Raw genomic sequence first — 144179 nt, 5'->3', positions numbered from 1 at the left:
AGTAATCAATAGTAAAATATATATCTTTATAAGCACTATTATGGGGAATAACTCTTGGTTGTAAACTGTGCTGAGCAAATGAGTTTTTGTTGTTGATATTTTTATACTATATGTTTTAATTCATGATATATATATTATATGTGATATTCTTGTTATATATTTCAGAGTTAATTAGAAAAGAATACAAACTCTTATTGAACCCTACCATTGGTGTTGTGTTGTTTATATACCTATACAACCCACACTATTACACATACAATTAAACGTATATTGTTTTGAAAGTGTACATGAATATTGTGCTCACAAGTCATATGAGCAGATTCCCGTAGGGATCTGGGTTAGAGTAGGTCCTAGGTACATCTCGCTTGTCGTATGAGGCGACTAAATGGGGCAGTCCTTCAGAGGAGACTGCAAAAACCAAGGCCCCGTGTCACAGCAGGTGTGACACGATAAAGATTCCTCCTTGCTCAAAGGCTGTAAGCGCCGAGCATAGGCCTAAATTTTGCAGCCCTTCACCAGCAATAGTGACGTCTTCATATGAGTGAAAAATTCTCGAGCACAATATACAAACAACCATAAAAGCAGATGATTTTCATACCGGTACTAGTAGTTTACAATTAAATATCGTGAATTCATGTAAAAAAAAAATTAATACATCGTCTTGATCAAAGTTAATCTTAAAATCGTTGTTATTGTTTGAAGTCACTAGACTATTTCACTTACATCGAAATGTCATCAACATTCGGGCACGTGGCAGGGACTATTATTATTTTAATATCGATATATTCTATAGACCTACCTACCTAATCCTTGTTGCACCCGGAGGCACAGTTTCCTCCACTGCTCTCTATCTTTTGCCTTCTTCTCCAATTCCCTCCAAGTTAGGTTCATCTTCATCTCAGCTTCCACGGTCCGTCTCCAGGTGGTCTTTGGATGGCCTTGCCTTCTGGAATCCATCTTAAGGATAACCTGGTAATGTTGATATTCTATAGATAGTCAGTATGAAATCCTTTTGCGGCAGTATACAATGGATCTGTGAGAATTTTTAACAAGAGTACCACAAACGGTACAATATGCGCCTGTCAGACAGTGAAATTCAACCTGGAAGCATATTGTGCACTCTGAATTGATACAACACACATTCTGAATAGAAAAGCCTTCAAGTGGGTCATGGTGTCCCAATCCATCTGACATGTGAAATGATTATGTATTTCTCCGGGAGTGAGGTTGGAACAAAATGTTGGTGCAATATCTATCTATGATGATAAAAAGTCCACTTTTAACCCTTAAGTAGGTCATGGTTCACCAATTAAGTTGAAATGTTAATTGAACTTGTATTCCTTTGAGAGGAAGCCATTACCTAAAAATCAGGGCAATATCTGTATCCATTATGAAAAAACCCGCCCGGAAAACTGTTTGACCTATTTTTTCCAAAAAGTAGGTCAAAGATGGACCAATCCAGCTGAAATGCAAACTGGACTTGTATTCCTCCAAGAAGAAGCCTTTGACTAAATTTCAGGGCAATATCTGTATCCATAATGGAAAAAATCCCGGAAAACTGTTTGACCTACTTTTAGTCCTAATGTAGGTCACGGACGGACGGACCAATGCAGCTGAAATGCAAACTGAACTTGTATTTTTCTGAAAGGAAGCTTATGTGTAAATTTTTGGACAATATCTGTATCTGTAACGAAGAAAAGTCCGGAAAACTGTTTGACCTACTTATAGCCTTAAAGTAGGTCAAGGATGGACCAATCCAGCTGAAATGGAAACTCTCTCTTACAATTTTTGAGGGAGATATTGTGACCAAATTTCAAAGTTGTACATGTATCCGTTACGGAAAAAAGTCCGGAAAACATGACCCAGGACGGACGGACGGACGGACGGACGGACAGCCAGCCAGCCAACCGGACAGACCCACGGACAGCGCCAGACTAGCTACATACATGTATTATAAAACGATAAATAAAATTCTCGTTAATTTTTGAGAACGGGAACTCAGTTTTTTCTTCTTCCTCTTTTCATTTTTTTTTTTTTTTTTTTTTTTTGAATTCAAGGAAAGAAATCGTCACTTATTCATTTGTTTGGAGCATGAAATGAACATTTTCTCGTCTTCTTTACAACAACTAACAGTCTTGATAGTCATCGTAAAACAAACGTCTAAAAGCTAGAAATTTTATTGGTTTAATTTTGGGGAGTTTGAATAATAATTTCTAATCGCTATGTTGAATTTTTGGGATGAAGAGACCCTTTAGCGTTTTCATAGATACTAACACAGATAACAAACAAAAAATCTCGTAAATGCTTTACTGGAACCATTTGCAAACTTTGTATTGGTTTCTGTATTCTCATACATAGAAAAAATAATTATATTGAACATTTGTTTCGGTTATTTTCACCCGACAGTAAATGAAATACGTTTTTAGAGAGAACCCTACACTGGACACCCAATTTCCCCCTTCACAACAAAATTTCAAGTCCTACATGTATGAAAAATTAAATATTCATATGAATACTTATATCTTAGGAAAATGTATCAATAACTATGGAGCGTTTGTGAACAAACCCTTAACTCTCGGTTGTTTTTTTTAAGGTCACTTGAGATGAAAGCTCATGTGATAAGAGGTGCTGCTGTAGTATTTAGTGCTTTTTATATCCCAATGATCATTAATATATTTCAAGAATTCATCTTCGTGTAATGAAAAATTAGAATGGTTGACATTAATCATTTACTGTAAATACATATAACACTAAGTATGTGCTTTGTGAACGAAAAACAGGGCAAGAAAGGGGTGAAAATATATGCTCTTCTTTCAGAGAATATCGGATTTCTTAAACGTCATCAATTTAATACGTCACAATGTACATCACGTCATAATGTGTACGACGTAACACACTTACCCTTGCGACCAAACATAAACATACTGTGCGCTTGCTTGGAGGTGATACAATGCAAATGGAAAATCAAAAGAAGATGATCTCTGGTAATGTTTTCCGCTCTATGGCAGTTGACAATGATTTGAAAAATGACTTTGTACCGTATGAACAGGTTAAGGACACCATCTCCAGAATTGAAGTTTTAAAAGCTGTTAATGCAAATGTGTCTTCATTCCTGCCGTCATGGGCTGATAAGGACTATTTCATGCAGTTACATAAACCGAAGGAAAGGAAGAGAAATGTCTTTGAGACAAGCATGGAGACTAAAAAGGTAATGCTGGAGGAAAACTCAGAAGACAAGACAGCCATTGAGAGCGGACAAATCAAACATTCAGTTCCTAAAATCAGTGGTGAAGAACTTGATATAAAAACAGAGGATGTTGCAGTATATATCCTGAGTATTATCGAAAAGGCATGTGCAATAGTTCGCCAAGATATAACAGTCCAGAAACTAGATCAGGATGACGACAGTGTTATGGAAGAAACAAAAATTGTGAACTGCACTTCAGATGCGAGCCAGGAAAACCAATGTCTAAAGACACCTGTTAAATCACAAGACCTAAAACAGAAAACCAAGCCAGTCAAACGTGGACTGGGCAAACCTGGGGAGCTTACTGCGTTAGAAACAGGAAAAATACATCAGTTTATTCCCCGAAAGCTGTTTCTGTCAAGTATAGAAACCTTTAAACTTGCACCAGATACCCAGGATGCCACCAAGAGCAAAGAAGAGGAGACCATGCCCGCGAAACCAAGTCATTTACAGTGTAGTTTCCTCTGCACCACGGGTTCCTGTGTGGTGAGGCCGCGGAGAACATGGAGGGATCGAATTCTTAGTTTTTTTGGATTAAAAAGATAGACTTTCTTAAAATTTATGAAGATAGGAACGTGATTTTAAAGGATTTTTTGGTACTTTGCAAACGTATATGTATGTTTATGGTGTTCTAATATGGAATAAATTTGTTTTCAAACTGTTATACCTCTTGATTGTCCTCATTCTCACTTTCGGTATACTGTTAAGGTATCACACCGGTATTTTCACTATACTATAGAGGGGGGAAAATCATTAAAAATCAGTTTGCAAAATTGATGCCGAATAACACAGTCAGAAATGTTCTATGTTACATGATTGTCTCGTCTTCCGACACCGGAAAAACAACACCCAACGCGGCATTTTCGAAAAAAAATTCCCGCAAACAAGACTACCCTCAAATCCACGTGTTTTTCATGTGTGTAAACAGCCGGAGTGCACCTCAGGAAGTAGCCTCAGCTACCAACACTAAATAGTTCCTTTGTATACACTTGGGTATTTCTTCAAATTACACAAAATTTCCTAACCAGGGGCACAAAAATTAAGAGAAAAGAACAAGAGGAAATGAGAAAAATCTCGCAAGAAAATAATATTCCTTTAAATATAAGGAACTATAATTGAGTTCATTTTGATTGGACAATTACCGGTATGATACCTTGAAGACAACTAAATCTCCTTAAAAAAATGTCAAATTTGTACAACAGGTGCCCGTTTCATTCATCAATAGTATACCCCCATGTACATAGTTTGAAATAACTTTGTAGAAAATCAAGATATTTCCGGGAAAATGGTTTCATTAACAAGAAGAATGAATTTGCTATTTCAATCACTTATTAATACTGAATAAATTTATTTAAAAAAATTTAAATTGCTAATTATTTCAAGTTTCATATGAATGAGATCTTTGGTTTTATGAAAATATTCAATTTTCGGTACTATAATGGAATCTGCATCGGGTCAATTTGGTATCCTAGCAGAGCCCATTAATTACGCTAAACAGATTAAACCAAGTTGATACTCACAGATGATTAGTGTTTCAGATAATGCCCCCCCCCCCCCCTAATCTGTCAGGGGTTGTGCGTATTTAGCCTTTCTTCAAAGCAGGGGTAACACACTAAGAAGACTATATACTGGTTAAAACAAAGAAATAAAATTAAAACGTGTACACAAATCATACATCTAACTGTTCATTAAAACATTTAAGCTAAAACATTTCCTAAATTTTGGTTCTAAAGAAGATGTAGGCCAAAGATCAAGGGCACTAATTAGTATAGTGACGTTGAATTACAAGTGTTCAAAATGCTCAAAACGGTAAAAATATTACTTCGCGTGCTGGACCCTTGAAACGAATAATTTGAATTCTTCGGGGGGGGGGGGGGGGGATATTTTGATGTTCATATGAGTGACCTTGACGAGCATTTACCATAAATTTACCATAAATTATCTGAATTCCTCTTTAGGACATAAAATTGAAAAGAAAATAAAATTTCTAAACTCTATGGAGAAATACGATATCGCTGAATTGAATTGGGTTAATTTACAATAGGGACATTGAACCAAGAAGTCACAGAGTTATGTATAATGCTAATGAATCTCAAGGAAAGTCCATCTAACGTTTTGCGCACGGCAGGAGGAGGAGGGGGGGGGGGGTATTGTGCAATATGCGTATTGTTGAAATTTTGATACGTGTCTTTTGGGTGTGTTAAGTGTTGAAACCGCCGGTGTATGCTATGTAGATGAGTGTTTATACTAATATTAACGATTTTCTAGCTGTATAAGGCAAAAAATACGTTGTTCATACGTATTTAGATGTAATTGAAATTCCCGATGGTGTGTTGCGTCATGTTTTTTCAATGACCTATTTTAAAACACCGTTTTGTTTCTCAAACCTCGTGTTTTGATATCCAGTGCTGATTTTGAGCTGATGAAAAGGGAAAGGACTGAGAAAATGGGAAATTGTGAAATTTACAACTTCCTTCAAGGTATCACACCGGTTAATATTTTCCCTATATATTACTATAGAGGGGGGGGGGGGGGGGGAATCATTAAAATCCGTTTGCAAAATTGATGCCGAATAACGCAGTCGGAAATGTTCTATGTTACCTGTCTCGTCTTCCGACATCGGAAAAACAACACCCTATACGCCGCATTTTCGAGGGGGGGGGGGGGATCCCGCAAACTTCGAGGGGGGGAGGGGGGGGGGAAATCCCGCAAACAAGACTACCCTCAAATCCACGTGTTTTTCACATGTGTGTAAACAAACGGAATGCACCTCAGGAAGTAGCCTCAGCTACCAACACCAAATAGTTCCTGTGTATACACTTGGGTATTTCTACAAATTACACAAAAATTCCCAACCAGGGGTACAAAAATTAAGAGAAGAAAACAAGAGGAAATGAGAAAAATCGCGCAAGAAAAAAAGTATTCCTTTAAATATATGAAACTACAATTGATTTCATTTTGACTGGACAATTACCGGTATGATACCTTAAGCATTATGGCGTCAGTACATCATCTTAATTTAATTAACAAATGATGTACTGTATGCGTGTCTATGTGTGTGTGTGTGTGTGTGTGTGTTTTTGATATCTATATATAAATTGTAAATTGATTAAATAATGTTTTAATTAACATACATATAGCTCTCAAAGAACCCAAATGAAAGTAGTACTGTGTATATTGAAAGATTCAGTAGAACTCCATCAAACAAAGTGTAATGGGGACGTTTTGGGGGACATATGTGACGGTCCCCGTTACAATTAGTACTAGTGTTTTATTATGATCAATAAAAAAAAGTCAGGGTACTGGAGTCAAATATGAATATTCTCTCTCTTTTGCTAATTAATAATTAAAGTCATTATTGAATCTAAAATCTTAAGGACTCTATTTCCCTCACAGTAACCGTTATGGAGAACAGGTCAGATCTCTCTCTCTCTCTCTCTCTCTCTCTCTCTCTCTCTCTCTCTCTCTCTCTCTCTCCATTTTCAGTTAAAGAAAATTAAAGTTATTCATGCATTAATTCAAAATGAAGTACACTGTACATGTAGTACTAGTTTTCAAATACAAGGTAAATCATGGTCTCTTGTTTTATAACAAAAAAAAATAGCGATATAAGAAGCAATCCTTTTTCCCACTCTCTGAGAGATAAGTGAAATTATGCTTTGATGTATTGTTACTTTTATTGGGAGAACTTATATTTCGTTTCAAAAATTACAGAAAATAGTAAAAATGACGTACATAGGAGACATATTTCAAGCCTTATAGAATACAGTACGACCTGAGCTTTTGGGGGCTTCGCCAGAGCTGGACCCTCTAGGGGCCTTAATTAAGGGTGCCCCATTTATACCATTTTCATCAACAATATCAACTACATAGCTTAAACCACTTTGTAATCAATTCTCGAAAAACACACAGTGACCTTTATATTGAAAAGGTTTGGTACACCACAATGGTTGTCATAGAACTTCATACAATTTCATATCATTGATGTCCTGGCATCTTTTTGTTACACCACAATGGTTGTCAGAGAACTTCATACAATTTCATATCATTGATGTCCTGGCATCTTTTGCATGAATTGAAAGATATGAATAATTCAGTATAGAACTTGTTACAATTGCTAATTAGTTCAAAGTCATTCAAAACGGGGTAGCGTTTGTTTTCAATATATAGTTGATATCAATATGTCATTCAATACAAAAACTATTCAAAAAGATCGTTTAAACTGGCATTGGAGGAATATATCTTCTCTATCAATGTTGCTTTTAATGACTTTATTTTGGATTCAATATCAACTAGATTGATATCACCTTTAGATATTTTCCCTATCATCGTATTTCTTTTAATTCTGTCCTTTTTGTTCTAATGTACTGCCTTCCATGTCACTTTTATTAAAACACAACACGGATTACAGTGAATTAACCAGTTCCATTTTATTTGCCACAAACAGTTCACATATAGGCGCGGATCCTAAATAGCGTGTGTGTGTCCCTGTTTAGTGTGTATACGTATGTGTGCATATATGGTAAAAAGCTACAATAAACAAATACAAGTATATAAATGAAACAAAGTCATAATGAAAAAGTAAATTAAGTTAGGTTACATTGCTACTAACATTAGATGCATGTAATTAACTACCTTAAAGTTCAAATGAACTTTACACTGGTATTTAAATTGCAACTCTAAAAAAACAAAGATATCAGAACTTGTAAAACTTACATCGTGATCGGCCACTGTTTTCCTAAATTTTAACATTTGCATAGTTGATCGAGTCTTTTACAGGAATGAATTGTGTAGGTGAAAAGCACACATAAATAGCCAAACTTACACAGGAACCCGCATTGGTTCATGATTAAGATAAATATCAAAATGCAGACCCTACCCAAGTTAGATAAACATAATTAACGCACTTTAACATAAACAGCAAATGCGAGCTAATGGTCAGTGCACTAAAATCAAGCGTGAGAATATGTATTTGTCAGTGCATAAAAAACCCGAACGAAATGCAATTATAAAAATTATAAGATGAATACACGACATTACATCCAAATAAAATGAAAAAAAAATTAAATAAGAAACAAGATTGTTTGATCTTTTGGATAATCGAGTATATTTCTGTATATGATAAATTTTGATATAGCAAGAGTATTGATTATACACACCTTTCCAAAAAATGATTCTGTTTTCAAAAAGCAGATAGCTCAGTTGGTAGAGCACATGCCTAGAGATTCTGGACTGCCCGGGTTCGAATCCCAGTCCGGTCCGGTGCATTTTCTCCCTTCCTATTACAAATCATTCATAGTAAACTTGCGTGGGATTACAAAATACCACCTCTGGACCATGATTCATGGTCTTTGCCACGTCCTAGACTCTAAATCTTGGTCCCAATGTGAAATTTCAAGGTATTATTATCCTAATGAATTCATTGGGTCTTTGTTAATTCTAAAAGAATTTCTGTCAATGAGGTAATTTCATTTGTATATTCATCACAGTTTAAAGAGCTTTTTCATGCATTTGTGATATTGTATGGTTCTGTATTACTAGTATGTGTAATGGTTCAAGGATTTTTCAGAAACATTTATAATTTCCCATTGTAAACCACACTGGTTATAACAATATTTTGCATCGGGATCGATATTCCAATGAGGTAACATCAGATGACGGTAAATCTAATATTAAATATCTATAAATAGAAATATCAAAAATAGAAATACTTTCTGTAACTATAAAACATCCATGGAAGCTGACATATCATGACTTTCAGAAGAGATGGGGAACCAGACTGGTAAGTTTCGCCGCCAGGATCGTGGCAGAATTCTGATATTGGGTTTAGATGCCGCAGGTAAATCTAGCATTCTGTGTTATTTCAAACCGGGTGAAAGAATTAATGTTGAAGCAGTTGAGGTCAGTGCTGAGAATGTGATGATGTGGATTGTTGGCACCCGGGACAGAAGTAGGCCGCTCTGGAAATATATCTACCCAAACATCCAGGCTCTGGTTTTAGTTGTCGATAGTGTCGACAAAGAGAAAATTATGGAAGCAAGAGATTTTCTCCATAGTTTTTTGATCGTTGATGATTTGAACGACGTTCCTATGGCGATCGCTCTCAATAAAAGGGATTTTCCAGACTGCATGACAAGAGAAGAGATGGTGGAAAAGTTAGATTTGGGAAAAATTCAGGAACAGAGACCTTGCGAAACTTTTCTCACGACAACCAAACCAACTTCTGATGTGGACACGGAGAATGATAAATTTCTTGAGTGGATTACTAGAGAAACTGGAAAAAGTCAAAATGAATCTCCAAAAAATAAAAAAGTGGGCTCTCTCTCTTCATTTATTTGGCAACCAATAATGAAAATGAAAAACAAAATGTTTGACTGATGCCATGCATTTCAACTGTAAAAGGAATGACGCAGATAGGATAAAGTGTGAAGTCATATAGATTTTTGAAAAATCTTTATTTCATTATTTGTGCTTGATAAAAATTTATCTTTAGAAGGAATCTTATTCACTGGGTATTATAAAAAAAGAAAATCTGGTAAACAATTTGATATTGAAGAGATTTATATTTTCTATAAATAAAATAATCAATTATCTATAATATCACAAAAATGTTTTCAAGGACAATAACTCCTATGCTGGTATTTATATATTATACGGTTATAATACAATGATTTCCTTGATATCCACAATTAATTCATAGATCTTTATAAAGAAGCAGTTTTTTTTTAAACTGATGAAATTAAAATTTTGTCATTTTAACCAGGTTTTTATATATTTTTATCATGCTATTTAATGTCTATGAAAATGTGGCGACTTTTTGATGTTGATGTAAACTTTTGTTTTTGTATGACTGACATCTTTAAAAATCTGGCAACATATATATTTTCTTCAGTTATTGAATATATTAATCTATAGTAAGAGGAAATCAATACAACTTTTCTGCTTTGAGCCATGAAGTCTGATAAGTCCCATGAGGGTTGATCTGCCATAAAGACTGTAATGGGCCTTGTACTTAATGTATATTTCTATGTTATTTTGATAAAATGTGAGATATAAGATGTGTATGTAAAAGTCAGGTCAAGCAATGTTAATTCAAGTAAGTATAAGTAAGTAAGTGGTCTGTTCATGGTTTGAATTTTCCTTGTACGAGTACTTGTGAGTAAAGGAGTTTATCAGAGCATAGGACATTTCATAACGAAAACAATGTAACGATGTACATGTAGAATGTATATATACGATGTATAATTCAAATTAGGGATTAAATATGAAAAATGCCTTTCTCTAATACAATGTACAAAGTAATTGCTTTATTTCTGTATGTTGTAACTCTGTAACTCGTCAATTAAAACATGAAACACGGAAGAATATTTTTTATTATTACGAAATCGACAGTGATAATTTTAACAGAATCGGCGCCCTTCATTTTGAGATATCATTAACTGCACGGTTATCACATTTACAGCAGTGATTGGTACTGTATCCTGTAGTTTACACGCAGGTCATACGCCAGTTATGCACGTAAACTGCATAATTGTTAACATCTGTTCTACACAGAGAGAGGGAGCAACTAACTTTTTAAAGGGTCATTCTCAGATATTCAACAATTTTTATGAACTGAAATTTTAATTTGTACAGTCGAAGAATTAAAATTAGCATATTTTCTTTTACAAAACAAATGTTCAATCATTGCTTTTCCAGGATTTGAAACTGAAAAGATAGTTTGTCATCATACTTTCGAGACATTTTGATTTATTTGGACCCTGTGGAAATGTTATGGACGTTACTTCATATTTATTTGTCCAAAAATTGAAACATGTATGAAAATGACCATCTCTGTTATATCAATGTGTTTTGAAACAGATTTCTCAAGTGTATCTGATTTCGTATCAACTTAAATTTTGGTATGGACGTTACTATGAATTTGGCAACTGTACTTTTTTTTTTTATTCATTGCAGGATAAGGTTTAGTACAGTTCATATACGTTATCTCTGAAAGTATTCAAAAAGAGAGATTTTGCATGGAGGAAAACTTCTGAAGAATACCTATAAATGATTATTTGCCTAAATGTTAGTATGGGCGTTATCAATTGACAGTTGACAATTCATCGATGGTAACATCCACAACATTGTACACAAGATAAAACAGAAAGAAACAAAGAGATACCTTACATGGCAACAGCCTCAAAAGGCACATACACTATTGAATTTAATTCATTAACATTGATGTACTCTCAAGGACTTTTTTGTTGTTGAAATAATTGAAAATGGACACTGAACATATACATGCCCATGTACTTGTACATAAGTAAAATGAATCCATTTCACCATCTGAAATCTTATTTTTTCCATTCATTAGAACTCTAAAGTGTAAATGTTAGGCTAGCATAATTTTTCTGTCAATTCATTTGTTATACAAAACAATGTTGTGGAGAAAAAATACATCACAATGCAGATTTTGTTTTGTTTAATAGATCAATTTTAAATTTTTTTTTTAATATAAATTTCCGACAATTTCCACTTCTGAAAAAACCAAAACAACATTCTACAATAGTTTGAATGCTAACTACATGTAATATCATTATCTGCATTATGCATTAAGATATACATGCATGTACACAAATGTTTCTATCATTATACAATATGCTTTTTCAACACCGTTTTCTATGTCCGTGTCAAATCCACAACTTGACTGCAAATTAATTCAGTTGATAATGTTTTCTCTATGGAGAAGAATGGTTTGAACATTCACTATGAATTTCAGATAATTGATAACATTGTTTGTTAACAATCTTGGATATAAGATTAATTTCATCAAACGGAAAATTATTAATGGACGTGATGAGCTTTAGTCAACTTCATTGTCAAAAGTGTAATGTCCAAACACATGGTACAGATGGTGTAGGTATCGCTGTCTGTGAAATTATTTCATAACTTGTAAATAAAAGTATGTGACATCATCCATTTATTTTTTCAATAACAATATCTAACTATTAGAAGTCATGCCAAGAAATCCCGTCCGGTCTTGAATTCGATGGCTTCAATAGGACCATATTACATGCTGATTAATAGTAGCCGTCGCTTATCTCTTAATTGTGGTCACTGATTTATAACGGTTTTTCTACACATGAGATTTTGTTAGGAATTTCGTGGCATGTCTCTAAAAAAAAAAAAAAATACTCTAGAAATTGTTCAAGACCAATCCTAGTAGATAGTTCTACTACTTATATCAAATCTCGTCAGTTAAACATCATGTTCTTCACTTTCATTATTGGTTGCCAAATGTATGAGAAAGGGTCCACCTTTTGATTTTTCGGAGAAAAAGCCTTTCGTCTTTTGGCTGTTTCCTTTGTAATCCACTCCAACAATTTATCAAATTCCGAGTCCACTTCAGCAGTGGGTTTAACTGTCGTCAGAAAAGCTTCACAGGGTCTCTGTTTCTGAATTTTCCTCAAATCTAACTTTTCCACCATCTCCTCTCTTGTCATGCAGTCTGGAAGATCCCTTTTATTGAGAGCAATAGCAACAGGAACACCGTTCAATTCATCCTCTGTAGGGATACTATAAAGTAACTCTCTTGCTTCTGTAATTCTCTCCCTGTCAACACTATCGAAAACAAACACCAATGCCTGACTGTTTTTGTAGTAATGCCTCCAGAGGGGCCGCATTTTGCATATCCCGAAGCATAAATTATTATGACACCGAGGCGAATCGGGCATATATATTATCATCGATAATACCGATCGAGGTATGAAAGCACCGAGACCCTAAGGTTTATTTGAATAGATAAAAGGAATCTCAGCGGATTTGATTATTAGCTTACCTGAACTGAAAGCTCAAGTGAGCTTTTCTGATCGCCTGTTGTCCGTCGTCTGGCCGTCCGTCCGTCCGTCTGTCTGTAAACTTTTTACATTTTCGACTTCTTCTCCAGAACCACTGTATGGGCCAATTTCTGTCAGTAAAATCAAAATTGATGGAAAACATATTGCAAAGCTTATCCGAAACTTTACTACAATTTTTGATCTATTAACACAATCACAATCAGGATTTAGAGAACTTCACTCTGACAGAAAGTTGTCTGAATGCAATAGATCGTGGTGAACTAATTGGCATTACATTTAAAGATTTCAGTAAGGCATTTGATTTAGTGAATCACGATATTCTTCTAGAGACATTAATTCAATACCAATTTGACCAAAATTTCCGAGTTTTATATGGAGCGCCAAATTTACATAAACTCAAATAATTGAAGGTATCTTTAATTGAATTAATGCACACATTCAATTATTGCTTTCATCAAATGAATTAATGCGCGCTTTAATTCAATTATTACTCTCATCAATTGAATTAATGCGCGCATCAGTTGAATTAATGAGAGCAATAATTGATTTAATGCGCCCATTAATTCAATTATTGCTCTTTCAATTCAATTGATGCTCTCATCAATTGAATTAATGAGAGCAATAATAGATTTGATGCGCGAATTAATTCAATTATTGCTCTCTTCAATTCAATTGATGAGAGCATCAATTGAAGTAATGAGAGCAATAATAGATTTGATGCGCGCATTAATTCCATTATTGCTCTCTTCAATTCAATTAACGAGAGCATCAATTTCGTAGAAACATTGCTCGCAATAATTAATTTAGAGCTCGGTATAAATAATTTGATGATATCTTTAATTCAATTGAAGATATCTTTAATTATTTACAATGCTTTTGTACAAGGAATTAATGCGCGCATCAATTCTTTTAAAGAGAGCAACAATTCAATTAAAGAGACCGTTAATTCAATTGTGGATATGTTAAATTGAAAATATCTTTAATTATATAGTTGCTCTCTATAAAAGAATTATTGCTCTATTCAAATGAATTAAAGATCTAATTTAATTTAATTCAATTGAAGAGAGCAATAATTGAATTAATGCGCGCATTAAATCAATAATTGCTCTCATCAAATGAATTAATGAGCGCATCAATTCAATTATTGCTCTCATCAATTGAATTAATGTGCGAATTATATCAATTATTGCTCTCTTCAATTGAATTGTAGCGCGCATCAATTCAATTGTTGATATCATTAATTCAGTTGAAGAAATCATTAATTCAATTAAAGCGCGCATCAATTCAGCTGAAGAATTAATGGTATCATGAATTCAATTAATTGAGCCCAATAATTAAGAAATGAAGATATCATTAATTATATGAAGAGATATTTCATTAAATTGTTGGGCGCATCAAATGAATTGATACAATCGTCAATTATTTGAGTTTATGTTAATTTGGCGCTCCATACATACTCTGCTGTCTAACTAGTGCTTGACTATTTGGGGTAATACATCTATGGAGCGCCAAATTAACATAAACTCAAATAATTGAAGATATCTTCAATTATTTGAAGATATCATCAATTCAATTATTGCTCTCTTTAATTGAATTAATGCGCGCATTAAATCAATTATTGCTCTCATCAAATGAATTAATGCGCGCTTCAATTCAATTATTGCTCTCATCAATTGAATTAATCCGCGCATCAATTGAATTAATGAGAGCAATAATTGATTTAATGCGCGCATTAATTCCATTATTGCTCTCTTCAATTCAATTGATGAGAGCATCAATTGAATTAATGAGAGCAATAATAGATTTGATGCGCGCATTAATTCCATTATTGCTCTCTTCAATTCAATTGATGAGAGCATCAATTTAGTAGAAATATTGCTCGCAATAATTGATTTAGAGCTCGGTATAAATAATTTGATGATTTCTTTAATTCAATTGAAGATATCTTTAATTATTCACAATGCTTTTGTATAAGGAATTAATGCGCGCATCAATTCTTTTAAAGAGATCAACAATTCAATTAAAAAGATCATTAATTCAATTGTGGATATGTTGAATTGAAGATATCTTTAATTATTTAGTTGCTCTCTCTAAAAGAATTATTGCTCTCTTCAAATGAATTAAAGATATCATTAATTCAATTGAAGAGAGCAATAATTGAATTAATGCACGCATTAAATCCATTATTGTTCTCATCAAATGAATTGATGCGCGCATCAATTCAAATATTGCTCTCATCAATTGATTTAATGCGCGCATTATATCAATTATTGCTCTCTTCAATTGAATTGTAGCGCGCATCAATTCAATTGTTGATATCATTAATTCATTTGAAGAGATCATTAATTCAATTAAAGCGCGCATCAATTCAGCAGAAGAATTAATGCTATCATCAATTCATTTAATGCGCGCAATAATTCAGAATTGAAGATATCATTAATTATTTGAAGATATCTTTAATTAAATTGTTGCGCGCATCAAATGAATTGATGATATCTTCAAATAATTGAAGATATCTTCAATTATTTGAGTTTATGTTAATTTGGCAAACTTGGTACCGAAAGAATATTTAAGTTACAAAAAAGAGTTGTAGAGGTGATTCTGGAAGTCCTGATTCCTCTTCTAAACCATTGTTTGATGAACTTGGTTGGCTGTCAGTTTATGCGCTAGTTGATTTACAAAAATATATTTGATTATTTTAAAGAGGTATAGCGCATTTGCTGACGATACGGCCGACTCAGAAATCTAAATGGAAAACACCGGTTTCCAATAATAGACTGGCGTGTTATATTTAAATATAAGGCCAACGTTTTTTATGTTTCGTTAACCAAGATAAATAACTGCCGCAGTTTAGCATTACTGACATTTATCTGAGTCGTTCTTTACTTAATAAACCATTTTCCTATTTGGAATGATGAACAGTACAATATTTTCATAAACCTGTGCATTCATATTACACAACAATCCTTTTACATATGGCCTTACTTAACTCACTGTTCTGACATGACTGCAGCGCCTTTAATAGATGTCATCAGTTCATTTGCCTTTGGTTGATAATTCGAGTGTTTATCTTTGCCTAAATATCATATGACAGTTGCTACATGAGTTTTTATTATTTTTTTTAATTATTTTTTTTGTTGAGAAGTCAAACTGTATAACAGTTCTTTTCCTCCCTTGACTTATTTTTACTTATTACATGCTGTACATTTGTGTCCTTTTTCTTGTAGTATTTGTTTAGCTTTTCGTCAGCCACATTACGGTTTGAAATTCCTGTGTACACAGGAACATGTTAGTGTAAACAAGCGGAACTGCAATGATCTCGGAATAAATTCCCTTTCAAGTCGTAACTTGCAAACATTAGAAGTTATGATGAAAATGACTAATATTTGTTATAATATATGTATCACATTTAACCACCACCACCCCTCAAGAAAACGACCCCAAAAAATGAAAAGCAAAAAAAAAAAAAAAAAAAAAAAATAGATTGGAAAAATATTGGACTTGAACTCGGGGAATGTATGGTTTAAGTGTAAGATTACCGAGCACCTAAACCACTAGGTCACCCAGGCTTGTAAGTTTTGACAGGCTGCTAAATCTCAAGGTAAATTTTGAGAACGATTTTTTCATATTTTATCCATTTTCGACAAGAGGGCCACCTTAAACCAAATTTCCCCAAACGGACTTATATACAGTCATAATCAAGTAAAACAATTTCAGTGTTTTATTTCTGGTTTAAGGTGGCCTTTTGCAACAGTTTGCAATTTTTTATGCCCATTACGTTACATCTACTATATACTCTATATAATCACGGTGATGTTTATGCTTGTCAAATAAATATACTATCAACATATCGATATCTTTATTAAGTAATTTGGGTAAACACAAGTATAAACTGACATTGTATAGCAGAATATTTGTAAAAAATGATATTCAAGAAAAAGGTATTTATGTAGGCGAAATTGCATACCAAGTGCGCTATACCTCTTTTTTCGCAGTTTGGATCACAGGCACTTGTTTCTGTAAATGACTTATGACCTCTGTATACTAATAACACAAATACATTTACATAGCATATTCCCTGGAAGCTCAAAAGGCCAACATTCTCAGGGGGTGCCATTCTGTGTCATTTGAAGCTAGGTACCTTGTGTTGTTATTAGTATACAGAGGTCATAAGTCATTTACAGAAACAAGTGCCTGTGGTTTGGATCCCGATTATCTTGGCGAGTTATTTGAATTTCAATACTCTGCTTCTTATCTTCTTTTTAAAAATAATGTAGAGAAATGCATCATCAGCTTCCGTACCGCTATTTAAGCATGCCTTTTTATTCTCGTACATAAATTCCATGCATTTGTTTTTTAATCCCAATCTGGAATATTAAATTTTGTGATTATCTATTGTTGATGTTCAATCATTAAGTGATACACACTGAATCTTGTTACCTGGATGACCTTGTGTTCATGTTTTTGAGACTCTGTTTTAAAAGTGAATATTCACATATATTAGTGTATGTAGCAAGTGGAAGGCCCAAGGGAAGAATAGTGCGTGCATTAATCAAGTCACCTTCTTGAAATAAAGTATTATTGTTATTATTCTAGACAGGGCAAAAACAATATGCTCCTTTAGTCATGGGGGCATAAACATTTGAATCAACATAACTTGGGAACATTTGTATTTTGATATAATTTAGTGTGGTGCTGCTAATTTTGAAAAGAAAATGTGTTAGTTTCCTTTATATTCCAATATCAGAATTTGATCTTCTATTATGGCCCCATCCTACTTCTGGGGCCTCTGAATTGAACAAAACTTATATATACACTACCTGAAGATGCTTGCATATCAATATGACCAATCTTTGACCTACAGAATCTTCTGTTCTCGAGAAGATTTTTAAAGATGATTCGATCCTATATAAATTCCCATATAAAACTTTGATCCCCTATTTTGGCCCCATCCTACCCCTGGGATCATGATTTGAACAAACTTGAATCTACACACCTGAGGCATTAATCAAGACCCTGCTGTTATTAGGAAGACAATTTTTGTTCTATATTTCCATGTACAACTTTGATCCCCTATTGTGGCCTCTTGCACTCTTTTCCCTTTCGTTACCTTGAACTGATCCTTTATTCCAGACAAAACCTTGATTGAAAAAGCGTGTTTTGACTCTTTAGTCCGGTGAGCTAAAGGTCCTTTCTGCTATGTGGTTTGTATATCACTGAAGAATTTTATCCATATCCCTATACTCTTATCAACTTGAAATAGTGGTGAAGTTCATCTTGTTGATTTGCAACACATTTTCTACAAATATTTTATTTTCAGTCATTATTGAAATTATCAATTATAATGCACATACTCCAAGACCGTTTCAAAGTAACCTACATACACTATAGTCGGTATATATCTACAATATACATATATATGAACCGGTAATATAACCATCATTATTAGTTTTATTATATTAATAGAGCATGCATTATTTTGAGCAACTGCATTCATGAAAGGTTTGCACCATGCTCTAGGTCTTTCCCGTCAAGATGTCGTGTGGTACTATGGTCCGAACATTCAACACAGATAAAAGCAAGTCTTTGGCAGTACTATCATCAGTGGCACCTCATAATAGAACACAAGCAACACCATGCAAATGCAGTGAATTATATTTGTTTCATAATGTTAAAAACAGCTACCACAGAGTTAAGTGTCCGACACAACAGTGTTACAACCGTGTTAGTAACCTCGGACTCTTTACAAGAATCCTTATCTAAAAATTCTGTATTTTTCTTGTACATGTATTCAACCAATTCCAGACTTACAAACAATGTTTTCCATAGATACATGTATATGTATGAATTTCCTTTTTCAAAAAATCTGCTACACTCTTCTGTGTTATAAGATAGTGCATATCACCACGCACTTTTACACATATGGTATGATGGTTTTGAGTAAATTTAGAAAATATTTGAAGTGGGATTTTGTAAGACTCGGAGGCTACAAACATCAAACATGGACGGATTTCTGATGAGACTTGGATAAAGCTTCATGAAAACTCATGAATTGTTGAGAATGACACAATAAACATTTGATAAACATGTTACAGGTAGTATTGCGACTGAATTCAGCATTGGTTGTATTGCAAGGTTTAGTACGTCAAGCTCTGTGGAAATGCTAACATAAACAGTTCTAAGTTTTTATGGTTCTTCATTAGTTGGTATAAACTGTAAAATCAGCAAAAATTTACATCTTGATTCAAATCTGACATAAAGACTAGATTAACACATCACAATGATAATAACAACTATTATAAAATACGCAGTTCACAATGGGATAGCTAACTGTTTGTAAAACACAGAGGCATCAAAATGGACGCTTTGTTGGACGGTTCTTAATTCTTAATGAAAATATCAGAATTTCATGTACAAGTTAAGAAACTTTCTTAATATATAAAGCATAACAAAACAGTGTATATTGAATAAAAATTACAGATGTATCACAATTGAATGCAATCAGCAGTTGATCAGTTGCATAATGACTATTGGTCCCAGACAGGACGTTTGTAGAAAATGCCTATAGCCTTAAAAATTTGACAATGACAAATTCCCAGTGATGTGAGGTTTTGGGGGATGTTGGTCTTAGTTATGGGTGTGGTACTGCTTTTCTTGATGTTTCAGTTAGCCCTTGGGTCTTTCTGAGCTGTTTTAGTATACAAGCATAATTTGAAACAAAACCTTACATCAATGTAATCTCTGTCATTATTCAAAATACAAATTTCAGCACTTATAGATCATAAAATAAATTCTATCACAGTCGAATAACAAAATTAGAAAAACACAACAAGTCTTCTTGTGGCTTATGATGTTTGGTATCTTTCTTCATATCCTGGCAGAGAGTTATCCCATTAAGAAGTGATGAGGCTATAGCTGTACCTACAGGCACACAACGTCTAGGACAGTGCGAGATTCAGTTCTATGGCAGGAATGATAGAGTAAAATGTCATTGTCTTCCTTCCTTACACATGGTATCCCCGAGCTTCATAATAATCCTAAAACAATAAAACTATAATTCAAAACAATGCTAAAAGTGAGAAGTTCAAAATATATGCCATAGTTGTTGAGGTTCTACTAGATAGTTGACAATAAACTATTAATAATCTAGTAACAAAGGAATCATAGTAATTATGTGTACATCATCATAAATGAATAATTAAAGTTTCCTCTAATTAAATCAAATATTAATCTTTAATCCTCAAGAAATGTTACGATTTGGTGTGATTTCATTAATACCAGTAGTCAAATATCATATCATGTGATCAAAAACTTGTTAGTAAGACACAAATTTCTTCCTAAGACACAAATTTCTTCCTAAAAGTCACATCACTGAACCTTTAAAATCCACTGCTGAAAATTTGGATATTTAAAGATATAACAAATCATCACAAGATGAAGTTTCTATTATAAATCACTTATTTAGAAAACAAACACATTAATTTAAAGAACTTATCTAAAACTGAACAAAAAAATAAATATATTAATGCATGCAAAAATACTGTACAATTTAAGACAAAAACTGAAAAGAAATACATTAATGACTAATAAATGATAATGTGTCTTTATATTTACCCTCTTACACCTCAGAGGACTAAACAAACCAAACAGAACATATAATGAGTACCTTACTAATCCAAACTCTGCATTAATGGTAAGTTGAGTGGTTACAATCCAATCACAAATTCTATTCATATCTATTAAAAATCATTTAGTACAGCTTCTACTGAATTGTTTATACCGTAACAATGTTAACTTTTCAATTATTTCACACATCAAAGTGAACCTACCCAATATTATTTATCTCTTTCCCTAACACATTAAGGTAATAGTCATAATCATTTATATTCATACAGAAAACAACTCAATGAGTATAAAACTGAGAATGTAATTCATTCAAGCTCCTTAGCATCTGAAGAACAAAAATGGAAATACATGTTTTTCTATATTTTCCTCTTAACAATATTGATGACTTACCCCGTGTTGTCCTGAGCCGGGGCGAGACCGTGCCCTTACCCCTCGAGCACTACTCCCACTACTGGGAGAAGCACCCCGTCCACTGGGTGAAATTGAGGTTTCTGAATCCCATCGCTCTAACTCTTCTCTGACTAACTTTTCCATCTGCTCTCTTTTCATTTCATCACTATTACTGCCATCCGTCTAAACAACAGTGGTTAATATTAGACAAACTGTGGTATAAAACTAACAGACCTGCCTGTCATTGATGATACTAGTCCCCATCCTGGAAGGGGGGGGGGGGGCAGTACTGTCTGTTGTTATAGAGTGACAGTGAGAACAAACTGTTAGAAAATAGTCAAACTTGGTTACTGCTGTGAATCTTAACATTTAAAAAACTTGTGCTTCAACACTTGAATGTTTTGGGACACTTTCTGTTACAGTTACAGTGCAAGTTCAATCAAAGAGGAACAAATCGTGATATAACTTGTTTTGATGTCATACCTCTGTAATGCTGTCTAATATTTTGCCCATTGTTTCTCTGCGTTTGAGCTTTGCTTTCTCCATCGCTTCTAATTTAACTAAAACTGCATCAATTTTGGAGACTATGCTGCCAATCGAATGTTCCATTCTATCCACCCTCCGTGATAGGACTGTGAATTCCTCATACGACACACCGTTAGAGCCCCGGCCAGACCTGGTAGATTTGGACCCGTTTTCATCAATCTCTGAGCTTTCATCGGCACTGTCGTCATTCTCACTGAGTCTACTGCTGGCTCTGCGAGCTGTTGCCGGTCTGTTTCCACTTTTCTCCAATTCATCATATTCCTTGTTGAGAGCAGCCTGTATAAAATTATCTAAGAAAGTTTAGTTTTGATTGAATTCCTCATATAAATTAAGAAATAGCCATATAAAGAAGAAAATTGGAATCATTCTTTCTGGTGAAAACTGCAACAGAAAATGTGATATTGATCACTACGATAGTGAAAAAGCAGTGGAATTTTGAAAGTCTTGTTATTTTTTTGAATACATACAATGGCAGTGTTTTAGTTATTGAACAATCCTGATTTGATTTTGTGCAGTTTGTATGCATTGTGTTCAGTATGTCTATGTTAACATGATAAGCTGCTTGGGTTATTTTGTCAGATATTACCTTACGCCTTCCTTTAAGTTTTCTATATTTATACATGCTTCTCTACAATAAACACCCTAATGATGTCAATGATCCTGAGCAAATATAGCAGACATTTCTTTAAGAAAGAATGATACATTGTATATCTTTAGACAAAGATTCAAGGAATTTTTCTCATCACCTCTCTCTCTCTCTCTTCCTTTCTCTCTCCCCTCTGGAATCTTATATATATTACCTTCTGGGTATTGAGATCTTCTTGCATTCTGATTTGTTCATCCTTGTCCAATACACGGTCACCATCAATGTCATACTTCGCAAACAGAGCCTCAATTTCACCATCAGCATAACCACGACTAAAAATAATGTAAGTTGTAAAAATACATACATCTTGAAGTAATTTCAACAGAGAAAGAGGACCAATGCAAAACATGTACATTGTATCTACCACCAATGAATAGTTGGGACTTACGTTTTGAGATCCTGTCGCCATTCATCAAAGTCAAGTTTGTTGTCACCATTGATGTCAGCATGTTTAAGGGTCTCATGAATGTCCTGGATCTTGTCACGTTTCAGGTTCAGTTTGTCCACCATCTTTTGGTATCCCTACAAAGCAAACAAAATCAAATATACATCAGGGTACTCCATTATACATGTAACCACCAACAAGTGTTTGGTAAATGACAGTATTCCAGGCTTGTACTTACTCTCTTGAAGTAGTCTGTCATTTCAAACTCATTCTTCTGGTTAGCCATGTCACCCTTCACCTCAGAGTATGTGTCATTGATGATGGCCAGGAACATGTTGATCAGCACGAAGAAGACAAAGAAGACGAACAACATGAAGAAGATGGGACCAAGGTAGCGGTTGGCAGCCTCTAGCTGGTGGAAGTCAAAGTCTCCAAGAATGATACGGAACAGGGTGAAGCTGGAAACATGAAAGTATAGTAAATGATGCATCATCTAATATAGTGGTGGTAAATGCCACTGGGATATTTCAACAAAGAATACTGTAGGTCATGGTTTTTTTCATTTTTGTGTAAGTTTGTAAGATTTCAAAGTTATTTTTAGCCATATTTTCTGTTACTTGTGTCAAATGGCTTTGTTTTGCAGTATATTATTGCATACATAATCATATCATTATGGAAATTCATCCTCATTGTAAATTGGTAAGGGCTATTCCAGAAATAAATACATGGGGGGGTCGGGAGGCACCTTTTGTATATACCAAGCACCCATAAAAAAAAATAAAAAATCACCCCATGACCCATCAAATTAATAAACTCATTTTACAATGACCCATCTAAAAAAAAAAAAAAAAACTAACCAGACCCACCACAAAAATATTTTTAAAAATGAAAACGGAACAAATCTTGCGAGGTTTTCGGGACAAACATTCTAGTCAATGACGCGGTAATGCCTATGCGACATTGTATCACAGTAGTTCTGAAGAAACGATGTCACATCAACAATCAAAGGCATCTATGGCGGGAATGTTGGAAAGATTGGGAGTCCAAACGATGCTATTATCATGAAATGGGTATGGATATGTTTTTCCACGAATCGTTCGTCTTCTAATGGAGCCCGCGCCCGGAGGCCTCTATATCACCATCACACCGACTGATAAATATAACGCATCGGTACCCTCGTATAAATCAACTAAGGTTTGCCTATTTATATTAGAAAACGGAATACCTATTGGTTTCAAAATATTCCCAAAATCGATGCACTGTAAACTGTAATAATCTACAGAACAGAGTTCGCCGCCATCACGTCCAAAGGGACCCTACTAAACGCGCCTCTAATTTGAAGAGTGCCGTAATGGAAAGTTATGCGCTGCAAAGAGCGACAACTTGAATAGTTCTATGTTACTTCCGATTTCCGATTTCAAAAGCAGCATTTCGAAAGCACGTTTTCAATTTTCCCTCCGACGTTTTGTAACCAACACGACAAGAGCGACAATAAAAATATTCTGAAAACTCAACACCCACGTGGCACAAAATAAAACAATGGAAACTACCCACTACCCATAATAAATATTTTTTTAACAGTCCAACCACGGACCAATTAAAATATGAAAAAATACGACCACCCACACAAAAAAATATCGTTTGCCGCCCGACCCCCCCATTTGATCATTTCTGGAACAGCCCAAGCCCATTTCACAAAATTTAAGTTACAACTTTCCAATCTACAATATAAAGACATACAAGGAGTTGGGAAAGTTGCTGAAGTCCTTGACTTGCGTTCCAAACAACAGGTATCCAAGCTGAGTGAAAGCCAAGAAAATGATGAAGAACATGACGGCGAAACCCAGCAGATCCTTTGCACAGCGGCCAAGGGTGGAGGACAGCTGAGTCATTGTCTTGTTGAAGCTGATGTACTTGAAAATCTAATAAGATACAATTTTAAAGGTTTAGAATCAATCAAACTAAATATGGAATAAACAAACACTTATCTACAATATGATATTAGCCTACCTTCACCCAGGCAAAGAAGACAGCAATGGCAATAGCATTATCAAATCTTGTTTGCCAGAAACTCAAGAATTCAAAGTCTGCATACTGGTCTGGATGACTAATCAGTTCACTGAGTTTGTTGTCCACTTCAACTGTCCGATATATATCAAACGCTATACAGAGCAAGGCAATAATGATGACTGTCAGATCTAGAATATTCCACAGACTCTTGAAGTAGGACAGCTTGTGCTTCTTGATCTAAAATTATTTTTGAAACCTTGGAATTATATACAATCACTGTACAAAACACTGCTGACAAAAGTATGCAGGTGTTAGATAAGAAACTTTACCTCAAGGGCTTCCTCCACAATGTAATACACGATAAAGAGAACAAAGATGAATTCACAAGCCATGATGAAGAAATCCTTGATGGTAACATATCGAATGAGTTTCACAGTACGGAATTCCCAGGATGGAATAGCTCCCCCTGTGGCTGGGAACTCCACAATCAGACGAATCGCACAGAACAAGTTGATGTTGGCATTGTACACAGTGAAATCAACAAACACCACTCTAGTCCCCCTAGTTATCCAAAGATTTTGAAATAGGTAACTTATGATTTCAAGAGATTCATTCTGTGTTTTCCCAAGATTCTGAACATATCCAGCTCCACTGTAGGTTGTGATAGTTGCCTCATGGCTGCTTCCATCGAGCTCATCTTCTGTCTTGTACAGGAAACTATTGAACAAGATAAAATAGAATTTTTGTCATCATACTAGCACAAACATCCCATGCTTACAGAATTTTTTATAATTTTCATATCATCAAGCGAAATGGAATATTTTTCCTAAAAATTATTTATATGCTATTTCTCGAATTGTTACAGATGCAACTGTATTACTAATACCAATTTTACAATATATCTCCTATTCCTGATGTCTGCTTTGTATACTCACGCAGTATAGTTGTCAGCATTTATTTTTGATGTCTTGTCCTCAAGGTTTGAGGAATAGGAGTCATAACATTCCCGGATGACATCTCGGAAGTTTTCATGGACCACGCAGGAATTGGAGCTGACTTTGAGTTGCCTCAGACGAGGAAGTCCCAGCAGCTTGTTCTCGTAGTAGATGTATCCTTGTTCTGAGGCAGGTAGTGGTTGATTATTGTACCATGTCTCCCAGTGTAGACCTTTCACCAAGGGACCACGTGCAAACTGAAAAAAAAAAACCAGTTATCAAAACACTGAACATAGCTAAATCATACTACTCAACTATGATCAAAATGAAATTGTTTTTTATATGTAGACTTTTCTTTTGATAAAAAGGAAAGTTTTAGGTCTGTTTAATATAATGGTTACTCACTTTCCAGAAGTCATCAACATTGGTGATGGTCCTAAAGGTACCACCAGATTCATGAGTGGTATCCAGGAACAGGTCACTCATCACTTTGGTGTAGTAGTACATGGTGGTTGAAGTCATTCCAAAGGTCACTGAAACAGTCATCATTTTCATATCAATTCTTATTTTCTTTCAAATAGATTTTGGAAAACTTTAATAAACAAGGTTTGCCATGTTTATGAATTTTTATACCAAGACAGCAGTGATGTATCAGGGTTGCAAGATTGTAACTCTGGAGGATGTTTACCTTAAATTAACTATCATTTATACTAAAATATCTGAATGCGAAACACACAACAAACTGGTTGAGGATAAAAAATGTCCTGGATATACGAACGTTCTCTGTCTCACTGATGCTAATGTTTACAAGTAATTCGGAAGTCCCAAACACTTATTCCTTAAGTATTTTACCCTCGAATTCTGAGGTGACTCATTTAAATAACATTGTTATAAAAAATGTCAACATATAGTATGCCTTCAAAATTCAATGAAGTTGTTCGAAGAAGGACATCAAATTTTGACAATCTTGATACACAGGATTTATTTGCTGTCAGTGTAAACTACATTTTATATCTACGCTCTCTACTGCCGAACCTCATGATTGAGAAAAATGGAGATCTGAGGTAAGATCTGCCATGTATGCAGCTAGCCGGCTATCGGGAAGGGGGCCCACTAGTGTGGACAAAAAGGAACCAACCGATGATGATGCACTGTATGACAGTGTTATAATTTCTCTTGTTGGTTGATTGCTTTCCATGTTTGCCTACCCATGTTCATTCTTCAAGGATATTGATATCTTCTCAATATGTATAGCTACCAGATTTTGTCAAATGGAGTTTTAAATGTAATAAGACTATATCATTTTTTTCATTATTGATTTATCTTCATACTTTTGCAGTTAGAGGAAATATTGATTTCTCCTGGATAAATTCAATGCCTTGCAAATAATAAAAAAATACTTTCACCAATCAATATCCCAAGAACATAATTAGAATATCTTCCAAAATTGATTGCAATAGAGCTCGTCGCAGGCAATAAGCAGCAAAGGTCAGAGATCAATATTTCATCAGTATTGACAATTGCTGAGTTTATGTGTGTGGTTTATGAAATATGTATAAGCTCTGCATCTTCAGGTACAAAAATCAATACTGAGAACATCCCAATATCATTACATTATCAAATATCTTAAAATATTGAAGAGAAAAAAACCCAACTGTATATGGGTTTAATGCACATCAGTAAATTTTATTGGTGGAATTTGTAAAATTAGATCACGGGTATATTCTTGTCCCCCCTTTTGGGTTTTTGATTTCCTTACCAACACATAAAATGATGAGGAACACCAGATAGATGATGAGTTCTCTCAGAGTGGTCTTCACATGCAGCTCTCGGTTTCCCTTGGTTTCTTCGGTCTGTCTGGTGGCCCACAGAGCTGTAAATTGTACAAAATTCTGAAAACTCCGTGTGTCCATGTATTGTACTTTTGTAAGTGTGCAGACAATTTCATTAAACAATACTACACAAAACAATCATAGTTTATCTCACTAATGTTTCACATTACAACCATATTTTCTTTGGTAGAATCTGATTTTTAATGATAAAAAAATATTATATATATTTTACATCCAACAACTCATACATTATATACAAAAGATGTTTTGCTCTTTCTTTTTTGTTTTTGTTTTTTACTTCATCCCTTCCCTCTAATATAAAACTTATATTTCATTAATCAAACATTGAAAAGGTAACTATTAATATATCTGAAGACATTCTGCTGAAAGAGATCAATAACTTAAGGCTCAGTGGCTCTTTAATTTCTAACTGGAAGTCTTTGGTCTAAAATCTTTTACAAAGTAAACTTGAATGAACAAACAAAATTTAAATGTCCGATCCACGGCTTAGTATTTAATCAATACAGAAAGCGGGGCAAAGACTGAATACATATGAAAGGCCCAAAACAGAGATAAAAGGAAACAGACATTCTTTCCTCTACTGTATATGAATACAGGAAGCTTAATATTAACATTTTTCTCTCTCCCAAAAACTTTAAACTTGAATTCAACACAATCAACATAATTTTTCATCCTTATATATAAAACATATTTCATATTTTAAATTCTCAAAAATTAAAAATATGAGGGGAAAAGTTGTTAAAATCTAAAACCAAAATTTTTTTAATATATATATGGTTAAAACAATTTTTCAACCCAGTTAACTTGTAGCCAACAAGAAACTTTCACACAATCTTATCATTTAGTAAGGCCTGTTAGCGAGCAAGAAAGTTAATGAACTGACATATTTACAAAATTTCAATAGAACTTACATCGGACACCCTTCCTGAATTTGGTGAAGCATCCCTGCTTTTCAGCGGGTTTGGTGGTAGCCACCTGATCGTTTTTTCCCTTGTCACGGTCCATGTAGATGTCGTTTTCCATAGCCACTGGTAAATCTGGATCGTCTCTTGGCCCAAACTCAAACTGATTGTCCGGTCTACCGTAACCAGAATCCATGTCTTCCCAAGCCGTGCGTGACTGTGCACTTGTAGGACGATTGTCCCGCGAGGTCATGTTTAAAATCTTTGAATAATCACACTCAATACCTTCTTGACTGATCGCCAAGTGTTAGATAAGGGCCCTAGTTGTATGATACTGAAAAACCAAAACAAACCAATATCACATCCATATCAATACGTAACTTCTAAGATATGTAACAACGCATAATAGCATAGACTAGATCATGACAGTCACAGTAGAGTACTATCATAGTAGCCTATCCAATGAACCGTATTACTTATACATTGTATGCTTGATTGATTGTTCAATCTGTTACTGAAGTCAGTCAGACTCCATCTGAACTTACTCATGTTATACGAAGTACTGCAACATTCTGATATAAACTCTTAGTTACAAACAATGGAAAATAAAACGTTCTCATTTCATGTTGATGATGCTATCAGGAACTATCACTCTACTTTAATTATATCAAATATTTTCAACAGATGGCGCTTTACTATTTATTAACTCTCTCTCAAATATATTCGTATCATGAGAAACCATCATCGGCATGAACGTTCATTCTAAATGCAGGAAATGTTTTTCATGATAAAAAGATAAACTATATGATTTAATTTCACCCTGGGATGAATCAAATGTACAGTGTTTTAAAGTTTATTTTGTGTTTAATTTTGCTTTATGTTTTTTTCTTTCTTTTTAATGTTTTTTTTTGGGGGGGGGGGGGGGTCGTCTGTTTATTCTTTGATATTTTTTTCCCCACTCAAATTGACACGTCACCACCTGGCCTGTAGATGAAGTGTCACAAATTTAGATCTATGGATGGTGCTCAGGTCGTAACAGTCAGAATGATTATGGCTTTACTTTGGCAACAATAACAAGGCGTTATGCTAGTGATCAGTTCTTTATCCATCATAAACTTTAAACAAAATAAAACAATACAAGAAAACCCTATGTGTGTTTATCATTATTAGCACGTAGTCCAAGTGAATGAACATAATTCATGATTGACGTAATTTGTGGTAAATCTCAGGTGATCATAATTTTTGCAAATTTTACCCAAATTGACCAAACTGTTCGGTCTTGACACCGAGACCTTAAATTGTGAAACGGACTCCGGCTCAAATTATTATCTTTTAAAGGTATGGTTTTTTTTTTTTTAAATGCCGTAGTACTTGATTTGATGTGCGCATCGATTGAATTATTATGGGCAATAAATTAATTGATGCACGAATCAAATGAATAGTTGTTCTCATCAATTAGATTGATGCGCGCATCAATGTGGTGGAATTGTTGCTCGCGAAATTTCATTTGGAATTCGGTATTTATAATGATTTTATGATTTCTTTAATTCAATTGGAGATATATTTAATTCATTAATTGAATTAATCTGCGCATTGATTGAATTATTGCTCTCTTCAATTGAATTATAGCGCGCATCAATTCAATGGTTGATATTATCAATTTATTTAAAGAGAGCAACAATTCAATTGCTGATATCATCAATCAGAAGAATAATTAATGCTATCAACAATTCAATTAATGCGCGTAATAATTCAGAATTCAGAAGATATCATTAAATACATTGAATACCTCAAGACTGTTTCTCCGCAAACACCCGGTATTAGAAGTTTTTATAGATTACAGGCTATTGCATCGCTTGGGGGTAAAATTTTACTATATAAAGAGTAAATTCGACTCCCAAGCGATGCGTGTGTTATGGATGCGGGTCTTTCGGCCCCGTGTCACGGTAAACGCGGGCACGATAAAGAACCCTTCATACTCTGAGCAACATGCATAGGTCAAAATGATTTTAAAAATTTTGTAATGGAATGGAGAAACGGACAACGTAAAAAAAAAATCCGATTTTATCACACAGTACAGAGCAAAACAATGTTAGCTTTCCAATTTCACTTTCTTATTACCATAGGCAATGCACCCCCTCTCAACCGGAGAGGACATTGTCAGGTGTAAGGGTCACCATGCAATGTACAGTTCTTTGCAGCTTCAATCAAGGACCCAGTATATGTTGTTATAACTGATAGTGAGTTAATTTGAGGTTATATATCTTTTGTGCAGTTTAACTAAAACTATTTACTATAGTAATGATTTTATGGAATGATTAAACCATAATACATCTCGCTATCAAATATGCCGAGTGGATTGAATTTTTTTCACGAAAAGTTGATGCTTTCCAAATTAGACATTAGCGTTGATTCATTCATTATTTATCATACGAATGAGATTAATCGTATATAAAACTTTATTAGTCAATCAGTTGATGATTGCATTGATACGTAAGATATCTGGTTGAATTGAGATACATTGTATCAATATCCAAACTTCAGTATTTTTTTCAAATGTGAAAAAAACCTTGGCGACTTCAGCGGTGAAAATCTGTTGCATCTTCAATGTTGTTTCAACGTTAAAAATATATTGATACAACTTCGTTAGATCAACATTAAATTATGGTTTTATAAATGAATAATTTGGAAACTTAAATAAAACAAAATAAATGATAGATAAATGGATAGATTTTGATAGAAAATTAAAAACAATAAAAACTCTCACCTATTCTGGAAAAGCTGAACGGATCTTGGGCGACAATCAGTACGTAATGGGTCTTTATACGGCGATCGACCCGCTACCAAGGTAATGGTCCAGGATCAATAATGGCGTCAGCAGAAAATAACAAATAAGTAGCTGCTGAAACAAAAGTTTTGTAAGCCTGTCCCATCAAATATTTATTTCCATCGATTTTTTACGATTACTTTAGAATAACGGCTAGCACTACCTGCGTTGCATTATTTTAAGCATAGGTAAAATCAATAAGCTTGATCGATTTCAGAGCCCAGAGCGTGTACATATCTAATACACTCCACAGAACTTTATTATCAATAGCCGTTTCAAAAATGCTAATCGCACAAACGGTCGATATGGTACATAGTTAGGCTTCGACGAACAAGAAATGACAATAATATTTGTTCATCTTGATAAGATGTTGAAAAAGATATGTTGTATTATAGTGTCTGTGACATCTTGGATTTTAACTTTATATGCGTCACGATTCCGACAGAATTCAATTGCTGTAAATATATATAAATATATATATATAGAATTCTCCACACATTTTAAATGTAATTTGAAGAGCACAATAAAAGGATTCTATCCTTATTTTCAATATCTGTAAAAAATGGATAAGATAAAATCAACAGTTTATGTCAGTCGAATTATATATATATATATATATATATATATATATATATATATATTCAATAAATTCTTTTTTCTTGGTATCGGGGTTGAATAAAGTCAAAAAATAAAATCCAATACTCAAACTTAAATAAAAGTTTGAGTATTGGATTTTATTTTTTGATTTTATATATATATATATATATATATATATATATATATATATATATTTGGAAACTAAGCACAAAATATATATTTATGTAATCCCTTCGTTCTTATAGATATATAATAATCAAACTTATAATCAAAATTTTCTAACGTGATCCAGCAAACTTGTTTATATATATCATATGAGAATATAAACTTGTTTAAAACAAGAATTATTGCTTGATTTATTTTTATATTACCTACGCATCCTAATTGGTATAACTTACCAAGGTTATGAACATTAGTCTTGTGTATATATGCTTCTGTGGTGCAGCTGCAATATACGTTAAACATGCATTTTGTTAATTTTGTTAGATATTAGCAATAACAATTACTCGATAAGAGCGCCACTTGTAATACCATAAGGGCCAAATACTTCCAACTACAACAAAAATGAATTTAATTTTCCTATTAAAAAGTCTCCCAAACGAAGTACTGGCTGTATAATATAGAAGTGAACTTTTTCTGGGCTCTACTGCCCCCCCCCCTCCCCCCGTTCCCAGGCACAAAATACATACATGCCAAAAGGGGACTTTAAAAAATAAAGTGTAGAACATGGAAGATTTATATTTTCATCTTTATGTCACAGGAGTTATTTGACGTTGATACTAGTTTGTGGGTCCTATCGTCGTTTCATCATTTCTGAAGATCCCATGATGCTATCAGTCCTGGTACTAAAGTTATATCAGTGTTTGTGTTCATGGCCAGAGTCCAAGGTCACTAGAGTCCCTTGACCTCGATACTAGTTTGTAGGTCCTGTCATTCTCTTCTCATTTCCGAAAACCCCAGGACTCTATCTGTGATTTTTGTCAAGTTATATCAGTTGAATTTTGGAATTAATCCCCCATAGAGTTCTATGTTTGACCCCCCCCCCTCATTTGATCCCTCTAAAATGTACCTTAACCCCCTTCAATCTGAAAACAAAAACATATCTGCATAACTAGATACATTGGCCTATCATATCCTTGAGTATCTAATACTTTCATCTACGGGTAACGGAGAACAGCTGCGGACATTTTTAGGCACGAGAAAGAAGAACAAGAAGTAGGCAAAAATAATATTTTCAAATTTCGTTTAAGAGACTTAACTAAATAAGCGCCTGAACAATTCAAACCAACAGGGGTGTCAGGACTACTATAGTACAAGAAAAAACACCTTTATCTAAAGACTATAAAAAAGTACCAACCTATTGGAGGAAAAGACTAATTATACCAAATCGTGAGTGATATGTCAATACGTTTTAAGAAAAACTTGTTCTTTTCTTATTCAATTTTGTTTGTTTTCGTTTTTTGTTGTTGTCAAAATTCATTATTTGTTTGTGCCTGGAAGATTCTGCTGTATTCTTTATTAATTCATTCTCCTTAATTCTGTGATATATTCGCCTTATGATTCCATTTTGTGGAGCTCCTCTTGTTACTGCTGGCGATATAGATTTTCTTGCAAACATGAATTGAAATGCATGAACAATAACCAGCACTTTCATGTTTTGTGTAGTTGTTTGTATAAACCAAGGAAAGGATATACTTTTTTCCAATCTTGTTTTTCCTAATTTTCCAGAGTCCCTAACATCCTGATAAACGCCCGTCCTGTAGAATCGTTCTGTCATACCATTTAATTAACACGAGATGTCATGGTGTTGTCCTTGATGTTTTTCATCTTCACTATCTGACACAATCGATTTCTACTTCACTCTCCATAGCTGCTTGACAGTCTGAATGAAAGTTGACAAATGGAATAAACATTGAAGAACATGTTCACACACAATGAATCTGATAATAAATTCCCACCTCAGCACCACGTTTATGCTTTAAATGATTTACTCTCAAATTGTGGACCTTGGTCTTTGTATAATCTTGCCGGAATGCCAAACTATTGTAGAGCGCTTCTACTGTTGTTTCCGCAGTTTGATTTTTTGTCGGTATCTTGTATGACAATGTGGCAGAAGTAAAGTGTTGGTAAATGAAATCTGAACTCGGCTACCCATCGTTCAAAGTTCATGCATCACGCATGAAAACAACACAACTATGATAACTTTCCCCCCACTTTTCTAAAATATTAAAAAATGTGTCGTAATGTGCAGGAAGATCTTTCCTATTTACCTAAGACCCCCCCCCCCTTTTTTTTTTTTTTTTTTTTTTTTTTAATCTAAAAGGCATTTTAGTCTGTTACAAAGTACAATACTTCTTCACAGCAACTTCTTCCTTCCATTAATCGACGTGGACACTATGATTTCTTTAAAGTTCTTGATATTCTAGATAAGATAAGCTTTATTTTAAGTCGGCTTGTCATAACAACAAGGAGACATAAGCCCCAGGGAGCTTTTAGGCCGATCTTCTGGTACTACCGAGTTCATCATTGAGCCAGATTAAACACGATGTATCTCAACTGGAATTGCAGGGCGGGAGGAGCAAGCATTTGTATTTAGTAAACTCTTCCGACTGCTACTTAGCCAGCCACTGCTGTTAATTTGTGTTAACTTTCTTTTACCTAGTTTACAATTAAGCTGCGTCAATTCGTCCTTATCTGAAAACACCTTACAAAGATCTTGGATCCAGTCAAATCCAAGATTCCACATAGAACCGGTGATCAAGCACCACAGGGGCCGTCAGCATCAATATCAAGCCATGCTTTCTGTTCAGGTGTCTCCTGGGAATCATAGAGGTGAAATTACCATTGCAATCACGGAATGCATCGTCAGTTATCAATTTTTCTGAAAACGGAATTGGCAAAAATACACTTTCTATTGTTGTCTGTATTCTAATGTCCTTTACCGGGGTAATTTGATATTAGGTCGGGTTTCAGTGATATATCATTCCTTTAGTTTTACAAGCACAATACCCTTATCGACAAAACTCCGACTGTACATTTAATTTTCTTTGTATTTCACCATTCCACAGTCCCGTGGGGATCCGGGTTAGAATAGGTTCTCAGTACCCCTAGCCTGGTTCCTATCTGTACCCCTTGCTTGTCGTATAAGAGGCGACTAAATGGGGCGGTCCTTCGGATGATGGTCCCGTGTCACAACAGGTGTGGAACTTTAAAGATCCCTCCTTGCTCAAAGACCGTTAGCGCCGAGCAAATGTTTAAATGTTGCAGCCCTTCACCGGCAATGGTGACGTCTCCACATAAGTAAAAGGTTTTCAAGGGGACGTTAAACAATATACAACCAACCACCATTCCACATGTGTTTAGGAATCGTTTTGCATCTATTAGTGCTGGCATTTTGAATTACATGAGATAAAAGTTCACTGCTATCACTCTGTAGTAGTGAAATGCCCTCATACACCATTGTCCAGGATGTTTTTATCCTAGAATGCTGACCCTCCGTATTTAACATGCATAAACTCCGAGCATTTTATTACATCTACACAGAAGATATCACCTACATGTATCTGTCTATCGACAACGGACACTGAAAGAAGATAAAGTGGTCAAGGTAACTCCAGGTCCCAGGATCATGTAGCAAAATCAGACTTAAGTCAAAATTTCAATCACCCGTAAGATGTTCGTTGCTTTTGGACTGAGACTTTTATATTTACAGACACTAGAAATTTGATAAAGCAATACAGAATATCAATTTTATTTGGGATGGTTGTCTTCTCAATCATTTCATTGCAATATTCAGATTTTGACTTAAGCTTAAGATGTTTCATGATCCAGGGGCCTGAAGCCAACAACATGTTGACTTTGCTTCCATTTATAATATGGACCAACATTCCCGATTTATTTGAACATATCCCAATCCTCCCCGTTATTTGAACCCCGATAATTAGTATTCAACGTTTTCCCCACTATTGCTATCCTCTATTTTTTAAAACATTCTTTTTATGATAATTATGCTAATACTATTCGAAGCATTCTACACAATAATTTCATCAGGACGGCATGACATTTTTCTAGCTATTTTCCAGGACGCTGTTGCATATCTTGTAAACTTTTTCTGTCAGCTCGGAGAATTTTCGGGACAAAAATTAGTGGGACGAAAAAGCGACAAAACGGTGAACAAAAACACGAATAACGACAAAGCTACACGTAGGTTGCTAATTTCGGGTTGCTTTTCTCGTCTTTTCATCTTAATTTCAATATCTTGTCGTTATTCTGGGGCCAAATATGATGGAAAGTGTAAATTAATTAAGAAAACAATATTCAAATTCAGTTTTATAACATCATTCCTGTATAACTTTGTGAGAGCTTATGGCTATTTTGTTCAAATTTAATCCACAGGCCACTATATCGCTTGGGTTCGAGTTCATTAAACTCTTTGATCGTAAATTCGAACCCAAGTGGTTTGACCCAGAACGTATTTCAGTAACTCACAGGATTATATTATTCTGAAGAAAGGGAAGCAATCCTAAAATAAATCTGAGTCTCTGCTCGTAAAGAACGGTAACTAATAATAAAATTCTTTATCGAAATAGATAAAAGTTGTAAAATGCATTATTACACACAAAATTATATTTATTTAAAGCAAACAGTACATAGAAATACTCCAGAATATGTGCTTTTTAAAAACAACTACCGAAAAATATGAAGTACAGTAGTTATTTTATGTTACTTCCAGACCAGTTCGTAGGCCTTATAACAGGGCAATATATTTCTATGAAATTGCCATTTACACATTGTTATGGATTAAATATACAAAGAATATAACGCATTTACTCATGTACTTCACATTCATAATTAGTTTTATCTATCAACAATAATCATTTTCATTCAAATGTCGATTCGATATATCCCTGTTAACTCGAGATAAATGACACCACGGAGTCCTCCACATCTTCTTCGCATTTAGATATCTTATTGAAAATGGATATTAACGACAAGCTAGCACCTCAACTTTAAGACAAATGTGATGATTTCATGCAGCTTCTTCATTGTCAACTTCACATATCTACACAGCAATATATATATTCCATTATCACCTGCATATGGTGTTTATATCTCTCAACTGATTTGATACGCAAGAGCTTGTTCTGCGTATGATAAGATTTTTTTAAACTCGAAGCAGGCTACTGACAAACAAGTTGATGTTACAGGGGTTCCAACAGTCTCGTTTAAAGTCAGCATTTCGCAAATTCTATGGTCGTTATAATGATCTAGTTTGCCCATACAACCTATCATTGGATCAAATGCTGTCTGACATGTTTCATACCGATTATTAGGCCGTTCTTGGCACATTAATTTCGACTACGAAATATTCCGTTTACCTGATCAAGACATAGGGCTCACGACGGATGTGACTGGTCGACAGAAGATGTTTACCCTGCTAGGCACAGGTCTGATCCCACTGCTGGTATGTCCATTGGTCCATGTTTGCCCAATTCTTTATTTTGAATTCCTTATAGGAGTTATTAGATTCATCATTGTTAGTTATCTTCGCCTTTCATAATGAAAAAAATTGAAAGTTCAATATCGCCAGCCATCAAAGAAAATACAAAAATTGCAATTCAAATATGCAACGTCCGAACATTATAAATGTCTACATTATACCAGTACCGATATAGTTTATGTATACCTTTAAAACCTTACTGCTACCCGACTAATTTTATTCTACAACTATTTTTATTCTACAATCATTTTTCTTTTCTTTTAACGATATGCTACCAGGCACTCGTTTTCAGCTCTTTTGAAATAATATACGAATAATCAATTTACAAAAAGGATCCCAAAATGTTCTTGGTGTAAATATATGTTCATTAACATAATTATTTTAAAGTTCTGTAGAGTAGAAATCGGCTCTCTGTATATGACTGGATGCAAGCATTTTTTTTGATAAAGGAAAATGTCGCTCTGGTGTCGGCAGAAGTTCTAAACAAGTAACACAGCCCATTTCCGACTGCGTTAATGGGCATAAATTTTTAATGATTTTTCCTTATATAGTAACATATACTGAAAATGATACCGTAGTGAACAACAAACAGCTAATCCAAGTGACTATGTAGGATTTCCGTGTTTTTCAATGCTGTATCGCTATATTCCGAAAGTGATAAAGTATGATTATATAAACTTTACTTCCCGTGTGATTCAAAATAAAAATATACCGCTGAATTTCAAATCCTAACCTTTCATATGAGAACGTATAAGCTCAGTGGGCACAAAATATCTTACGATTAAGATGATATTTTAAAACACTGTAATTCTTTTGCAATTCTTCACTCATATAATTCTGAATGAACAAAACTTTAAGTATATACATATAGATGGTAAAACTTGCATTCTTACTCAGGGAATGGTTTCACTCAATTGAGTACAAGACAAGAGACAAAATTTTTATCTTAGTCGTAAGTTTTTTGTGTGAAAATGATCACAGAAATTTGTAATATTAATACGATTTGTAAATGGTATAGAGTCACACAGAGCTCTATAGGTCAAGTTCCATTTCCTGGTTCTAAGTAGATATTTTATACTTGAGTTCATTCATCATAGAGGACACGAGTTTAATGTCTTTAGTAATACGAGACAGCACGTGCTATTTAGAATGTCATAATACAACAACAATAATGCACATTAATCTAGATCAAAGTGAATATTAGCTCCATCAATAAAACAGTTCTTGTCTCCCCCCCCCCCCCCCCAGTATTTTTTCACAAAAGGATATACATATAGCACACATATACTTCAAACTGATTCAGAGGCAAAGCGGTACATTCTACTTCAGTATAATAAAGATAATTGAGAATAAACGAACGATGGTTGAAATGTTCAAGTGAATATGGGGTTTTATGGACATTTGATTTTTATACCTTTGAACAGATTGTTTGTCGTGCTTCATTTTGTTGGTGAGTAAAATCCAAACCATTGCCCTTTGACCATATTCGGCGAACAGGATTTTATCCTTCCTCTTTGTTAATAAACATTGGATCACATGACGATAGATACTCCTTACAGTATATATAAGCCCGCTTGAGCTCCTTGAGAAAGGTGCCTAACTACATTTACCCTGTAGCAATTTCTCCTGTTCGTTTACAAATCTTGGAAAATGAACACAGTGCGCTTAATTAATGTTCTTACTTTCTGTTCTGTGCAGTGTGTTTTGTGTAAATTGAATACGGAATATTTTCCCGCCAGTTTTCAGACTCCTGAACAAGGATACTGTCTGGAGAGTTACCGGTGTCAGGGAAGATCCGACCCTTACACTCAGGACAACTGTCAGTGTGATTCGGATTGCTTGATATACGGGGACTGTTGCCCCGACTACAAAAGCAATCACACAGTTGAAAACAAAGCGATTCCGAGATTTACATGTGAGTATAGAGATGATGTTGACTCTGACAATTTTATTTACATTGTGAATTCGTGTCCTTCTGGTACTGATCCATATCTTAAAAAGAAATGTGAAACCGAGAACGATGTGTTTGACCATCTGTCCAGTGGTTTGAGTTCGGGATATTTGTATAAAAACATGTATTGCGCTTTATGTAATTTTGATAATTACGTCACGTGGAATCCAGGGATCCAGTGTCATTGGAGATATTCACTTCCAGAGAATTTGTCAGTATCTTCCTTGCAGAATGATACCGATTGTTACGTCACACACTCGCCCCCAGAAGGAAACCGGAAACAGCGAACTTGTTTTCCAATCAGTTCTAATGTGACGGAGTGTCAGAACAAAACTTTGATGACTTTATGTAAATTCGGATATTACGTTCCTGTATTCGGAATGAAAACTGTCTTTCGAAACGTTCATTGTGCAAAATGTCAAAATTATCCAGAATCAAACCTAACATGTAACATGAAGTCTGCAAACTTAATTCCTTATAAACCAAAGAGAAATATTTACAACTATAGTTACAGAATTCTGTTTGATCTAAATTTGAAAAAGGAGATGACAGAGACACGCTTCCGACTTTCAGTGGTGGGAGAATCTACGAATTCACTATCAAATGTCTGTGACATAGATCATCTGCTGGATCCACTTACAGGGCAATGTTACAAGATACTGTGCAAACCTCCGTTTGTTTATCAAAATGGTAAATGTTTATTGAAAGAACGGCTTACCAACGACCCAAACAATACCTCATCAGCATGCCTCTCTCGAATTGTTCGCCAAAATGAGTTCGAATTAATCAATTCCACTACAATTTTTTTGTTCTCCCTAAATAGAACGATGCATGATTTTACGCTCTCGGAAAATGAAAGCGATGCATACGTCTGCATAAACGGAACGAAAATTGATGATCAAATAACTTCCACAAGACTGACAATCTATTTTACAAAAGAAGAGAGGCTGCTGTCTTTCGTTGGTGGAATTTTGTCAACAGCGTGTCTGCTAGTGTGTTTCACTGTTTACGTTTGTTCCCCCAAGCTGCACAATGTTCCCGGCAAAAACCTGATGTGCTTGATGGCATCCTTGTTCGTTGCGCAATTGTTACATTTGATAGCGCCATTTATCTTCGAGATGAAAAACCAAGGTTTATGCAAGGCCATATCAATTGTAACGCACTTTGCCTTCCTAGCTGCTTTCTTCTGGATGAATGTGATGTCTTTCGACATATTTTTCACATTTTCAACAGGTTTTACTAATTCGGGTGAAAGAGGGGGTTCTTCAAAGCGTGTGCGATTTTATTGGCTCTATGCTTGGTTAGGCGCTGTTATCATAGTTGGGTCTGCAGCCTCGGTTGAGTATACTTCGGATTCAAGTTTTAAACCCGGATATGGTGATGGAGTGTGTTGGATTTCAAATAGCAGAGGTCTAATTGTCTTCTTTCTGGTCCCCATCGCAATTCTGTTGTTTTCAAATTTTGTTTTCTTCATTATATCTGCTATAAGTATACACACATCATTCAAGAAAACTTCCCGGATACTGAAGAGAAAGAACACTTGCAAATTATTTATTTACATAAAACTGTCGGTTGTGATGGGGTTAACCTGGTGTTTTGGTTTCTCGGCAGCAGCAACCAATAGTCAGGCGTTGTGGTATTTGTTTATTGTCTTCAACACTTTACAAGGATTCTTTATAGCAACTTTCTTTGTATGTACGAAAAAGGTGTTTCAAATCGTCCGAGATGGTGCCTCTTCATTTTATTCCAGTACCAGGTCGTTTACTGTTAGAAAATCCTTAACTTCAAAGCTTGAGAGTGAGGGAGGTAGGGACGCTTCCAGGAAATTTGAAGCCCGGTGTTAGTGAAGTACAGAAACTTTGTAAGACATTTCATCTATCCATGCATCAACAAAACTGAAACTTCCGGGGTTTGGGGTTGGGGGGGGGGTGCCCTGTTTTTTTTGTATTTTTTAGCTGTAATGTTTTTTTGGTAAAGTACTGTTGTGACATGATTGCAGTGTTGACTCTAATCTTCAAAGTACACGTATTAACTATAGAGAACGGAACATGCTAGGCTGGCCTGAAACCTGACATTATTTGTATGTTGAGTAAATATTCAGAATGCTTTTAATTGATATACAAATGTCAAATGTGGGGTATTGATAAAATATGTATAGCATTAATGTACTTGTATAACAACCTGTCGCTGGGTCAAATGCTGTCTGACGTGTTTCATACCAATTATTAAGTCGTTCCTGGCACACTGAATCTAACTACGGATTACTCCGTTTATCTGACCAAGATATAGGGTTCACGGCGGATGTAACCGGTCGACAGGGGTTCACACTCCTTCTAGGCACTTGACCCCACCCCAACTCTCTATTTAGTATTCCTTATAGGAGTTATGAAACTCATCACTGTTCCTTACCTTCACCTTTTCATCAATCTAAAATAAAATCCAATTTCAGTTGGTCCCGTGGGAATCCATCTTCGCTAGCCAAAGTTTTACGATCCACTCCGCTTCTTTACAACATTGTGGAGAAGCGGAGCGGATCGTAAACCCTTGGCTAACGAAGATGGTGGGGATTCGGGTTAGAACAGGTTCTCATTACCCCTTGCTTCTCGTAATAGTCGACTAAATGGGGCGGTCCTTTCAAGTGTGGATGAAATCGCAAAATCCGAGGCCCTGTGTATTAGCAAGTGTGGCACGATAGAGATCCCTCCTTGCTCAAAGGCCGTAAGCGCCGAGCATAGGCCTAAATTTTGCAGCCCTTCACGGCAATGACGCGAGACGTCACGTCTCCATATGAGCGAAAAATTCCCGAGCCCGGTAAACAATATACAACCAATTAAATTCAGTTGTATTTAAAATTCTCAACGCCAAGACTAGGGACATTAAAAATAAATTCCATTATCCGTCATCTTTTAAAGAAATATCTTTCTACAAAGAAATATTTCTTTACATGGACTCCTGTCATTATTTAGAAGGAAAAAAAAGAAAAAGATTTAAGCCATATTTAACTTACCGAATTCTACATATATGTTCATCCGCGGCGGTGGTCCAGAGATAGAGCGTTCGCCCCGCATGCGGAAAATCGGGGTTCGAATCCCGGCCGCGACAGACCTAAGTCATTAAAACAGGTAGTGTCAGTTCCATCGCCAAACGCTCGGCCTCAGGTGTGAATGTGACCTTAGAAACGGGTGTCCCGTGTATCAGTAGGTGTGGCACGCTATAAAGAATGCTTAATGCCTAAATTTAAAGCCCTTCACCGGTATTGGTGACGTCTACATATGAGTGAAAAATTCTCGAGAGGGACGTCAGACAAGATATACAATCAATCATGCATATGTGTTCATTTTTATTCCATGCGTCTGCTCTTTTCCATACCCTTTTATGATGTCAGAATGAATATATATATATATATATATATATATATATATATATATATATATATAAGAACAATTAAAGTATCACAGAGAGCAGTTGGGAAACATTTACGCCTTCTGGGTTTCTGATCCTACCTCTGATATATCTAAGGGTCCGTGTTTGCCCTGCTCTTAATTTTGCACCACACATGACGCTGACCAATTGCTACAGGTCACCTGTGTGACTCAGGTGACCTAAAATTATATTTCCCAAGGTCATATTCGAAAAATACGTGATTTTCATTTCTTAATACCGAGCGTTTAGAGAAGGAGAAATCATTACCGACGTATACGTGTACGTCTTTAATGAAAAGGTGAAGATAACGAACAGTGATCGATCTCTTACTTCTTTATATCAGCTCTTTCTTTCTTTCTCTTAAAAATAGAGCTACAATGAAAAATGAAATATTGAGCAAATGATCAATCTGTATTGACTGTAAATATACTTATATATGTATTTATTATATGTATACTTGTACTTTTGAAATAAGATATCATTGTATGCCTCTTCATAAAAAAAGATTTTAAAAAATTTCAAGGTATTACTTTTCTAAATTAATTTCTGTTAATTACACGAGGAATTATGTTCAGTTATAGGGGTTTACAAAGTGTATCTATTATAGACTTCTAAATGCATGTTTTAACCAATGAAATTTCAAAAGTTTTATCAGAGGCAGGATTAGATACAATATTTATACGCTCAGTCACGTGATTTGTTCAACCGTCGTCATCAGTGGCTACAGTATAGAATCCTACATCGATTACTCCCTATCTGCAATAGTAAGGCAGAAACTATTTTGCATATTTTTGTCATGTGTGATAAAATAAATCCACTTTGGAAAGACTTTAGTTTGCATATTTACATTACCTAGGTACATAAAAAATATATAATTTTTCTGAGAATAGTTCTTCTACAAACCTACCGAACCAGAGTTTTCACCTGCCAAAAAGCGGTAAATCTAGTACGTTTTGTAAATGTAGTACGTTTTGTAAATGTCGGAACCCAAACACAGTCGAAGTCCACAGCCCCTTTGTAAATACATGTACTGCCGGGGTTTTAAGTAATCCAATTCATGCAAAAATATGAATGAAGACTACATTTTATGTTTCTATGATTATTTCCACAATACAGAATGATAGAAAGTTAAACTGCTGTATCTGTGGTCGTGATATTGTTTTAATGGACAAATAAGGAGGTCCCTTTAGTTTGGTCAATTCGTCCCCAAGCAGCGTTCATGTAAAACGATAGTTGAGCATGTCTGTCGGTAATTACATGCAGTAATGATTAAAATTAATCATTGAAGTCGTTGCCCCGTTCTGGCCACACGAATGCTCCTCATTTCCCCAAGAGCCATAATTTTGAATAAAAATCTAAACTTCGAAAGTAAAGATTAAACTATATTCCCTAAAGTAAATAATGTAGTACAAAAAGTGTGCATATACAGGAATTTGTCATTTTGACTAAGAAAGAAAAGGGAATTATAGTGTATATCAAAGCAAATCTAGGGCGTATTTTCCAAACTCCGGATTTGGCACCCAAAATGGCTGAGTATTTTGGCTATTATATTGACTTTCACATGTCCCCGCTCCCCCTTTGGAAAACCTGGATCCACCACTGTTCGTTATTTGATATGAGAAAATATATTATACCAGACAAGTGATCTCTCCCCACCTTTATTGATTGGAACCTTTAGTAGAAAAACACTGCTAAACAATATCGCTTTTAAGTTTGTAATTTTATAATGCATGTAGATAAAGGGGGGAAATTACAATTATATTAAAATTGCGTTTTTCAGGGGTCTTTTTAAAAACAGTTGAATTACGAGAAAATAGCAGTTGTGGACAGGTCAATGCAATCAAAACTCTAGAATACAGGGCTTCCTCAAGATCTAAAGAATGCCTGTAGATGCTGGATGTTATTGTTATCAAAACACCTCTCTGGGGTAGCTCTAAACCAGTTTCTGCAGATGTCACTCCACCTGAGATCAATTGTTAAATGTTTGATTGGCATTTGGGGTTAGTTGGGTCTTTAAGAGAAGCAGCTTGGCAAAACACCCCCAACTAATCTATATTTTTGTGAAATCAGTTGTTCAAAGGCAAAGTGAACACCTTTTCAAGAAAAAAACCCACACGTAGTGAAATCATATTCCATTTATTGTATTTAAAGGTGTGTAGGCATAAAACACGACAGTAGAGATTTTACCACATGACCTTGCGAGGACAGCATTTTCCCCGCGCAATGTCGCGAATCCGAAAGCAAATGGTCTGTTTTACCATGTGACTTTACGGAAACTTCCGAGAACAGTAATTTTCCCGCGCATCATCATGGAAAAGAAGTTAGTTTTAGACGAGGCTAAATTTATATGAATTTACTCGTGTAAAGAGTTTTGATCATCAGGGATTTAAACGTAAAATAAAATTCGAGACTACTGTTCTGTATATAACGCCCAGAATGCCGCATTACTATGCAATCTAGCGCGCACCCCCCTATAATGTTCAAATCTTGGTCTCTTGTTTAGAAAAACGTAAACGATAAAAGAAGCAATAATTTCTTCCACTCTCAGAGCAATAAATGATTTTTTTTTTTTTTTTTTTTTTTTTTAGATTTATTGAATTACTTTTATTGGGAAACTTACATTTTCCCCATAAATCCTTAAAACTGGTGTCATTTTATTGATTTCTATCTATCAAAAATGACAGAAAATAGTAAAAATTACTACACGGGCTAGTCCTGAGACATATTTGAAGCCCTATAAAATCCAGGAGTCCCCCCCCGGGCTTCGCTTTGGACTCACTGGGGGCCTCAAGGCGGCCCCCAGACCCCCTGCCTCATAAAGTTGCGATCCTAACCGCAATTCCTGGATCCACCCCTGTGTGGTATATTCCGTTACGCTAACTGCTGTACGGAGTTTGAGATTTACCGTTTTTTGGTAGCTGAACCTTCGTAATATAATTTCAAGCAAAAGTTATATGATTCTTGTTTGATAGGTCACAAACAGTTATCACAAAAAGTTTATTGCCATTCTATTAACTATAAAGAGAGAAATCATGCAAAAATCGCTTTCCGGGACTTTTGAATTTCGGCTTTTGGCCGTAATACATATACCGCTTGCCTACAAAGGTTTCGTGCACGAGTTAACAATTTTTTTGTATCCTGGCATTGTTCACCAAGATTTGAATTGAAAACGAGACTTTGCGTTAGGAGAATGACCATCTAAAGTATTTCAGGGAGATTTTGGAATTTTTTTAACACATTGGTAAGGTTTATTGCAATGCAAAGCATTTATTTGAAATAATTTATCAGTAGAAGAGAGTTTTTTGCCCCTGTAAATGACAAGTTACTTTCATGATGTGAAACATAAATTTTGCAGACGACATAATATTGTCATCATCATGATCATTCATGGACACTTTGTTCATTCGATTTAACATTTTATTCTAGCAAAAGCAAGAGGTTAATTTAAATCCTACTTAATCGTAGTTTATGATTATGACCTTATTTGTTGGCCTTAACATGTTTAAAATTTGGAGCCTTGAAGTTGAGCCTGTATTTTACCAAGTCAGACTGGTTTGATTTCTTCTGCAATGTTCTTGCTCATTTTGGTGTCACACCAGTAATTTGTCCAATAAAAATGAACAATCGATTGTAGTTACCTATATTTCTCGGTACAATCATGATGTTATCTGAATCGGTAATTTTATCAATAAAGTAGAAATATATGAGAAATGGGCATAAATACTACCAATTAGCGAGAAGATAGCAACATGGTTTCCCGATTTTCTCTAATACGCTATTTCAACTATGCCAACATTCGCCCCGGATGCGGAAGGCCGGAGTTTGACTCCCGGCCGCGACAGACCTTATTCGTTAAAACAGATAGTGACAGTTCCATCGCCAAACGCTCGGCATCAGGTGTGAGTGTCACGGGTCCTCGGAGATGCCCCGTGTCACAGTAGGTGTGGCACGCTAATCAATGATACAATCAACTACTCCAAACACCAGAAATCACATCTGTAGTGTCAATTGATTAATTCCTGACATTTATTACCCTACAGTTACCCCACGCATTCACTTTTATTCCATTTCTCCACATCTCGTTCTTAACCAGCTGTCATTAACAATTTTGCGTGATGTCATATTCACTGATATGCTCATGAAGCTCATTGGTAATATTTATGCCCATTTCTCATATATTTCTACTTTATTGATAAAATTGTCAACTCCTGTGGGTGCACTCGGGCTAGCTGTTTCCAAGTAAGTGGAAACCTTATCTTAGCTTAATCGGAGATCTCTCTGACTCTTGCCCCCGCATTTACATTGTGACGTGTGGGGAAGAGTCCGAGCGGACTCCATATTGAAAGTGGGAATTAGCAACACGGCTGGTGTCACTGCTTTACCTACCTCTTGCAACTTTATTTCGCAGATTTGTCTTCCAAGACGCGAGGATTCAGTTATCGGAAGAATATTCTACAAATAGATCGTGAATAATGTGATGCTATCGCTGTTGAAACTGCCCTAACACTGACAAATAAAGCATCACTTGAAATAGGTTGCCGCCTCACCATTTGATTTCTTTGTGCATGACGTCAGTACATAAACACACAAAATTCCAAGGTGATAGCATTGTATTAATCATGATCTATTTGTAGAATAATCTTCCGACATCTGAATCTTTGTGTCTTGGAAGATAGATCTGCGAAATAAAGTTGTAAGAGGTAGGTTAAGCAGCAATACCAGCTGGTATTCCCACTTTTCAATATGGAGTAAGAGTTGGAGGAATCTAGGATTAATCTCGGCTGAGGTAGTTTAAACCTATTACCAACACCCTTTGGGAGATTGGGGTAAGCGGTAAGCGGGGGGTTTCTTAGTGAGCATTGCTCACAGTACCTCTTGTTTTATATGGCCTTACAAATATAACTCATTTAATGTCAACACCCAAAATTTTGACCTTCTGAATGCAAGAATAAAAGGAATATTAAGCCTTAAATCTGTGTTATGTAAACAAAGTAGTATTAATTATGAGTTATCTATAGCTGCAGTGCTTTGAAATTGAAGTCATTTTGACGTTTTTAGCCCCTTTATCAGGGCTTGAAACTAACTTTTTATGTCACCAATCCAGTCGGACTGATGGGGTATAAATTCAACCAGTCCGCAGAAAAATTTACCAGTCCATCAGAGTTTTCCAGAAATAATTTAACATATTTCGTTAATGTTATCAAAATGAAATATGTAATTTGACTCGATATGCCTCTGACAATATTGTAATACTTGCGCGAGATTTCTATTTACTAATCGGGTTCACCTAATATTTACAGAGGAATGCCAAATGTGCATTTAACATTCATAAGTATATTTTCCAGAATGATGTTTTTAGAAAAATTGACCAGTCTCATCGGACTGACTAAAACCAATGTCAGTCAGTCTGCCAGACATTTAACCAGTCACGGACTGACGGACATATGTTAATTTCAAGTCCTGTTTATAAAATGTTTATCTGGAAGACAATATATTAAACTGGTACCCCGCTGATTGGTGGCTACACACAAACATAAGAGATGCAAAGTCAACAGGGTACCAGTTTAGGCAAATGAGAACAGGGAATCATTTTGTAATTACTATCGTATCCAATGTTTTTGTAAACATTCTGAGGAAATTTTTGTGATTTTCTAGTTATGATCTTTAATTTTGCCACCTTTTTGGAACATGCAAAATTTTACCAATATCTTAGATCCTATGCCTTTAATTTTGCATAGTCTCAAATTTTAACTTCTAGATGACGCAATCTACCACAATCTTTGTTTACAAAACAAATAACAAACTCTCTAAAATGAGCTTCTGTGATGATGTATAACCTTAATTTTATGTGAAACGTGAAAAACAAAATTTTGGGGGAAATCGTTAATCAGTCCCTTCAAAGCTTATGCATGTACTTTTGTTGAATATAGTATTCAAAACAGGAGAATTTTTTATAGATTTCATAGGCCTTGCAACTAGTGATACTTAAAGCGAAGACTCAGGGGTGTGTTTTACAAAAGAACTTACAACTTACTACCAACTATACATACTAAAATTTTCCCATTTATTGTAAGATTATTCACTCCAATGTAAAATACTGAAAAAATGAGGCTGAAAATTATGTCTCAGAAATGTTTTAATTCATTCATGCATACTAATAACTGTATACTAACAACTGTGTAAATACAATTTAAGTCTTGCGACTTTGCCGTAAGTTGTTTTGTAAAATAGGACCCAGGTGACTGATAAGGCCTGTGGGCCTTTTGTTTGGTTTATTCTGGTTGCAATTACATGTAGTACAAATATTAAATTCCTAAAATATTAGGAACTTGTATATTTTCTGTATGATAAGAAATGAAGTATATTGCCCCTCCTTACATAACTTAATACAACAGTCTTCACGAGAACATTTAAAGGTCATATGAAACAATGGTATTTTACTTTAAAAACATAAAGATGGGTATGAATGAAGGTCAAACAGCGTTTAATAAAAAAATAGTGTCTTTGGATTGATAAGAAATAAAGCTGTAAACTTGTACATAGAATGAATTTGTTACCCGCTTATCGTTCTTGATTATGTGTGTTTGTGACGTCACAACGACCCATCAATGTAAACAACGCAATGAAAATAGTGTAGGCCTACCGCTTTGTTCAACGAAATATGGACTAATTTTTGTTTTTTGATGAACTGCCCGATTTTGTGGTTCAACAATATCAGTTTAAACCAGTCAGGAATGATGCACGGCAAGCGAATAACATTCGTCAACAGAGAATGATATTGAAGAAGTCAACACTACACAGGCACCTGAAGTATGGCCACTACTACCCCCTCCTTTTCTGACTTTTTTATTGGGGATAATTTCTCCTCCAAAATGCATGGATTCCTTGTCTATCCCATGCAAATTTCGATTTATGTAATCCTTTCCCACTTTTTGTAAGCTTTAGAGATTGGCCTTCTACCGGTAACAATAAAGCCGGTAGAAGGCCAATCTCTAAATCTTACAAAAAGTGGGAAAGTCAAACGATTACATAAATCGAAATTGGGATGGGTTAGACAGAGAATCCACATATTTTGGAGAAATTATCGCCGCAAAAAAAAAATCAGAATGGGGGTGGGGGGTGGGGGGGAGTACTGTCCATACATCATGCAGATGTCTGTGGATTTCAAGAGCCCATGCCATCAGATACTGAAGTTTAACTATCTACTTAAAAAGATTAGTTCTAGTCGTTTGAACTTGTGTACATTTCATTTATGAAATAGTTTAAAATATGTAATGGCAATCCCATTTTCCTTTTTATAAGATGATTGATTGAGATTGAATATTGTTTTACGTCCCTCTCGAGAGTATTTCACTCGTATGGAGATGTCCCCACTGCCAGTGAAGGGCGTCAAAATATAGGCCTATGCTCGGCGCTTATGGTCATTGAGCAGGGAGGGATCTTTATTGTGCCACATCTGCTGTGACACGGGACCTCGGTTTTTGCGGTCTCATCCGAAGAACCGCCTCTTTCGACAAGCAAAGGGGTACTACTCAAGGACCTATTCTAACCCGGATCCCCACGGGATACGAATAACCACAATATTGAAATAGTGCTAAAATATTCTTGTAAGTGTAGAGTACCCTAAATGTAGATTTATCATGGATGTCATCTGTTGTACTTGCGCATGGTTCTTCATAATTAGCTAGTGTTTCCTCGTGTGTCCCAATTTAAGTATTAAATTCACAAATCGTTGTTTTAATGGGAGAGGGGGGTGCTTCTATATTTTTCAATCGTAAAAAATTGCTTGCGTTTATAATTCTATAGCAGGTATTTACTTTCTCACTACATCCCCGCTGCTAAAATATTATTTTAATGAGAAAAAATTTTTTTTTTTGATAAGCATGTTTAGTAATATCAATCTAATTGAAATTAGATGTTAGATCCGCTTGCATACTCGCTACACAAACATCTAACAACATCCTGTAGAGGGTCACGTCAGAGGTCAAATTCGATTGACCAATGAAATCACCGCTGGCAAAATCATTGAATGTTTGTTGAAGCCGATAAGTCTAGAGTGATACCGAATTTGACCTCTGACGTGACCCTCTATGGGATGTTTTTAGATGTTTGTGTAGCGAGTATGCAAGCGGATCCAACATCTTATTTTAATTAGATTGTAGTAATATCTACTGATATAGTATATGGAATATACATTATAATTTCTGAATGATACTTCATGATTTTCTTTTTGAATTTCAGAATTAAAGGTTTATTTAGAATTTTAATTCAACTGTATTTTACAATTAATAATAAGAAAATAAAAATTATACACTTTTGGGATACTCGTGTAGACCTAATAAAGATGAAACTATACGAATACTGTTTACTGATAGAGTTTGTAATGTAGATAAGATATGAAAATAGAATATAATTTTGATTAGATTTATTTAAAGTTCACGTTCATTGATGAAATGTTTTTATGCCCCCGAGATCGAAGATCGGGTGGGGGGGGGGGGGGGGGGGCATATTGTTTTTGTCCTGTCTGTCATTCTGTCTGAAACTTTAACCTTGCTAATAACTTTTGAACAGTAAGTGATAGAGCTTTGATATTTCACATGAGTATTCCTTGTGACAAGACCTTTCCGTGGGTACCAACATCTTTGACCCTGTGACCTTGACCTTGGAGTTTGACCTACTTTTTGAAAACTTTAACCTTGCTAATAACTTTTGAACAGTAAGAGATAGAGCTTTGATATTTCACATGAGTATTCCTTTTGACAAGACCTTTTTGTGGGTACCAACATTATTGACCCTGTGACCTTGACCTTGGAGTTTAATCTACTTTTTGAAAATTTTAACCTTGCTTATAACTTTTAAACAGTAAGTGATAGAGCTTTGATATTTTACATGAGTATACCTTGTGACAAGACCTTTCCATTGGCATTAAACCTTTTGACCTTGACATTTGACCTACTTTTAAATTTTTTACATAGGTTATAACTTATTAGAGCTTTCATATTGTACATGAGCATTTCTTGTGACAAGATCTTTTTACTGGTACCAAGATATTTGTCCTTTTGACCTTGGCCATCTTCGGAATTGGCCATTATCAGGGGCATTTGTGTTTCACAAACACATCTTGTTTGATTTATTTTTATTTTAATGGTAAATTTAAGCAAATAAGACATTTAGAATATCTAAATCCAACATTATATTTAATGTGACTTACAAAAAGTCTACAAGACAAGCCCATCGGACTTCCTGATTTTTCCTGATATTCACTCGCCTCGGTCTTCGGACCACTGAGTTTTCGTGAAGACTGATACAAAGTTTTATCCACTTTATTGAGAAATCATTGTTTAGATTAAATTCCATGTTGTGAAATTTATTTATTTTACTATAAACATAAGTGAAATATCCATTTTGATTTTTTTGAAGAAAGTTTGTAGCAAGTGGCCCTATAAATCTCTAAATATGAGAAAGTACAAGAATGAGGAGAAATTTTTTACTGTTTTGCAGTGAATGGCGACAGGATTTGGAAGAGGTGGGCGGGGTGCTGCTCTTTTGCAAGCACTTAATCAGCCAATCAGGAAACCTGGGGAACAAGATGAAGTAAGTGTATGATGTATTTAACGGTAATTTATTTTCTAGTTTTTAATATGTCCGTCGAAGACCGGACATATTATGGTATGGTGATAATGTCCGTCCCTCTCTCCCTCTTCGTTTCTGGGTAATATTAAATTTTATGAGACCTAGAATCATCAAACTTTTTCAGATGATACATCTTGGATAGAGGGTGGACCACACTTTAAAATTAGGTCACTGTGACATTTGATTGAGATGATATGACCAAATATGGCAAAATCTTATCTGTCTCTTTACTAGACGGTCTAGAATCATCAAACTTGGTCAGTTGATGTATCTTGGGAAGGTGTGTCATGCCCTAAGTCAAGGTCACTGTGACCTATAATTAAAATGATATGGCCATTAGTGATGTACCGATTATCGTCGACTTTCGATTGTCGGTCGTTATAACTGAAACGATGTGAATAATCGATTGGCATTTCGAAAATCGCCGATGTCGGTATTTTAAAAAAATAATACAAATATTCCTGCCGCGACTTATCTAAAATCCAAAATTGCTGACGAAGCTGAATCATCCGATAAGATTGTTTAACATTTCTCTTGAGAATCTTTCACTGATATGGAGACGTCACAGACCATTGCCGGTAAAGGCCTCCAAAATTGCCTGCCTATGCTCGGCGCTTACAGTCCTTGAACAGGGAGGGATCTTTATCGTGCCACACCTGCTGTGACACATTGCCTCAGATTTTTCCTCTTACAACAAGCAAGGGGTAATGAGGCTCTATTCTGACCCGGATCCCTTAAGAACAACAAAAGTCAAGAGATCTATCCCTATCCCGTGAAAATAAAATCGAAAGTATGGGTTTATTAACTTCAAATTTCTTATTATGATTTTGGACGTCTCCATATGAGTGAAAAATTCTCGACAGAGGTGTTAAACAAGATACAATATATCTTATCATTTTATTCTAATTAACTTAATATCTAGGGTAAAAAATGAAGTAAATTTAATATATTTATGCCATAAATTTGAAATAATTAAAATTCGATTATCGAAAAGGTACATCTGATTAATCCGATCATCGATTAATTTTTTTTCCCGATTGCCCATCACTAATGGCCATACATGTATAGCATACCCCTTTTTTGGGCTCTTGTAGATTTGAGTCCTAGAATCAACAAACTTTGTGAATTCATGCATCTGTAGAGAATGTAATTTGCAGCTTAAATTCAGGTCATTAAAACTTTCAGAATGGTAAGTTTGTTATGAAAAAAGGTAATCCCTACATATGTAAGAAAGTGATGCAGTAACTCTTTTCAATAATTATTACATGAAGAAACTCGCATTTTGTATGGTGTTGAGCGATAGCTCGAACGCCATATAGCAGTCGCACAGCCTCACCTGCCAATTCTTTAATCAACCGCAGTTGACTTCCTGTCAATGCTTCTGCCAAAAAAGTATTTGATTTTACAGAAGAAATAAAATACATGACACGACAATATTGATACAAACCACAAGGAATTCATATAAATGTAGAAATCTTACATTATTGTAGTCCATGACATCATCTCTCTCTATACGCTTTTATAGATATTAATGAATATTTACTCTTAACACATTTCTCTTGATACAAACTCGCAAAATAAAGAACTAATTTGAGTGAGTGTGTGTGGTTGTGGTAGACAGTTAAACAAAATCCCGACCATTTGTTTTCTAAGTGATATTATGCATTGCACCTTTGGAAGATAAAGATTAGCAGATTAATGCTTAACACCGGCCTAGCTGTCAATCGCCTAACCTGGACACCTTTGTGTTTTCGGGCGTGAAGTGATTTCCCGTTCCACACCACTCTGCATTTGCACTAAGGAAAGAATAGATTACTTTATATGCACAAATTTTACATGCTTCCTTTACAATCATGTACTTTAGATTTCTTACGTCTCAAATGAAATTGCTGTCATTCGAGGACACATAAAAAATGGCAAGAATATATATATATATATATATATATATATATATATATATATATTCATGATTTCATTCTTTAAAGTCAAAACATTTGATGTCACAATGCACAACTGAGTGTGGACTATTCCATCGTGGATGGTCTGAGAAAATAATTTCAATCCACTTTGGTTTGAACTTATTTTATGTAATATACGGAAGAATTAACAATTTACGAAATTCTCATCTGAGAATAATTGATAACAATTCAGGCACATTGAATCAAGGGTGGATAGGGGACCTGTACCCCATTTTTACCTCACCTGAGCTGAAAGCTCAAGTGGACTATTCTTATCTCCTTTTGTCTGTCTGTCCTTAGACTTTTCATATTTTCATCTTCACCAGAACCACTGGGCCAATTTCAATCAAATTTGGTACAAATCATCGTTGAGTGAATGTGATTTAAGTTTGTTCAAATGAAGGGCCATGTCCCCTTCAAAGGGGAGATAATCACAAAAATAGGGTGGGGTTATTTAAAAATCTTCTCAAGAACCACTGGGCCAAAAAAGTTGAAATTTTCATGAAAGCTTCCTGAGATTGTGCAGATTCAAGTTTGTTCAAATCATACCCCAGAGGGTAGGATGGGGCCACTGTAGGGGATCAAAGTTTTACATGCAAATATATAGAGAAAATCTTTAAAAATCTTCTCAAGAACAACTGGGCTAGGAAAGTACAAATTTACATGAAAGCTTCCTGACATAGTACAGATTCAAGTTTGTTAAAATCATGGCCCAGGGGTTAGGATGGGGCCGCAATAGGGGATCAAAGTTTTGAATACAAATATATAGGGAAAATCATTCAAAATCTTCTGAAGAATCACTGGGCCATAGAAGTTTACATTTAAATGAAAGCTTCCTGACATAGTCAGATTCAAGTTTGTTAAAATCATGTCCCCCTGGGGGTAGGATGGGGCCACAATAGGGGAACAAAGTTTTACATGCGAATATATAGGGAAAATCTTGAAATATGGGCCCAGGTGAGCGATGTGGCCCATGGGCCTCTTGTTAACTGTAACTTGTCTTCCCCCCCCCCCCCCCCCCCCACCACCCCACCCCCGCTAGAGTGTAATCTATGTCAGATGACAGAGAGTTATGGGAATTTTTAACCCCTCCCCCTTTCCTTCTAACTATTTGAATTAAGATTTTTATCCTACATCAATCTTTTGATCTCGCCTCTTTAGGTTGACATGATTTTGTGTCATACATTATAATGAAAAAACACTGACATGCGTATCATGTGCCATGGCAGTGTACTATATTATTCAGTTGCATGTTGGACAGAGAGAGATATAAATAAGAAAATATATGTTTTACATTTGAATATCGTGATCATTCAATAGATATATGTTCTGGTTATAGAAAAAGCCATCATCAGGTGATGCCCCAGCACTTGGTCCAGGTGTGTCCACAACAGGTAGTGCTCCAGTAATTGCACCTCTGGGGAGAGGTTCAACAGGGCGTGGAGCTTTTTATCAGAGCCTTCTGCAAGGTGCTTCAATGGCAGGTGTATCTAGAGGACAGCCAGCAGGTATTATGACTGTACAAAGTCTGCATAAAATATTCAGATACTCAGTGATGATTCTGTTGCGCTATTTAGCGGAATTCTGCTATTTTGAATCTCATCAGCGATTTCCGATATTTTGTCGCTTTCTAGTTTTAGAGCAATCCGTTTCCGTTTATGTGTGGTAGAAAAAGTCAGGTCGTTTAGTCCGTATTCTTAATCTCTGAAACGTTTCATTTGTACATTTCATTTGTCTTATCAGTGCGTGCACTGTAAAGCTGGTAACTGATCTTGATCCGACAAATATGGCATGGTGGTTTGTATGAAGCCAGGCGAAGACATGAAAGTTTTGGACAGAACAGTTAAAATTCATGGAATTGGCAATGGTTATAGTGGGATGTCAAAGGGGAGAAAATATCTGAGAACGTTAGAAAGACGATTGATCCAGGGATTGCGACTTGTGTAATAGTGAGCTTCGAAGCGACGCGACCTTGTGGCGGCCCTCTCGACCACCAGCCTATTTCAGATATTTTGAAAAGTTCACAGCATCATCACTGGATAATAAATATTGATGTATTGCCCTAGCTCTCTGGAATAAAACTGGAAAGATCAGAGAGCTACAGATCCACCCATGATTATAAAAATCTTCCATTTACAGAGCAACTTTGTTTGTGCATGATTCATGTATTGTGTGGTTGTATACTTCTATTTCTACCTCAGAATATGAAATATCCTCGTTGGATACCCATAGGTAATCTCGTCTTTTATTCATCACCCGTGGGCAAACTCGCCAAAAAATCATTGTATGTAATTGATATGCGCGGGTTATTTGATTGGCTGCTGCACAGAGTTGCGATGGCAAATCATCGAATCAAAGTTTATGTTACGTATGTATGTTCGGCAATGATAAAAACTTTTCCATAGTTAACACACCGATTGCAAATAAATCCACTCATCAGTGCATTTCGCAGTTTGAGAAAGGTGCTCCCGTATAAATTTTGACTGGTATTTGATGCAAGTGACCTGTATGACTAGTCTTTAATTGTTTTAAAACAAAATTTCCACATTTTAATGGGCGTCAAGATATTCAGCATAAATAGCAAACTAATAAACATATTTTCAAAATTGAGGAGTTCCAACTTTCTGATTGGTTGTATATAATCAACAAATTAGCATATTTTGCGACGATTTTTTCGCAAATTTTCCCATCGGTGATGAGTAAAAAACGAGATCACCCATGGGTATCCGACGATGATGATATTTAAGTATCAGGCTTTGTTATCGGTCATGGGAATTTCTGCTGGCTAAAAAAAACCTTTACCTACCTACCCTCCTAAAAAATTTAGGGTTGGGAGAGGGGAAACAAACATATTTTTAGGTCACCTGAATAAACCAATTGCAATTGGTTGTCATCCATAGTGAGTTAACAATTGAACATTCTTAACTTCCTTGATAACTACTATTCCAGTTCTTTTCAAATTTGGTATGAAGCATCTTTGGGAAAAGGGGGACTTAAATTGTAAATTCAGGACTCCTGGATCCCTAGGGAAGGGGCAAAAACTGCCCAAAATTGATAAATTTTCTAAAATCTTCTTCTCTACAATTGCACATGTGTAAGAAAAACTTAATGTATAGTGATGTAGAACAGGAAGGCCTCTACCAAAATTGTAATTATACCCCCCACAAACGAAGTTTGTGGGGGGGTATACTGGAATCACTTTGTCCTTCTGTCCGTAGACGCAATTTGTCCGAAGTTTATTTCTAATACCGCTGGACATATTTCATTCAAACTTTATGCACATCTTCTATATGTATATTATGTAGTTGTGCATCTCCTATTTTCATCGAAATATTTTAACAGTTATAGAAGTTACGCACATTTTCTTTTCATTTTGGGGGTTGCGCACTTTGTCCAGAGTTTAATTCTAATACCGTTGAACAGATTTGATTCAAACTTTATTCTCATCTTATATATATAATGTAGTTGTGCATCTTCTATTTTCATTGAAATATTTTAACAGTTATGGAAGTTACGGACATTTTCTGATTTGGTTGTACTTGTAGTAATAGACACAATTTGTCCAGAGTTTATTTGTAGAATATACACTTCTGCATTCACATTGATTGCCCTGTAGATAATGTGAAAATATCCAATGTGCTTGCATTAAATATTTCCCATCATCTTATATGCCCCGTGGGGAGTATTAGTCCCATTAGGACAGTTCTAGTTTTCATGATCCCCTGGGTAGGGGTTCTGACCCCAGGGCAGGGCCAAACTTAGTATATCTAGTGTTATTTGTACAACGCTTAAATAACATCTTTTTTGGTGCTATTGAAACTAAATGGATATTTAGGTTTTGGTATCGGGGTGGGGCCAAAATGGTCAGTTATTAAATGTGAACAGTCAACGTTTTTAACTTCTTCTAGATTACTACCATTACAATTCTTTTCAAATTTGGTATGGAACATATTTGGAACAAGGGGAACTTGAATTGTAAATTTCAGGATTCATGCACCCCTGGGGCCTTAGGGGCGGGAAAAAACTGCCCAAAATTGACCAATATTCAAAATCTTCTCAAGAACCATACACATGTAAGAAAAGCTAAATGCATAGTGATGTAGAGCTGGAATGCCTCTACCAAAATTGTAAAATTCATGATCCCCGGGGTAGGGGTTCTGACCCCTGGGCGGGGCCAAACTTGGTATTTAGTGCTAAATGGATAGAGCAGGTAGTCTTTTACCAAAATTGTAAATTTAATTTTCTCCAGAGTAAGGGTTCTGACCCCAGGGTGGGGCCAAACTTAGTATATAGTATATAGTATGTATGTGTAAGTTTGCTGATACTGTATAAAATCTAAATGCATACTTAGGAATAACAGAAAAGGATGCACAAAAAATGGTGAATTTCATAACTCAGGGTTATGATTTGGGATGAGTCCAAATTAGTCATATCTTTTGATGTTTTAATGTTAATACACCTATTATTTAAAGCCTTTCATCAGTGTATGCACTTTTGAAGGCAGTGAAGTTTTAAGAACACATCTTGATTAAACTGTTGCTGAACATTAGAATTTAGCTTAGATATTGAGAACAGGAAATTTTTTCTAGATTTCATATCCCATGGAAGTAGTGATACTTTTTCACTAGTATTCAAGTGACCAATAAGGCCTGTGGGCCTCTTGTTAAGAGAATTATAGGTTATTGAACTTAGTCCGTATTGAGGAATACTTATCCTAAACAGCAAAATTTGTTGAAGTAGGAAATTTTAATGAATGTTGTAAGGTATGTTTAGTAGTGATGAGAATCGGTGAGAATTTCATAACTGATGAATGGTTTACTGTAACTAACTAATTATCGATTATAATCGGACAGAGAAATTCTGTAATAATTAAAGTAATTCAATTACTGAAAAGGTGTAAATAAATATTTTCTATGCTTATATTTGTTGTTTCCATAGCTGAGAGTGAAAGTGAATATTTTCAGTGTGTATTTGTTATTCTTTTAATTACATATATGAAAGTCGCCAAAAACGGATATTGTTTGCTTCAGTTATATCCCTGTATAACAAAGTTACATGTTATTAACTGACGATGATCCGGCTTAATTAAAATATAATTAACCTTCAGCAAAGCAAAATAAGGAAAGCAATTCATTTTATTAAAAACATAAATAAAACAAATCTATTGTCACCAACTGAAGAGTTAACACAATACGCAAGTGCAGAGTAACAGTGGCCCTTTAAAGCGGTTTTTATCTGTGTAATTCACACATGGATTTGCTAGTATCAAGATTCTCTTTGATCAATGGTCCTTTGTTAATACACCTGAATCAAAGTACGTCTATCTCAGTATCTGACCAAGCGAACATGCTTTATTCCCCGTGTATGAATACCTTCGCTTTCGTCTGCGCCGCCATTACGATAAACAAAACTTTTAGGTTACTAGATAGGTCATGGCAAGAATATTCTTCAAAATTTACAGTCGCTGAGAAAACAAAATTTAAAAACCGATTAATTGGAATAAAATTTTCATAATCGAGCGCTTAGAATTTGCCAACATTAACTTTTTTTCCTACTTGTCCATTCGGACAAGGGACAAAGATATTTACTCGTCTGAACTTCAACTTCACTTGTTCGAAAAATTTTCAAAAAAGGATCTAATATTGTCAACTTGAAAACTGTATTTAATTTACTTAATATATAGTCTATTTTTTTACCTGCTTGATTGATTTTTTTTTTATCTTATTCTCTTGATAAAAACAACAAATGCATAAAACAAAATTTTATCTAGACTTCCTATCTTAAATCAATGACTTCGTAAGATCCATGGATGATTGAAAGTAGTGCACAATAAGTGAACACCAATACCGATTGAGTTTGACTCAGCTAGTTTACATACCGATTGATATCGGGATCAAAGTTCATTTTCCATGCATTACACATGTACTTCCGACTCTCAACTACCGATAAACTTTTCACAAAATTGTTTGGAGACTTCTTTACATAAAAAAAGCACTTGTCCAATTGGACAAGTGCCCATCAATATTCACTTGTCCGAAATGTTTTTCCACTGGTACCGGACAAACGTTAATGTTGACCCCTGAATCGACTGATTTTCGATTATAATTGATGATTGGAACACCACCAATGTTTAGACACCAGTATGGTGGAGAAAATATGCTAAGAATGTTTTGATATTGAAGTTTGAAGCTGCTTTTAAAATTATAATGATATTTTTGACCTTCTTTCTTTGCTGAAAAAAATATGCTTTAAATCAAAGGTTTTTATATTGGGAAATATGTAGTTCTGTTGTCTATTTTTTCTCAGAGAGCTATTGTATGGCCCTAGTAATGCCCTAGTAACATTCAAGTAGTTATAGAATTTTCATGATTAAAGTTTGCATCTCTCTTTTGTTTGTTCAGCACAACAGCCAACACAAAATATTCCCACCTCAGGGGGTAGAGGGGTTGCCAATCTTCAAGCCCTTTTAAAGTAAGTCAACAAAATTACAGAATTTGATATTTCGTTTAACATAGCAGCATTTTCTTGTAGCATTTCTTTTCAGGAACCTTGAAGTCAAATTTTCTATATGTTTTAGATGATAGATTTATACGTCTATCTTTAGACAACATATTATGGTACAGCAGTTTCTGTAAATCTGTCTGTTCATCGGGTTTTTAAGTTCACCTGAGCTGAAAGCTCAATTTAGCTATTCCGATTACCTTTGTCTGTCGTCTGTCTGTAAACTTTTGACATTTTCATCTTCTTCTCCAGAACAGAACCATTGGGCCAATTTTAATTAAATTTGGTACAAATCATTCATGAGTGAAGGGGATTAAAATTTGTTCAAATGAAGGGCCATGCCCCCTTCAAAGGAAAGATTATAACAAAAATGAAAAAAAAAAAAAAAAAAAAAAAAAAAAAAAAAAAATAGGGTGGGATCGTGAACCAGAAAAGTTCAAATTTACACAAAAGCTTCCTGACATATGGCAGATTTAATTTTGTTAAAATATATAGGGAAAATGTTTAAAAATCTTCTGAAGAACCACAGGTTCAGAAAAGTTCAAATTTACATGAAAGCTTCCTGGCAAAGTGCAGATTAAAATTTGTTTGAATTATGGCCCCTAGGGGTAGGTTGGGGTCAATTAAGGAGGTATGCTACACCAGAGAAATTTGATGTAGATGAAAAGTTGAGGATATGTATAATATTTTGAAGTTGAAATTTTTCAAATTTACTTTATTTTGTCAAAAAATACAGTTTTAGTAGAAGATAACCTGAAAAAAATTGAAAAAACCCTGCTGGACTCAAACCTGCGACCTACAGTTCAGCAGTCGGTATGCTAACCTACAGAGCTACTCAACTAGGTATTTAAATTGAAAAGGAAAAGTCAAATATTGCTGATATTGATTTTTTTGACTCCATGTTTTTAAAGGAAGTCAGCCATTATGATGATGTAGAGTACCTCCTTAAGAATATTCTTCTCAAGAACCACTTGGCCAGAAAAGTTCAAATTTACATGAAAGCTTCCTGACAGAGTGCAAATATTAATTTGTTAAAATCATGGCCCCTGGGGGTAAGATGGAGCCACAATAGGGGACCAAAACTTTACCAAGTTTTACACGTGAATCAGATATTCATTGATATTTGGTACATCATTTTAACTTTAAGTTACGGATCAAGCTCGAAATTTTGTCTAATCCATTGATATTTTGCTGATTTATGGCCCATGAACACAGGCACCAATCAAGCCTCTGCACAGCCAGAAGTTGTGAAAGAAAAATCACATAATTGACACCCAGTTGTCAGATAACAGTGCTCCAAGTCACATCTGCTATCAGGTCGCAAAATGGCGACCTAGAAATATTTCTGGTTGCCATTTTCAAATTTCTAGTCGCCATGTTCAAAATTTCTACTCGCCATGGTAAAAGATTTTGTAATTAAAACAAACAAAACGCATACATGGGTGTATATTTTTTTCTTGAAAGATATTCAAATTAAAAAAAACAACTTGTAGGTCTTATTTTTAAACTGAATAGAAATGTACTGTGAAACATGATGGATGCTAACAAGTCAAGTATTTACTCTGGTAAAAGTTGTATTGCATTGGGTCATCTTGTATATTTTATAGTACGCTTCTGGGGAGGAAAACCCAGCGTTCCAAACAAGGATTTGCTTTAAAGTCCTCAATAAGTGGGCCGTCACTGCTTATGCGAATAAGAGCTTCTACTTTTGTTGGATATTTTGCTGAACAATCAGTACCAGCATCAATAAGAACACTACATTCCAAATTTGTAATTGTCTGTGAAAATTAGTAGCAACAGTTGCCCCGCTCGACTTACTGCTAATAATGCAGTCACGGACAAAGACATGTCTCTTACTGTTACCGTGAATAGTCACACTTCCACATTTGAAAGATGTACACCAGGTTGTGGTGAAATCGGACAATGGGTGACCAGAAATGGTGGATGTTGCTGGCTGATTGGTCTCACAAATTCTGCAAAACATTTTGCAATTTTTGTATATCAACCACGAAAATTCCTTCAGCCATTAGGATTGGCGTTCTACCTTTACTTTTGCATTTTTCTTTAGACACATGCAGCTACGTCATCTTTAAATACAGAACTTTCTCCGTGTGATTTTTGAATTTCTTCATTACATGTACTAGGCCGAGGCTTCTACTTTTTACTCAGTCCAAAGTGCTTTAATCCTCGTTTTACTGCCATCTTGATTGCTTTCAAACGCTGTGTTTACCGAGACTGAAACATATTTATTCAGACTTCCTATCCCGATTACAAAATTTTACTGGATGCCCAATTTTTTTTCCACTCGCAAAAATGCGACTTAAATATAACCTCTAGTCGCAAAATCGATTTTCTGGTCACAAATGCGACCGTTTTACTCGCAACTTGGAGCACTGGATAATGTAATAGACTCTCTTAGATTCAGATGCATTGGGGGTAAATTGAACCATGCAAATTGAATTGGACCTTAAATTTCATGATCACCGGGGTATGGGTTTTGACCTCAGGGTGGGGCCAAACTTACTATATAGTGTTTATGTGTAAAACACTTATATAACATCTTCTTTAATGTTATTGAAACTAAATGGATATTTAGAAAGAGCAGGGAGTCCTTTACCAAAATTGTAAATTTCATGATTCCCAGGGTAGGGGTTCTGACCCCAGAGTGGGGCCAAACTTAGTATACAGTATTTATCTGTAAGTTTGCTGATACTGTATAAAATCTAAATGCATACTTATGAATAGCAGAAAAGGATGTACAAAAAAAACACATCTTGTTTTATACTGTTGCTGAACATTAGAATTTAGCTTAGATATTCAGAACAGGAATTTTTTTACTAGATTTCATAGCCCTTGGGAGTGATGATACTTTTTCACTAGTACTCAGGTGACTGCTAAGGCCTAGAGGCCTCTTGTTTCCCTAACGCCTTGGAATATTGAATTGATTTTTTGTTTGCATGTGTATATTGATGATTTACAGACCAAGTTTGAATTTTGTTCCAGTTCATTGGTTTTTTTTTATGGAGTTGTGCCCCTTTAGATTACAAAAATTACTGTTATGACCAGTTTTCTGGACTCTTTTTTTCTAAATGCCTTGAGATATTGAACTGATTTTTTGTATGTAGATGTATATTGATGAGTTGCAGATCAAGTTTTGAGTTTGTTCTGGTTCGTTGATTATTTATGGAGTTGTGGCCCTTTAACATAGAAAAATTACTATGGCGACCAAATTTCTAAAAGCCTCGAGATATTGAACTGATTTTTTATATGCAGATGTATATTGGTGAGTTACAGAAAGTTCTCCTCACTTTTATTGATTAAGCACAAATCAAACCTTTTAAAAAAAAGATTTATTTGAACATTTTATGTCAATTTCCCCTATTCTACAGACCCTGGACCCAGTGTGAAAATGGTAGGAAAACCCTTGTGTGGGAAAAAAGTGAAGCCATAATAAGTGTTTTTGAAATGTATGTGTATTTCTGTTAGAATAAGTTACTTGTGTGTTCTCTATGGTCCATGGATTTCTTGTTCAAAAGGACTGCTGGAAGAGGAGGAGGCATAACAGGACCCACACCACCACCACAAATGCCCCAGGTGACGCCACCAACACATTCCACAGTTAGTACACCTCAGGGACACTCACCTGCTCCTTCAGTACCTTCTCAGTCAGAAGTTGCACCAACCCAGGGTTCTTCAAATCCACCCAGTAGTCAACTCAGCAAGATGTCCTTGGACCGTCCACCTACAGTACACAAAATAGGCACTGCAGGAAAACAGTAAGATGATTAATACTTGATCTTTTGCTGAGAAATTCTGCCATGCATTTGAAAGGCATTCAAGTTGTAATAGCATTAAATAGAATGTGATAAATGATGATATGTATGCTTCCATTTGTAACATACTTTTTGACTTGTGAGTAAATTGTTTTTTCTGCAGGATGAATTTGTCTGGTAATTTCATTCAAATACGATCCGAGAATCCAGGAGTCTATCAATACCATGTAGCTTTTTCTCCCTGTATTGATTCCAAGAATATGAGATTTAAACTAGTGAATGCCGTCCGTGATGTCATTGGGTTCACCAAAGCATTTGATGGATTTATTCTCTATTTGCCACACCATCTTCCAGAAGATGTAAGTTAGAGTATGATTTAATGCAGAATTGATATTCTGTAAGAAATGAAAGAATGCTCCTCAGAATTTTAATATCTAATATCTGTATAAACTAAGAGAAGGTGGAATTGATAAAACTTGTATAATTTAATTTTTTTTTTAGCTGAAGTGCTGCAATACTGTGTAAAATTTAAAGGAAAGACCAGGATTTTATATATAATATCTACTCAAACTAATGGAAAATGATAAATGCACTATTAAGAATTTTTGATAAGGCCACATCAAATCGATTCTTTGGTTCTCAGACACAATCAATCAATCTATGCATGTTTTATGACAATTGTTAAGCGAGAACCTTATAAGTTGTTAGCACTTGTGTTGAAACTTTTGTAAAGTATATGTGCAATAAAATATGTTCAAACTAAAGTGGATTGAAATTGACCTTTAAAAAAAAATACAATTTCAATCCCAAGTTTTCAAATGTCCATGCTAAAAAATGTTCCCACTCGTACGATAATAGAGCTAGTAATTTGATGTTTGCAAGATAATCGGTATCCGCCCATTGCATTGTGATATCAAATGTTTTGACTGTAATGCATGAAAATCTCTAATGCTGTATATTATATTTCATATCAGTTCATGTTCTGCTGTCTTATATTTTACTTGTAGGTGACCGTGTTACACAGCAAGAGACCTACTGATGGAGTTGATGTTACTATTACCATCAGATTAACTAAAGTGATCCCACCAGTGCAGTGTGTTCCACTGTACAACATCATCTTCAGAAGGTAGATTTGTTGATCCCTATTTTAGAATGTTGATGTTTGGATTTGGATAACATCTCAAACATTTGAGCTTTAGAAAATGTCCTTATTAATTACAAAGTTTCACGAAATTCTGTTGAGCGGTCTCAGAGGAGTTGCACTGACAAGAAATGGACCGACGGACGGGTCAAAAACATTATACCCAACTTTGTTGCGTGGGGGTATAAAAACTATTTTTTACTATGTAACTCAGTGGCCTATGAACATGAAAAATGTTATCTGTGTCACCTTGTCCTGGAGACACACTGTCTAGATGTGCATATTCCCAGGAAATTCTGATTGAATAATTTTTCTTGGAGTTGCGCCTATTTTGAATTTCCAATTTCAAGCCTCTGTCCTGTTCTTGTCAGCGCAATTCCTCTGAGACTGTTCAACAGAGTTTCGTGACACTTTGTAGTTAATAAGGACATACTGTATAGATGTGCATATTCCCAGGACACATGGAAAATAATGTTGAACAGCTGCACAACTATCAATTATCATTTATTTGTTATCTCCAGTCAGGTTTTAAATATCTATTTAAAAAAATTGTTTTCCTATTAACAAACTATTCAATTTGTAACATGTAGTGGTCACCCAGCCAAGTACTGATCATGACCGCCACTGCTTAATTTGCGTGATCAAGAGATAGTCTCTACCACATCACTAGAAAAGCTAGCTCATTAGCGAGGCAGTAAAAGTTCTCTGTATACCGGCCGCTACATTTCTCAGGGAAGATTCTTCCTGAAGCTTAGTTGTGAGTTCTCGGGGATTTTTTAGGGTCTGTAGGGGGCCAAAATAAGGCCCCATTCCCAATGCTAAAAATCAGGTGTTTTTCCCAATTTTTGCTTTGAAATTCCCAAACAATGAAAACAAATCAAAGTAGGTTAGCCTTATTGTTCATATATATCGTCTTCACAGGCCCAGACTCTTAAGACGGGTCCATATTAGTGATATTATGTTAATGTTACATATATATTATGTAAAATCTCATCAGTTTAGGCACTTTCGAGGGCATTTAAGTTTTAAGAACACATCTTGTTTTATACTGTTGCTGAATATTAGAATTATATAGATATATATGTTGCAGGGGTGGTGGTTTGTAATGTAGAAATAACCAACTCCTGGCTTAGGGTTCACAATGCAGTCATTTATTGTACGGTAAAACGAATAAGGATGATGACGATGATTACATAATGTTGATTACAAAAATATGGCCCTAAAAGACAAAATAGTAACAATGAATATCACAGCGATTTACAATCAATAGAGAGTACATTTCAACCTTAAGAGTTATCTTCCTTAATTCAAATATAGTAAAATATACTTTACTCAAATATTTACAGTTGCATTACAAATAATGTTACAGTAACACTATGAAATTACATGTTTTAAATATAATAAAAAGTAATATCTTTTAATTACCTATCTATGGGACAAGGCCCAATGCATGCAAACATCAAAATGCTGCCTGGATGCTTCTAATCTATTTATAACAAATATATCATTACAGTACTATATACACTATAATAACTATAGATATAATATAAGCATATACTGAGATGAAATAACTTTAAATTGATATGTACTGTTTTTCATAATATTTAAACTTTCACTCTTCTCTCAAACAGTGATATTAGTTATATATACATATTATGAAGATAAATGTTAATAAAATTAGTACTTACTGTCAGGTCTGGATTTGAAGGTCTAATAATGTCTTTGTCAAAACCAAAATGCCAAATCAGCACAAAGATACCAAAACTGCTTAAAAGCAAGCCACGACCAACCTGACCAAAAACTCCTTAGATTCTAACTGAATAAAACTCAGTTCTATAGCCAATGAAATACCGTAGCAAGACCTGTGAACCTTTTCACTCACCTATTACACTAAGTAAATAAAGGGGTGGATCTGGGAATTTGACTTAAATCATAAAATGTGCTTTTAATTCCATATGCACTATTCATGTTTATTAAAATACGGTATCATATAATATATACAAGTTAAAACACACTGCTACATATACAAAACAGGATTTTTTCTCTCAGATTTCATAGCCCTTGAGGTAGTGATACTTCTACCTAATACTCAGGTGACTGATAAGGCCTGTGGGCCTCTTGTTTAGAATTACTCTTGAACTTTGAAAAACTGAATCTGGAAAGCTAAGGACAATTTACTTTCATTTGAAAAAGAATAGTACACCTTCTGTGATATTGCTTTCCATTAAAAGGGTGTTGCATATTATTCAGGTGACTGTTAATGCCCATCGGTCTCTTGTTTGTAGTTTGCCATTTATTGACCAATGAGAAGTAGAAATAAAAGTATCATCCACGTACATGTTGTTTTACAGTTATTGTTTGTCTTAATGTAATGCATAACTTTTTCCCTTCAGAATAATGAACATTCTTGAAATGGTACAAGTTGGTCGTTACTATTACAATCCCAAAACTTCATCTGCGGTGCCACAGCACAGGTAAGTTTTGTTATCTAATCAAATATTTAAAGCATTCTATCAATGTAACGGGGTTGTAGTGGTAATTAATAAGACGAACTGGTATTTTCTGTTGGTTTATTCTTGTTAGTATTATTATTTGGATTCTGCAAAACATCATATAAAGAGAAATTAAGTACATGTTTATCAATCAGTACATGGAAAGAATATAATAATATATATTTACATTTTAGACTAATTTACATAAAAACATAGACACATACATTACTAGACAAACGGTAATGCTAGAGTTATTCCCCTTTACAAAATATCATTCAAATGCTATAGTTTGAATTTATTTACATATCTGGAAATAACTTTTTATCATTTATATTAATTCTTAATATAAATACAAAGATACAAGCGTATGATTATTTACAAGCAACCTACCAACTATGGGCTTTCCCAATAGATTCGAGTGATATATTGGTAATAATCTCAATACGATCTAGAAACAATATCATACACTTTACTACAGTGTCTTATAATACAAACGTATATACAAACTTATAAAAATATCCTTGATCACTGAAACCTTATGACAATAAAATGTTTAAAACAGTAACTAATTTATCTCTCTCAGACATCTCTTTTCACACTATTAATCATAGATTAATATTGTATTAGTTATATCTGAAATGTTATAAGTATGAAATGTCAAATTCAACTTACGGTCAGTGATTCCAAATCCTGTAAGAAATATACTTCTACCACTACCTGTACAGTCTAACCAAATGTGGAACTCTACTCATAGACAAAGGGGTTAAAGGCCTTGGCAGGAAAAAAACTAACCAATGGGCTTTTTGGAATATTTAATTAATCAAGGGTTAAGAGTTTAAGGTTAAAGTTTATATTTGCTAGGCTATGCTTAAATATGAATTTGTTTATCTGACTGCTTAATTATAATTTTAAGCGGACTTAATTGTTTTTTTAAAATAGTTATATATTATTGAAAGTTATTTCGTAACTTTCAATGACATCTGAAAGAAATTAAAATCAAATAAAATCAACATCAAATAACACTATCACAACAAGGATAGAAATAATTATTTTTATTCACTGATCATTGGGCTATCAACATAATTTTTACTGGTCAATTGATAACTTACTGTCCCTTCAGACCAGTGGATATGAAAACAACTCACTCAAATTCCATATTCAGTAATCATAAAACATTTTCATGATTAGACCTAGTATCTTGTTTATTCAAACTAGCATCAACTTTGGGTTTTAGAAATGTCGTAATTTATGTCTGTCACTTAAGGCTGTTCAAAATTAATTCTACGTTTAACATCACCTCAAAACTTCAAAAGCTACGAGGGAGGGAGGAAAAAAATAAACAAACAAAAATTTTCAACAAATGTATAATTATTGAAAATCACCTATTCAGTGACCCCAAAATCAACAATTTCAAATAATAGACATTCTAGGGTTTTATATTTAAGTCCAAATCAATTAAAATCACCCAATTTAGTGACCAAAAAAGTAATACATCAAATTAAACACATTGTAGGATTTTATTTTCAATCCCAAGTCAATTTTTACGTTTTCCCAACAAAGACTTTTTCCTTAATCTTGGTTTGTATCCCTTCTGTGAACATACCATGCAGATTGGGTGAGCAGAGGAGTGGCTTTTGATGATCAAAATCTAATGTCTAATGTGTTTAAAAGATTTCACATAAAAATCAAGGTTATACATTATCACAGAAGCTCATTTTAGAGAGTTCATTATTTGTTTTGTAAACAAAGATTGCGGTATGTTATTATACCCCCTGCAACAAGTTGTGGGGGGGGGGGGGTGGTATACTGGAATCGGGTTGTCCGTCTGTCCGTCCGTCCGTTTGTAGACGCAATGGTTTCCGGACTCTAAAGCATTATCCTTTCCACCTACCGTCACCATATCATATATATGGACTACCCATGGGATGAAGATGTTCCCTATCGATTTTGGGGTCAAAAGGTCAAAGGTCAAGCGCACTGGACATCGAAGTAGTAATATGGTTTCCGGGCTCTAAAGCGTTATCCTTTCCACCTACAGTCACCATATCATACATATGGACTACCCATGGGATGAAGATGTTCCCTATCGATTTTGGGGTCCAAAGGTCAATCGCACTGGACATCGAAGTAGCAATATGGTTTCCATTTAAATTCTTTAATGGCTTTTTTCATCGCATGGAGATGCTGTGTTACTAGATACCTTTTGGATCATAATACTGAAGTTTTACCTATTACCTACACCCTTTGGGAGATTGGGGTAAGCGGGGGGTATTCTTAGTGAGCATTGCTCACAGTACCTCTTGTTGTTTATGAAATTTCAAAAGAAATGGATATCGATCTAAGTTGATTATATCTTTCACATTTCAAGCATTCTTCAGTTGAAATGTGTCATCTAAAAGTTAAAATTTGTGACTATGCTAAATTAAGATGCTTTATATTACAAAATTAATATTTCACAGGTTTGTTTCAACTTGTATATATAAAAAGACTTGAGTCTTTGTTTACATAACGCTGATTTAAGACTAAAATATTGCTTTTATTCTTGCATTCAGAAGGTCAAAATTTTTGCTCTCAACATCAAATGAGTTATACTTTTAATGTTTAACATCAAAAAGAAAAAATATTTTCTTCAAAAATCATGAACCAGTCCCTTTAAAATCATAGAAGGTGGAAAGCCCTCTAGTTGTTCGTGAAGAAACGGGATCAACAATTAGGATCACAGTTATAAATTTTTTCTTGATCTTTGTTTCTGAATAGTAGTTGATATCCAACCATTCCTATCCTAGTTCCCCAATTTTCCCCTTTACCATAACTTGCATAATGAACTTCCAATATTGTCGAGGTCCAGTAATTTGTGTGACTGGTAGAGGGGACTATGTATTGCCATGCAATACTCTCAGAATGCTTGTTCTGTTAGGAATCAAACTTCATTGGTAGGTTGAACATGACCAGTTTATGATTTTAGATCTAAATGTTTTGGGACTTTCTAGCATGCATACTGCAGTTGTCCAACCAATAACTAGAGAGGCATCTGCCCGTCAATTAATTATAGAATTTTGTAAAACTATTTGTAAATGTTTTGATATTGCTAAAAACCAATGTTTTCCACAATATTTCCCCATGAAACCCCCTTTATTTTTGCATTCTCAAATTCAATGGAAAAACATTACTCCAAAAATTTAATCCTTCAAAAATGCCATTTTATTGTTGCATTTTATAACCAATTTGCATTGTTGATTAATCAAAAATAAGAAAAATCCCATGTAAACACATAAATTTTTTACTTCATTTGATGCTTCCAAAATCTTTGGTATCCAATGACCTTAAACGTCATAGGCAAGTTAGTCTTGGGTATTTATTTTCAGATCAAAGGTCACAGAATTTTTTGCATGCATATTATTGTCTGACTACAACTCGATAACCTTTCATTGAGTAGTCTTCCAACTCCAAAGACAATTGATCATCACTGGTAGATTAACCCCTTTTAGTTTTCCAGTATAAAGTTTGCCATGTTTTATAAACATGTTCAATTTATGTTTTACAAATTGTGTCGATTGTTGTTTGCAGACATGTAGAATGCAAAACTGATAGTCATTCAACAGAATTGTGTTACTAATCCTGACTGAAAATTGCTAGTGCAATGAACAATGTAAGCCTTGCTTTAACAGAAATCATATGTGATAATATTGTAAAGATGCTAATTCAAAATTGTAGGCTTGAAGTCTGGCCAGGATATATCACATCTGTGTGTGAGAATGAAGGAGGCTTGATGCTCCTGGTAGATGCTAGTCACAGAGTGTTAAGGACAGAAACAGTCCTCCAACTGATGTAAGTTTGTAGAATTTTCGTTACATGATAGATTTTTCTTGTTTTCCGCTCTATGCTCAAGTGAGCATTTCAGCTTACCTGAGTTACTCAGGTAACCTATTGATATTGGTCCATGTTCTTTGTTGTCTGTTGTGCATTGAGCATTTTTAAAGGCCCATCGAAGACGGGATGTATTATGGTATGGCATCATCCGTCTGTCCACACCTTGTGGGCAGGATACAGACTGAACCGTAAGCTCCAGGATATTACAATTTGGTACATTTAATCACTATGATGAGAGGGAGATGATAATTGTTTTTCAAGGTCAAAGGTCAAGGTCGCAGTATCACTTAGTAGGATAACCTTGTAGGCAGGATACAAACCAAACTGTAAGCTTCAGGGTATTACAACTTGGTACATTTTATTAGGTCACCTGAATTCATTCAGGTGACCTATTGCTATCTGTTTTTGTCCGTCGTCGTTCGTCGTGCGTTAACATTTGAACATTTTCAGCTTCTTCTCTGAAACCCCTGAACCAATTTCAACCAATTTTGGCATATAGCATCTGTGGGTGGAGGGGAACAAAAATTGTGAAATTCGTGGTCCCTGCCCCCCTGGGGCCTGAGGGGTGGGGCAAAAACCATCAAAATGAGTGTAATTTTAAAAAATCTTCTTATTTACTCCTGGACATCAAGAAGCCAAACTGTGGGCATAATTATAATGAGCATTGAGCCCTCTACCGAAATTGTGAAATTCATGGCCCCTGTGGCAGGGGTTCTTGTGTTAGGGTGGGGCTCTATTGGTCATATAGTGAAAATGTAGAAATTCTTTGAAAATCTTCTCTGTCTCTGGGTATTAAGTAGACAAACTAATAGCATGGTAATGATGAGCAAGGATGCCTCTTTATACCCCCTGCAACAAGTTGTGGGGGGGTATACTGGAATTGAGTTGTCCGTCTGTAGACGCAATGGTTTCCGGGCTCTAAAGCATTATCCTTTCCACCTACCGTCACCATATCATATATATGGACTACCCATGGGATGAAGATGTTCCCTATCGATTTTGGGGTCAAAAGGTCAAAGGTCAAGCACACTGGACATCGAAGTAGCAATATGGTTTCTGGGCTCTAAAGTGTTATCCTTTCCACCTACAGTCACCATATCATACATATGGACTACCCATAGGATGAAGATGTTCCCTATCGATTTTGGGGTCAAAAGGTCAAAGGTCACGACGCACTGGACATTGAAGTAGCAATATGGTTTCCGGGCTCTAAAGCGTTATCCTTTCCACCTACAGTCACCATATCATACATATGGACTACCCATGGGATGAAGATGTTCCCTATCGACTTTGGGGTCAAAAGGTCAAAGGTCATGCGCACTGGACATCGAAGTAGCAACACTCAGAAAAGAGGTAGTTTATACCTATTACCAACACCCTTTGGGAGATTGGGGTAAGCGGGGGGTATTCTTAGTGAGCATTGCTCACAGTACCTCTTGTTAAAAATTTTGAAATTCATGGCCCCTGGATCAGGGGTTCTGGTGCTAGGGTGGGGCTCTATAAGTCATATAGTGAAAATGCATTATTTCTTTGAAAATCTTCTTCTCTGTCCTTGGGTATTAAGTAGACAAACCAATAGCATGGTTATGATGAGCAAGGATGCCTCTTTCAAAATTGTGAAATTCATGGCCCCTGGGTCAGGGGTTCTGGTATTAGGGTGGGGCCCTATTGATCATATAGTGAAAATGCATTTTATTTCTTTGAAAATCTTCTCCTCTGCTGCTGGGTATTAAGTAGACAAACTAATAGTATGATAATGATGATCAAGGATGCTTCTTTCAAAACTGAAATTTATGGCCCCTGGGTGAGGGGTTCTGGTGCAAAGGCGGGGCTGACCACATAGCTATTCAATGTTTCTTCCATCCAAAAGTAAGATTTTTATATTTAAACACAAACCTAATTCAAACATTGGAAGGTTGTTACATGATACGCAGGTGACCTATAAGGCCCCTGGGCCTCTTGTTAAAATTTCTATTGAAACTTGCTATCTTTGCAATCTGGAATATCTTCTTTAAAACTTTCTGGTTCATAATGAAATGAAGTTTTGGCAGTCATTTAAAGTAACGTGGTGTTATTATTTACAGGAAAACCATTGTACAGAAAAATCCAAATGGATTCCAGGATGAATGCACTCGTTCTTTGGTAGGGACCATTGTGCTAACTCGGTACAACAACAAAACTTACCGTATTGATGACATCTTATGGTCAAAAACTCCACAGCACACCTTTAAGACAAGTTCAGGAACAGAGCTGTCTTTCGTAGATTACTACAGGTAATTATTCATAGAGATCAAAAATGTGCTTTTATGCAGCAACAGTTTACAAGGAAGACTGCAAATGATTAAAACATTTGTTGGAGTACTGTACCTAAGAAGCTAGAGAAATGTGTAAAGATTCCATTCTTATGTCTGTCTAATCATCGCTGTGCAGGGATTGGAATTGTCTCTCCTCTTCTAGAGGAAGACATTGTTTTTGTACTTTTTGTTTGTCTGTCTGTCTGTCACAAAATCTTGTGAACACTTCTTCTATATGGCTTTTCGGATGGACTTGGAACTTTTTATAATGCTTTATTGCCATTTGTAGATGTGCATATTGTTGTGGTAGGAGATTCCAATTATTTTCCTAAGTTATAGTGGATCAAAGAGGGGTGGAGAATGTAAAATAGATGGTGAGCACTTCTCCATTGTACAATGCTTCATTGCCATTTGTAGATGTGAAATGTGATTTCTTTCGTTTGAGGAACGAATTAGACAGAAATCAATTTCGACTTGGTAATTATAATGAATAGATTATTCCTGATATTTCAAGTTTTCAATTCGAATACCTGTATAGGTATGTTCAGTCATGTGGTTCAATAGAACCGGTTTTAATCGAGTAACGATGTAAAATCAGTTTAGGATGACACGTAGAGCTGACAACACGTTTAAATTTTCTAATACTAATTTGTATTTACATTTATGTAATTATAGTACGTTGTATTGTTACAACATCAAAAGCTGCTGCGTGTCATTGCTAGTCCATTTAGTGTGTTATGTTGTTTTTATTACTGATTTTATATCAGAAATGAATGGGTTTTAAAGGAGAATATTGTAAGGACAGGAGGATCCAATTATTTTCCTAAAACTTATAGTGGATCTTAAGAGGGGTGAAGGATGTTAAAATAGCTTGTGAACACTTCTATATGGCTTTTCGGATGGACTTGGAACTTTGTACAATGTTTTATTGCCAATTATTGATGTTAGGACAGGAGGATTCAATTATTTTCCTAAAAGTTATTGTGGATCTAAGAGAGGTGAAGGATGTTAAAATGGCTTGTGAAACGCTTCTCCTCCTACATGGATTATGTGATAGGCTTGAAACTTTGTACAATACTTCAGTGCCATTTGCAGATGTGCATATTTTAGGGACGGAAGGATCCAATTGTTATCCTTAAAGTTATACTGGATCTGAAGGTTGAAGGGTGTAAAATAGTTTGTGAACACTTCTCCTATATGGCTTATCAGAGTTCATAAGATCTCTGTCCCTGCTCATGCTTTGTCCTCCATACCATGTAGTACATTAACAAGAGGAGGTTTCATTTAAAGCTCTTCAAATTTGGAGAGCCGGGAAAACATTTGCTTTTAAATTTTTTACTACTAGCAAATTTTGGTTAGTTGATTCTTCTGTCCTCACCGGACACCCAGTTTGCCGGACTTTTTTGTATGCAGGTGTACATTAATGAGTTACAGATGGAGTTTTAGAGTTGTCGGTTGTGTCGGCAAGGCCGGTAAAATATTCTTTGGACTGATAACTTGTTGAAAAACGTTGGTCCAAATGACCATCTGAAAATATCAAGCTTGCTCTGATTATTTTAGAGCTCGTGTTTGGGATGCGCAAGTGAAGGTCACTCAAACAAAATGGCCGTGTTGCTGATCAAATTCAACTTAGTAAGAAAAGACAGGTCGTGGTAGTTCAGTGGTAGAGCATTTGCTTCACAACTGGAAAATCCATTCAGGGTCATGGGTTCGAGTTCTGTTCGTTCCATGGCCACTTCAAACTTAAGATGTAATATATCCTCGCCAAACACTCGACATTTAGCAGTGAGAGTCACGGGTCTTTCGGATATGACTTCCCATGTCGTGGCAGGTGTTAACATTTTAAAGAACCCTCACTACTATGGCCTTAAGTCAGAGTGCAAAGCATAGGTCTAAATTTGTGGTATTGCACCTACAGTTGGTGACGTCTCCATATGAGGGAAATTCCTGATGAAACGTAAAACAAACAAACAACTTGGTAAGAAAATAAAATAAATGCTTAACCTGGACCACTTAAAAAAATTACGAAGACTTCCATGGTGTTCAGGAGTTCCAAGATGGTTGGAAAACTGACAGTGTTTGGCAGGATATGAGTGGGAGATGCATTGCTGTTAAAACAATAAAAGACATTTGGTGCAGTTCTTTTTTTCTTTGTTCTTTCTATGCAATACAAGGTACATGTATCTGGTCTGACAAAACCTTATCCGGTCTGACAGAATCAAGACCGAATGTCTGACAGTGATTTGAAAATTTCCACAACTCTGGGTTTGAGTTTTGTTCCAGTTCTTTGATTTTTATACCCCCCGCAACTTGGGTTGTCCGTCTGTCTGTCCGTCCGTCCGTCTGTAGACGCAATGGTTTCCGGGCTCTAAAGCATTATCCTTTCCACCTACCGTCACCATATCATATATATGGACTACCCATGGGATGAAGATGTTCCCTATCGATTTTGGGGTCAAAAGGTCAAAGGTCAAGCGCACTGGACATTGAAGTAGCAATATGGTTTCCGGGCTCTAAAGCGTTATCCTTTCCACCTACAGTCACCATATCATACATATGGACTACCCATGGGGTGAAGATGTTCCCTATCGATTTTGGGGTCAAAAGGTCAAAGGTCACGTGCACTGGACATCGAAGTAGCCATATGGTTCGGTTTGTCATGCCATTTGTTTTTTACACTCAGAAAAGAGGTAGTTTATACCTATTACCAACACCCTTTGGGAGATTGGGGTAAGCGGGGGGTATTCTTAGTGAGCATTGCACACAGTACCTCTTGTTTTTTTATGGAGTGTGCCCCTTTAACGTAATAAAATTGCTGTTATGAACAGTTTTCCTGACTTTTTTTCTAAATGCCTTGAGATATTGAACTAATTTTTTGTATACAGATGTATATTGATGTGTTACAGATTGAGTTTTGTTCCAGTTCATTGAGTTTTGATGGAATTTTATTTATTATATGGCTGTTAAAACATTTAAAAGATTGTTGTTAAGTTCTTAAATGTACTAAATGCATATAACATACAATCTAAATACCACATTCAATGCTATAATGGAAGGGATTTCTGACATTTGACTTTACTGCAGCTGAGGGCATCTCAAGTTTTTTGTCTCCCCCCCCCCCCCCCCCCCCCCCCCCCCCCCCCCTGTGACGCGAAACTGGACTTAAAAATACCGGTGTCCGTCCATCCATCCCACTTTACTTTGTGGATGCAACTCCTCTGAAACCGCTCAACGAATTTTGTTCAAATTTTGTTGGATTGTTAGTCACCATATGTAGTTGATCATATTGCTCCGCCATTTTGATTCGACAAATTTTACAGGAATTATGGGACTTTAATGAATTTGCATAGGCTTCACTATAGGAACACTTTGTGGATGCAACTCCTCTGAAGCCGCTCAACCGATTTTGTTCAAATTTTGTAGGATTGTTAGTCACCATATGTAGTTGATAATATTGCGCTGTCATTTCGATTCGACAAATTTTACAGGAGTTATGAAACTTTGTTGAATTACACTATAGGAACACATTGTGGACACAACTCAGAAACTGCTTTATGGATTTGTTGACAAATTTTTAAAGAGTTATGGGACTTTGTTTAATTTGTACATGCAACACTATAGGAACACTTTGGATGCAACTCCTCAGAGGCCGATGTACGGATTTTGTTAACATTTTGTAAGATTGTTAGTCACCATATGTAGTTGATCATATTGTACCATCATTGTGGTTCAACAAATTTTACAGAAGTTATGGGACTTTTTTGCTGCGGTGGGGGACATGGTTAGGCGTAGTAATCTTATAGATATTTAAAACGTGATATGGAAACCTTGCATAATTTTGGGGTTACTTACCAATGGCCAGAGCCACAGGCGAAAGTGTTTGAAGTGGTGAGACCAGGTATATCTAGCAAACCAGAGAATTGACTGCACTTCAAGATAAACGAGGTGAAATTAGGAATTGGGACCTTGGAACTTCACCATATTAAAGTGGGGTATTCCAGATTACCATATTTCGAAATATCAGGAGTTTTTAAAATCATTTATATAGGGAATACGGCCAGTACCGTGATAAGCTTCGACATAAGTGGTGTATTTTTACTGTATTTGTAAGTTCATGTGTACAGAAATAAGACATAATGGACAACAGACATTTTATGAATGAAAAACATCCACTGCATATTTTAAAAGAATTCACTTTCTAAGTGATTTTTTATTTGAAATGTATTACAGCTGATTACTTCAACAATTGTCACATTTCTAGATCTGATGGGGTTCCATAACTAGGTAGTGGTCTTGAACAAAAATCATATCCCCCTCATTATTAGATAACATTGAAACAGATAACATTTGTGATATTTGGTTTATTCAAGAACATTTTGCTCACACTAAATCACGGTTTATATAGGTATAATGAAAAGTTTTTTTTATCTACTTCCACAGAATATCAGTGGTATTACCTTTCATTAGGGAGGCATTGTTATAATTTGACCAAACATGCTATCACGTAGATAAGGAGGGCCACACAAAATGAAGATATTTTGTTTATACTGTATTGGTAATATCACGATATAAGACAAATATAGATATTTTCTTGGGAATACAAGAAATTTAGCAATTTGAATGAATTTCAAAACTGTGTAATAATTCCAACAAAAACAGACCCTTGTTTCTTTTTTCCTGTCGCTAACTATATGCACCGGACATTTGTAGACTTTGTTGCTATACATGCTATTTCTTTATTGAAATCTCGTGGGGATCTGGGTTAGAATAGGTCCTGAGTACACCTTGCTTGTCGTAAGAGGCGGCTAAATGGGGGCAGTCCTTTGGATGAGACTGCAAAAACCGAGGTCCCGTGTCACAGTAGGTGTGGCACAATAAAGATCCCTCCCTGCTCAAAGGTCGTAAGCGCCGAGTATAGGCCGAAATTTTGCAGCCCTTCACCGGCAATGGTGACGTCTCCATATGAAAAGTCAAATATTGCTGATATAAATTTTTTCATCCATGTTTTTAAAGGAAGTCAGCCATTATGACGATGTAGAGTATTACTTTAATAGTAAATCTGAAACCAAGCGATATAATTGCCTGTTTGACCTACTCAATACCTCCTAAACTGTTTAAGGTAGGGCTTTCATATTTTGATTATAAATTTCTTATGGGAAGACCTTACATTTGATACCATGATCATTTACCTTTTCACCTTGTATTGTGGTTATGTTGGGGCTAGGTTTGGCCACAGTATTTGTCTAAAGGTTTTCATGCGAACAAAGATTTTTAAAAATTCTAAAGTTAAAAATACATTAGCTGAACAACAGCAGGGCCAAGGTGACTCAGGTGAGCAATGTGGCCCATGGAGCCTCTAATGTTACAAATACATGTTTATGAACTGCAACACTTCATACCTGCATACCTCATGAAGCGCAGATTTTGGATATACCAAATCTGTGGTATGTGACAATGTATAATTTTCTCCATTTTAAAGGGGAGAGGTGGTTGTTCCTGTACCCTTTAATCCACCATTTGTGTGGATGTATTGTGCACTCCTTTAGCAGTGCCCTATAATTTTAGGTCACTTGAGACACTTTCTGTTCTTCATCATGCATCGGTTGTAATTATTTGAACATTTCTATCTTCTCTTGAAAGGCTGAACCAATTCTAATGAATTTTAGTGTAAAACATCTATGGGTAAATGGGAACAAAAATATGAAAATTTCATGGACCTTGGCTCCCTGAGGAGTGGGGCAAAAATTATCAAAATGAATGCAATCTTCAAAAATGTTTTCTTCACTCCTGGACATCAAGCAGTCAAACTATTTGCAATATTGTAATAATCAACGGCCCGTTTTACCAATGTTTTGAAATTCAGGACACCTGGGTTTTAGATTCAGGCCCCAGGGTGGGCTAAGTTGGTCATATATTGAGAATGCATTACATCTTGGAAAAGCTTCTTCTTGACATCAAGTAGACAAAATGTCTACTAAAATTGGTAGATTTATGACTCAGGATTGAGGTTCTATTATTATTACATGGGTAAGTAAGCATGGAGTTTTCTACTTAATATTCCTAAAGTAGGAGTTTTGAGCCCTATGGCAAATTGCCTATAATGATATGTTAGAAATTTTTGTGTATTAATGATTTTTAAAATTTCCTGCACACGAGTCATGAGATTTGAAAAATGTGATGCATTGTACTCAGATTAAGCCCACGGGCTTCTTAATAGTGCAAAATTTTATATGCTCTTTTTTCCCCTCTTTTCCAGAAATTCTTATCACAAAGAGATAACTGACCAAGAGCAACCTCTGCTGTTACACAGACCAAAGAAGAAGCAACTTCCTGGTGTAAGTAATATGTATTTCTTTATGGAGTAGGTTTAGATGGGTATCGCCAAAAATTTTGTATTGCAATACAGTGGAACCCCGTTATTACGTTTTCCATTTTGTCACGATAAAATAACGTAATACCGGGGACAACGTAATAAACGTTCCCAGTGAAATCCGTTAAATATATCGTTTGGAAATTGTATATCGTCCGTTGGTACTCCGTGAAGGGGTGTGTGAATATATCTTTACTGTTTCTTTGTTTAAAAGACTATGACACTTTGTTTTATTTACATCTTATCTTTAATGTCCGTAATTCTTCATGTTCTTATCCCTTTTCTTTATTTCTGGTGTAGGATACATAAGGATGTTTTGATAAACGTTGCTTTTCTGCATTCGTTTGGACCGCCATTTTGTTCAACTTTAAAACAATGCGTTCATGTAAATTTCTCTCAATAACTCGTTCCGGTTCGTATTCAACATTCGTATTAAAAAAAATAACAAAACATCGTTTTTATTAAGTTCGGTAATTACACAATACACAACGCAATAAAAAAAATCCCACCCAAAAAACAACAAAACTATAGACACAAAACGCACACAATACCCAACACTTACACAATTTTCTCACCAACGATAAACACGAAGAACAATTTAAGCGCAATCCACATAAAAAAATATAATGATGCACGAAGATTTCATTTACAACGCTAAATCATGGCACTAAAATCACGTGCGCATCAGGGGATTTTAGAATATTCACTGAGGTAAATGCCGTGCACGAATCGGCCGATAACACAGGACAGTTTGATTGGTGTATGTATGGACAAGATTTACGAACACCCAAGCTGCATGTCCAAACAACGGACAATTTTTTAATTGAACACCTTTAGTCACCTATGTCCAAGAACTTACCCAAGCGGTTTTAACATTGCTACGATAAATCTTGTCTTTCATGTTTGGTACCAAAGCTGTCCGTAAATAGAGTTTTAATAGCGAAGGTAATCACACTATGCTGAGCACACAGGTATTTGAGAAATTATTTCTTTGATTATCAAAATATGAAAAATGAAGTAAATTTCATAGAGTACAATTTCTAAATAAATATTATTTAATTGTTTATCACTGGCTTCGTTACGGGGTATTCACCTGTATTGATGTCGCTAGATCTATCGAAGCGTGATCAGTCAAGCGTCTCTAATCCCCAAACAGACCAGGAAATTTACGTGGTGACTGCCTCAGGCAGTCAAGGTGTGAATGGCTTATTATTTTGAGAATCACTATTGAATAATTAGGGGTTTATTACGTTTTCGTCGGAATTTTTACAACGTAATACCGAGTCCCGGCATCTTAGGACAACGTAATAACGAGGTCTATTTTATATAGGTTTGTTAAGAAATGGTTTTGTGTTTTGAAATTCCAACGTAATATGCGGACTAACGTATTAAAGGGGGAACGTAATAACGGGGTTCCACTGTATAACATGAAATTTTCAGGGGTTAAAAGTTCTTCAAGCCTGAAGTCCTGGACTTGCAAATTCTATATTCGGACTCGGCAATTGAAAGTGCCAGAAGTCGGAGAGACTTGCCTATTGTATAAATAATTGATGAATGAAAATAAAAAAGACTGCATTTCAGAGTAAAATATCTTATCAAGATAAAGTTCGTAACTATATTTTTTGTTTTCTTGCATGCGACCTGTCGAGATAGATCGCTAAAGATGCCAATTCGAATAAAAAGATTGAAAATTTAGATACTGGTTTTTATTTAGTCATTTTATGATGTAATATAAGAATGATAACAAATTTCTGAATTCAACCTGGACTTGGATATTTCCCTGTGGAACTTGGCAAAAATTGGCCCCTCAAGTCTCGCATGTGAAAAAAAATGTTCAGCCCCCTGATTTTTTCACAATATTGCATTATATTTTAAGACATTCTGTTTTTCCCTAAATCTGTTATTTTCATTACTGTTTTGGTGTTAAAGCACAGAAAACGCCACATTCAGTTTATTTTAAACTTTTATTTTGTTAAAGTAACTGTAACTAGACATTTATTGCAAAGCAATAAGAAGGTCTTCCGTTTTCTATGACAACTTGATCCCAATTTTGACAAACTACAAGTTTCGAGTGTTTTATCATTTATCTCGTATTTTCAACACTTTATCTGGACAAGAAATGACGGAGATCCACATTGCCATAATACCTTCATACACAATCACAGATTTATCTATATAAGTTTTAAATCTCTAGTTTTCTCATCATTCGAAAAATAAGCAATTAATGGCTAATTTGGTCAACACAATATTTCACGACCGGAAGTGATTTTCATTTCAACAGTCTGAACTCTTCTTCCTCTAAACAGTGTCTACAACATATTTAAGAATTTTATCTATATGCACCAATGTGACACAAAAACCAAGTGAGACTAAATAAGAAAAACTGGAATTCGTCAAATTTTTCACAACTCCCTGTGTAGACTGAAAGTGACGGACAAACAACTTTCGTCCGATTTCTAATGAGATAAGATCTTGACTGGGATAATTCAATTAATGAAGAACAACTGTACATGAAAGTAAGAAGCATCTAAATTCTTAAAAATAGAGCAATAAACAAGTAAGAGATATGATTTAACAATTTTGAATAACTCCTTGTTTTCTTTCATTCACTTCCGGTATCTCAGAAATCCATTGAGTGTGCAGGAAACTTGCCTGAAAGTTTCAATGAAAAGTACTAAGTCTTTGGACAACTTCCAGTTTCTAACAATCAACTTCCGATGGAAATGATAAGACTTAAAACATTCTATTAGACAATGAGATGAGCATTAAAAATGAAAAAATTATAAATTTCATATATTTAAGCTACTTCCGGTGGACGACGGAAGTGACGTCACAGCAACAAAATTGAAACATATGTCCCATCTACAAGTCACCATCTAACATCACTGAAAAGACTCAATCTTTAACTGTTTATGAGAAAATGCCTTGACAAAATCTCTTAGAAAACGGAAATCGGACATATTTCACAAACGGAAGTGAATTTAGAAAAAAATATTTGACATTTCTCTAGGGAGGGATAATGTCAATAAGATATGTAAAAATCATATCGAAGACTTCATTTATAAGTGAGAAATATGAGGACAAAGAAAGAACAAATTTTCAACGTTTTTCTTAATAAACCGGAATTGTTGTTTTACCGTCCGGTGAGTATCATGTTTTCTGAAACTACGAAAAAGACCTTATTTTACCCTGCAAGTTTTGTTTAAAACGCATAATTTTGAAATTTGACGTTTTGTTTCTTCACTTTCGGTGACGACCGGAAGTGACGGCAGAAAAAATGACATGCGTATGTTACACCTACAAGTTGAGATCTATCATCCCTGAAAGTTTCAAGACTCAATCTTAAACCGTCTATGAGAAAACGCCTTGACAAAATATCTTTTAAAAAATGGAAATCTGACATATTTCTCAAACGGAAGTGAATTTCGAGAGAAAAATTCGACAGGTCTCTAGAGGGGGATAATTAATGTAAATAAGATATGTGAAAATCATATCAAACACTTGATTTATAAGCGAGATATAGGCCAATCCGACAGCATGAGTTATCTTTCCTTGATCCAGAATGTAGTGCGCTTGCATAACAGTAGTTTAAGACTTCCGGGTAGTTTATTCGAGAAGCGTCATTATCGACAGTGCAAAATGTCACATAGATAATGCTGTATAATTTTACAGCAATCACGCTAACAAATATGATAACGTTAATAAAAAGAATCGCATTGTTTATGTTTCCTTCATACACATGAAAATAACCAACTCTGCATGTAAAAATAATAGAAAATTAATTATGTAGATAGAGATTTATAATTTGTTAAGTGTAAAACCACATGATTTATCAACAGGAATCAAACTGGTGCAGACAGATGGGTACTCAGTGTAACAAACCTTTATAATTATTTCAAGGTCAAAGTATAAAACAATGAAGTAGGAGCAATATTTAAAGGTTTAGATATTTACACTTTTAATGAAGCTTGTAGCAGTATTTCAGAACTCTTTACTGAATTGTTTCAATAACACCCCCCTCCTTTTTTTTTTCAGGGCAAAGTTCCTGAGAAGAGTGAAGCCATTTGTCTGATTCCAGAATTTTGTTATATGACTGGTCTGACAGATGAATTGAGACAAGATTTCAGGGTTATGAAGGTATGATCACTATCAGGTACGCACTTAATCTCACTGCTTTTACTTGTAATGTGCCACGCTTTTCACTGGTATTAAACTGATGATAGTAACGATCGTTCCCAAGATGGTGGAAGGAAATTCCGGAAAGACCACGTTTACTTATTATATCTATTTGTATTGTTTATTTGCGAATGATATGTAGGTAAGAAATATCATACACTAGCAACAATTACGATCAGGTGTTACTTTTTCTTTTATACGGCTCATATGAACAGAAAATTCATCGTTGAAAAAACAGCGAGGATGATAGTAACGGAAATGAATGATGATAGTAACGTAAGAACTTTCGTTACTATCATCCTCGCTGTTTTTTCAACGACGAATTTTCAGTTTAATAGCAGTGCTTTTGAAGAAGAGGGACATACTGTTTTCCATATTGTCAGTCAATTGATAGAGATGATAAAGTGTCATTGATTATTAAAGAATCATTTTAAGCTTCTGTCATAGATGGGTCATATTATGGTATGGTGCAGAGCATCTTTCTGTCAACACAGCTAGATAAAACAGTAGCTATTGTCATTAAGTTTTGTACATATTCCCAATGATGAGAGGAAGAAGCCTGTAGTCTTTTCAAGGTCATAGATCAAGACCAACCTTGCATGGGTAAGGTTTTAAGCTCAAAACGAAGTAAGAATGCTAATAAGGTAATCAAACTGGATACACTTATTCAATGTGATACAGGGGTTTTATTTTGGTATGATGCCATGTTTCTGTGTGTCTGTCTGTTCATCCATCAGCACCTTATAAGGAAAAGATGAAAAGAATACTTATTTAATAAGACTGATATTCAAACCTGGTATACATATTTACCATGGTGAGATGAATGATGCCCATCATTTCTGAGGGGCCTCCGTGGCCGAGTGGTTAAAGCATCACGCTCAAAATCACACGGCCTCTCACCTCTGTCGGTGCGGGTTTGAATCCCGCTCGTGCCAGCAAGTGAGAAAGTTACCCAGTTTACTTTCGGAAGGTCGGTGGTCTCTTCCCAGGTACATTGTATCTGGGTTCTCTCTTCCACCAATAAAAACTGGACGCCACCATATTTAACTGAAAAATTGTTGAGTGTGGCGGAAAACATCAATCAATCTGAGAATCAAGGCAGAGTTCCTGAAACGCGCTGGTCCACTGGGTATTCCCGGTAGATTTTGAGCAAGTCTGGTAAAAATCTTAAAGTCTATAATTCTGTCAGTCATGTGATGCTTTTTGGTTTTTTTTTTCTTTTCTTTTGGTTTTGTGTGTGTGTACCATTTAAAAAAGTTGTATGAAAATATTAAAGAAAACCTATCAAAATTATTTCTTTGTAACTGATCATCAGCATCATTTTAAAAAATCATAAATTATGATGAACAGTAAATTGTTTTTATGAATATGTTGTTTTTTTTATAAATCTGGAATGAATGGTTCTTTTTTGTGCCCCTGAGATCGAAGATCATGGGACATATTGGTTTTTGTCTGTCATTCTGTAATTCTGTCTGAAACTTTAACCTTGCTAATAACTTTTGAACAGTAAGTGCTAGAGCTTTGAAATTTCACATGAGTATTCCTTGTGACAAGACCTTTACATGGGTACCAACAGTTTTGACCCTGTGACCTTGACCTTTGAGTTTGACCTACTTTTATAAACTTAAACCTTGCTGATAACTTTTGAACACTGAATGCTAGAGCTTTGATGTTTCACATGAGTATTCGTTGTGACAAGACCTTTCCGTGGGTACTAATATTATTGACCTTGTGATGTTGACCTTGGAGTTTGACCTACTTTTTAAAAAATTGACATTGGTCATAACTTCTAAATGATAACTATTAGAGCTTTCATATTGGACATGAGCATTTCCTGTGACAATCTTTCTACTGGTACCAAGATATTTGTCCTTGTGACCCTGGCCATCTTCAGAATTGGCCATTACCGGGGACGTTTGTGTTTCACAAACACATCTTGTTTTTTGATTTTATTTCATTAATTTTTTTATATAATTTTTTTTAATTATTTTTGACACACTGAAATTAAATTCCCGTTTCACAACATGCAGCATATCATAATTGACAGATATTGCGGATTCATGGAATACCTGAAGTTAAACCAAAAGACCAAGAACAAACTGTAGATGAACGTTAGGGGAGTGTGAAGAACCACAGAGCGAAACTACTTGAATCAGGAGAATCTCGCTGGGATGACATGACTTACGTCTATTAGATGACAATGAATCTGACGATAAATAGACTGTGGACAGTCAGCAGCAACGACAATTTAAATTCAACAAGATGTTGAAATTGAATTGGAATACATATTATTTAACTCGATATAATTCTTTGTATTGACCTTATTTTTCTTTCAAATTTTTTATGGTATGTATTATGTCCTGAGAATTTCCCAAATGTCTGGTGAATTTTGAGCATTTACCAGACTTTTATCAGGTTCAGGAACTCTGTCAAGGTCTTACTTTCTTGGGTTTTCATGGAGAAAAGGAGTAGTAATAGGGCTAGGATCAGCCATGTTCCCCATGGTGTTGGTGCCAAGTAATGTTTGGCTTCTCTATTCAAGTGAAGTGAAATAGACATCCATATTTTGCCACATGTGTGTTGCTCTTGTTTGTTTAATGATCATAAATTTGTAGGCTGGTTTTACATTACTAGTATATGACCATGCATACAGCAACCAATAACTATTGCTGTATGCAATAACTAGAGATCTATTTTTCCAGTGATCATGCACTTTAACTTTCTACCATGCATACAGCAATTGTTGTTTAACATATGACTTGGGGGAAACTTTTACTAATTGGTTATCAAACCTTAAAGGCAAAATGATTATCATTAGTAAGTGACCCCTGTTGGTTTTTGGGTCAAGAGAAACATGGATTCCTGTATGTGAGAACGAGGCTTATATGTTTCACAAACATGTCTTGTTTAAATAGTGATGATACATGATATTAAATGTTGCAGACAGCTGGCAGGCACTTCATAAAACTATTCATTATACACCCCCTGCAAATGAAGTTTTAGTAGGGGTGGGGGGTGGGGTATCCTTTCCATAGCCTTAGCATAAAAATGTATAATGGCCAAAAAATCACGAAGTTCTACTTTCATTTTATCTAATTGTTTAGATCCTTAAAAAGGTAACAAGCACAGGAGTTTCATGAAAATATTTTTCTGGATTTCCGTACCCATCAAAATTTGGCTGGTATAGGTTCTGCTTAATATAGGCATGCACATAGTCTAGGCATCAAAAGAAAGAGAAAAGTTGAGAGAAGGCGACAAAAGAAATGGAAAGTAGTATGTTGACGAAGAAAAATTCCACCCTGTCAGAATGGTACAAAAAATTGTTTTGTGCATAAATCGGAGTGAAACTCACTGTCACATTTAGGCAATAAAAGATCGACCCCAATGCTCATTCTGTAGAATTTTCGTAATGCAGAGTATGTAATAATACAGAGGTTCAAAATGTGTACACTCTTTATTAACCATATAGAAATGTGCCCCTAATATTTTTATCATGATTGGGCAATTTTTCTTCATATTACAGGTGTTTTGGTTTTTTTTAAACTCTTAATGACTTTTGTCAGTTTGTTTTAAATTTTTAATGACATGTTCTCTCACAGACTACTGCAAAAGTTTAGTAGAGGGAACAATGAAATGTCTTGTCTGTTGGCATGGTTTTGCATGGACATTTTCCAAGCGACCAGTACATGGATTTTCTTAAAAATTTGTACACTCTTTATTACACCATGATTATTGTTGAATATTAACATCAAAGGAAGTTAGTATATCCTGTACCTTGTTTTAAAGTAAATCATGAATAATATTGAAGTAAATCGTGATTAATATTGAAGCTCATGTCTTTCTGGTCTTTATACATTTCAAATATGCCCCAATATGGATGAGTCCTGTAGGGGATATAAATCCTGTTAGGACAGGTCTAGTGTCATCTGATACTCAATGTAAATAATGTCACCCCATTCAGGAATGCATCATATCAATCTGGTTAATATGCATATGTATTTCATTTAGGACCTTGCCTCTCATACTCGAGTGACACCAGAACAAAGATCAGCCACCATGAAGAAGTTTATAAATGCTGTGAATAGCAATCCAGAAGCCAAAAAGGAGCTGACAAACTGGGGACTCAGCTTTGCTGAAAATGCAATTAATGTATGTGCTCAGGACTTAATGTTTTTTGTAAATTATGAATAACCAAAGATATGTGGAAGTCATTCAAAATTCAGTTTTATGATTTACAATTGATAAAACTCTTTATGTACACATTTGATTATGTATTGTAGATAAATGGTAGACTGGCTCCGCAAGAAAAGATAATTTTTGGCAATAATTACACATGTATGGCTGGACCTCAAGCTGACTGGAGCAGGGACGCTACCCGTAGCAAAGTCCTTACTTCAGTGGATCTGAGGAATTGGGTAGTGTTTTTTGTCAAGAGGGACACCAGCAAAGCTACAGAATTTATCAACATGATGCAGAATGTCTGTAAACAGATGGGCATTCAGTGTAACAAACCCAAACATTGTGAACTCGGTGATGATCGTGTGGACACTTTAACCAGATATCTCAGAGACAGCATCAATCCATCGGTACAGTTAAATCGGCTAAAATGGAATTGTGAACAAAGCAGAACTGGCTTGGATTTCGCAGGGGGAAAAACCTCAAACATAAGTTTTCGTATATTTGAGCAGTCAAAATTTGAGCAGTCAAAATTTGAGCAAAATCTCAGACTTAAGTCCAAGTTTTAACTTTAGTTTCTTTCAAGAAATCCAGGCCTGATTGTTGATATCCTTTACATTTTTGATAAAATGCTTGTATCATATCCTTTGGTCGTCTCTTCTATGTTTGATTTTGTGACTTGTTTTAAAGGTTCAGTGTGTGGTGGTCATTTGTCCAACATCCAGAGATGATAAATACTCTGCTATTAAGAAAATCTGCTGTGTTGAAATGCCTGTCCCATCTCAGGTACACTTATTATTTTGGTGACATAAAGAAAATATTGTTCAAAACCCGTCTTTATAATATATGTGGTTAAGATATAATGTACAGTTCCAGGTTGTAAATAAAATGTACTTTCTGTATCAAAGGTTATCATTGCCAAAACCATCGCTAAGCCAGACAAACTAAGGAGTGTAACACAGAAAATTGCGCTGCAAATAAATTGCAAACTTGGAGGTGAACTGTGGGGATTGGATATTCCAATGGTATTTGAATTTCAAATTGCATTGTTTTTTTATTAAAGAGAAATGGTTAAAGAGGCACTACGGCTCAAAATCATCTAAATCAGTTTGCGTTATGTTAATATATATGTATATCATTAGAGGGGTAAAAACTAGGTAATGACACAAGATTTGAAACATTAATTGGTATTAATTCCTTGGCAAGTACTTTTTAAAAATCTTCTGAACTCATTTAACTTGGTTGATAAGTTTACGTTTGTGTCGCATGTGTTTTTATGTACATGAATTGATAGTAGGTTGAAGGCGAGAATGCATTACGTTATGTGAACTTACGAAATAGATGATGAAAGTTACTAATAAAGCAAACATCAGGAGTCTGAAGGATGTAACATTTGTAATAATGTTTACTTTATCTGCTTTTGTCTACATATCTTTTCAATTATTTAAAGTCTGAATTTTGTTAATAACACTATTAAAAACCTTTTGCTTTTGAATCTCATAATTTTTGTTAAGTTAATACTTTTAACAATGAAACAATTTTATAAGTGGGGATTCCATGGGAATGCAGAAATTTTTAGGAAGTAGATGGAATTTGGCTAAAATAAAGCTTCTTCCAATTAAGGTGTTACTGCGAAACCTGTCTAATCTGACATGCATTAGAATACAATTTTATTTTTTATACACAGAATAAACAGGGTTATTTTGGGGGGGGGGGGGGGGGGATATTGAAATAATGAATAATTTTCAGTGAATGATACACATTGTGAGATATAATGTATCAATAAACCTGATTATATATCCTCAATATACCTCTTCAAATTACTTCAACCGATATTTTTTGCAAAATACAACGTATTGTCTCTTTAATTAAAAAAAAATTAGAAAATTTTATATTGCATATACAGTATGGTTTATATATATACAAGGATGTAGTTAATTCAATTTCTTTCACATCATATTTTGTAATGCACTTGTAGAGCAATCTGATGGTGGTTGGAATTGATGTGTATCATGATAAATCACACAATAAGAGGTCTATAGCAGGATTTGTTGCCAGCACAAATAAAATGTGCAGTCGCTGGTACTCCAAAACTGTGCTCCAGATGCCAGGACAGGAGTTGATTGATGGACTCAAGCTTTGTATGACCTCCTCTATCAGGAAATATCATGAGGTACTTTACTGTAACTAAACAAGAGTTTTAAAGTGAAAATAGATTGTCTTTAGCTTTGCAGATTCAGATTTTGGGTCACCAGAGTAAACTCAGGTGACTCATTGCATTTGGTTGTCGTGCGTTAACAATTGAACATTTTGAACTTCTTGATAACTACTATTCCAATTCTATTCCAGTTCTTTTGAAATTTGGTATGAAGCATCTTTGGGACAAGGGGGACATAAATTTTAAATTTCAGGAGTCCTGCACCCCTGGGGCCTTAGAGCTATTCCAGAAATAAATACATGGGGGGTAGGGAGGCACCTTTTGTATATACCAAGCACCCATAAAAAAAATTTAAAAATTGCCCCATGACCCATCAAATTAATAAAACTCATTTTACAATGACCCATCTAATTTAAAAAAAACCTAACCAGACCCACCACAAAAATATTTTAAAAAATGAAAACATTACAAATCTCGCGAGGTTTTCGGGACAAACATTCTAGTAGCGAGCTAGCGCGAAGTGCTGGCTCGTACTGCGAGCTCTAATGACTAGAGCGCAGGAAATAATCCGAGCTAAATCTCAACCTCTAACAAGGAAAATTTTTTGACGCCAATCCCAGAAGTCCCTTGTCAAAAATGGCTGAGATCTCGCCAAGTCACACCTTGGAATATGATTGTGAACTTACACGGAATATCATCCTAATCTTGTGGCCTCCTAGCTCCAAAATTTAGTGCACCATTAGGCGAAATGTTTAACGGAGTGCAATGTTTATGAAAGGCAGGCTAAGATGATGTGTGACGTCATGTCTACGTTTTGACGTACGTCATAATAAGGCAGACAGTGGCTGATCTAAATACGTACTTGTTAAAAGTCATACTACCGGGACATTATTATTACGTGAACATTAGGCATACGTAATCGATTAAAATACTAAATTCTCAATAGGAATTTATTATTCTAGCAACAAAAAAAAAAAAGAAGGGAGACTTAACTTCTTAAAAATTGTTAGAATATGTGAAGGATCACAGGTACTGAATTAGTGCTATTTAAAAAATTACAAAAAATCAATCAAGATTGAACACATTTTTTTAACGTCTTTGGTTTTTTTCCCGCAACTAAAAATAACAAGCGCTTCAATCCATTTCCTTTTAACATGTCCGGTAATGCAAACCACGATGACAACCCCAACCCTCCACTCCCTCACGATAACCAACCCCATGCCACTTGCTAAATAAATTAACGACTGAAAAATCCTTAATTAATTCTAGTTTTGTAAATTGATCTTAATTAATGTATCCTCACAACAACAGCATTCCAGGAGAGGGGCTGAAATCAATGATGTTGCAATTTTATTCAATGATTATATGTGAATGCTGAAATACATGTATTTCTTCATTGTGTTACAACTAGGATTATGTACAATATTATAAAACTTGTTCTAATTTTCTCTTTTGGAACATACCATTGCTACAAGGGAATACGCAAGTTCCGAGTTACCCAAAAGTTATTTCCCTTTGTCGAACTCTTTCGCATTTTATGACGTATGGTGGGTACACAATGTATACATTATATCGTAGACTGGCACTGTACATAACGATTACGTAATGCAGTCTTCACGAAAAACTTTGTGAAGCACAGGCCCTTCGGGCCTCCCAGTATAATAATTTTGCAAGCCCGAACAATATTTTAATGGCCCAAAATATTTTATCTAATTTGACCCCTTGTCATTTGCAAGGTGTTGCATGCTGAGTCTACACTATAGATACATGTATGTTCTACTGTAGGAAAATACACAACTGACATTAAAAGGATTACATATCTTATTTTTCAAAATATTAATCTCGCAGATGACATCTGCTTTGTTTTGTAATCACCACGTACAAAACATTTTGTTTTCTCAAGAATTAAATTTTAGCAAAGGCCCACCCTTGGTCCAATGGGGCATGGCTTTTCGTTCTCTTTTCTCTTTGGCTTGTGTGACCGTTTTTTTTATTATTTGGATCTGATGGTTGTGCTAAATACGCTTGTGAGGTTTTGAATTTCACGGACGAGCCCCCTCCCTACATGGGCACTGGAAGGTAATGTAAATATATAGTATGTGCATGTATTTTTTATACATGCACATACTATATATTTACATTAACTTCCAGTGCCCGTGCCTCCCTATACTTCAGAAAAGGCAGCATGGTTGAAAAATGATAGATGCGAATGTCTGAGTCAATCTCACGCTTTATTTGTAATATATACAACACATACAATAAAACATTTACAGGCCCGCCGGACTCCTGGGTTAAATATTTTTAGGATCCCGATTTTACTGGCATCGGGCCACCGGTTAACGTCGAAGACTGGTAATGTAATGAAAGCGTAACTTTTGTTTATATCAATCACTGGTATGCATATTCTGGCCATATCAAGCATAATTTGTTTGAATAAGAATCGTGAAGAATGATGAATAAGATCATCAAATTGGCTATTAAATCATTATTCGTTTCCTCTTCTATTTGAGTGACCCTTTTATCAAAAAAAAGATGGCAATTAACAATATTTGTTTGAGCCATTTTGTTATCCAATATTCATAAACTCACTAAAGTTGCCTTTCCCCTGAGATAGGATGGTCTCAGAAACTCTGGATATCATCTTTTAAGAAATAATACAACGATAGTAATTAGCAAATGTACCCACTGTCATCATATTTTACGTCATAATTTACGGAAGAGTTCGATAAAGGGAAAGAACTGTTGGGGAACTCGGAACTTCCGTATTATCATATGAATTTCATTTTTCTAATTAGATGGGGGGGGGGGGGCATATACATGCCAAATAGTTGAATTTATCAATTTATTTTTAACTTTTCATGATATATTGAAATGCGTTTTGTGTTCAAAGACAGTGCTGTTTAAACATAGTTTTACAAACTTGAAAAGATTGAGAGTAGAAAAAAGGAAAGTAGAGGCTGAGAGCATACAGTTCAGAACAGGTCGTGCATCAAAGGTTAAGCAAGTCACAGTGAAGGGAGCAGAAATAAAATGTATATATAGCATAAAAATATTTAAATCACATTCATGTATACATGTTTTAATGATTTTTAATATAAAACCCTGGGAGAAAATTCATGTAATGAGTATTTTGCAAATAGATATTGTTTAAATTGAACCTGATCAAAGCATGAACATTACAAAATATGTACATATATGAAGCTGCGCTCGCTCAAACTGTAGCACCATCAACATATTAGGTCAATGACGCGGTAATGCCTGTGCGATATTGTATCACAGTAGTTCTGAAGAAACGATGTCACATCAACAATCAAAGGCATCTATGACGGGAATGTTGGAAAGATTGGGAGTCCAAGCGATGCTATTATCATGAAATGGGTATGGATATGTTTTTCCATGAATCGTTCGTCTTCTAATGGAGGCCTCTATATCACCATCACACTGACTGATAAATATAACGCATCGGTACCCTCGCATAAATCAACCAAGGTTTGCCTATTTTTATTAGAAAACGGAATACCTATTGATTCAAAATATTCCCAAAATCGATGCACTGTAAACTGTAATAATCTACAGAACAGAGTTCGCCGCCATCACGTCCCAAGGGACCCTACTAAACGCGCCTCTAATTTGAAGAGTGCCATAATGGAAATAGAAAGTTATGCGCTACAAAGAGCGACAACTCGAATACAGTAAAACTCTGATATAGCGAATTTCTGAAGACCCTCTATAAAAATTTGCTATAAGCATAATTCGCTATACGTTTATAGCGAATTCACAATTCAAATACAACGAATTCGTTATAAAACTGATTTGTTTTAACATGTATACCAGTTATATAAGAAAGCAGCAATCGATATACTTGCGTTTCTATCGTCTTTAAGAGAAATGAAGCCTATATATTTTCGAGAAGACATATTTTTATACAAGAAATATACACATTGATTTATATATAATTTTATCTTGATGGATTATTAAGTCATGCAAGAACATGTCGAGAGAGAAATGTCAACAAAATTTTGCGCCATACATACAAGTACAGTCTATTGCAATTGTCATTTACTTGCTGATTTACACAAATAAAGGAGTGTACGATAAAATAAATGCAATCAAACTTCAAATTTAATTAATGAGAATAGTAAATAATACCGACAATATATTTCCTAAATGTATGTGTAAGTATTGTTTTGCGTTAACGACCTTTTTTGAAAATGTACAAAGAGAAATTTTGTAATAAGTGTGGATCCTTTATGTCAATGGAAAACAATTGTTAAAAATCACAAAGTGTTTAAAATGAAAAAAATAAATTCGTTATAAAAGGTGATTTTTACGTTCATTCTTAATTCAAGGGGAATAGGAATTTACTTCGTTATATCTGTAAATTCGCTATATCCGTGTTCATTATAGACGCGAATTTTTATAAAGAAAATATAAAGAATTTGCCAGGGAAATCGTTTTCACTTCGCTATAGCCGTAATTTCGCTATATCCATGTTCGCTATATCTATATTCGAGTTTTACTGTAGTTCTATGTTATTTCCGATTTCGCAAGCACGTTTTCAATTTTCCTCCGACGTTTTGTAACCAACACGACAAGAGCGACAATAAAAATGAAAACTCCCCCCCCCCCCTTCCCCATTTGATCATTTCTGGAACAGCCCTTAGTTGTAGGGCAAAAATTGACTAATTTTCTTAACTCTTTCACCAATTTCTTACCTTTATATAAATAACACTAGGATGATGGATTTCATGAGAAAATTTAATAGAAATGTTGTGCTTAAAATGTTATAACTTTTGAATGAAATGAGATATGGAACTGAAATTTGGTAAGCCAAAAGAGAACATATTTAGATGGTGTTTCATACTGTTTGCAAGGTCATTACAAATTAACTTGCAGGTAAATGAGGTATGAAAATGCACTCACTAGATAATATTTGAATTTTTTAAAATAAATTTATTCGAAACTTCAACAATTTCCCATACATTTTTATCTGTAAAGTCACAATTCTTTTCAAACAAAATTTCTGTAGAAAAAACTCAGCTAGAAACTATTCAAGGGGAAGCACCTCCATCCTAAATTCTTCACAGCCAAGACCATTCCATAAGATTTAGAGATATACCCCCTCTGATATGTTGTCATTGATTGGAAAGTTAACACACACACCTCTATATATGTATGTGTGTGTGTGTGTATGTATGTATATATATATATATATATATATTTAAAAAATATGAAAAGAAAACACAGAAATCCTCCGTAAAGCTTTAGCGCTTTCATTACATCTTCAGAAGCTTTACAAAAATGTATACATAGCAGTATCATAGTAACAGTGATTATGACGTCAAAGTAAGCGGAACGTTAAATGTCTATAGTCACTCTTTAACAGCTTGATGACGGGATCCTTTGTAAAATTTGACCTCCCCACAAAAAAGGAAAACTTTATCATTAGACACCAAATACAAATTAATAACTACAATAGATATAAGAATTTGAAGTCAAAATCTTAAATTACAATTTTGCTTAACCCCAGTAATTTCAAACACCTTACCACTATCACAGTGCATTAAAAATAGTTTTTGCACGACTGGGTTCACATTAAAATCTCCAAATAAAGTCTATAGCATCTTATGCAGACAACGACAATGTCTTTGACAACATGATGCCACTTGTTTATGTTAGTGAACTTTATTTATAAAAAGACTGGTTCTGGAATTCTGATGTTAGACATACATGTACATGTGTGTCCAACGTTTTCACGGCGATCGTTTCCAGGAAAGAACTTACTTCTGATATTATATACATGTACATACTGCAAGGAAAATATCGGTGATGAGAGCAAAAACGAAATTCCGGATGAAAATGTGACATACAACCAACCTCGAAATTGTATGTGTAAATTTGATAATAATAAAAAAAGATTATACACAGACGCTACTTAAAGTAGACGACGAAATTTTTGTAGACATCGGAAATTGAAATATTCATTCTTGGTCAGCTCAATAAGAAAAAACGTTAACAAAATTCACATATTTTTTTTTTAAATAAAAATCTTCAGTGGACTAAATTCAATCAATTATCTAAATGTTGTAAATTGTGTAATGTAATAAATTCATATTTCTGCTTTCGTAATCGGGATCGAGATGCCAAATGAAGCCTCCGATATGGTCGACATTTCCGATTTCGCTTATTTTGAACTTCGGTTATATTGAAAGAAAAAGATCGGTCCCCAGAATTTCAATATATCCGGAGTAAGCTGTATATATATACTGGCTTAATTTTTCAAAAAAGTATATCTAAAGTATTATACATTATGCTTGCATTAATATGTTACCTTCAGTTTTACATAGAACAAACATCCAAATTCCAGGTGAACCATGTTTTCCCAGAGAAGATTGTAGTTTTCCGTGATGGTGTAGGAGATGGTGATCTCAAGTATATTGATCATGAAGTTCAACAGCTGAAGCAGTGCTTTGGAAATTTTGGAGGAGAGTACAATCCCAAACTGTGTGTAGTCATTGTACAGAAGAGGATCAATGCTAGGATTTTCTTAAGGGTATCGTAATGTATTTTAGCAGTGAGCTAATATCACTACAATGTAAAGATTAACCTGATTCAGAAATCATATAAAGAACTTTCCATATCGAGGAGATGAGAAAATGGTTTTAGAAAATATGGCAGAAACACCAAGCCCGCAAATTTCAAGGATTTGACCATTTTTCAGATTTCAGGACCTTTTCTTTTTATACGCCCGTCGAAGACGGGACGTATTATGGTATGGCGTCGTCCGTCTGTCTGTCCGGACCTTGTGGGCAGGATACAGACTGAACCATAAGCCCTAGGACTTTACAACTTGGTACATTTGATCACCATGATGAGAAGAAGATGCCTATTGTTTTTCAAGGTCAAAGGTCAAGGTCGTAGTATCACTTTTTAGGAAAACCTTGTGGGCAGGATACAAACCGAACCGTAAGCTCCAGGATATTATAACTTGGTATATTTGATCATCATGATGAGAGGAAGGTGCCTATTGTTTTTCAAGGTCAAGGTCGTAGTATCACTTATTAGGAAAACCTTGTGGGCAGGATACAAACCGAACCATAAGCTCCAGGATATTATAACTTGGTATATTTAATCATCATGATGAGAGGAAGGTGCCTATTATTTTTCAAGGTCAAAGGTCAAGGTCGTAGTATCACTTATTAGGAAAACCTTGTGGGCAGGATACAAACCGAACCGTTAGCATATTTATGAAGTAGCGCATTCTAAGGCTATCCCTCTTTATATCTTGATATCCATTTCTACAAGCATAATAATGAATTAGCTCACAGAGGAAAGTGCTAACTTCACTAAAATATGAATCCCACTCAAATATGTTTTCCTTGAGCAAAATCTACGGGCGTATTATGCCACGTTGGCGTTGCTCTTGTTTATTTGGTTATTCCTGAAGCTAAATTGAAAATTTATACATGAATATATCAATGGGTTACCGATGAAATTTGAATTTGAATTCTGTTGACTTATTTTTGAAAGACCTGTCAAACTTTGAACTAAATTAGCAAATACTGAGAGGGACAGGGGTGTGAAAATGAAACACTCCGAGTTTGATCTAAAGTGAGAGAAAGTTATATATTTCCAGGTAGGGTGATGTGTTTTCCTCCCTTTTTGACCAGTTTTCCTCTGATTTCTTAGGAATTCAGTCGCAGAAGGGGAGGGGGGGGGGGGTGTACATGTTTTCTTTCAAAATAAAAAAAGACTGGCCTAATCTCTACTACTGCTGATGTACTCTGGTCACTTTTCGTTTTCATATGGCTGGCTGTTGTCCCGATTGTTATTTCCATGATAGGGTTCTTCTTTCTTTCTTCTTTTTTTTTTATAGCAGGCTTAGTAAACTGATAAACATAAATGGAACAAAATAAGAATTACCTGAATAAATCAAAGAACAATCTATTTTTTAAAAAAAACCATGGACTGGTGATAGTAGTTTTTTTGTCCACCAGGACCAGAGGAACAGTGGTTTTCAAGAATTCTGATGTTGATATTGATAACAGCTTCCTATATTTTTAGGTCAGGTCACCTGAATTCATTCAGGTAACCTATTGCTATCTGTTTTTGTCCGTCGTCGTGCGTTAACATTTGAACATTTTCAGCTTCTTCTCTGAAACCCCTGAACCAATTTCAACCAATTTTGGCATATAGCATCTGTGGGTGGAGGGGAACAAAAATTGTGAAATTTGTGGTCCCTGCCCCCCTGGGGCCTGAGGGGTGGGGCAAAAACCATCAAAATGAGTGTAATTTTAAAAAATCTTCTTCTTTACTCCTGGACATCAAGAAGCCAAACTGGGGGCATAATTATAATGAGCGTTGAGCCCTCTACCAAAATTGTGAAATTCATGGCCCCTGGGGCAGGGGTTCTTGTGTTAGGGTGGGGCTCTATTGGTCATATAGTGAAAATGTAGAAATTCTTTGAAAATCTTCTTCTCTGTCTCTGGGTATTAAGTAGACAAACTAATAGCATGGTAATGATGAGCAAGGATGCCTCTTTGTACACCCCGCAATAAGTTGTGGGGGGGGGGGGGGGGGGGGGGATACTGGAATCGGGTTGTCCGTCTGTAGACGCAATGGTTTCCGGGCTCTAAAGCATTATCCTTTCCACCTACCGTCACCATATCATATATATGGACTACCCATGGGATGAAGATGTTCCCTATCGATTTTGGGGTCCAAAGGTCAAGCACACTGGACATCGAAGTAGCAATATGGTTTCCGGGCTCTAAAGTGTTATCCTTTCCACCTACAGTCACCATATCATACATATGGACTACCCATAAGATGAAAATGTTCCCTATTGATTTTGGGGTCAGAAGGTCAAAGGTCAAGCACACTGGACATTGAAGTAGCAATATGGTTTCCGGGCTCTAAAGCGTTATCCTTTCCACCTACAGTCACCATATCATATATATGGACTACCCATGGGATGGAGATGATCCCAATCGATTTTGGGGTCAAAAGGTCAAAGGTCACGCGCACTGGACATTGAAGTAGCAATATGGTTTCCGGGCTCTAAAGCGTTATCCTTTCCACCTACAGTCACCATATCATACATATGGACTACCCATGGGATGAAAGATGTTCCCTATCGATTTTGGGGTCAAAAGGTCAAAGGTCATGCGCACTGGACATCGAAGTAGCAACACTCAGAAAAGAGGTAGTTTATACCTATTTCCAACACCCTTTGGGAGATTGGGGTAAGCGGGGGGTATTCTTAGTGAGCATTGCTCACAGTTCCTCTTGTTAAAAATTGTGAAATTCATGGCCCCTGGATCAGGGGTTCTGGTGCTAGGGTGGGGCTCTATAAGTCATATAGTGAAAATGCATTATTTCTTTGAAAATCTTCTTCTCTGTCCTTGGGTATTAAGTAGACAAACCAATAGCATGGTTATGATGAGCAAGGATGCCTCTTTCAAAATTGTGAAATTCATGGCCCCTGGGTCAGGGGTTCTGGTATTAGGGTGTGGCCCCATTGATCATATAGTGAAAATGCATTTTATTTCTTTGAAAATCTTCTCCTCTGCTGCTGGGTATTAAGTAGACAAACTAATAGTATGATAATGATGATCAAGGATGCTTCTTTCAAAACTGAAATTTATGGCCCCTGGGTGAGGGGTTCTGGTGCAAAGGCGGGGCTGACCACATAGCTATTCAATGTTTCTTCCATCCAAAAGTAAAATTCTTATATTTAAACACAAACCTAATTCAAACATTGGAAGGTTGTTACATGATACTCAGGTGACCTATAAGGCCCCTGGGCCTCTTGTTGTTCTTGTTTGAGGATTGTTTCATTCTTTATTGCTACATGTACTAAATTGATGTAGAAGGATGAATATTTGAGCAAATCTTCTGATTCTAGCATTGTTTAGAGTAAAGTTTGCAGTTTTTATATCACAATTTCCATTGGGTGAATACAGGCTCAAGATTTGGTAATTATTAAATTCTGCAAGCCCCCTCACTCACCCTCTACCCCATCCCTTGTCGCTTTGCAACTCAGCTGTTTGCCTCTGGCAGCCAGACTAGTCACCAATCAGTAGGACCAGTAAATTATAAAATCTGCTAGTATAATGAAGTGAAAATCATTTAACATCAAAAATATATTTTTCAAAAATCGCTAACCAGTCAGTCCTTTTAAAAGTGGTCATTTTTGAAATTTTTATGGAGAGTGTATAAATCACCAAGTTTCAAGCAATGAAGCAATTAGCTTATAGAAAAACTGATTTTCACTTTTGATTCAGACCATGACTGAATATTTTTAGATTTCAAGGAATGTTGAAGTTTTAGAGACCTGTTGTTGAACATAATAGTTATAAAATGCAGTGCAACTTGACAACTTTTCCCTTCTGAACAATATAGTATTCAATTTTTGTTTTTAGGGTGACAGGGGCTTTGAGAATCCTCCACCTGGAAGCATTGTAGATGACACAATTACAAGGAGAGACAAGTAAGAGTTTTTACTTGTAATTCACAATATGTTGTATTGTAAAATGTTGCATCTTGGGACTAAACTGGAAGGACATGTTTTATTAGTCCCCTACTGGTGGAGCCACAGGAGACAACTAGTTTGTGCTCTGTCCATCTATGTCTGTCACAACTTTGTTTTCTGTGCCCATGAACATGAAACTGTCTTAAACTTTAAGATTGTCTTAAATCAATAAAGTTATACTTAAATCTTAAGACTGGTCTGAGAGGCATGCTACTTCAATTTCAGAGAAATTTGGATGGATGAAAACTACAGTTTAGCAGTCAACGTGCTAACCTACTGAGCTACTCAGCTAGGCGATGGTTTTTTAAATGAATAGACAAATATTGCCGATATTTATATTTTCATTCATGTTTTAAAAGGAGGTCATCCATTATGACAATATAGAATACCTCCTTAAAGTGGATCACAAAAAAATCACTTGGAGTTAAGACTATTATTTTGTCTTAAATTTTAAGACTGCCCTTATGCTGTCCTGATTTTCAAAGACTGCTGTTAAGTTCATACAAAATGGCCACACTGGTTGCATTTCCGAGACAAGTGAAAATGAGAGTGATGTGCGTTGATAAAGACATCTGCCCCAATCTAATTAAAATCAGATCCTAGGATACGCTCACAATCGCTATAATAGGATCTGACATAACCCCATTGGGGGTCATGTCCACATGACCTTTTGCTTGGAATATTCATGAGAACTATCAGCCAGTCAGATTGCGCCATACAGACAATGATGGCTATTTAGGCAGTTCCCAGCAATTTGTAAACAAATTGTAGTAATCACTTTCCCATGATGTTTATTGCACACTATAAAATTGTATATTCTCACATAAGGAATTTTAAACTTTCGCAATAATGCCTAATCTATTCCGTCCTTACAAACAACAAAACGTACGAGATGAAATACACCCAAATCAAAATAATTGTGAATTGCGATTTATGTATGAATAGGGATGGGTACGATTTGAATAGTTTTCAAATTAGTTTACTTAATTAACGCGAGGAATATAGCGCCAGTCAACGTTGCATTGTGACTTCGCATCTAACTGTGATGTGTTTTCTTTCAAACCAAACAATCGCAGCCGTTTTCCTTGAATTGTAAACACCGACGGTTTCAAAGCCGACGCGCTGATTGGCTGACATAAAGTTCATCTGAAGGTGACCCCTAATCAGGTTATGTCAGATCTTCTTACTTAGAGTATACAGCGCAGATCTAAGAAGTCTGATTTTAATCAGATTGACATCTCCCCCGATCAAGAAGCGGACAAGTCATTCATTTAAGATCTGTTGATAGAAAACACAGACTCTTAATGTTGTAAAACATAATGAAAAAATTGTCTTTCTGTAAGCAAACTATTCATGTGAAAAGTTTGTTTACAGAGAAAAAGTCAAGCCCCTGTGATCAAAAAGTAGCACCACTAGCCTGGAAAAAATTAGAGCAGGCATATACAAATAAATATATGACTTCATATGAGAAGTGTGATCAAAATAAGTTAATGGGGTCATCGCCGGATTGATCGCCTGATTGTCTGTTTCACTAACTGATCGTAGTTCGTAAACTATTGACATAAATGTGAAAATAGCATGTACATATATGGCCGTTTCACTAAAAGTTATGACTATGGTAGTACATGTATTTACCTGACATTACATGTAATCTGCATTTGCACATGAATAATGTGCAGTCCGCGCCCGAATTTAAATTAAATTAAATCTTATTAAGGTAACCCCATACTTGCATTATTATCTGATCAAAGTATAGAAGGTGTATTTATTTCCGTTTATTAGAGTTCAAACTGATAAATAATTATCAAATAAAATACATATGTCATACACTTTTTAATATGCGAGATACACATACATGTAAGCGGAATCATATATCAACGTCAGAAAATTGAAATTTCCTTAAACAGCATTACCAAAATTTCACATAAACTGGTTATAACGATATAATACCATTCATAACAATTTCATGAAATCGTTTCTTTTCAAAATATACAAAATTTCTGTGAAAATAAAGGGAATCTATCGCTTAATGGACTAAATAAAGAAATCTTTGGAAACAGAGTTATAGAGTTATTGCCCTTGGATTCCATATTTTAAAACATTGATTAGGGGTGAGATCAAAAGATCGATATCGGATAAAAACCTATATTCAAATAGTTAGGAGGAGGGGGATAAAATCTCCTGTAAGTTTATCTGACATCGATTACACTTCAGTGGAAATAATTGAATGATCATTTAATAGTTTTAATGTACACTTTCATTTGTGAATAAACAGTAAAAAAGGTATACAGAGTGTTATTTATAAGCGAATTTTTTTTTCTTGTTATTGAATTAATTTCAACATTCATCATATTTAGTTTTAAAGAAGGGGAGAGGGGTGTGTGTGTCTTGGTAAAAACTTAATTTAGTTTATCGTCTGACATTGAACTTTTGATCTCGCCCCTTATTCATATATATAAACTTAAGATTCTTTAAATATTTCATGTTTAACAAAATTTCTTACAATAGCCATTCGAAAAAACTTGCAACAAAATTTATGTTCCTGTTATGCATAAATCTAAATAAATCAAGGATTTTGCAAATTTTTATGACATCATAGGAGGGTGGAAATACTTTAATTGTAGTTATCTCTCTTTGCTAGCACACATTAAGCCAAAATAGATATAAAGGCATTGAATTTAACGTTCGTACATTTTCATGGTTAAGAACAAAAGAAAGGAGGGGGGTGGGTGGGGAATGTTGCTATATGTATGTGTCTGCCACTGTCAGTGATCATAAACTGAATGTTTTAGTTACTGACTATGTTTTAAATTCATTCATTTTTTTTTAATATCCTATTTTACCTTTACGCAGAAAATTCCCTGTTGCCATAGCAATTAAATATTCTAGACAAAGTTTTTCGTTAAGACAATCTTAGTTGAGATTTGCTTAAGTTCGTTTTGTGATGCATTTTTAAGTTAACAATCTTAGTTAAGTCCAAATCTTAATTTAAGGTCAAAATTTTCACTTAACTTTAAGATGGTTTCATGATCCCGGAGCCAGGACAATTTTGCTCATTTGAGCTTTCGGATCACCCTTTTGTCTGTTTGAAATTTTGAATTTTTTTTTCCATTTTTAACCCCCCCCCCTCCTCCTCCTCCAAAACAAAGTTTGGGGTGGGGGTGTTGGTGTTATACTGGAATGAGGTCTGTCCGTCTGTAGACGCAATGGTTTCCGGGCTCTAAAACGTTTTCCTTTCCACCTACAGTCACCATATCATACATGTATAAGGATTACCCATGGGACAAAGATGTTCCCTATTGATTTTGGGGTCAAAAGGTCAAGCACACTCCTAGAGAAGAGAATACCCAAGGTTTTGTCATGCCCTTTCTTTTTTACACTTGGGAAAGAGGTAATTTATACCTATTAACAACACCCTTTGGGAGATTAGGGCTATTCCAGCAAAAAAAAAATATGGAGGAAGGGGGGATGGGTGGGAGGAGGCACTTTTAAGACAGCCACCCATGCAATTAGATTTTCCTCTGCTACCACCACCCATACAATTAGATTCTCCCTTCCCATCACCACCCATGCAAACGAAATTAAGAATTCAATACTGAAATCATCTGTATAACAAGATTTTTCTTTAGTGGTAGAGTTTAGTTTCAACAAGTTCATATTGGTCATAATGCTATGTGCATGCAACTATTTTCCAGATAAGACAGAATTTGTGGTGATTTACGTGAACAAATTACCCGAATTTAAATGAATTTTGACTACATTAATGTGAATAAATATTCAAACGTTGATATTGTAATTTGTGATCCACTCTCAAGCCAAACTAAACCTGTAATGTCATCCTAAGTGTGTTGATTTTAATCGTTAACAGAGAAGGAGAAGGTTTGCTCATACCAAAATTATTACATTACAGCAGTGATCTTGTGTTTAGCATTTGGTCTTCTAGCAGTGTTGTACATGTACGTTCAAGCCTTGGCTGTGACATAAGCCTATGATGTGTTAAAACAGGTTGTACATGGTGGTGTTTCATACACGTGTGGCACATCACAACGTTCCGAGAAAATTCGGACATTTTTTTTTAAATTTTACATGAATGCGGATATTATTATTACCTTGAAAGACCTGACATTAATTGCCAAAGCCATTGGCTGATTAAAATGTGGAAACATGTTTTGGTGGGCTTATGGCTGCAACTTCTTTGTTAACTCATATATAATTTTCTTCTCGTTCCCTTCCAAGTTCGCTAAAAATATCACTTAATAGATCATATCTGGAGATGGTGTTACTTCTAATCATGTCACTCCAACAGAAAACATTTGTTTTCATTTATTATTGTTGTCATTTCTACACAAACTGAAACATTTACTTTGAATAGAGTTATCTGCCTATTTATCAATTTATTTTCGTACGTAATGTAGGATAGCTCCGCTTTTCTTATTCCTCTTCTTTTGTAATAAAAGAAATGCAACATGATTCACAATCTCTAATGTCTTCATTTTAATCATAATTCACTAGCACCCATTTTTTTTTAACCTAGAAGACAACCACCCATACAAATACATTTTCCCAACTCACCACTACCCATACAAATATATTTTTCCAAATCACCACCACCCATCCAAAAAAAATATTGTCCGTCATCTGTCTGTAAACTTTTTACATTTTCGACTTCTCCAGAACCACTGGGCCAATTTCAAAAAGAGACAATCACAAAAATAGGGTGGGGTCATTTAAAAATCTTCTTCTCAAGAACCACTGGGCCAGAAAAGCTGAAATTTACATGAAAGCTTCCTGACATAGTGCAGATTCAAGTTTGTTAAAATCATGGCCCCCGGGGGTAAGATGAGGTAACAATAGGGGATCAAAGTTTTACATACAAATATATAGGGAAAATCATTAAAATCTTCAGAAAAATCACTGGACCAGAAAAGTTTACATTCACATGAAAGCTTCCTGACATAGTCCAGATTCAATTTTGAAAAAATCATGGCCCCCGGGAGTAGGTTGGGGTCACAATAGGGATAAAAGTTTTACATGTTAATATATAGGAAAAATCTTTAAATATGAGCTAAGGTGACTCAGGTGAGCGATGTGGTCCATGGGCCTCTTGGTGTTTTTTTTTTTTATGTAAACATAAGAGATTTAGACATCATGTTGCAACAGAAGTTGAAAATGATTGGTGAGGCAAAATTGCCAAACTTGATATGCTACATTGTACAGAAATGAGGGTAGTGCTAACATTACAATAGAATTCGAGGCTGAGAATATCAATGAAGAGTTGTTTTATATGACAAGAAAGACATATTTGTTTGCAGATGATCATTGACAAGTTTTGACCATGAAATTGAAATGCAAAAAGTGATACCATTGAAATTAGAAGGGGATCACACCCTGAATATTACGCAAATGGCTTGACTTGTGGCTGATAGGGGACATTTATTGCATAGCAATTAACCAGGTTGTGATTTTTCCTCTTTTCAGAGGAAATCCTCTGATTTGCTCAATTTTCAAAATAAATGAAACACTCTGGATTTGATCGAAAGTGGCAGAAAATGATATTTTTCCAGGTAGGGTGAGGTGTTTTCCTCCCTTTTTGACCAGTTTTCCTCTGATTTCTGAGGAATTCAGTCACATCCCTGATTAATACTTAGATATTGCTATGCAATACTTAGAGAATATTGTTAAAACTTTTTTTCAAAAGCAAAATGATTTGTCTAGAGTTTTGTAAGTCATTACTAGAAATATACTACTAATCTGTTTTCATTTTGCAGGTATGATTTCTTCATTGTGTCTCAGCATGTGAGACAAGGCACTGTCTCCCCCACTCATTACATTTGTGTTCATGACAGTTTTGAGATGAAACCAGATCATCTCCAGAGATTGTCTTACAAGATGACCCATCTCTATTACAACTGGCCTGGTACAGTTAGAGTACCTGCTCCTTGTCAGGTAAGCAACAGTATTCTATAATAACATGAGCACTCAGAGGCAATAAACCTTCATCAATGCTCACCTATCTCTTGCACAAGTCAATCAGTTCTTGCAGGTCAAAAACACACAAAAGTAGATCAATAGAATATTAATATTATGTAATGCATTGCACAAAACTTATTGTTATACATCAGTACGAGAATTCTATGCAACGTGTAATCTGATTGGTCTAGACAGTCGCGTTCCAGGGATGATAAAACTTCATATCTCTCTCTCAAACATCTCCCCATCATATTTCACCCCTTGGGCAGCCTCATGCACTTTCCATAAATTTAACATCAAGGTAGATGAAGTTTATTGTGACATTACAATAAGTCTGAGTCATTGTACTTTCATAGTTCGTAAGGCACAAAATATGCAGGCCTCTGATACACATTTAAATCGCTAGGGTTTGGTTGATCCAAAAACAAGCAAGTAAATAGCATTCAAAGAGAATGGAAATGCAAAAACTGTTTATCATATCACTGTATTTCATTGTTTCTACCTTCCAATACGTTGACGGCGCTGTGTTACCAGGGCTATCTCAGCTCAATACAATGTATAGATGAGCAGACTTCAAATGCTTTATACAATGTATAGATGAGCAGACTTCAAATGCTTTTTTAGGTCACCTGAGTTTACTTATATATATTCTTAATATATATAGGGGGGGGGGGGGGGGGGGGGCATAAATTGTAAATTTCGGAATTCCTGGAGCCTTGGGATGGGACAAAAACTGTCCAAAATTGACCAATTTTCAAAAATATTCTTCTCAAGAACCACACACGTGTTAGAAAAACTAAATACATAGAGATGTAGAGCAGGAAAGTCTCTACCAAAATTGTAAATTTCATGATCCCCCGGGGTAGGGGTTCTGACTTCAGGGCGGGGCCAAACTTGGTATATAGTGTTTATGTGTAAAGCACTTAAATAACATCTTTAGTGTTATTGATATTTAGAAAGAGCAGGTAGTCGTAAATTTGATGACCCCTGGGGTAGGGGTTCTGACCCCAGGGTGAGGCCAAACTTAGTATACAGTATTTATCTTTAAGTTGCTGATACTGTATAAAATCTAAATGCATACTTAGGGATAGCAGAAAAGGACGTATAAAAGATGGTGAATTTCACAACCCAGGGTTTTTTGACTCTAGGATGGGCCAAAATTAGTCATTTTTAATGTTAATACACCTATTATATTATTTAAAGTCTCTCATCAGTGTATCACTTTTGAGGGCATTGAAGTTGTAAGAACACATCTTATTTTATACTTTTGCTGAATGTTAGAATTTAGCTTAGATATTCAGAACAGGAAATTTTTTCTAGATTTCATAGCCCTTGGGAGTAATGATAATTTTTCACTAGTACTCAGGTGACCGATTAGGCCTGTGGGCCTCTTGTAGTCTTGCTTTGTTTTGGTATTATAAACAATTTATTACATGAATGTTCAGGAGATATGAAGATTTATTCATCAGAGTAAAAATTGCTAAATTTACATGTACATTACATAGATAAATAAAAATCACATCACCAAAATTTTATCCACCAAAATTAATGGCATACCTTGTATCTCTGCCAAAGGACCGCCCCACTTTAATTGTGAGATATGACCCCCGATGATTTAGTAAAACATCAGTGTTTGAATGATGCAATTTACAATGCCCCAAGATGTTCATTAATACCTTAACTTAGAGGTTTGGCATTTTATTTTACTGAAAAGTTTGTTAACATTAAGAGCTATGCCGTCTTTGAAATAAGGTTTGTCTGTTTTTTGTTAAATCTATTGATATTCATCGAATGAACGGTCTTTAAGAGTTTGTTTACATCGAACACAAGGTTGTCCAGATTTCTTTTTCCTATTTTAAGTCTTTTGTGTAATAAAGAAAATTATATCCAAAAGGCAAGACTGGACAATCTTGTGCTAGTGATGAAATTCATAAAAATCTGCGAAAAGTGTATGTTTTCTCTCTACCTTATTTACCTGTATTGACCTCATCTTGACCTGGTGAATATTAAATCAGTTCTGTGATAATCTGTCACACTTGTGCTTGAAACACTTGTCAGGTCGCATGGTATTGTCAACTACTTGTATATATATACCAAATAGGGGTCACATACACGCACACACCTCCCCCTTTCCTATTATTACGTCCTCGTGTGGACAAAGAATACACATATTGTCATTATCTCTCTCTCTCTCTTAATGTCAGGCATACAGTCTCTATATCCGTTCATGTTATATAATTAGCGCATTGTTGTAGGACCTTCACCCAGCAGAGAATAATTGAAAGTTGTATCAATTCTGGTAGTAATTCTGTAGTTTTCAGGTAAAAGATGACCATTTAAAACTTCAGTCTTCTACCCTTATCTTCCAATATCCCAGGGGAAAAGGACTGTACACTTACAGGAGATACATCAGTATTTGATATTTACCTACCTCGATATATTGCCAACTTTCATTCAAGACCAATTTCGGCAATAAAGCTGGGGTGGCAATATAACGAATTTACAATTACGGACAATTCACTGAGCAATCAAAAGAAATTCAATACCATTAAGTTATTTGGACTCCATTCTGTATAAATATTTAAAATATCTCGAGTTTAATTCTGCAATTATTATTAATTAACTTGGCTACCTGAATACCTTGTCCAAACTGTCATACTTCACTGCACCGCTATCAAAGTACAGGTGTGATTACCGATGAGTGTTAGGTACCGTAATGGCATTATTATTAAGGGTAAACCCAGAGTTCTTGAAAAGTGTTGGTAATGTCGGATTATCCGATAATAATAGTAAATGTCTGATACAACTTAATTGTCGGTTCTGATGGCTGATAAAAGATCTAGATCAAAGTCCGTTTTTAACCGGGAAAATGGTGGCCATGTGAACCATAAAATTTTAAACCGCCATTAAACCCAGCAAGACATTCAAATGTAAACATGAGGAATCTGTTGAGGACCTACGAGGAGAAAAGAAACCGATCAAATTGTTTTAATCCGCCTGGCAAGCTCGGAGATAATTGCTTCTGTTTGATGCAGTTTTACTTAGGTGACATCATCTGCTCAAAGTCTAAGGACCAAGTATACCCAGTCCAAAGTGAGAGAAAGAGTGGTCACAACGATTGCAGAGGAAGATGAGAAAGAAGTTGAGAGGGAAAGACAGGATAGAGAGAGAAGTGAAGGGTGCTGGAGAAAAGTGGAGAAAAAGGAGTGGAGGAAGAGAGAAAAGTGGAAGTTGAGAGAGAACAGAGGGTGAGAGAGAAATACAGCAAGAAAGTGACTCAAATAGTGAAAGTGAGGAAGATTCAGAGTGTGAGTAAAAGAATGAAAGGAGAATTTATGAACAGGATGGCGAGAGCTGATATGGAGATTGAATACAATTAGTTGATGATAGATAAAATTTATAAAAACCTCAGAAGTGATGCATTTTTTTTTTCTGGACTGACAAAATTTTGTTTGGGCTGACACTATTTCTAACAGTATCAGACCAAATGTCTGACACTTCAAAAGAAATTTCAAAAACTCTGTAAACCCTATAAAATTTGACCATTTGTAAAGTAAAGTAAATTTTATTTAAAGTCGGCACTATATACATTCAACATGTCAAACACAAGCTCTGTAGAGCTTTTTAACCGACTATCACATTCAAGTATATCAAGGACAAAGACACATAGCATGCATGTACACATATACACAGACATATCACAGATTAACAAAAGAATACAAAATAAAAGAAAACTTTCATGCAAGAATATACAGATACGAAAGCATAAAACTACGAGGAAGAAATAAAATACTACAAGCAAGAGTATATGTATAAAAAGCATCATTAAATTTCAAACCAATTAGCTATGTTTGCTGTTTCAAGTAAAAGCTGTATAGTATAAGAGTTTTTGAAAATAATTTAAATATAATTAAAATAAATGATGGTAGTAAATTAATCATGTAAATATTTAAAATTTCATTGCTGATGGAATTTACTGAAAGATAAATAATAAAAGTAAAAATAGAAAAGAAAGGTCTATTGAGCCATGCAGACACACACATAAACGCTGCATAGATAAAAAGAGCAGAAGCAACATATAAAGCTATGTACAATGGACCTAAGATCTGCATGATTTACACTTACATGTGGGGCCAGACCAAGTGGAAATAAAACTTTTAAATTGATTTAAGGTGGTAAGATGCCTAGCTTCATTTGGCAAAGAGTTCCAGATCTTAGGAGCACTGTACCTAAAGGATTGCAACCCATACCTGGTTTGTGAAAATCAGTGGCATATGGCAATATGTAGGGTTGGCATTACAACTGGGGTGTTAACACAGGAGGAAATCTGTTTTCAGGCAATAAGCAGGGTGACATTAAGGAGGGAGGGGGCAATATATCAAAGGAACATTGTATAATAGAGTAGATGAATCAATTTTTCTTTGAAAAAAGAGGGAAGGTAAAAAGGGACCACAAGCTACAGCTAAAGTGAGGAGGTCCTTTGTGGTTATTTATTTAAAAAAAAAGAAAAGGACTATACGGTATGTCGAGTAAATTCTTCAGGAATCGATGTCGGATACAAGAATTTCTTCTTTATTTCAGTATGCCCACAAGCTGGCCTATCTGGTGGGACAGAATATTCACAAAGAGCCCAGTGCAGAGTTGGCAGACAGATTATTCTTTTTGTAAACTCTCAAGATTGTTAGACAAAAGGCAGCATTTAGATGGACGTTGGATCCTGAATTTCTGGATTTTGTTTTTTTTTCCGTTATGGTATCATAGCAAAGTAGCTGGTAAAGATTAACTGCAGATCAAAGTTTTAGTGTACCAAATTGCTTTTAAAACTTGTGTTTATTCATACAAACATAAAATATGTATTCAAATAACAGCCATTCAAGCACTGCCATTTACTTTTATAAAGATTAAGATAGCATCATTAGCTATTTCAAGGGAGCTTTTCTAATCAAAGTTTGTCAATCTGTTTTCTATAAACTGTTCACTTTTTCAATTTTTTTCTATCAATTTCATCAAAACTTGCCACAGCATCCTTTAGCACAGGGGATTCATGTTTCTTCAGACAAAGGGCCATGTGTTTTTCCAAGATGAGATAAGTTATTTTTAAGAGGAAAAAAAAAGTGGAGATAGGGTAAGGGTGATTAAGAACTTTTTTGAAATTCATCTCAATAATTGCATTACAAGTTGGGGTGGGGGTATGTCTTTATAGGGGGGCTCATAATTGTAATTTAATGTTTTACTCAGGAAAGCTGTAGTTCAGGTGAGCGATGTGGCCTATGAACCTCTTGTTTTAGTTATTTTCTTGTGTGTTATGATATACAAGGTTATTAAAAGGAAAACTTATGCAATACTCCTTTTAATTTATGTGTATTTTTTTTTTATTTTGTCTACAGTTTCTAAACCCTGGGACTTTTAGATAAGGGTCTTGATATTCTACATGATGTTTTTAGTGGCGATTTATATTGGGAAACATAGCTGCATCATCAAAGGATTGGCAATACTTTTGTTTTTATTTGGCATCCCATTAGTAACTAATTTCATACCATTTTAAATAAAGCTTAGAGAGATGTAAGTGTCAATTTGAAAATGCAAGCATAATCAACATCAGTTCATGATCCTGTTTGCAATAGAGTTTCATGGTTTTTTTGTGATCAATCTTGAACAGTGTATACATGTAATTTGTATGCCAAGGTAGATTTCTATATTATTACTCACTTGCCATAACTTTCAATTCATGTTTTCCAAACAGTTTTCCTATTATTATTTTCCTACTGAACTTCTCCATTTTCATCAGCTTTTCTGTTTATAACTGTGAAGTAACAAATGAGCTTTAATGTGTGTGAATGCATCATTATAAATTGTTTAAGAAAAGATGAGCATTTGAATGTTAATAAAAGTAACTGAGATATTTGTTTTCTGTTATAAATCCCAAGTTTTACTAGTCACCCCATGTTATTTTTGATCTTGCCTTAAATTGCTATAAATCATTTATCTAAATTTGCCGAAGATTGAATTTGCCCATTCAGGATGAGAGCAAAGTGAGAGAAAATAAAAAAGGAGGGAAGCAAATCTCTGTATGCAATATTGATGTTTACTGCATATACTTGAAATCCACATTTTAAATATGTACATGTAGGTATGATAAAACATTTTGTTAATACGGATACTGGTATATATATTGCAAAACGTGCTATTCAAACAAATTTTAAATTGTGTGACTTCCTGTTACATGCATGTATTGTAAATGGAAGGTACCTGGAAGATATTTGCAGTAAATTTAAAAGTACTCTTTGTTCTGGATCTTCTGCACACTTTAAAGCTATTAAACTCTTTCAACAAGATTCAGGCTTTGAAATGATAGCTTACTTCATTTCTATGGTGCAGTTAAGTATTTTACCACTTTGTATTATGAAAATATATTTTTAGAAAAATTCAGATGCATGTACTGTAGCATGCATGTTTCCCCTTCATATGATATTCAACAACAATTCCAGTGATAGGATGCAATAATTATAATTCTTCAGTAAAACTTCATAAGGAGCAATCAAGGGCAGTTACAATAGTAAATCCAGTTTAATTCAGTAACACTTTTCAGTATTTTGTACAAGTTCGTGATAGAGCCCAGGGGTTTGCCTTTGTTATGTGCAAGTGCCCTTTACATTCAACTGTTTGCATAAAGTAAATGTGTTGCTGTATATATATGAATCTTGACATTAAGCAGCGCTTTGTTATGTTATAGTTGTTGTTTACTACACACTTGAATATTGATAGTTGATATGATAGGTTGAATCTAGTCGAGAGGTCGGTCAGGAAGTGTTGCTCCTCGGTTCCCATTTACTCTATTTTAATGTGAAATCTTGTTGATGACCATGTTCATTACATTGTGGACATTAATTGCAATGCAGTTATTCATTACCAATATATAGGAGAGGGATCCTCAGACCTGGCATTATCCAGAGATGTAAATAGTTTTATGCTATAAAGTCAGAAAACTTTTTGGCATAAAACATGTTTTTTGTTTATTCTTTAAATTTAAATTGAAAGATACAAAATTGAGTCTGAGTATATGGTTTGTTTTTTTAACTTTGAAGGAATTAATGCATATCAAGGTGTGTCTTTGAAATATTTGTGATTTTTAGCTCACTTGAGCTATAAACTCAAGTGATCTTTTCTGATCTCCTGTAGTTGGTTCGTCTGTCCAGCAAACTTCACACATTTTTTACTTTTTCTCTAGAACCCATGGGCCATTTTCAGCTAAACTTGGCACAGAGCATTCTTGGGTAAAGGAGATTCAAAATTGTTCAAATGAAGGACCATGTCCCCTTCCAACAGGAGATAATCAATAAAAGATAAAAATAGGATGGGGTAATTTAACAACTGGGGTAGAAAAAATTGGGATTCAAAGTTTTACATGAATGTGGATTAAGTTTAGTTTTTGCTTTTTTTACCAAATTTTTTACCCTTGGGATCAAATTTTGCCTAATACATAAAGTGTGTGTGTGTGGGGGGGGGGGGGGGGGGGGTGTCTCTTATCGAGAACAGCAAGGCTAATTTAGTAATAATAATATTAAAGTATCCCTATGTTGAGTGGATTTAAGTTGGGTTAAGTCGTAATCCCGTAGGGCTAAAATTGTGTCAAAAATTTTCCTGTGAATAAAGAGGGTCAAAATCTTTTAAAAGAACAGCAGGGTCAAGGTGACTTGAGTGAGCATTGTGGCCCATGGACCTATTTTTTTCCCTACCTTGTATTCTTTAGAACTGTTTCATATGTATGTATAGTTTGTGTTTAATTGGGACCAGTTCACTTTGGACCAAGTTGGATTCAGAATAGTATTAACGTACAATATTTTTTCTGCTTTCTTTCATACTGTAAGTATTGGATTTCTAGCGTTCAATAAATTTCTTGTTTTTTATCTCATTTGCCTATTTTTGGTTAAAATAGGAAAAAGAAAATTTTTGGTTCAAAGGTTTTGCTATATCAATTCTAGGTGATGTATCATGAATATTTAATTCGTAACCCATATTGGATTTATTCTGAACTTGGTTTAGATTCATCTGTATAAGCATTGCAGTGTGAACTAGCCCTAAAACACATTTTTGTACTGTAACTTTAGAACTGTAATCATACTTTGTTGAAATTCATGCATACTGCATCAAGGTATAGATGCAGTTATTGTCTGCAGTTTTTTATGGACTGAAAGATGTAATAAATTTTTGAGGAGGAAGTGTTTGTATTTCTTTTGTCTTTTACCCTGTACACGTAAACTCATTTTACAGCCATTTTTAGGTCCTATTGCAATTGGTTGTCATACGTCGTTGTGTGTTAACAATTGAACATTTTTAACTTTTTGATAACTACTATTCCAATTCTTTTCAAATTTGGTATGAAGGACAATGGGGACATAAACTGTAAATTTCAGGACTCCTAGGGCCTAAGGGGTGGGACAAAAATTGACCAATTGTCAATCTTTTTTTCCCCCTACAACCATACATATGGAAGACAAACTAAATGCATGCATAGTGATGTAGAGCAGGAAGGCTTCTACCAAAATTTCATGATACCCAGGGTAGAGACTCTGACCCCAGGGTGGGGCCAAATTTAGTATATAGTGTTTATGTGTAAAACACTTTTAAATAGCATCTTGGTGCTATTAACACGAAATTGAAACTAAATGGATACATGTATTTAGAAAGAGCAGGTAGCCCCTTTACCAACATTTTCATTTGATGATCCCATGGGTATTGGGGTGGGGTCAAAATGGTCAGTTATTAAATGTGTGAACAATAGAAATTTCAACTTCTTGACAACTACCATTCCAATTCTTTTCAAATTTGGTATGAAGCATCTTTGGGACAAGGGGGACGTAAATTTCAGGACTCTGCACCCTTGGGAGTTGGGCAAAAATTGACCAATTTTAAACAAATGTTCTCTACATCTGCATATCTTTAAGAAAAACTGAATGCATTGTGATATAGAACAGGAAGGCCTTTACCAAAATTGTAACTTTCAGGATCCCTGGGGTAGAGGTTTTGACCCCAAGGAGGGGGGGGGGGGGCAAACTTGCTATGCATAGTGTATATGTGCAAAACATAAATGATATCTGCTTCAGTGCTATTGAAACTAAATAAGATATTTAGAAGGAGAAGGTAGTCCTTTTAATACCAAAATTCTAAGTTTCATGATCCTAGGGGGCAAGGGTTGATTTCAGGGTGGTGTCAAAATTATTGTAATGATTTGAAAGACTTCTTTAAGTTTGCTGATACTGTATAAAATCTAAATGCATCTTTAGGAATAGCAGAAAAGGATGTACAAAAAACTGATGAATTTCCCAACCAAAGGGTTTTGAATCTAGGATGGGTCCAAATTAGTAATATTGTTTAATGTTGATACGTTTATTATATTATGTAAAGCTTTTCATCAGTGTAAGCACTTTTGAGGGCATTGAAGTTTTTTTAAGAACGCATCTTGTTTTATACTGTTGCTGAATATTAGAAGTTGGCTCATGTTTAGAACAGGAAATTTTTCCTAGATATCATAGCCCTAGGTAGTAGTGATACTTTTAAATAGTACTCGGGTGACCGATAAGGCCAATGGGCCTCTTGTATGATTGTTGGAGTAGATCTTAGATCGCACTTGGACGTCCTACAAGTTGAACCTATTCAACAAGAAAGTGAGTTGATGTTATGGGGATTTTCACTTCACCCTTGTCAACACCATTACAATAGTTTTGTAGCGAATATTGGGTTTCCCGCTCAATTTGATTGAAATTTTCCATCTCGCCCATGTTCATGGTTTTACATGAGATTAGATTCATTGACTCGGAAACGTAAACTGTTCACTTCTTTTTCATCATCTTTGGATATCCACGACTGACTGCACTTCATTCCCCTTTCCTTTACCTGTGGATCCATTCATGCTAATTTGTAATTCTCATGAATTTTGAAAAGTGTGTTTAAGATAATGTGCAAGTATGTATCGGAGTGGATTTTTCCGCGTTCACATTTGCGTATTCGGATGGGGTTTACAAGTATATCATTCAGTCTTTATTATGTTCAACTCTCTCTTACAGCATGTTTTCTGTGGTGTATCAGAAATAAAAGTACTACTGTCATCAAAGGATAAACTTCACAACAGTGATACAAATTGTCTTTGTTTCAGGTGTGAATGTAAAACTGTCTGCGGTCTACAACACGCAACATACACTGAAAAATATTTGGGTTTTCAATTTATTGACTTCAAACATAAGCAATTCACAATGATGGGCATATAATATTGCCAAACGTACAAAGGGTGACTTGGCTTTACCGGTGTTCCCCAACCCCACTTTTTAGCTCAACTGAGCTAAAAGCTCATGTGAGCTTATCTTATCAACCGTCGACTGTCTGTAAACTTTTAATACTTTTGACTTCCTTCTCCAGAACCACTGAGCCAATTTCAACCAAACTTAGTACAATTCATCCTTTGGTGAAGAGAATTCAAGTTTGTTCAAATTTCTTAAAATCATGACCCCAAGGGTAGGGTTGGGTTGGGTCGGGTCACGATATGGGATCAAATTTTTTACATGCGAATATATAGGAAAAATCTTTTCAAGAACCACTGGGCCATAAGAGTGGAGATTTACCTGAAAGCTTCCTGGTATAAAGTAGGTCCAAGGTTGTTCAGATTATGGCCCCCAGAGGTAGGGTTGGGCTGCAATAGGGTCAAAGTTTTACATGCTGACATATAGGAAAATCATCTCCAGAACTAATGAGCCAATTTTAATTTTAACCAAACTTTGGGTGAAGGGGATTCAAGTTTGTTACCGCGTTAGATTTTTCCCATCGCGAGACCGCGGAAAACAAGAAATCCGCGTTGTCCGTAATGTAGGTATATAATGAACATTGAAATCCTTCAATATTATTATCAACATAATGTAATTATGTTGTAGGTATGAACATTTCGTTCTGTCTAAATCGTTTCTAAATACAACATTTCTATCGTGAAGATCGTTTATCAGGTTTTGCGTTTATCAGGTTTATCGTGTATCCTATCGTATCGTGCGTGTATCCTATCCTATCGTGCGTGTATCGTGTCCTATCGTTTATCATGTCAAGAATAACGTTGCGGGTACTGTACCTGATCTAGCTATACCGGACTCAACTAAAGCATCGGTCCACCCACTATCTACAAGAAGAGTACCAAGTGATCTTAAAACTGTCATCTCTATGTGAAGTCCACCAAGCATAATAACAAACTTATCTTCACCATAACTTTCTGGCCAATGCCATTGTATCTGCTTTGCTGTCGCATATATTGGCTGATCAGCAGCAATAACAGGGGCTTATCTGGGATTTAGAAAGAACACTTTCTTTTATTCTGTCGAGAACATGTCGTATGGTAGCAACGGAGTGCGCTTGATCCCTGAGTAATGGAAGAAGCGACGTTATACTTGCTTCAAAATCAATGCATCTCTTCATAGCAGCATAATGCACAGAGCATGAAATATCAATGTCGCCAGTTTTAGAATCAACAAGGCTAACTCTTGTCAACCATTTGAATTCAGGTACTAAGTGTAGCTGTTGGAGGATGATAGGATTGTTCATTGAATGCTGTTTAGTGAAAAAGGCAGGATATGCATTAGTATAAGAAGCTGGAAGTTCTAGAACTTTTTAAACTTTTCTAACGACATGATCTATTTCCCATGATTAATCTTATTTTTCCGATGATGGATGTTGAAAAACTGATATACTAGTACCATGGAACGAGTCGTACAGATATAGCAGTTGTTGATGAAGGGCTGTGGTCTATATTGTCCATTGCAGCTGTTGTGAAGATAGTCTTTCGTTAACCAGACAGACATACAACACCATCAGCCATATACATACTAACAGCTGCATCCCTATCTGTGAGGATAATTCCACTACTCTGTCATAAGAAATACTTGGACCATGTTTGTAGACGATTTCTACCAATCGTTTCATTCTTGTTTTACCATATATTGACAAAAAAAGAAGTATAGGGAAAGGCGTTCGACGATCACTTGAATGTTTAGATGTCTTACAGCCTTTTCTGAGCTTTGAATTGAAGCCGTTTGGGGCATGTCAAAATCTGTCTTTGATGAACCAAATCTCAGCTGTGATTCTATGTCAGCCCCATGCTGTAACATGCAAACAAATTGTAAAAGCATTGAAAGGACGGAATCTTCAATGGACTTCAAATTTTCTATAAAGGATATCTTATTCTCAAGCATTTTCATCCTTTCGATTTTGGTTGCTTTAGTCACAATGAGGGCTTCTGGATAGGCCATTGCCTGTGACAGTGCTACACCCACATTTTGTTTGAAAGCGAACAGGATATACCGCCCCTTCTTACGCGCCTCAAGCTCCGGAATCTTAGCCAATAACTGTTCTTTGAGACTAGTGGAATGGATGTTTTGCAATTCCACATTTAACAGAGACTAACCAATTCAGCAATTTGAAAAAGTACTGGTCCTTTAACACCAATTTTTGTCTCAACAACATAAATCAGAAGTTCTGCAAAAACAATCGGATGAATTTCTTTATCTGAGGCATATTGCTCCTTCTCTCTCTCCAGATTTGACAGGAACGTCCTCGCTCTCTGTTGTATAAGGGCGTCAAGCAAGAGCGATGGTATTCAAGTTATCACCACCACTTAAAACAGCTAGTAATTTTAGATCATTCAAATTTCTTGCACATTCATAAAGTCTTATCGAGTTCTATTGTCATTGGTTGTCGGTTGGTCAGAGAGTGGAGCTTCTTTTTCACATAAGAAACACACCCAATTCTCAATACTTGAGCGCCCCCTTTTGATGGTATGTCTTCATCACGATTATCTGTTGTAGTTCGAGATCTCTTAAAAGCCCTATTATTAAAACAGAAACCTACATGATTGGCGATATTTGGCTTCGTTTATCTGTAGGGTTTCCTATTTGCCTTCTCCCTGGTCTAATCTGCCTGACTCTAGATTTATTGAAGGTTTTTAGCTTTAAAGGGGAATGGACACGATTTGAGCTGAAAATTTTCAAATTTTATTTTTCCATTTTCATTGTTTGCAATGCTTAACTAAAGTATTTCTAAAGGTCAACCAAAATTTGAATATCAGTTGTCGAGTTATAAGTGAGATACAGCACTTGCGATTCTTTGTTATAACAAGGCTCGTGCCATTTATTTGTTTACATTAGACTGTTTTATAGATTATAGCATGTTTAAAACAAAACGAGATGTGCCAAACACTAGAAAATATTTAATTGTGTTAAGAATTCACTTATAAATTGAAAAAATCTGCTTTAAACGAAATGTTTATTAGTTGATTTAACCTACATAAACAAAAACATGGCACGGGCCTTGTTTACATAACAAGGACTTGTGACCTCTGTATCTCCCATGTACCTTGACTACTGACATTCAAATTTTTGATCATTAGCAATACCTTAGTTAAGCATTCTAAACATTGAAAATCAAAAAAGTAAAATTTGAAAATTTTCAGCTCAAATTGTGTCCATGTCCCTTTAAAGAGAGGAATATTTCGTGCTATCAATGTATATCCATCACCATCATTGTCACTCGTGCAACGAGCCAGTGGGCACTTCAGATCTTCGTCTTTTTCAATCTGACAAGGACAACATTTGTACCAGTCAGTTTGAAGTGACGTAGATGGCAATGCTCTTAATTCTGACATTATGTTAACAACAATCAAATAGAAACGACTATATAATCAACTCAAGGCCAAGGGTTTGTCGTTTTACCACCTCAAATTGTAAAACGCACATTGGAATATGGGATACAACTAAGTTCGAGATTAATCAAAATACCTATACTTAGCGCGATCGTTCATTCAATACCATTTAAGTTCCGTACTATCTGTACACCGTCCGGGTAACTAATGCCCCGTTACCCATCGTTCGGATATCCCTGTCATTCTGTATCTATCATCCTGTCTATTCAGGCGCGACTATCTGACAATAAAACAAATCAACTGCTTTTGGGACTGGTCGGATAGTGTTTGTAACACTATACTAAGAAACTTTTGGTATAACTGGTATTGAACCCCATGCTGAGTTTCACAGCAGTGATGTCACCAGTGTGTCCTGGTTGTGACATGCCATACACTCTTATTGTCGAATGCCATTAATGTTTTTAATCCCTGGAGAGACTCAAAAGAGATTTACAGAAAATAAATCCTAAATAACAAGGAAGTAAAGACATGATACTCTGAAACACGATTTCAAATTCCTCAAACGGGCACATAAATGGGTAATAAAACCTACTAAATGTTCCAAAAGCACACATTTTCCAATTCATGCATGATTAAGAACCACATATATGCATTTACAGCTGGAAATATGCAGTTGAATCGAGACACAAACTGTTAACAAAGTTCTCATAATCAGAAAATTTTATTTGCTGACGACTCTGACGCCACCTTGAAAAATGGCCGCCATATTGAATTTTTCAGGTGGCTAACGTTCTTTCTCCAAAGAATGATGCCTGAGGAGTATGCGTGCCAAATTTCATGCATACATCACTAAGTGCAATATTTTTACATATTTTTGACATAATCTGCCCCACTACAAGGGGAGATAATAGCGAAATAGTGAAAATGCATTTACGACTTTTTAAAAATCTTCATCTCCAGAACCACTGGGCTAATTTCAACCAAACATGGCACAAAACATCCTTGAATGAAGGGTATTCAAGTTTGTTCAAATGAAGGGTCACGCCCTTCTCAAAGGGAAGACAATAGCCAAATAGTGAAAAGACATTTACGACTTTTAAAAATCTTCATCTCCAGAACCACTGGGCCAATTTCAACCAAACATGGCACAAAGCATGCTTGGGTGAAGGACATTCAAATTTAAATGATGAGCCATGGGGAATAATAGCGAAATAGTGAAAATACATTGACAACTTTCAAAAATCTTCTCCAGAACCACTGGGCCAATTTCAACCAAATTTGGCACAAACCATCTATGGGTGAAGGGAATCAAGTTTGTTCAATTAAAGAGCCATGTCCCTTTCAAAGGGGAGATAATCGCAAAAATAAGATGGGGTTATTTAAAAATCTTCTCAAGAACCCCTGGGCCAGAAGAGCTGTTTAGCTAATTTACATAAAAGCTTTCTGACATAGTGCAGATTCAAGTTTGTGAAAACGATGACCCCTTGGGGTAAGTTGGGGGTCACATTAGGGGATCAAAGTTTTACATGTGAATATATAGGTAAACTCTTTGAAAATCTTCTCAAGAACCACTAGGCCAGGAAAGTACAAATTTATATGAAAGCTTCCTGACATAGTGCAGATTCAAGTTGTTAAAAGCATACCATTAATCCATTTTACTGTTAAAGAGACACCATATTGCCAGATATCTCCCATGGAAACCATAGGAGATATCTGGCAACATGGTGTCTACAGAATTCATACATGAGACCATTTGGTTTATTTTAATGTTACGGAACCACAGAATAACCAGTTATCTCTCATAATCTCATCTATAAAGAACTCATTCATGATACCATTCAGTCCTTATCAAAACACCTTTTAAAGTCATTTTGAAGTGCATTCACGTCTAATGGAAGGTGTGTGGGAAATCTCCATGTCCTCACCCTGTGTCTTTCCTTGGGTGAGTGAAACGATTAGCCACTGGGATATGTGTGATTAGTCAAGCAGCGAGCAGAGCTACACATTTTACATTGGACAAACAAGCAGACACCTTAACAATGTGTCAACTCTTCGAAATGCATAACTACTTATCCCCTAAAAACGTACACACCTGTCTCAAACTAATTGCTCGTCGATTGCAAAAAAGTTGCACGGGGGGTCAAAATTATTTCCATTTAATTCCCTAGGTACAACTATGCTTATTTTAATCATTAAGAACCATTTCATTATAGGAAGGTGTCAGAAGTTAAAATCAATGGACAACGTTTCTAATTTTGGTCCATAATATAATTACCGGAAAATGACAGGCTTATCGGCAATTTAGAAAAATAATCCCAAACTACATTAAGCAGTTTAGGTGACCGATTTCAAATGGATGGCAACCTTCACCTTGTATTCTTCGGTTGATTTCGATTTTACACAGTTGGAAATGTTTTAATGGACTGGAATGTAGTTCTTTCCATGTTCTTTTTGCTCAATTATAGGGAAATACAGGCCAAGCGTAAGTAAGAAGTTTGTTTACAAATAAACGAATTGAACGTGATGCCCTAGCAAAATCAAGCAATGTAATCAAGGTCGGTACGTGCATGTCTAGAGACATAATCATGCCTTCTCTATACAGTAACGATGTTGTTTACAGACCCACTACTAAGCCATGCTCCAAATTTTGGTTAATTTAAATGGGGGTCAAACTTGGCAGTTCAAGGGCCTTCGGATTGCGACATTTTTATCGAGATTCACCTGGCTTTATCGACAATCTATACTTTTTTAAAAGTCTGAAGATTCAATTCTGACTCTGCCGGAATCAAATGAGTAATAAAAAAAACAACCCACGCCATGATGAACACCTTGCCAGTATTAAGCTGCTTGCTTGGTAAAGTCAAGCTATGAAATAGTAAAATACTTCTGGCAGAGACAAGAACTGTGCGTCACGCGTTTATGCATTTTGATTTTTCAATATATGTATACATGGTGTAAAACAGTTTATCTTGATTTTAATGTCATCTATTTGCAAAATACACACACACACACTACTTTGCTAAGGCGTGAAATGATAAAATACACACCTCATTGTCAAACCAATGAGGTGTGGTTGGTTGTATATTGTTTAATGTCCCTCTCGAGAATCGAGGACGTCACCATTGCCGGTGAAGTGCTGCAAAATTTTGGCCTATGCTCGGCGCTTACGGTCTTTGAGCAGGGAGGGATCTTTATCGTACCATACCTGCTGTGACACGGGACCTCGGTTGAGGCAGCCTCATCCGAAGGATCGTCCCATTTAGTCACCTCTTACGACAAGTAAGGGGTACTGAGGACCTATTTTAACCCGGATCCCCACGGGATTACTCGTGGTAAAACCAATAGATAACTGGCACAGGTGTGAGATGTTAATCAGGGCCGTAAGTAGGGTTCTAAATCAGGGGAGGCAGGGGATTGGGGGCCGCCGATTGACTTTACGACTGAAAATGACACTTTTTAAATCCCAATTTATCATGTTTGTGTTTCATTTGTACTATGTAAAGAATCGTAATATGGTGTCAAAGACAAAGGTGCTTGTCTTCATTTTAAACATATATCCTATAATATAACATTTATATAATTTTATTTTCTTTTTTGCCAAAAAATCAGACGAGGCAGTTGCCTCGTCTGCCTCATCGGCAGTTACGGCCCTGTTAATGTACATACTTCGTGGTAAAGCCAATTAACAGGTAACTAGCAAGGTGTGAAATAGCAAAGTACATACTTCGTGGGAAAGCCAACAGACAACTAGCAGAAGTGTGAAATAATAAAGTACATACCTCGTGGAAAAGCCAACTGGTTCTTAACAAATGTGTGAAATGGAAAGGTACGTACAACTTGCAAACTCAACATGTAGTTGACTTGCAAACTCTTCATGTAGTTAACTTGTAAAATCAACATGTAGGTAACTTGTAAAATTAATATGCAGGTAACTTATAAAGATATGGAATGTGAAAGTACGCACATCTTGATAACGCCAATTACAGGTAAAGGTAAAAAACGTGAAAGGATAAAGCACTTATTGGTACATCATCGGAAACCCACGGTTGATTACGCTTCGTTCCTCTCTCCATCACCCGTGAATCCATTCATTCCTACTCGCTCGTTCTCATGAATAATTAATTAGGTAATTTGATTGGGTGCTCATAGTACACCCTGAGCGAATTTGTCCAATCAACAAGACGCTTTCAGCCCAATTTCGGTATACAATTGTTGTGATAGCAAAGTTTAGTTAATGCTACTTTTGAAAACAGAAGAGTTCCATTACTATAAAGATTGCTTTGATTGGACGATATTTTAAAATATTTATTCATGAGAACGAGCGAGTAGGAATGAATGGACCCATGGGTGATGGAGAGAGGAACGTGAGTTTTCGACGATGTTCTTGGTAGAGTCAACTGGTAACTAGTAAGGGTGTTAAATGGTAGGCGATTCTCTTGATAAAGCTGATAGGTAACTGATAGAGGCATGGGAGGGTATGGAGTTCTCTTGCTAAAACCACCAAGTACCAGTAACTTGAAAGGCATGAAAGAGTGGAGATTCTCTTGGTAAAGTTAACGGACCACTAGTAAGGGTAAGGTATATGGCTTTAAGTATGGGCATATTAATTTGGTTCTGACTGTTAGTCTGTAAGACTTTGGTTTCAGTGTTTCAATGACTCAAGAATAACCCCTATTGTTTTAAGGGTCAAGGTCACATGGTGGAAGAGTTTCCGTTTGATACCTCAAACACTACTTGAGCTACAGAATATAAACTTTATCGCACAAAGATTACCCATATTGTTCTTAGGGCCCAAAAGTCAAGGTCGCCAACACACGGTAGTAAGAAATGAATGGAATGATACCTCACATATACACCGTGGTAAGAAATGAATGGTGTTCGAATGATAGCTCACATTCGGTTTGAAATTATAAATATGAGCCAAGAATCTGTACATAAAGAGTTTATATTGTTTTAAGGATGACACCTACTAGAAGTAGTATTTTTTAAGGAGAAGAGTATCCATGATTCCCCTTTCTAAAAGCAGTACCAATCTAGATTTAACCAGGGGTAAGCATAAATTCGTTGAAATTGCTTGTTAAAAACATAGCCCTCTTCAGCTTGCACTTTGCACTTTAACGATTGAACAATACTATTACTTTTTTACAACAATTCAAAACTAAAAGAAAATAGAGGGGGGATATAGAGGAATGATTTTTTTGACAAAGAGAGACGTGGTAACAGAATTTAACTCCAAACGTGACAAGCAAAGTATGTATGGACAGGACGTACAGAGTCGCAGGATTTGGGTCCAGACCCAATCAAAACAGCGGATCTATTGAACACGCCGTCAACTGTGAATGGTCACTAAATGCATGCAAATAGAAACGTGTTCAAGTATTTGGTGTAAGTAGTCATTACCATGATAAAGGGTTATCAATTTATTAGCGACAGTAATACTTAGTGTGAACACGTCGAAATATGTCTTATCTGAGCATTCTCAATGGAATTCTATCGCATATCCATCGTAACAAATACTGTAATACCTGCGCTTGTATTCTCAAGGTTTGTCATACTCTGTGTGTCTCCCTGCGGGGGACCGTTGGTCCGTGGGTGTCCATTTGTAATATAAAGCTCACCCATGTCCGTCAATCACAGGGTGGTCTTATCAGGATTGATTCCGAGATTTCCTTGCTCCAGGAGAGTTAAACCATTAATCAATATCACCCTGTCTGATCACAGACTTTCATTATGAATAATACATTTATGTTATTTTTGTTTAAAAATGTAATTAAATTTGGTTACTAATCGGAAGTCATATGTGCGGCGGAAATGTCAATAAGTATTGATTTACGTAATTGTAACGTCTGCAAATAGATTTGGCAACATAAGTTAAGTTACAGCAGCATACAATTCATGAATGAATAAAATCCCCATTTTTTTCTGCTTAGAGATCGACCTTGGCTAACACTGTTACATCAAAAACAAATTCAAACCTGAAGTACCAAATATAGAAACCGCCAGAAACTCGAGATGCCACTATTGAATTAATAATTGCTTGTATTATCCTCTGTCTGGCAGTATGTCTGTCAAGATGTCACATCAACGGTCAAGACGTCACATCAATGGAATATTTCAAAGTTTCTAAAACGGTTTTACAGCTTGAATCTCAAAAGTTTCGTGTGCCTGGAAAGGATATCCAACTTGTTTGTAATTATAGGTACAAGTTATAAAAATAGTTTGACAGATGTTGGGTAGCAAACACATGAAGGCTTTGACGTGCAGAATCTATTTCTGAAACGCTCAGGACGTTCACCTCTAAATTACTAATACTTAATAGTAACGTGGACATATTTTTAGTCGAGTTGTAACGATGTTGGGTACATCCGAAATCAGGGTCCTTGTTACTAAAATATTTACTAAAGATGGTTAACTTGTCGACAAATTATTAGTGTGGAGATCCCTTGGAGGATTTCTATTATTCTGAGGCATCTCAAGGACATTGTTACCAAAAAAGAGTTTGTGAATACATATATTCGTGAAAGATATTTTGAGATGTATTCAGACAACTTGCATCCGAGTGAAACCAAATCTCAACAAAGGCACTGTCGAAAGAATAAGATACGATTGTGATTATATTTTTGTACACAAAAGGGGTGAAATTCAATCTGGCCAATTTACAGCTATTTTTCCGGATCCTCAACACTTATTGATAAACAATTTCAGCACAAGAGAGTGTTCAATATCTTTTTGCTCAATATATGATCTCAATATTTTCGAAAACACCATACCAAGACCTGTTTTTTCATAAATTTTGATCGATCAAGGTGTACAATGTATATGCACATGACGCAATTTTGACGTCATAAAAGAGCTAACGAGTACCTCTTGTCTTGTCCAGCCAAACTCGCGAATTTTGAAATTTCAATTCTTGCAAAAAATGGGGGTACAACCATTACTAAATCGTTCCATGATTCCGAGTTTCCTCTATAAGACTCCAATTTTATCGGATGATGAAGGTAGCAATCGTTGCAGAAAAAATACACAACCCACGTAATGCTAGCTACATTCGTCACCCGATAAAACAACAAAGAAAATATTTAATGTTTAGTAAAGAACACACAAACTACATATACTAGTTTCTCGGGCCAAAAATTAAAAAAATTGATGAGACAGGCAGGTATTTTTTAACTTGACTGTAGTATGAGTTATCTTTCTTTATCAATAATTATTTGATAAAAAAAAAAAATACCTGCAATTTTATTAAAACCTTCTGAAAGTTTTACATGAATGTCTATGATAGAAGAGTTTTACCTCATTTACATAAATAAACAAATATAGATTGAAGGAAATAAAATTTCATGCGGTACCTTTTCAACAAATGCGGCGGGGCCTGAGAAACTATTGATTAATTTTTATTGGCCTTATGTTGATTTTTTCCCCTCTGTAAATGATACTGGTATGGTACTAGTATGCGCTTGAATTACTATGATATTTACGGTATTGTTTTGTATTGACGCGATCTTTATGTTACTGTGGACTACTTCGGAGACGGTAACAGAGAGGAAAGTGAAGGTTGCATAGCTCCCTTGGGTAGAGATTTTGGAAGTGAAGCTTGAGTAGTGCCCCTGGTCGCAAGAGGTAATTAAGTCGTAGCCAGTCTGATTGAATAAGATTGGAGTATTTCGCAAAAAAAGCTTTTTTTAAATATCTAATGTATTGATTTCAACACTGTGTGTCTTCAGCCCTTTTATTTTAAGGCTTCTGGGCAATAAACCCATAAATCATTTAATTCATGTATTTCACCTGTCTCTTCTTGATGCGTCATAGTGCTATCATGACACCTTAATCTGCATCTAAATACCCATATCCTTGAAAGATATACCTAGATATACCAGGTTGTTTTTTTAAGGTTTTAACAATTCTCCATATTCACCACCCGTGATCCAATTTTGGAAGTGATTGATTGTAGGTCATCAACAGTGCATTGATTAATAAAAAATGATAATAGAATCTGCACTGCTACACGAATTGTTTGTTTGTTTTTTATGATATTGTTGATCAAATTGAGATTGGTCACTTTTTACACACGTTAAGGGTTTCTCCTCTGTTCTTCTTTACAGAACATAAATATTAATTTTTATCCTACAGTAAGCTTTTTACTGATAATTATTTTATTTGTTTACCCAATTAAGCAAATGGCCTGTGGTGATTTATAAACTTCAAAATGACGAATATTCTAGATTAATGTAAAGAATAACAGTAAGTAATAGGCAACAGGTTATCTACAAACCATTGTTAACCACGTGACTAGTCTAGGGTATATATTAGGGCATGGAGCAGCTGCAATGTTGAAAAGTGAAGGCTTCTCATATTAGTTGTTCGCCGGGTGGACTATATTTCGACAGATAGAGGGGACTTGCCACTAAGCTTGTCCATTTAACGGAAAGGGGGGGGGGGGGTCCCCTAACAGTAAATCCGCGCTTATTCTACATTACTTTTCTAAATGCAAAGTGGTCAATTTTTTATAGCTGATATCTTATATTATATTGCAGGATAAACAAAATACACAGTAACTTGAAATACTCAATTAATTATATTTTTGCTGAGGTAAAAAATGCAAAGAGGGATAAATATAGAGCACACCCAAACGCCCCCACATCCCACTCAAACTTATGACCTCCCGGTTCTGAGCTACCACGACCGGTTTATGTTTTTGAAGCAATCCTCCTTTTGACAGCTTTTCGCTGGAATTTCTTTTTAAAGTAAGGGAATGGACAGTTGAAAAGGAATTTCAACAAAACACAATTTCACTGGAAAACATGTCCGTATACAGCTTGACAACCAACCGTTATTGTTGACCACTTGCCATGATAGCCTAGTGGCAAGGCCACTCTCTTCGTAACCGAGAAGTCCTGGGTTTGATTATCGGTCCCGTCACTGCGCAAACCTAAGGCATCTAGCATAAGAAGTCAAGATCACGATCCCGACACTGCGCAAACCTAAGGCGGTTGGTATTGGCACGATAAAGAAGCATACTGCTACGGCCTCCAGCGCTAAGGATAGGTCAAAATTTGTGACTCTTCACCTCCTATTGGTGATGTTCCTATTTGAGTGATAATTTCTCGAATGGGAAGTAAACAAACAAACATTCGGTATTCTTAACCAAACCAGACGGAGAAGGGAACTGCATTGCATATTGTGGTCTTGCTTGCACATCTCAGCTTGTTACCAGTCATTTGAAAGTTCGCCCTGAATATTCAGGTCCACTCATGTTTTTTTTATTTAATTCCACCCACTAGATACGAGTTTTTCCCAAGCAATTAGACATTTTCAATTGCCAGCCAGACGTGGGTAAAACGTACACTCTTTATAAATTGGTGTTAACACTGACCTTGTTATTGAAGTTTTTGTTCGAGGAATGGCATCCACCTGTTATAAACGTTACATTTGCATACCAGACATTTGATCCATTGTATTTGTGGATGAGCAGAATGTTTGGCTCATCCATTATAAAGCATACATTTGTCGAGAGTTTGTTGGTCGTAACCTTACATTGGTCAGACAATCCATTTTACATAGTGCCTAGGGTTTAGTGGCCCTCAGTTCGGCCAAGCATTGAAAACGTGATCATAAGCATCTAAAGCAGTACTGAAGGAATAGGTGCCGTTATTGTCCACTCAAGTATCAAGCTGGACCCTTATCTTTTTTTTCTATCAAATGGGGTTCATTTGCCTTCTGTAGGCAATAAAATTTCCATGGAGGGGTGGGGAATCCCTTCATGAACTAGTGAATGACCAATCTTGCTATCCAAATTAGCACGATAAACATTGGTAACGGATGAACTTATAGTGCCGCCAATGTTCCCACCCCCGGTGACAAAGTTTCCTCGATTGATCTTCGTCAGTTTGAGTTTTTGGGGTTTTGAGCCAAGGCGAGGATATTACATCCAGTTGTTGGCTTTGAACTTAAATCGTTGTCCACATTTGAAGCTTTTGGGTTATCGTGGCTACTCGTGATAAGCAAGATAAGCAAATAAAGCTGATATAAATGTTTCTGTGGAAAAATTATTTCGTTTATGAGCGTGCGCTACATGACACATTGATTTTTTGATCTATAACCTTACAGTTTTATTTCCTGTGGCAAACCTAATCATAATAGTTTTAACTTTTATTCCAAGATAGAAATATATCGGAATCCAAAATTGAACTTCAAATAAACATAGCATGTCGTGATTCCAGTCATATCTTGAAGTCACGAACAAGTTCAGTGTCTATCTTACAGAAGCTAACAGATTTCAGTTATATCTTGCAGTAACAATCATGTTGATCTGATAATTTCGACATTTGCATAATTATATGCTTACGGTAAACAACGAGTTATAAATGTCACAATAACGGATAAAATTTGGTATGTTCGCATGTCTTGCTAATATAAACCCTGATAAAGGTACCCTTATTAAGTTATTTTGATATCGTCAAGCCAGGCTTAAGGACGAAAGACTAGATCTACGTGCTACTGCCACCCACCACAATTCCAGTATACAACTTTTTTGCGAGACGACGTTCCTTAAATTTGAGCGTTGTTGTCTAACAGTCCGAACGAATGGCTAATCAACAGCCAAGAAATACACTCTTGTCTTTGTTTGAAATCATGCAATGTACAGATACGCCATTTCCGCGATTTGCAAAGTTTCAGATGCGAGAAAGTTTTCATTTCTTGATAATATTGGCGTGTCAAGGGATGAGGACTTTTTTAAACATCTGATTAACAATGATAAATTTGTTTTTTGAATTATAATGAAAATCAAATTATGTGATATAATTGATTTTGTGTTTCTGATAGGATGGATGCAGCAAAAGAATTTGTTTCAACGTAAATCAAAGAAATTCATGCCAACGAAATTAGTTCCACGCCCCCTTCAATGACTCAATGTACACATGCTTGTTTCATAGACTTCGCAAACTATGCTATTTTTAAAATAACACAAGGTCTTCATCTTTTTCTAGACCAAAAAGTAGACCACCGCTACAATCCCTCTATATTTATGGGTTTTTTTTCGTTTTAGCGTCTAACAAACACATATAATATTTACTGGAAACCCCCTTTATTATTTTTTTTTTTTTACCTCCGAAAGACTCCCTTACCTCACCCCCTCCATAACACTGACATTGACTCTCGAATTAAATGCTTCTTTGTCAATACTCAAAATCCAGAGTCTAAACGACTCAAAACTTCCGGTTTGGCGACCGCAATATGTTCACGCACTCTTATTATGTTCCCCAAACAAAGTTTGGGAACATATTGTTTTTACTCTGTTTCTTCTTATTATTATGTTCCCCAAACAAAGTTTGGGAACATATTGTTTTTACTCTGTTTCTTATTATTATTATTATGTTCCCCAAACAAAGTTTGGGAACATATTGTTTTTACTCTGTTTCTTATTATTATTATTATGTTCCCCAAACAAAGTTTGGGAACATATTGTTTTTACTCTGTTTCTTATTATTATTATTATTATTATTATTATTCTTTTTCTCCGGTACTTTTTTGTCCGGTAGTGTTCTCAGAAACTACAAAAGGGATCGATATGAAACTTTCCAGGATGATAGTATAGCGTTTGTAGATGTGCATAGTGATAGTTTTTTTGTCTGCACGTGCATGAACGCGCGCGCACGTGCATTCCAGTTTTGGTACAAAAAATGTAAAATCAGAATATTGGAGGAAGCGATATAAAACCTAAATAGGATGATAGTATATCATTTGTACATATGAAAAATAATAGTTATTTTGTCCGCACGTCCACGCATGCGCGTGCACGCGCATTACAAAATTTGTACACTAACTTTGGAATCAGTCTAACTTTTTTGTTGTTCATTGAAATGGCTTGAAATTCATATCATAGGTATATATTGAGACTCTTAACTGATTTGCATGGTCAAAATTACCAATTTGCACGCGCATGCACGTGTGCTTCATTTTGATTGGATAATACTAAAACGTTTGTAACTATCTTATTTATGAAGCGAATGAGATGATATTCACAGCATATGTAGACAATATGTGTATCTATATGTTGGTGTAACAAAAAATGCCAACGTACACGCGCATGCGCGTGCAACGTTTTTTAAATGTTCAATTTTTAAAGGACGATAACGTTTTTGTTTTTCATCAAATTCTATTCATATTAGGGGTTTAGATGTATCTTGGTACTCCTTACAAATTGCTGTGGTTAGAATTACTGCTCAGCACGTGCATGCACGTGTGCTGATTTCTGATTGGACGATTTTAAAATCGCTATAACTTCCTTATATTTGGTGGAAACGTTATGAAATTCATACTGTGGGTATATGATACAAATGCCTGTTGAACGACATCAACAAAAATTCGGAATCATACACGCGTGCGCGTGTATGCACGTGCAACGCTTTCTTTCATTTCTTGGTACTGAAATGACCATATTGAACGTACTACATGTAATTAAAGGCTAAAATAAAATGATTTTTTCCTATAGATTCACAAGGACATCACTTTTTAATTGGGGGAGGTTTGGGGAACATCTGTAACGGTCCCCGTTACAATTAGAACTAGTTATTATTATTATTATTATTCTTTTTCTCCGGTACTTTTTTGTCCGGTAGTGTTCTCAGAAACTACAAAAGGGATCGATATGAAACTTTCCAGGATGATAGTATAGCGTTTGTAGATGTGCATAGTGATATTCATTTTGTTTGCACGTGCATGCACGCGCGCGCACGTGCATTGCAATTTTGGTACAAAAAATGGAAAATCAGAATATTGAAGGAAGCGATATAAAACCTAAATAGGATGATAGTATATCATTTGTACATATGAAAAATAATAATTATTTTGCCAGCACGCGCACGCATGCGCGTGCACGCGCATTACAAAATTTGTACGCTAACTTTGGAATCAGTCTAACTTTTTTGTTGTTCATTGAAATGGCTTGAAATTCATATCATATGTAGATATTGAGACCCTTAACTGATTTACATAGTCAAAATTACCAATTTGCACGCGCATGCACGTGCGCTTCATTTTGATTGGATAATGCTAAAACGTTTGTAACTATCTTATTTATGAAGCGAATGAGATGATATTCACAGCATATGTAGACAATATGTGTATCTATATGTTGGTGTAACAAAAAGTGCCAACGCACACGCGCATGCGCGTGCAACGTTTTTCAAATGTTCAATTTTTAAAGGACGATAACGTTTTTGTTTTTCATCAAATTCTATTCATATTAGGGGTTTAGATGTATCTTGGTACTCCTTACAAATTGCTGTGGTTAGAATTACTGCTCAGCACGTGCATGCACGTGTGCTGATTTCTGATTGGACGATTTTAAAATCGCTATAACTTCCTTATATTTGGTGGAAACGTTATGAAATTCATACTGTGGGTATATGATACAGATGCCTGTTGAGCGACATCAACAAAAATTTGGAATCATACACGCGTGCGCGTGTATGCACGTGCAACGCTTTCTTTCATTTCTTGGTACTGAAATGACCATATTGAACGTACTACATGTAATTAAAGGCTAAAATAAAATGATTTTTTCCTATAGATTCACAAGGACATCACTTTTTAATTGGGGGAGGTTTGGGGAACATCTGTAACGGTCCCCGTTACAATTAGAACTAGTTATTATTCTTTTTCTCCGGTACTTTTTTGTCCGGTAGTGTTCTCAGAAACTACAAAAGGGATCGATATGAAACTTTCCAGGATGATAGTATAGCGTTTGTAGATGTGCATAGTGATAGTCATTTTGTTTGCACGTGCATGCACGCGGGCGCACGTGCATTGCAATTTTGGTACAAAAAATGGAAAATCAGAATATTGAAGGAAGCGATATAAAACCTAAATAGGATGATAGTATATCATTTGTACATATGAAAAATAATAGTTATTTTGCCAGCACGCGCACGCATGCGCGTGCACGCGCATTACAAAATTTGTACGCTAACTTTGGAATCAGTCTAACTTTTTTGTTGTTCATTGAAATGGCTTGAAATTCATATCATAGGTAGATATTGAGACCCTTAACTGATTTACATGGTCAAAATTACCAATTTGCACGCGCATGCACGTGCGCTTCATTTTGATTGGATAATGCTAAAACGTTTGTAACTATCTTATTTATGAAGCGAATGAGATGATATTCACAGCATATGTAGACAATATGTGTATCTATATGTTGGTGTAACAAAAAATGCCAACGCACACGCGCATGCGCGTGCAACGTTTTTTAAATGTTCAATTTTTAAAGGACGATAACGTTTTTGTTTTTCATCAAATTCTATTCATATTAGGGGTTTAGATGTATCTTGGTACTCCTTACAAATTGCTGTGGTTAGAATTACTGCTCAGCACGTGCATGCACGTGTGCTGATTTCTGATTGGACGATTTTAAAATCGCAATAACTTCCTTATATTTGGTGGAAACGTTATGAAATTCATACTGTGGGTATATGATACAAATGCCTGTTGAACGACATCAACAAAAATTCGGAATCATACACACGTGCGCGTGTATGCACGTGCAACGCTTTCTTTCATTTTTTGGTACTGAAATGACCATATTGAATGTACTACATGTAATTAAAGGCTAAAATAAAATGATTTTTTCCTATAGATTCACAAGGACATCACTTTTTAATTGGGGGAGGTTTGGGGAACATCTGTAACGGTCCCCGTTACAATTAGAACTAGTTATTATTATTATTATTATTATTATTATTCTTTTTCTCCGGTACTTTTTTGTCCGGTAGTGTTCTCAGAAACTACAAAAGGGATCGATATGAAACTTTCCAGGATGATAGTATAGCGTTTGTAGATGTGCATAGTGATAGTCATTTTGTTTGCACGTGCATGCACGCGCGAGCACGTGCATTGCAATTTTGGTACAAAAAATGAAAAATCAGAATATTGAAGGAAGCGATATAAAACCTAAATAGGATGATAGTATATCATTTGTACATATGAAAAATAATAGTTATTTTGTCAGCACGCGCACGCATGCGCGTGCACGCGCATTACAAAATTTGTACACTAACTTTGGAATCAGTCTAACTTTTTTGTTGTTCATTGAAATGGCTTGAAATTCATATCATAGGTAGATATTGAGACCCTTAACTGATTTACATGGTCAAAATTACCAATTTGCACGCGCATGCACGTGCGCTTCATTTTGATTGGATAATGCTAAAACGTTTGTAACTATCTTATTTATGAAGCGAATGAGATGATATTCACAGCATATGTAGACAATATGTGTATCTATATGTTGGAGTAACAAAAAACGCCAACGCACACGCGCATGCGCATGCAACGTTTTTTAAATGTTCAATTTTTAAAGGACGATAACGTTTTTGTTTTTCATCAAATTCTATTCATATTAGGGGTTTAGATGTATCTTGGTACTCCTTACAAATTGCTGTGGTTAGAATTACTGCTCAGCACGTGCATGCACGTGTGCTGATTTCTGATTGGACGATTTTAAAATCGCTATAACTTCCTTATATTTGGTGGAAACGTTATGAAATTCACACTGTGGGTATATGATACAAATGCCTGTTGGACGACATCAACAAAAATTCGGAATCATACACGCGTGCGCGTGTATGCACGTGCAACGCTTCTTTCATTTCTTGGTACTGAAATGACCATATTGAACGTACTACATGTAATTAAAGGCTAAAATAAAATTATTTTTTCCTATAGATTCACAAGGACATCACTTTTTAATTGGGGGAGGTTTGGGGAACATCTGTAACGGTCCCCGTTACAATTAGAACTAGTTATTATTCTTTTTCTCCGGTACTTTTTTGTCCGGTAGTGTTCTCAGAAACTACAAAAGGGATCGATATGAAACTTTCCAGGATGATAGTATAGCGTTTGTAGATGTGCATAGTGATAGTTATTTTGTTTGCACTTGCATTCACGCGCGCGCACGTGCATTGCAATTTTGGTACAAAAAATGGAAAATCAGAATATTGAAGGAAGCGATATAAAACCTAAATAGGATGATAGTATATCATTTGTACATATGAAAAATAATAGTTATTTTGCCAGCACGCGCACGCATGCGCGTGCACGCGCATTACAAAATTTGTACGCTAACTTTGGAATCAGTCTAACTTTTTTGTTGTTCATTGAAATGGCTTGAAATTCATATCATAGGTAGATATTGAGACCCTTAACTGATTTACATGGTCAAAATTACCAATTTGCACGCGCATGCACGTGCGCTTCATTTTGATTGGATAATGCTAAAACGTTTGTAACTATCTTATTTATGAAGCGAATGAGATGATATTCACAGCATATGTAGACAATATGTGTATCTATATGTTGGTGTAACAAAAAATGCCAACGCACACGCGCATGCGCGTGCAACTTTTTTAAATGTTCAATTTTTAAAGGACGATAACGTTTTTGTTTTTCATCAAATTCTATTCATATTAGGGGTTTAGATGTATCTTGGTACTCCTTACAAATTGCTGTGGTTAGAATTACTGTTCAGCACGTGCATGCACGTGTGCTGATTTCTGATTGGACGATTTTAAAATCGCTATAACTTCCTTATATTTGGTGGAAACGTTATGAAATTCATACTGTGGGTATATGATACAAATGCCTGTTGAACGACATCAACAAAAATTCGGAATCATACACGCGTGCGCGTGTATGCACGTGCAACGCTTTCTTTCATTTCTTGGTACTGAAATGACCATATTGAACGTACTACATGTAATTAAAGGCTAAAATAAAATGATTTTTTCCTGTAGATTCACAAGGACATCACTTTTTAATTGGGGGAGGTTTGGGGAACATCTGTAACGGTCCCCGTTACAATTAGAACTAGTTGGCTATTGATATTCTAGGGAATCTATTCTTTTGTTTCATACTATTTCATTAACCATGTTATCCATACTTGAATTGCTGTAAAACTTATCAAAATATGGTCATGTTGTTATTTTGTGTTGCAGAAACCACGTACCAAAAAAAACAACCCAAAAACCAAACAAACAAAAACCAAAAAAAACAAAAACAAAAAAAAAACCCACGTAAAAACGTTTTCAAAAAAGACTGCCAGTGTTATTTCGAATTTTATCTGGAGTTTTTAATCTAATGCTACCAAGATTCCCGAGAATACTAATAGCCAATGAGGGCGCGTGTAACACATCTCGGTCGCAAAACCGAAAGTTTTGAGTCGTTTAGTTTTGAGAATAGGCAAAGAAGCATTTGATTTGGGTCAATGTCAATGTGATACAGGGATGAGGTAATGGAGCCTTTAGGAGGTACATGTACAAGAAGGGGTTTTCCAGTAAACATTGTTTGTTTGTTAGACACGAGAGAGAGAGAGAGAGAGAGAGAGAGAGAGAGAGAGAGAGAGAGAGAGAGAGAGAGAGAGAGAGAGAGAGAGATTGGAGCGGTGGTCTACTTTTTGATCTCGAAAAATTTTGAGGGCCCGACCCCATCATCCCCTGAACTTGACAGAATACAAGTTATCTTAATGCACTTCCAGTTGTGCATGTTTAAATACTAAATGTTAGTTCCTACATGTAGTTTCAAATGGAACCCTTAAATTTTTCAGGGGTCAGAAACCACTTCCCTTGGAAAATTCTGGAGCCGCGCATATTTGCATGAATGAAAGGTGAATATAGCGAACAGTGATCAATCTTATAACTCCCAAATGGAATACAAAATAAAGAGTTAGGCATACACGGACACCTGGATATACCAGAGGTGGGATCAGGTGCCTAGGAGGAGTAAGCATACCCTGTCGACCGGTCACACCCTCCGTGAGCCCCATATCTTGATCAAATAAACGGAGTAATCCGTAGTCAAAATCAGTGTGCTAAGAACGGCCTAACAATCGGTATGAATCATGTCAGACAGCGTTTGATCAATGATAGGTTGTATTGGCAAACTAAATCATTATAACGTCCATAGAATTTGCGAAATGCTGACTTTAAACGAGATTGCTGAAACCCCTGTAACATCAACTTGTTTTTCATTAGCCTGTATCCATTTAAAAACTGTTCATACGCAGAACAAGCTCTTGTATATCGACTCAGTTGAGAGATATAAACACTATATGCAGGTGATAATGGAATATTGCTACATAAATATTTACCATCTAGAAGTTATGACCAATGTCAAATTTTTAAAAACTAGGTCAAATGCCAAGGTCAAAAGGTTTAATACCCACGGAAAGGTCCTGTCACAAGAAATACTCATGTGAAATATTGAAGCTCTAGCACTCACTGTTCAAAAGTTATTAGCAAGATTAAAGTTTTCAAAAAGTAGGCCAAACTCCAAGGTCAAGGGTCAAAACTGTTGGTACCCACAGAAAGGTCTTGTCACAAGGAATACTCATGTGAAACATCAAAGCTCTAGCACGTACTGTTCAAAAGTTATGAGCAAGGTTAAAGTTTCAGACAGAATGAGAGGACAAAAACAATACCCCCCCCCCCCCCCCGATCTTCGATCTCGGGGGTACAAAACGCTGTCATTTCAAATCTTCGATCTCGGGGGCACAAAACGCTGTCATTTCAAATTTTAGCAATTGGTGAATTACTTAATATGTAAATATAGAAAAAAAAACAGTTCTAACAAATCAAACAAACAAATGAAAATACCCCACCCCACTCATCCCAAAAATCCCTCACAATTATGAAAATGCTGATGTTTGGCTTGGAAATTAAACCATTACGAAAACTAATTTTTGCATTAACAATCTCTGTACTAGAGATAATTTTATGATAACAGAAAATGAAATGACTTAATCCATACTCTTCAGCAGGAAATATTATTTTCCTTATATATATATATATATATAGAGAGAGAGAGAGAGAGAGAGAGAGAGAGAGAGAGAGAGAGAGAGAGGTCGTATGGGGCTTTAATGATTATTTGAAGGTATGCTTGGACACAACTATAGTAGAAAAATATGTTCAGATTTTTTTTATATTAAATTTATGAGACAGCAACACAAGAATACAACGATATCAGATCTCAACCGTGCGCAGCTTTTTGTGCGCCGTAAATTGAAGGTTTTTTTTTTTTATTAAGGATGGAACTGTAGCTCTCTGTTCCGTCAAAATATTTTTTCAGAGAGCTACAGTTCTGCAGCTAACCATCATCAGCATGTCATGTGTTAAGACTTAATAACCTCGGTGTATTTTTGACCAACATCTTTCACTAGAAAAACATGTGTCATCAATAATGATCAGATACGTAACATTGGTCGAATAAGGCGCTATCTAACAACTAAAGGGTGCAAACCATGAAGAACCAGTTGTAAATGCTTAACTAGGTTGCGGAAATTATTTAGTATTGGGAGTTAGTAAGAACACAGTGAACAGGATGCAAAGCACAGCTGCTCTTTTTGTTCTAAGGATGTCGAAACGAGATCATATATATCTCCTCAGAGCTTCACTGGCTCCCTGTCTACTGCCGTCCCCAGTACAAGATCCTGACTTATAACGATTGCTTCATGGATCGACATAATCTTACATTGGAGTTCTAATCAATAACGGAATATCAACCAAGTTGAATAACTATCACTACTGCAGGCGCTTTCGCCATGTTTGACCACCCATCCACATCTCATGAAGAGTAAGACATACTTATAAATACAACTATCTATGAAGCCAATAGCCCCAAGCAGTTATTGCAACTCATTTTTAAGGGGAGATAAAGTGAGTACGATAATGTTAGATCATGGAACAACGGATTGCGAGAAAGTACGATATTCATCAATAAATTACTATACCTTATCCTGAAGCAAATTCATTTTAATTAAGGTAATAGGAACAAGTTAAATGCGGCGTACTTCTTCGATTTGAGAGAGACGAAATCTGTTGATTTCCACAACAGTGCAAGTTTGTACCACAAATGACAATGCTATATTCATGTTAATCACCTTTTCGTTGAATTTTTAACGGATATTCTTCGGAGGAGATATTTTGTGTGACATTTGCTTATTCATCGACTGGTCGCCGATAAAATTATCACAAGTAATTGTTATTGTTGAGTTATAATCCACTGTCACCTCCATCCAATGCAGTTATTTATGCCAAGTGATAAATGTCTCGATCTTTCTGAGGAAAAGATTTTACGATCCTGAACTTGTCAATGATTGAAACATTTTACCGATTTTTACCATTATCTTTATAGCTATGGGTGATTCATTCATCATTTATATTTGTAGAGGGTCCTCTAAAGTAGTACTGCAAGGAGTACACAGATCAGTGACAACATTTCCTTTAAAAAAAAGAATATTGATGCTGATATCAGTGATGTATTCACAGCCAGAACTTGCTGCAGTTTAGTAGCTCTCTAGTCATACACTTGAGATGTGGGATCTGTCACGCGTCCCAACACTTACGACCACGAAGCTGTTGAACTGTAGTTAAGCTAAATACCATTTTCATGAGTGGAAATGCACTTTTCCTCTCATACTAGGTAAAATAATGGATCAAACCACATTTATTCATTGTCACATTTCAAGAATTTCGATCATATCGATCACTGGGTATAGAATGTGCGAGTAGTTCGGTTGCTCTTGATTTGTAAATCTGATACATGTGGAGGCAGCTATATGGTCTTTCAAATAAAACACATACCATGGTAAGGCAAAGGACACTTGCCTATTCCCGATAACGCAAAACGCTTGGATCACGTCAGGTTGTACACTAACGCCAATGCAACCGACAAGATTTCCATTAACGCCAGTGTAACTTAGCAGAATCCATTCCATTCTGTTGGATGAAACTTGAATATCATTTTTGTGCAAGGTGAACCTTGTGGCTCGACAGTACCATAAGTTAAGGGCGAGACCTGTATTTATCTTAGGATTGCTTCAGTATGTCTTGGCAAGTAAGGAGAGATGGTTGTATTAATGATCTTGGTTTGGTTTGACAAAACAATTCTTCCTTAGCAGGAGATCCCTGTTGAATATTTCAACAAACACAAGCGGGATGAAGTGGATTTAACCCATCCTATCTGCCTTCCTAGTCTCCTCACCAAGTCACTGTCAAAGTTTCGCCTAGATACGAGTGGATCAGACACCAAACCGGGCTAAAACTTCTTTCACAAAGTCGGATTCGGCGTTGGTTTTCGAGAAGTGGGTACTACTTTGTCCATTTAGTAAACTAGTGTTAGAAACCACATTGAGCTCGCACATCGGAAAAGATGTCCAGAGGTGGAGGTCTTAAATCAATATAACCATAAAAGATGAAGATAACGAACAGTGATCAATCTCACAACTCTTATAAGCAATACAAAATAGAGAGTTGGGCAAACACGGACCCCTGGACATACAAGAGGTGGGATCAGGTGCCTAGGAGGAGTAAGCATCCCCTGTCGAACGGTCGCACCCGCCCTATAAGCGTCATTACTTTGTATTTGAAAGGTACGCGATCTTGTCTGGATATACATATGATATCGAGCATTGAAATACAGATAATCACGGTAATACAGATAATCACGGTAATGCGGATGTGTTATCACGTTTGCCTCCATTGGTGAATTCTGGAAGTGATAAAGACTATGGTGCTGTATTATACACATCACAGATAGGGAAAAACTACCGGTTTCATGTGACCAAGTTTGAAAGGAAACTCGGCGAGATCCAGTATTATCTCAATTTCTAAACCCTCTATCTCCGACCAGATATACTCTCGGAATTACATCAAACTCATGCAGGCATCATGAGAACCAAGGCATTAGCGCGTTCTTACGTTTAGTTGCTCACTCTGAATGTAGAAAAAGAACAGATGTGATATTCATGCCTGGAATGCTAAAGTCAGATTTCCAAATCACGTGGAGCACCAGTTCATCCCTGGGACTACACGAGCTTCCCATTTCTAAAGCGGATGTTTTTATTGTTGTTGACAGTCATATAAAGTGGCCGGAAGTTGTACAGATGAATTCGACAACAGCGTCAAGCACAGTGAACGCACTGAGAGACATTGTTGGTAGACTTAGTCTTCCAAACCAGACGATGTCGGAGAATGGTCCGCAATTCATTTCGGATGAATTCAAAACTTTTACCAAAATGAATGGAATCAAGCATACATTGTCTCCTCACCATCCTAGGACCAATGGATTGGTAGAACGTTTCGTTTAGAGTTTCAAACATGATATGGAAAAGGATAGAAGGGCAGTTTCTCGAAATATACGTTTGAACCGATTTTTGTGTACCTATCGTTCAACATTTCATTAAATTACTGGAGAAACTCCAACGAAAATCTTATTTGGCATGATTCTATGTACTCTGTTAGACTGTATTAAGCCAAGTGTTCATGATACTGTGCAACAATATAATCAACGCATGACACTTGACAGTCACACAGGAGTGAGGTGAGGGAATTCTGTATAGGGCAACATGTGATGGTGCGTGACTACACGGGAAAGATGCTATGGATACATCCCACAGTTGTGGGAAATTTTAGACTACTCTCCTTCCAGATTAGATTCGATGAAGATGGAATATGGCGGAGCCACGTAAATCAAATGAGGAGAACTTTACCTATATTGAGTTGAAGAAATCATTACCATTGAATTCATATGATATATGACAACAGATTGAAACCAGTATCGTAAGCACTGATGTTCCACAGATCAAAGAGGACGATAAAGTTTCAGTTAGTTTGTTTTTTTGTCCGTCCGTCGGTAACGCAATAAAAACTATACATTTGTAGGATCCAGCATGCTAATAAATGAACAATACCACACTGTGTGATGAGTATTATAATCCCTGTGTTGCTATA

General features: G+C 35.5%; 5 protein-coding genes across 12 annotated transcripts; 3 read left to right on the top strand and 2 right to left on the bottom strand.

The window, feature by feature from the left end:
• Positions 1–9013: 9013 nt before the first annotated feature.
• LOC125668136 (uncharacterized) lies at positions 9014–11215 on the top strand. Its single transcript, XM_048901944.2, has 2 exons — positions 9014–9559; positions 11204–11215. Exons 1-2 carry the CDS (start codon positions 9014–9016, stop codon positions 11213–11215), a joined length of 558 nt encoding a protein of 185 aa, XP_048757901.1.
• A 412-nt stretch (positions 11216–11627) lies between these two features.
• Positions 11628–12912, bottom strand: LOC125672404 (uncharacterized). The gene has a single exon (XM_048908652.2). It carries the CDS (start codon positions 12910–12912, stop codon positions 12484–12486), a length of 429 nt encoding a protein of 142 aa, XP_048764609.1. The 3' UTR covers positions 11628–12483.
• A 5813-nt stretch (positions 12913–18725) lies between these two features.
• Positions 18726–31489, bottom strand: LOC125672375 (polycystic kidney disease 2-like 1 protein). 6 transcript variants are annotated; one of them, XR_008802201.1, is made up of 15 exons: positions 28925–30282; positions 28389–28713; positions 27384–27497; positions 26030–26157; positions 25625–25881; positions 25019–25406; positions 24690–24926; positions 24420–24601; positions 22918–23137; positions 22683–22816; positions 22449–22566; positions 21586–21924; positions 21103–21285; positions 20701–20768; positions 20083–20123 (listed from the first exon to the last, which is right to left on the bottom strand). XR_008802201.1 is itself a non-coding variant. In XM_056161834.1 (15 exons), exons 2-14 carry the CDS (start codon positions 28630–28632, stop codon positions 20757–20759), a joined length of 2556 nt encoding a protein of 851 aa, XP_056017809.1. In that variant the 5' UTR covers positions 28633–28713; positions 31147–31450; the 3' UTR covers positions 20083–20123; positions 20753–20756. The 6 variants fall into 6 exon arrangements, 5 of the variants coding, with proteins under 5 accessions (XP_048764575.2, XP_056017806.1, XP_056017809.1 ...); XM_056161834.1 differs by lacking the exon at positions 28925–30282 and adding an exon at positions 31147–31450 and having other exon boundaries at positions 20753–20768; XM_056161832.1 differs by lacking the exon at positions 28925–30282 and adding an exon at positions 31147–31450 and having other exon boundaries at positions 20701–20719.
• A 7369-nt stretch (positions 31490–38858) lies between these two features.
• Positions 38859–115942, top strand: LOC125672405 (piwi-like protein 1). 3 transcript variants are annotated; one of them, XM_056161827.1, is made up of 21 exons: positions 38859–39218; positions 52179–52271; positions 55608–55776; positions 60670–60739; positions 64306–64545; positions 64706–64901; positions 65550–65668; positions 68077–68157; positions 71890–72003; positions 74130–74318; positions 80596–80674; positions 84745–84846; positions 88894–89034; positions 89166–89471; positions 89752–89847; positions 89970–90086; positions 91040–91234; positions 97587–97772; positions 101644–101711; positions 107522–107699; positions 112305–115942. In XM_056161827.1, exons 2-21 carry the CDS (start codon positions 52182–52184, stop codon positions 112389–112391), a joined length of 2823 nt encoding a protein of 940 aa, XP_056017802.1. In that variant the 5' UTR covers positions 38859–39218; positions 52179–52181; the 3' UTR covers positions 112392–115942. The 3 variants fall into 3 exon arrangements, with proteins under 3 accessions (XP_056017802.1, XP_056017804.1, XP_056017803.1); XM_056161829.1 differs by lacking the exon at positions 38859–39218 and adding an exon at positions 39826–39944; XM_056161828.1 differs by lacking the exon at positions 38859–39218 and adding an exon at positions 45800–45918.
• On the top strand, positions 38954–41418 carry LOC125669899 (adhesion G protein-coupled receptor E2-like). The gene has a single exon (XM_056161830.1). The coding sequence runs from the start codon at positions 38954–38956 to the stop codon at positions 41096–41098; it is 2145 nt and encodes a 714-aa protein (XP_056017805.1). The 3' UTR covers positions 41099–41418.
• Positions 115943–144179: the final 28237 nt, after the last annotated feature.

The sequence above is a fragment of the Ostrea edulis genome, chromosome 4, assembly GCF_947568905.1.
Source record: "Ostrea edulis chromosome 4, xbOstEdul1.1, whole genome shotgun sequence".
NCBI classification, from domain to species: Eukaryota; Metazoa; Mollusca; class Bivalvia; order Ostreida; family Ostreidae; genus Ostrea; species Ostrea edulis.
Note: the sequence above shows the minus strand (reverse complement) of the source record. Positions and strands in the feature narration are given on the sequence as shown.

Coding starts and splice junctions, on each gene's coding strand:
- LOC125672404 (XM_048908652.2), bottom strand. CDS start 12,912: ATGCGGCCCCTCTGGAGGCATTACTACAAAAACAGTCAGGCATTGGTG.
- LOC125672405 (XM_056161827.1), top strand. CDS start 52,182: ATGGCGACAGGATTTGGAAGAGGTGGGCGGGGTGCTGCTCTTTTGCAA. Junction 72,004..74,129: donor GAAACAGTCCTCCAACTGAT/GTAAGTTTGTAG, acceptor TATTATTTACAG/GAAAACCATTGTACAGAAAA. Junction 107,700..112,304: donor GAGTACCTGCTCCTTGTCAG/GTAAGCAACAGT, acceptor TCTTTATTTCAG/TATGCCCACAAGCTGGCCTA.
- LOC125669899 (XM_056161830.1), top strand. CDS start 38,954: ATGAACACAGTGCGCTTAATTAATGTTCTTACTTTCTGTTCTGTGCAG.
- LOC125672375 (XM_048908618.2), bottom strand. CDS start 28,632: ATGACCTCGCGGGACAATCGTCCTACAAGTGCACAGTCACGCACGGCT. Junction 26,158..27,383: donor CCTCATCATTTTATGTGTTG/GTAAGGAAATCA, acceptor TGACTGTTTCAG/TGACCTTTGGAATGACTTCA. Junction 22,567..22,682: donor TGGCGACAGGATCTCAAAAC/GTAAGTCCCAAC, acceptor CATTATTTTTAG/TCGTGGTTATGCTGATGGTG.
- LOC125668136 (XM_048901944.2), top strand. CDS start 9,014: ATGGGGAACCAGACTGGTAAGTTTCGCCGCCAGGATCGTGGCAGAATT.